The sequence below is a fragment of the Rattus norvegicus genome, chromosome 9 (assembly GCF_036323735.1).
Source record: "Rattus norvegicus strain BN/NHsdMcwi chromosome 9, GRCr8, whole genome shotgun sequence".
In the NCBI taxonomy this organism is placed as follows: domain Eukaryota; kingdom Metazoa; phylum Chordata; class Mammalia; order Rodentia; family Muridae; genus Rattus; species Rattus norvegicus.
Window position 1 is genome coordinate 1,065,507 of NC_086027.1, and position 118,338 is coordinate 1,183,844.

General features: G+C 50.6%; 4 protein-coding genes, 2 long non-coding RNA genes, 2 other non-coding genes and 2 pseudogenes across 12 annotated transcripts; 7 read left to right on the forward strand and 3 right to left on the reverse strand.

The window, feature by feature from the left end:
* Nucleotides 1-10,217: 10,217 nt before the first annotated feature.
* Tnfaip8l1 (TNF alpha induced protein 8 like 1) lies at nucleotides 10,218-22,750 on the forward strand. 3 transcript variants are annotated; one of them, XM_063266830.1, is made up of 3 exons: nucleotides 10,218-10,399; nucleotides 17,393-17,494; nucleotides 18,706-22,750. In XM_063266830.1, exon 3 carries the CDS (start codon nucleotides 18,711-18,713, stop codon nucleotides 19,269-19,271), a length of 561 nt encoding a protein of 186 aa, XP_063122900.1. In that variant the 5' UTR covers nucleotides 10,218-10,399; nucleotides 17,393-17,494; nucleotides 18,706-18,710; the 3' UTR covers nucleotides 19,272-22,750. The 3 variants fall into 3 exon arrangements, with proteins under 3 accessions (XP_063122900.1, XP_006244432.1, NP_001386234.1); NM_001399305.1 differs by having other exon boundaries at nucleotides 10,323-10,399; nucleotides 17,395-17,494; nucleotides 18,706-21,002; XM_006244370.5 differs by lacking the exon at nucleotides 17,393-17,494 and having other exon boundaries at nucleotides 10,221-10,399.
* Mydgf (myeloid-derived growth factor) lies at nucleotides 21,319-30,462 on the reverse strand. The gene is made up of 6 exons (NM_001399360.1): nucleotides 30,291-30,462; nucleotides 29,197-29,247; nucleotides 25,623-25,684; nucleotides 24,831-24,912; nucleotides 24,305-24,377; nucleotides 21,319-23,622 (listed from the first exon to the last, which is right to left on the reverse strand). The coding sequence occupies exons 1-6, from the start codon at nucleotides 30,441-30,443 to the stop codon at nucleotides 23,543-23,545; spliced, it is 501 nt and encodes a 166-aa protein (NP_001386289.1). The 5' UTR covers nucleotides 30,444-30,462; the 3' UTR covers nucleotides 21,319-23,542.
* On the forward strand, nucleotides 23,620-33,242 carry LOC134480469 (uncharacterized). Its single transcript, XR_010054912.1, has 2 exons — nucleotides 23,620-29,793; nucleotides 30,857-33,242. It is a non-coding gene; the product is annotated as an uncharacterized LOC134480469 (long non-coding RNA).
* Nucleotides 32,999-67,994, reverse strand: Dpp9 (dipeptidyl peptidase 9). 3 transcript variants are annotated; one of them, XM_217309.11, is made up of 21 exons: nucleotides 66,774-67,969; nucleotides 66,507-66,559; nucleotides 58,135-58,388; nucleotides 52,327-52,439; nucleotides 51,273-51,446; nucleotides 51,035-51,203; nucleotides 50,805-50,918; nucleotides 48,464-48,592; nucleotides 46,841-46,902; nucleotides 44,342-44,442; nucleotides 43,300-43,477; nucleotides 43,017-43,179; nucleotides 39,530-39,609; nucleotides 38,388-38,540; nucleotides 37,950-38,085; nucleotides 37,308-37,453; nucleotides 37,056-37,202; nucleotides 36,366-36,518; nucleotides 35,676-35,818; nucleotides 34,613-34,724; nucleotides 32,999-33,756 (listed from the first exon to the last, which is right to left on the reverse strand). In XM_217309.11, the coding sequence occupies exons 1-21, from the start codon at nucleotides 66,864-66,866 to the stop codon at nucleotides 33,664-33,666; spliced, it is 2,766 nt and encodes a 921-aa protein (XP_217309.6). In that variant the 5' UTR covers nucleotides 66,867-67,969; the 3' UTR covers nucleotides 32,999-33,663. The 3 variants fall into 3 exon arrangements, with proteins under 3 accessions (XP_217309.6, NP_001292170.1, XP_038939073.1); NM_001305241.1 differs by having other exon boundaries at nucleotides 33,129-33,756; nucleotides 67,836-67,940; XM_039083145.2 differs by lacking the exons at nucleotides 32,999-33,756; nucleotides 34,613-34,724 and adding an exon at nucleotides 36,113-36,231 and having other exon boundaries at nucleotides 35,682-35,818; nucleotides 67,836-67,994.
* Nucleotides 67,995-70,049: 2,055 nt separating this feature from the next.
* Nucleotides 70,050-71,108, forward strand: LOC103693194 (uncharacterized). The gene is made up of 2 exons (XR_005488989.2): nucleotides 70,050-70,188; nucleotides 70,340-71,108. It is a non-coding gene; the product is annotated as an uncharacterized LOC103693194 (long non-coding RNA).
* A 16,231-nt stretch (nucleotides 71,109-87,339) lies between these two features.
* On the forward strand, nucleotides 87,340-87,764 carry LOC134480468 (large ribosomal subunit protein uL29-like; annotated as a pseudogene).
* Nucleotides 87,765-100,719: 12,955 nt separating this feature from the next.
* On the forward strand, nucleotides 100,720-110,969 carry Rpl35l3 (ribosomal protein L35 like 3; annotated as a pseudogene).
* Nucleotides 101,930-102,039, forward strand: Mir9 (microRNA 9). Its single transcript, NR_031810.1, has one exon. It is a non-coding gene; the product is annotated as a microRNA 9 (primary transcript).
* Nucleotides 102,402-102,508, reverse strand: LOC120094864 (U6 spliceosomal RNA). The gene has a single exon (XR_005489563.1). It is a non-coding gene; the product is annotated as a U6 spliceosomal RNA (small nuclear RNA).
* A 2,381-nt stretch (nucleotides 110,970-113,350) lies between the features above and the next one.
* On the forward strand, nucleotides 113,351-115,557 carry Fem1a (fem-1 homolog A). Its single transcript, NM_001025706.1, has one exon. It carries the CDS (start codon nucleotides 113,433-113,435, stop codon nucleotides 115,395-115,397), a length of 1,965 nt encoding a protein of 654 aa, NP_001020877.1. The 5' UTR covers nucleotides 113,351-113,432; the 3' UTR covers nucleotides 115,398-115,557.
* Nucleotides 115,558-118,338: the final 2,781 nt, after the last annotated feature.

Below are 118,338 nucleotides of genomic sequence, written 5' to 3' on the forward strand. Positions count from 1 at the left end.
GTGGACGGGTGTGGATGGGTGTGGATGGGTGTGGATAGGGGATGGGTGTGGATGGGTGTGGATGGGGGGATGGGTGTGGATGGGGGGATGTGTGTGGATGGGTGTGGATGGGTGTGAATGGGTGTGGATGGGTGTGGATAGGGGATGGGTGTGGATGGGTGTGGATGGGGGGATGGGTGGGGATGGGTGTGGATGGGTGTGGATGGGTGTGAATGGGTGTGGATGGGGATGGGTGTGGATGAGTGTGGATGGGGGGATGGGTGTGGATGGATGTGAATGGGGGGATAGGTGTGGATGGTGGATGGGTGTGAATGGGTGTGGATGGGGGGATGGGTGTGGATGGGTGTGGATGGATGTGAATGGGTGTGTTCTTGTGGATAGAAGTCCCAGAGTCTTCATTACAGTTCCTTTAGCCTGCTACACTGTCTCCAGGGAGCTTTAGCCTGCTACACTGTCTCCAGGAAGAGACTTCAGCTGGCACAGGCCCTATATGCTGCCTTCATGTGAGGCGGTTTCTTCTAGGCAGAGGCTGTCTGGACTGAGTCTTGAACAAAGTCCCCAGCAGTCCCTAGTAGTTTCTCATTCAAAGAGAAACTACTATTCATTTATTTCCCTGGTGCAAGCCTGGCTTAGGGACCTGGTGGAGTTCGCTCAGAGTCTCTCCCCTTAGCCACAGCCTGCAAAGAACAGAAACCTACCTCATGGTGGCTTCTCTCACCTTCTCCTTTCTCCTGCTTCTCCTCTGCCCTCTGACCTGAGAACTCTAAACCCCACTTATGTCTCTGATGCCCAGCTATTGGCTGCTGGCATCTTTATTTACCAATCAAAATGATTTTGGGGCAGGATCACATAGGTCTACGTGCAGACTCCAGATCTTAGGGGACTGCACTTGACATCAGAAGGGTCAGTAACACCTCAACATACATGTGCATACCGAGGCCAGAAGAAGGCTTCAGATGCCCTGAAGTTGGAGTTACAGGCACCATGAACCATTCGTTGTAAGTGGAGGGAACTGAATTCATGTACTCTGCAGGAGTAGCCAGTGCTCTAACCACTGAGTCATCAGCCCAGCCAGCCATCCTTTTAAAAAAGATTAAAGGTGTGATGGCCACACCTTTAATTCCAGCACTCAGGATGCAGGAGAGGGGGATCTCAGTGAGCTCTGGCCATCGTGATCTACACAGGAAGACCTTGTCCAATATATCTTTATCTTACTGGGGGGAGGGGCCCTCACGAACCCAGAGCTTCCCAATTTGTCTGTACTGGCTATGTCTGATGATCTCCAAGTCCAGACCTACACAAGTAGACCTATCCCCCAAGAGCTCTGGGGCTGTAGTCACATTGTTTTCCTTCATATGTTGTGACCTGTTGACAACAGAAAGGCTGTTTATTGCCTGTGTTATAACCCCAAGGCTTTTACAGATGGGGACACTCAGTCAAACAGCAGTCCTATGACTGGTAGTTTTTAGTAGCTGATCCTAGCCACACTGAGTCTTGGCCTATCTACATGGAGCTATAGGTTCTGCATGTGTGTGCATACACGTGTGCATGTGTGTATATGTACATGTGTGTGCATGCATATGTGTATGTGTGTGTGGCCAGCCAGCCAAGCAGGTGATCCTGACCACAGTCCCCACGGTGAATGGGGTGGTGAGGCTGGCTGGCCACCCTCTCTGAGCCAGGTTTTCACTCCTGCGGCTTGCTCCCCTCCCATACTCTTGCTGGCCCAGGGCCAGCTGCTGACCTCAGACACAGAGTCCTCCTGGGGATTGGGCAATCAATTAGTGCTGGTCCTGATACTCAAGTAAAAAAGCTACTGGGAAGAGAGTGTGCAAAGCCTGGATCTTCGTGCCTCTGCCTGTGAAGCTAGGCAAGGGCTGCCAGGCCTCTGCAGCTTCAGGGTTCAGAAGCAATGTGCATGTGTTGGGCACCAACTGTATGCAGTGCAGCAGCCTCTGACCAGCCTTGTCCAGCTTTGTCCCTCCAGGCTTCCAGTGATGAAGCCTCTTCTGTAAATGAACAGGGCTGTGCTTTAATATCCAGGCAGCAATGATGGAAGGAGGACATGTTGGAGTGGGCTTCCTAGAGAAGGGACCAGGGACATGGCTCAGTTGATAGCCAGTCATTCCAGAGGCCCATGTAAATCTATGAGCATTTCCTTCTCATGCTGATTGACACTGGAGGCTGCAGATGCTTGTGAGGTAGAAACCCATTAGTCACCAAGATAAATATTGTCGGGTGTCACCCAGGGCCCACCACAGAGTCCTCAGAGGACTCCAAGAGGGTGAGATATAGAGACACTGGGAACAGCTTTCTTGCAAGCTCTGAAGAGGGAGGAAGGGGTCCTAAGCCAATAGATGCATAGCAGACAGATGGAGACAATGTGAGACCCTCAGATAGCCTCCGCCTTCCCTTTTGGGGTGCTCCTGACTTGACTCTCCTCTACCCTCACCTGCTCCTTTGAGATCTTCCTGCCAAAGCCGGAGCCCATCTGGAGGTGGCTGTGCCATCAGATCTTTGGAAAACTGGAGTTCTCACCACCTAGCTGGATCACAGACCTCAGGTGAGGCCTCCACACAGGCCTGAGTTGAGACAGGCAGGCTGCATTTAGAGGTTAAAACCCAGGACACATTGCTTTCTTGGATGTAGGGTACATGGCTGCTGCAGCCCCCAAATCACACCTCTTCGGCATTTGAGTGTCCGGCTCCTTGAGAGGCACAGATCAAACTCACTGCAAGGCTTCGAGGGGATTCTATCTGAGACATATGGCTCCCAAGACCACTAATGGGCAGGGAAGGGCAGAGGGCTCCCCAAGGCAGCCACTAGGGAATGTGCCTGGAGGTCTGGTCATTGATGGGATTCAAGCACTGTCAGAGAACCAAAGTCAGAGTTGATGGCCTCAGAGGTCCCTGCAGGAGAGGTTGGAAATGAGATGCTTCCCTGTCCTCCAAGCTCGAACACCCCCTCATACTCCTCAGGTCCCCATCTCCCACTCCCTACCCTATCCCTGGCCAAAACCAGTCAATACTTACTTCATTAAAAGGTCAAAGGCAAACTCGTCCCCTATAGGGACCAGATCCTGCCCCTTCCCTGCTCCTACTCCACTCTAGCCACAGAGTATACTGCCTTCTCCTCCAACACACCAGGCTTTATTTTGCTCTAGGACCTTTGCACAAGCTGTGCCCTGGGACAGAGGCCTGAGTGGCTGGCAAGAGGTAGAGCTGTCTGGGGCAGGAGAGTAGATGCATCTCAGTCACCATTTCAAAGTTCCATCGGGAAATGGAGTGTGGGTCACCTTTGGGGAGCAGTGGGAAGCTCAGTACAGATTGGAGATGAGATGAGTCACTGAGTGAGGAAAGGAGACAGTGGCCTGGACATTGGGGTAAGGGATAGCAAGTTGGTGTGGGACAGACTCATCTTACAGACCCACTCAAGTGGCTTGCCCAGCTAGTGTGGGCATTGAAGTTCGAATGTACAGATATTGGGCTTCAGGAGGTCCACTGATTAACTGAGAAGCAGAAACATGTGCATAGGAATTTTAAAAGGCTCTACACCTTCACCGTTGAACAGACAATCTTGCCAAATCCCTCTTTTTTTTTTTCTTTTCTATTATTCAGAGCTGGGGACCGAACCCAGGGCCTTGCGATTGCTAGGCAAGCGCTCTACCACTGAGCTAAATCCCCAACCCCCAAATCCCTCTTTTATTTGTAATGGAAGCATAGTATTCCCCTGGGTGCTGAGATCACAGTCCTTTGTACATCCCCTGTTACTGCCTACGATCCTTAGCTCCTCTCTCCACAGGGGAACAAAATCCTCAAAAGTGGTGGCTTCCATACAGGAGACAGGCAGGCTGCTAGAAGGGTCTCCAAGACTTCCCACCTCCTAAGATATCTGGAAACTCCCCTGCAATTGGGTTTTTTTTTTCTATCAAGGCAGGGGTGTGGGGAAGCAGAGGGGAGGAGAAGAAAGGGGAGAAACATGTGTCTGCTGTGTGAATTTGAGTTGACAGATTTTTTTTAACACTAGGAACTCTTCCTTTATACAGGCCAGAAGGGCAAAGGCTGGAGACACAGTCTGCAGGACGAAGGCCCACCATGGTGACAGCTGCACGGGGACAGACCTGTCAGAGAGGCAGGACAGGAAGACAGACAGACAGGCAGGAGCTGCCCTGGTCTGAGGGGAAGGTGACAAGGAGCTGCAAGGGGAGAGCAGGAGAGCTTGGCACCAGGTCTGAGGTCCTAGAGTCCCCTGAACCTGCAGCCCACCACCCACCTCAGCCTCCCAGTGTCTCTTCTCTCCCCACTGTCATCGACCCAGAATAGAATTGTGTCTTTATAACTTCTCTTCCCCTTGTACTGAGTTCATATGCATGAGTTATATTTAAAAAAAAAAGCAAAGAATTGACAAGGCTTGCAGACGCACCTCTTGGTAAAGTGGCATCTGGGCTCATAAGTGGCAGGAGCTGGGAGACATCATACATGGATTCCAGTAGGTCCTGGCACTGGCCACATAAAGCCTGGGGTAGGTAAGTGAGCCTGCAGTCATTGACTGCATGGTCCTGGCTGCCTCAGGAAAGCAGGCACAGGTGAGCACACCACACTCACTCACAGTCACACTTACACTCACACCCTGGGGTGTTGCCTCAAGGGACTTGCAGAGTGCTCAGGGTCCCCATCACATCACTGGGGTTTGGAACATCTGTGTGCAGGATTGTCTGCTCTGGGGGACATGTTTGTTCCCATGTTCAGTGAACAGTTAAATGCATGGGCAGAGCCAAGTCCTTCAGAACCTCAGAACTGAACTCTCCTCCAAATGGACAGGCCAGGAAATGGAGAACCCAAGAAGCTGAGACAGGAGAGTTGTGAATTCAACACCAGCCTGGACTGTAAAAGGGAACCCTTTCTCAGAAACCAAACCTACAGAAAGACCTCCGAGTCTACCCTAATAAAGAAGTTGCCCAAGGGGCTGGGGGTGTGGTCAGGATTGGAGCTGTCCTAGAATCCCCCAACTAGAGGTCTGGGGATGAGGTCAGGGGTCTAGCTTGCCCGGTTGAACAGTCCTCCGAAGGGTAGTTGCATGGTCTCTCAGGCCTGTTACACTTGGTATCATGGACACACACCTACTCTTCCTCGTAGCTATACTGTCCGGTTAGTCCTTTGTAGTTTGACACAGCCTGGCATAGCCAACTGGCCTTGACATTTGAAGGTGACAGGCATTTGAGAAATGTTACCTGTTTTGCAGAGGGGGAAATTAAGGTCCAGCAAAGGAAGAATTCTTCATGACTAAACCCACTAGGTCAAAACAGGTTTTTCTTCAGGGCAAAGTGATGGGGGTTGGGCGAGGGAGACAGCCCTAGGATTTTCACTCCATCTCGTTCGTCAATGAACAACAATGAAAAGATATTTGTGGGACTCTTGAGGGAACAGTGTTGCAGAAACAGGAACCAACATACACGAGCAGATGCTGAGCTGTGCACAGCTCACACGACAGTCCTGGAGCAGGACAAGGCCTGGCGTTGGAGGAGTAAGGAGGAAGCAAGGAGCAGAGTGGGAGGAGAGAGGCAGGAGGGGATGCAGGGGTGCACAGAACAGACTCAGCTCTGCATGGTTTATGTAGGATGCTGTGCATCTCCCTACTCATGTTCTTTACCTGCTGGAGGGACTCCGTCACAGAGACCATTACAGGGACCTAGACAAAGCATTAGCTAATGTTTATTGCCCCAGATTCTAAGCAGTGTGGGGCTGCTGAGTGACCCCTTATCAGGTCGCTATGCTGTTTACACACCTCAATGAGCTGGGAAGATAAGGCCAACAGCAGCCTAGGTGTAGCCCCGGAGATGTCACCTGTGAGGGCAGCTGGTGGTGTGAGAACTGCAGTGCACGTGGTTCCCTTTCTTTACACCTTCTGCGACCTGGGAGAGAGTTTGGGATCCAGGCCTTACAGGGGTGGGGGTCCTCTACATGAAGCCCTCCAGGGTCACCAGAAGGAAGGAAAGAAGGAAGGAAGAAAAGAAGAAAAGAATGAAGGAAGAAAAGGCCCTCTGAACTCCCCCAAGGGAGCCACTGACACCCCAGAGACCTCTAAGGACACAGTGATAGTGACTCTGGTCAGATGCAGCCAGGCTGGGAAAGGAAGAGAGGGTGCAAGCATGTCCTGGGGGGGAGTGGTATGGTGAGTCCTTTGGTCCTGAGTTTAAATTAATTCCAGCCTGTTGTGACAAACCTGTCCTTCTTGTGGGTTCATTTAGGACAGTCAAACCTTATTTGACTGGTTAATGAACATTTAGTGAGTGCCTACTGTATGCCAAACCCTGCTTAGACCAACAGGGACATGGGATAGGGGGAAGGTCAGCTGAAATCACAGTCTGATATCAGAAGCTGAGACAGGGGGATGATGACTTTGAAGTCATATTGGGATACACAGAATGCAAGGGGGTATACTGGGTGAGGTGGCCTATGTCTCCCACATCAGCACTGGAGAGCTGAAGCAGGAGTTCAAGGGCACCCTCAGCTACACAGCAAGATAAGGGCAGCCTGGCCCACAAAGACCCTGTCAAAGAAGGAAGGAAGGAAGGAAGGGAGGAAGGAAGGAAGAAAGGAAGGAAGGAAGGAAGGAAAGAAGGAAGGAAGGAAAGAAGGAAGGAAGGAAAGAAGGAAGGAAGGAAAGAAGGAAGGAAGGAAAGAAGGAAGGAAGGAAAGAAGGAAGGAAAGAAGGAAGGAAGGAAAGAAGGAAGGAAAGAAGGAAGGAAGGAAAGAAGGAAAGAAGGAAAGAAGGAAAGAAGGGAAGAAGGAAAGAAGGAAAGAAGGAAGGAAGGAAAGAAGGAAAGAAGGAAGGAAGGAGACATACACAGAACTGACAACTTTGCTTATATCCTTTAAGTTTTGTTTTATTTTATTTCTTGAGACAGGGTTTCACGTAACCCAGGCTAGCTACTCCTACCTGCACCTCCCGAGAGCCTGATGACAGGCATTTGTTGGTTGGGAATGGACTCCAGTGCCTGACCATGGGGGCACTCCACCCACTGAGCCCACCCCAGCCCTGCTCCTAAGGCCACAGGAATCTTGGCCCCTGATCTTGCCCAGCCAAGGTGGTGAGGAGTCAGCACCTCAGAGACAGCAACCTGAACGGCAGCCCCAGGCTTGCACACTCACTGTGACTCAGTTTATCCTCCCACATGCAGCCTGGGGCCTGGTGACTGAGGGTGGCCCCTGATGTAGAAACCTCAGCCCCAGACCCCACACCCAGCCTCTGACCCTATGCAGGGAACAGAACCCTCATGCACACAGTCCTGGGGAATTCCCTGTCCATGCCTACATTGGGGGGCGGGGGCAGCAAGGCCCCTCTCTCTCTGTACTTCCCTCCTTTGAAGTCTTGCCTCCAGCACCTTGGGACACATTGGTCCTGGTGTGTGGCTGTCACTCACAGAGCCACACAGGCTGATGGAGAGAAGGAGATTTGAGAACCAGGGCCTGCACCCCAATGCAGCATCCTAACATGGGGGACCATAGCGGCCCTGTAGATGGAGCCCCTGCCTCACATGGGTTCAAACCTTGTCCATACTCCGGTCTCATCATTCAGGTCCCCTGGGAGGGGTGCAATGCAAACTGTTGGGAAGCTGGTGGTGTCCGGAGTGACATGAACCTGTGACCCCTCCCTCCGACCGAAGTCCCCACCCACCCTGGTGTCCGGAGACTGGAGCAAGGACTTACGTTCTCGGAGGCGTGCAGAGCGCGCCTCCTGCTGGCCATGGCTGGAATCTGTGCAACCCTGACCAGATCCCAGGAAGAAACACAATGAGATTTCTTGGGGTGCAACTCTCAGCTCTAGTGACACTCCCTTCTGAGCTGTCTTATGGTTTCCATTGCTGTTAAACAATGAATAGCACCCCAGACATGAGGTGTGATACCCCACGACCAAGGCAACTCTTATAAGGACAACATTTAATTGGGTCTGGCTTACAGGTTCAGAGGTTCAGTCCATTCAAGGAGGGAACATGGCAGCGTCCATGAAGAGGTGGAGCTGGAGATGCTGAGAGTTCTACATCTTGATCCAAGGGCAGATAGGAGAACATTGGCTCCCACGTGGCTATGGGGAGGATTTCAAAGCCCACCCACAAAGTAACACACTTTCTCCATCAAGACCACACCTCCTAATAGTGCCATTCCCTGGGCCAAGCATATAGAAACCAGCACATGAGCTAATCTTTTCATCTTTGTTTTCTCATTCTGAGACAGTCCCTCCTAAACCCCCAAGCTTTACTTATCTCTGTCCTCTGAAGCTTTGTTCCCATTCAACACTGGCTCTGTGCTCTCCCCAGCCCCTGGTACCTACCCCCCTACTTCCTGCTTCTGTAGCTTTGATTAATGCAGAGAACTCCTGGGAGTGGGACTGGGGGATGAATGACATCACTAAATACCATGGGGAGCTGTCTGAATGAATCCCATCTTCCAGGCTGGGTAATATTCCTCTGTCTCTATGGAACACACCCTATCTCTCTCCACAACGGTGGACACTCAGGTTACTGCCACCTTTTGGCTACTATGAATAATTCAATGGAAAATGCCAGAAATGCCGTCAGAATCTATTCTTTCTACTTGAGTGTATCTAGGTGGGGAATGCCTTGAGGCCATGGAGGTCTTCCGGAAATTTCAAATTGTTTCCCATATTGCCCCAGTGGTGTGTGTCCTCGTCCTTACACAAGATGATGGTGGTGGTGGTGGTGGTGGTGGTGGTGGTGGTGATGATGATGATGGTGATGATGAAGAAGACGATGATGTACTGCTACTAAGCTGGGTATGGACTTTGGGCTTCCTGCATGCTAGGAAGTCACTCTACTCCCGACCACGTCCCCACACCACAGGATCAAGTGCACCAAAGTACCCTTACCAGACTCTGAGGACCTGGTGAGGGAGACATTGGCAGAACCAGGGAAGACAGTCCACACCCTCACAAGAGCCTAGTCAAGGCTTCACCTGGGTATTCTAGGCAGAAGCTCCACCCTGGCCACGCCCCCAGCCCCCCACTGGTGGATTCTAGGCGAGTGGAAGGGGTAGGCTCCAGCTCTGAACCACACTTCTAACCCACACAGCTGGGTTTGAGCCCCACTTTATCACACCTATGATGTCTGTGGGTTCCCCAGTCTCACAGAATCAAGGTGCCCAAAAGATGCCCAAGAACCTGCTTCAGTGACACCTGCCCCCCCCCCCGAAAAAAACACACTAGCTACCCTGGCTCATACTTTCAAATCTGGGGTATGAAAATCTAGAGCTGTGGTCTCTCTTTTTGATACTGAGCCATGTCTAGGGTCGTGTGTGGCTGTCACAAGGCTGAGCTCCTGGCACAGAGTGGATGGAGGCTATGGTGACGCTCAGCACCCTGCAGGTTTCTGGCCCAGAGCGCAGATAATTTGAAATCAAGAAAGCCATTGGGGTCTGTGCTGCTCCAGGCAAGTCACTTAACCTCTCTGGATCTCAGTTTCTATCTCTCATAAGATATAAAGCTAGGATTTAATTTTGTGTGTTAAAGCCCGTGCCAGGAAAGGTCAGGATGTAGCCAGCAAACATCTGGGCTTCCCGAAGAGGGCCGGGGGCAGCTGAGGCTTCCCCCAGTGTCCTTGCTGTGACAAGGCCATCCAGGTTCAGCAAGTGCAGACCCATGGTGGAGAGTTGGGGTGGAGTTTGGAGTAAGGTGGGGGTGTTGGCCTAGGTTGGGGGTACTGGGGGTGTGGGAACCACTCCCAGACTGAGTTTCCAGGTCTCACAGCCTCCTCCTGGGAGGCAGCTGGCCATGCCCGGCCTTTGTTAGCGAAGACATCACAGTGTCCCGCCCCCACCTTACCCCAGAGACACCCACCTCCGTACTACTCAGGAACCACAAGGATTGTCCCAAGGCAAATGTTGAGTTGACACGGGGGTCCCAGATGACACTCTAACTACCTAGTGGGTAAACTAGGCCGGCCCAGAGGGGTGCATGTGTCTCGCGGAGGCGTGTTTCTTCGCTTTGGCCTCTCGGATCTCTGTCGCACTATGCACGCGTGCTGCATTTTTCTCTGTCCCAGTCTTTTCCTCTTCCCCGCCTCAGCACTCCTTTGGGCAGCTCTTGCCTAGGCACTCAGCTCAGCGCTGTTCCGGAGGAATTCCCCCGGCCGCAGGCTACGCCCTTGCTCACGCCCCTTTCCTGCCGAGCACCTCTTGGCAGAGGCTTGCTGCTATTGGCTCCTTTGTACACCGCCTGTGCGCTAGCTACCATTTGCTGAGCCAGTGAGGGTCTAGAGGGGGCGCGGCCTTCTCGGGAGCGTGGCCTCCCCGCCAGCCGCCCGGCTCAGATCTAGCGGCCAATGCCTCTGGCCCAGCAGAGGCACCTACAGAAAACTAAAGGCTTGACGGATCGCGGGGAGCAGGTGAGCTATGGGGTCCTACACCAGTTCTCCTGGGGTTTTCCCGTCCCTTCCTATTCCCACACCGCCCTATGTGCATCCTGCCTCAGTTTCACTGGCTTTGGGAGCATCGGTTGTTGTGAGCAGGTTGCTGTGGGCTAAGTTAGTAATCCTCAAGGGGAGACTGGATGGACTTGGCCCTGTACAGGCGTGCAGCCTGACTCCAAAATGGTCTGGGTATTCTCTGAGGTGGCCGACTGGACCCCACTGTGGCTCTGGCTGATGCAGGAATCTCACCTGAGCAGGGTCACCCTGACTGGGACTGGCACTGCAAGCTTCCCATTGCCTGAGGGCTTGGACTCAGTTTTACCAGCTGAGAACTGGGACAGTGACTGGCACATAATTGGCAGGTGACCTGGTACAGGTCTGTGGCCTTCTGGCTCTTTCAGTGGTGGCCTGGAGGGTAAACTAGGGTCCAGAACATGGGCTACGGTTGGCCAGCGAGAGGAGACAGACAGGGAATCAGACTCTGGCTTCTCACCTTTGTGAGCAGCAGGTCTGGAAAAGGGACAGGGTGGAACACTGAGCTGGAAACAGGCCTCTGGGTCACCTGAGCTCCAAGCTGTGAAGCCTCTGGAGGCCTGCCTTGGGGTCAGGACACAGCTCAGACAAACCTGACTCACTTGAACACGTAACTTAATTATAAGCCTCAGTTTCCCTGTTTGTCTTGGGACAGTTGTTTCATGACTCCCTGAGGCTTCTGGGAGGGTTAAAAGCAAAGACAAAATAGAAGGTGAGCCAGGGTGGGCTACACACTGAGGCCATGTCTAAAACAAACGGGACCCTGGAGTGTGGCCCAGTGGGTAGAGTGCACACCTAGTAGGCAAGAGGCCCTGAGTTCCAGCCCCAACATAACATAAACCAAGGGTCACGGTGCATGGTATTCACCCAGTGGTTAGAACAGAGGCTGGTGGATGCCTGTAAGTTTGAGGCCAGGTCTACAAAGGGAGTTCCAGGCTAGCCATAACTACACAGACAGATCAGCCATCTAAAAAAGAAAGAAAGAAAGAAGGAAAGAAAGAAAGAAGGGAAGAAAGAAAGAAAGAAAGAAAGAAAGAAAGAAAGAAAGAAAGAACTGGAACATGAGCTTTGTGTGCCAAAGGTCCTGTTTTTCTGTCCTGGGACCTCAAAGTGGCTGCCTCTTCTCCACATGGGTATCCTCACACTCAGAGCCTCTGCACGTGCGGAGCCCTCTACAACTCTGGCAGATCAACCCTGGCAGCACCAACTTTAAAACATAACAGGTTCACAATCCGGGCCACACCTAGGATGTGGGTGGCTGGGAGGGGTGAGGGCGAGGGCGGAGCAACGGGGACTGTACAAAGTAACAGAACAAAGAAAGTCATCATAGAACACCTGCCCTGGGCTTCCATGCTTGGTGAGCCATGCTTGGGAGTCCAGTGATGAGTGGTGGATCCTGAGGGTATGGACAGACATAGAGACTTCTCCGTCAGTTTACTTTCTGAGCCCTAGGCAAACTAGGACTCGTCCCACAAAAGTTTGTTTAATGATTACAAGTGAGGTGACTCAGCATACAGGCCAAATAATCGGGGCCACCAGAAGGCGTGCCACCTACTGACGGGTGCCATCCAGTGTTCAGTGAAAGCTTAGAGAGAGTGAGGCTCCATTCAGGAGCCCAGTGAGCCCACTCTTCCAAGAACCCCAGTGTGTCTTTTTCTGAGCCCCAACCTTGTGTTTCCCCATCTGGAAAACAGTTGAGGTAATTAAGAACCCCCCAGAAGGTGCTGTGCAGGTGGGGGCTTCTGCAGTCCTGACCAAAGGCCAGTTGAAGGAACCATGGAAGGGCTGACAGCATACAGAGCTCTGGAAGATTCCCAGGCCGGATCAATAGCCACCCCACCCCCTTCTCCATTTTAGGGTGGACCCCAGGGGAAGACTGCAGTTGGATAAGCTCTGAGGTAGGGACTGGATTCAAGTCCCAGTTCTGACCCAGCATTATTCTGTCACTCCCAGGCCCCTGACTCAGTTTCTCATTTTATCATAGCCATGAGGAATTACTTAGTCAGTTAACAAACTGTTCCCGAACACTGAGGTAAGTCAACTGTGTTAGTTAATGGCACCAGCACACAGCAGTGACCAAAGCTGGCCCCACGCCTACCATCTCCTGCCTCACAGTTGGTAAAGCTGGACTCTGTCCTGAGTTATAATGGTAACTGTGAAAAGAGAAAGGAACTGGGTAACTGGGTGTTCGTAGAGATGAGTGATCTGAGATTTCCAGGGTAAAGCAACCACGTAGCAACCTGTGGGAGAGAATGGTAAGTGGTAGGCTCAGCGTGTGTAAAGGTCCTGCTGTTTGTGAGAGCTATGGAGGAGGCACTGTGGCTGCAGAGGAGGGAGAGGGGAGCCATGGAGGGCAGAAGGCAGAGGGGCAGTTAACTCAGTGCTAATGGGGGCTTCTGGCATTTCAGGGACCCCTGACAGGGTAAGAGGAACCAGGATAGAGGCTTCAGACTGCTGAGAAATTCTGGGGCTGAGTGCACACACTGATGACCTTCATATTTCCCTTCCGTTAAAACATTGAGTGGATGCTGGGTGTGGTAGAACACACCTAAGAGGCTGAGGCAGGGGGATTACAGTAAAGCCAAAGGTAGCTTGGGCTGCAGCATAAGACCTTGTCTTAAACCCCAACCCTGAAGAAATGGAGTAGAAGTTGAATCAAAGATCCACACTCTCTTTGGCTCTGTAACAGTCTCTTTTAAAATACTTATTTATTCCTTTTTGTGAATATAAAGCTTAGAGGAAAACCAGCTGGGGTCCTCTCTCCTTCTACCCAGTGGTTCCTGGTCTCAAACTCAGCCTGTCAGAGTTCACAGCAAGTGTCCTCATCTCATGAGCCATATAGCTGGCCTCCCACTCTTACACCAGCATTACTATAGGGAGCCTGCCTGATTTCCCAGAGGACTAGTGCAGATGGACAGTGGTGCTCGGGTGCTGTGTGGAGGCAGAATCTCCAGCTGGCCATACTGCACTGGGACAGACACTGGCTGGACCACCGGTGACAAGGGGCTGTGGCTCAGCTGCCCCTGGGACAGTCAACTAGGGTGAAGAGGGAGGATGGCGGGCTTGGTGGCATCAATTATGGATGTGGATGTACTGCATGGGTGACATAAATAATTCACGAGGCCAGGGGCTGCCCAGGGGCGGGAGGCAGCATCAGCCTCACAAGCACCGTGCCACTGCTGAGTTTTGGGAATCTTGCCATCTGGTTGTTAAACTCAGATTAAAAGTCTAGGACTGAGTGCTTCCAGCTAAGTAAATCGTGTTGTATTTATTATTTATTACATTTACTTACTATGTGTGAGGGAGAGCCAGAGCATGTGTGGAGGTCAGAGGACAACTTGGGAATCATTGCTCTCTCCCACCGTGTGGGTCTCAGGTATGGAACTCAAGCCACTGGGCAGCAAGTGCCTTTACCCGGTGCCGTGTCAACAGAATGTAAATCATGCCATCAGTAAAGAAAGCTGTCAGGCACACACGGAACAGAAAGTAGCGGCCACCAGCATAGAGATCACCCAATGACCTGGCTGCTTTTTGCTGTGGTCTGTGCCAGGCCTTATCCTCTCTTTTTGACTGTGTTGGAAATGACCTTCCCAGCTTTAGAGTCCTCCTGCCACCTCTGTGGTTGAAGGTGGCTGTGGTGGCCTTGTGGACCCCACCAGAATCCTCAGACTTACTGAGTGGCCAACTAGCCTAGACCCAAGGGATCATGCACCTGCGGGTCTTCAGAGTGAGAGTGTTCTGCAGGACATGCAAATGTGCATGTGGAGTGTGACAGTAAAACTTTATTTACAAAAGCTGAATGATGAGCAAGCAGGGCGGCGTGCATGCGTGCGTGTGTGCGTGTGTGTATGTGTTAGCAAGCCGTTGGAGATTGGGGTTGGGGTGTGTATGTGAGCAGGGGAAAAGGGGAGAGTCTCCTAGCATTTGCAATGACTTCAGAAAGCAGTGAAGATCTTTTATTTTGAGTACAAGATGTCCCTGTAGACCAGGCTGGCCTCCAACTCACAGACATCCTCCTGTTTCTGCTTGCAAGTGCTTGGATGAACGGCCATCTGTGACACCAGGTGTGCCTGATACTGAGGACAGAACCCAGGGCTTGGGTACTCCAGGCAAGCCCTACCTACTGCCCAGACCCTCAGAGCATGCATTTTAGAAGCCAGAGGGTGATTGTGGGAGAGTGTCATAAAGTGTGGCACATGTCACACATGATTGTTGAATGAAACTTGATGTGATGGGAATCATCTCTTGAGGCCCAGCTCCATGGTATTCACTGTTATCAGAGGCCATCCTGGCCACCATTGATGGCCTCAGTCATCTATGTGTGTCTATGGAGAATGGAGCTGAAACTCAAGTGTCCTCATCAGTTGCTCTCTGCCTTGTTCTTTGAGGTAGGGTAGCACTGAACCTGGGGAGCAGTGAAGGGAGCTAGGCTGGCAAGCCATCAAAGCCCAGAGAGCCCAATTTCCACCTCTCCAGTGCTGTTTTCCTGTGGGTGGTGGGGATTTGAGGTGTGCACACTTAACAAGCTCTTCATACACTCCGCCATCTCTGAGACCACTTGATGGACCACTGGTGTTGGTGCTCTGTGGGAACTCTGCTCTCAACTAGGAGTCTTGGAAGTTATGGTGGCTTTCTGCAGTGTGCTCTTGGTAGGCTGAAAAGGGGACACACATGGGTCACCCTATTTGACCCTCCAGTCATTGGGGCCCCCGTATCTTTTCATGCTTCCCTTTCCAGAGTTCTTCACAGCTCACTCAGTATTCAGGAATCAGTTGTTGCACAGACATTTTCTGAGCACCAGGGGTAAACCTGGTAGTGTGTGAACTGCAGACTCCACCAGGACCAAGAGAGGCCTGGCTCCCACCCTAGCAGCTTCTCCTCTCCCACGTCTTGCTCCGCCCCCAGCACTGCATACACCACGAATGGATACACACCTGTCATTCCATTACTCAGGAAGTGGAGGCAGGAGGATCAGGAGTTCAAGCTATACAGTGGGCTTCAGGTCAACCTGGCCTACATGAGACTCCGACTCAAAAAACAAATCCAGGGCTGGAGAGATGGCTCAGCAGTTAAGAGCACTTCCAGAAGTCCCGAGTTCAATTCCCAGTAACCACATGGTGGCTCATAACCATCTGTAATGCCTTCTTCTGATGGGTCTGAAGACAGTGACAGTGTACTCATGTACATAAATAAATATATCTTTTTAAAAAAGAAAACTTAAATAGAGTTTGAAGGCACATAAAAGGTCAGGGCAAGCTGGACATTGTGGTACTTGAGAGGCAGACACAGGCATGTGTGAGTTTGAAGCCAGCCTGGTCTACAGAGCAAGACTCTGTTTTACACAAAACAAAAACTTAAAAACCATACCAACTCTAAGCTGTGGCCCAGGGCCCAGGAGAGGACATGAGTGTTGTTCCCACAGGGCAAGGCCTGGGCTAGGTTCTCAGAGCAGCTGTGGCCTGCAGCAGGACTGAGGCTTCCAGATCTAACAGCAGACATGGCTACGCCTCGGGCCTTTTGCCCAGTGCCTTCCACTGTTGTCCCTTCCCTTGAGACAAGTGACCTTTTCCCATCCCTCAGGCCAAAATCTTACTCTTTTTTTTTTTTTTTTAAAGATTTATTTATTTATTTATTATATATAAGTACACTGTAGCTGTCTTCAGATACACCAGAAGAGGGCATCGGATCTCTTTACAGATGGTTGTGAGCCACCATGTGGTTGCTGGGAATTGAACTCATGACCTCTGGAAGAGCAGTCGGGTGCTCTTAACCGCTGAGCCATCTCTCCAGCCCCAGAATCTTACTCTTTATTTCCTGTTTATTGGTTTCTTGTGTTTCCTCTCTCTAATTCAGTGTCCTCTTCAGGGGTAATCCTAGAGGCCCAGCCAGACAGTTCATAAACACGTCATCTCATGGTGGGGAGGCTGAGGCAGGAAGATTAAGTATTCAAGGCCAAATTGAATGATAAGAGACCCTGTCTGAAAAAAAACAAAAATACATTTTAAAAATGAGTTATGGGAGGGGCTGGGGATTTAGCTCAGTGGTAGAGCGCTTACCTAGGAAGCGCAAGGCCCTGGGTTCGGTCCCCAGCTCCGGAAAAAAAAGAACCAAAAAAAAAAAAAAATGAGTTATGGGGTTGGGGATTTAGCTCAGTGGTAGAGCACTTGCCTAGCAAGCTCAAGGCCCTGGGTTTGGTCCCCAGCTCTGGAAAAAAAAAGAAAAAAAAAGAGTTATTGAATGAAGGGGGTGATGTGGCCTGTAAAATCAACTACAGGGTCAAGATGGTCCCCAAATCATGTTATAGTCAGAACATAGCATAAATAGGAGCCCTGGGAAGTCAGAGACAAAGTCACTTTTGGTCATTTCTGTGTTTGGTACACAGCTGGTGCTCCATAAATGCCTCTTAGGGCAGCTGAGCAATTGAGCGTTGGGGCTGAGTTCTGGAAGCTGGAGTGCAGACTGTTTTGGCACCAGACTTTGGGTGCTGTGACACTCAATTGGCAGGGACCAAGGCCACAGCACTTTTTCCCTGGGAAAGTCCCTGTTCTGAAGGCCTCACATGGCTGTCATGCAGGAAGGAGAGCTCCAGTGGGGAGTTTGTCAGAACAATGGGTTTCAGAACAGGAAGTAGAGGCCAGCAGCTGGCTGCCTCAGGTGGCAGCCAACTTGGAGCTGGGAATGACGGACTGCAGCTGTGCCACCCTGACATTCTTCCTGCTTCCACACACTCGGCTTCACCTCTGAGCCAGAGAGAACAGATTTAGCTTTGTCTATGGGAAAAGCAAGGACCAGAGACAGTCAGCCGCTGAGTCAAACGGGGACATCAGACTTTGTTCCTCTGCTAGCAGCCCTGTGTTCAACGTCAACTGAAAAACAACCCCAGGGTGCTGGAGAGGCCCATTCAGGCTCCATCTTATTTCTCTTTCCTTTCTTGAGAGGGTTGGGCAGTTCAGGCTGACCTCCAGCTCCCCATGCAGCTGTGACCTTGAACTTCTGACCCTCCTACTGTCATCTCTGAAAGCTGAGGACCGACACCAGGCAAGTGCTCTGCCCACCTCAGACTCAGCACCATTCGTAGACACTAGGGAGGAGGGAGGAGGGAGGAGGACTCAAGTGTAGGGGTGTGGTGTTGGGGGTCAGGGGTAGACTGTCTTTTGTTGCTGTATGGCCCTGTGGTGCAGTGTACTTTGAGGGGATAGATTCCACCATTATGGATTCATTCCCAGCTGGGCCACTTGGATGGCATTGTTTGTTGCAAATGGCACTGGCCGAAGAAACGAAATAAGTTCACGTGGCAGGCGCCAAGCTGCCATGTAGCCCTGTGTCAACAGTAGTGTGTGGACCCTGGCTGGCAGACAGTGGGGGTGGTGAGCGCTGTGGGCAGGAAAACACACAGAGCCTTCTTGTGCCTGCCCTGAACTCTTAAGGTCAGGGAGCTGATGGCTGAGAGGCTGGGGTCGGGGCTCGAGCTCACACAAAAACAGGCATTGTAGGGGACTCTGGGAGTGGGCAAGTGGTCTGAAGCAAGGGGGCATTGCTGCTCCCCCAGCCCCCGGCCATCAGGATAGGGTGAGCAGTGGACAGCTGACCAGCGTCTGGGGCAAGACTGAGACCCAAGGGCCCAGTCTGGTCATGTCCCCTCCATCCTGCTCTTCCAAGTTTGTTCACTCCCAGAGGGTTCTGGGTCCCCAAGAACACAGCAGATGAGGGGCCAGGCCCTGCTCTGTCCCTCTGTGGTCTGGGGGAGGTGGTTGCAGGCCTGCAACCCTGCAGCTGTGCAGCCCTGTGTGGCTCAGAGGAAGTACCCGGCAGGTCAGCTTAAGATGGTTTCCTAGAGGAGGAGATACCCAGGCTGAGCTGAGCGATGAATCTGTCCTGGGAAGAGTCAGGGACCTTGGGCACTGGAAGGTTATGTAGGAGTTTACTAGGAAAGAAGCAGGGGTTTGGAGAGAGAGTTCTGTGGGGTTACAGAAGTTTATTAGGGAAGAGGCATGAGAATTGCCAGTGGTTTTTAGTACTGTCATTTGGGAAAATTCTAAAAATGCTTGAACTGGGTAGTGGGGTGACTGCTCCACAGGAGCCGACCTGCCTGTCCTCTTGGCCACTTCCTGGCTCCTTCCTCCATGGCAACCATCTGAAGCCTCAACTCCCCAGCTAGGAAACCATGGGCTGGCTGCCGGGAAATCAGAATGGTGCCAAGTCCTGTCCAGATTCATTCCTTTGACCTGAGCACTGTGTCATCCTGACAGGGCCCATGGACACCTTCAGCACAAAGAACCTGGTCCTGCAGGCCCAGAAGAAAGTCCTCAGCAAGATGGCTTCCAAGGCCATGGTGGCTGTATTTGTGGATGACACCAGCAGTGAGATCTTGGATGAATTGTACCAGGCCACTAAGGAGTTTACCCGCAGCCGGAAGGAGGCACAGAGGGTGGTGAAGAACCTGGTGAAAGTGGCCGTGAAGCTGGCTGTGTTGCTTCGGGCAGACCAGCTGGACAGCAACGCGCTAGCCCAGCTGCGGCGTTTCCGGAGCCGGGTGCACAGCCTGGCCATGACAGTCCTCAGCTTTCACCAGGTAGACTTCACCTTTGACCGGTGTGTGCTGGCCACCGGGCTGCTGGAATGCAGGGATCTGTTGCACCAGGCCACTGGCCTGCACCTCACTGCCAAGTCACACGGCCGCATCAATCACATTTTCAGTCACTTTGCCAATGGCGACTTCCTGGCCGCACTGTACAGTCCAGTAGAGCCCTACCGGAGCCACCTGTGTCGCATCTGTGATGGCCTTGGGAGGATGTTGGATGAGGGTGGCATCTGACCTGGAGTCAGCAACCTGGAGCCTATCTTCCCCTGGTGACTGGTCCCCCAGAACACAGAACTGCCTGTGCACGAGGCAGTGTCTCCTCTGCTTCTCCTGCTGTAGCCCATTTGCTTTTGCCTGCGTCTCCCCTCCTCCTCCTCTTCCTTCTGAGACAGGTCTCATGTAGCCAGGCTGACACCAAGCTCCCCATGTAGCCAAGGCTGACCTTGACCTCCTGAGCCTCTTGCCCCCACCTCCGAGAGTGCTGGACGACAAGTGTGTGCCAACAACCCACTGTCTGAGCATTCTCAGTCTTTCAAATAAGGTTGTGGAGAACTGGGAGAAAAGAATTGTACTCCTCTGATCCCTCCCACTGCCAAATGACTGTTTCCTAAGTCTCAGGTCCTCCCAAGGTGACTTGCTTTAAAAAATGGAGTTCAAACTCTTGCACCAGACTAGAGTGAACAGGTATCAGCCTGCTACAACAGGTCTTCATATAGGTTGGCCCAGGGGGGTTCACTCTGCCAATGCTGCAGGGCACTGAGCACTGACGAGTGACGCTACTACCGAATGTACCAGCAGACAGGTGCTAGACAGGGCCATGGCTTTTTCCCAGTGGTTTTGAGACTCCAAGCACACTTTGGTGTTGGGATCTGAGATCCTGTTAGGGGACTGGACCCTGGCACTGAAGAAAAGAAATAGAGCTGGTGAGATGGCTCAGCCTGTAGGAGTGCTCACTGCCAAGCCTGTTGACTGGCTTTCCCAAAACCTGTGCAGTAGGAGAAGAATCCAGTTTCAGAAAGTTGGCCTCTGATCTCCATGTGGACATGCCCACACAGAGCCACATGGGGGCGGGTGCTCTGGCACTTGGAAACATGGAGGGATCCAACCACTCAGCAAGGAGGCACTATTCCAGGTGGACACTTGGGAGTTGTCACTGATAGGACAGGACTCGCTGTCAAACATGGGGACCCCATTCCCAGCTTCAGACCAGGGTAAAGCCACTGGAGACACAAGTATGTGTTAAATTATAATTCCATATTTGGGAAACAAATCCATCTTTCCTCTTTGTATGGTAGCCTGGGTTTGTAACTGAGACTGTGTGTGGAAGCAGCCTCTACTATCTGAGCGGGCCTGTGGTTATGTGAGACACCATAACTGGTTAACCCAATTGGTACTGAGACAAAACTTTTACCCTTGGAAAGTAGGCTCCAGCTACATATGTGCCCAGCTAAGGTATGGGTTAGTTGTCTAGAATCCCTCAGCGTGGCGTGGTTAGGGGTGGACCGCGCCTAGAATTCCCCAGTGAGGGATCAGGAGCTTGGCTCAGGGGTAGCATGCACGAGGTGGGGATGGCCGGAGACCTGTGAAGATCCTGTGTCTGTAGTTTGTGTCTGTGGAGGAGCTGGCACAGCAGCAGATAGGAAGGAAGGTTATCTGAGGTATTTGGAGAAGACACAGAACGTGCAAAGCTGAGTGTATTTAGGGCAGTGTTTACAACCTGGAACTTCCTGGGGTCAGGAGGGAGTCACCTCCTCAGTGTTTCAGTGCATGCAGACAGATGTAAGGACAAAGAAGGTTCTATTAACAGCTACATTTTCTTGTTGTTTTGAGACAGGGCCTCTCTGTGTAGCCCTGGTTGTCCTGGAACTCACTCTGTAGACTAAGCTAGTCTGGAACTCAGAGATCCTCCTGCCTCTGCCTCTGCCTCCCAAGTGCTAGGATTAAAGGACAATATTTTGCCCCGTGGCCCAGGCTGGCCTGGAATTGATTTTTCTGCCTCAGCACCCCAATCCCAGCCTGAGCCCTATACTGCCCTGCTGCAGCCATCTCTCCGGCAGCCTCTCTGTGACCCTCACTGATGATGAGGGGTCAGGTCCCTGAAGCCTTTCTCAGTGTTCCAACGCCACAGGGATTTCCTCACTTTAAGCCTAAAGAGAGGTCTTAAAACTGGAACACCAGCATGCAGGCTGCTGTCCCTTGTGCTGACCAAGTGGACCAATAAGGGAGACAGTCTGAGTTTCTGTAGGGTTGTTTTCATAAGGGTGAGATAAGAATCAGAGCGCACCGGGAGCACACTTTATTACTTTGTGTCATTGGGCCTCATGAACACTACAGAGGCTCTGCCACCAAGGTACTCCACTCCCAGCCTGGTGACCTAAGTCTATCTGATCCTGGGTACCACAGAAAGGAAGGAGAGTCAAGTCCCACATGTCGTCCTATGTTCCATGGCTCTCAAGCACCCACAGCCAAGATTGATCTGCCCAGCCCAGGGATAACAGGATGGGGGTTGGCTCCCCCACCAGGTCCCACTCCATCTCTTTAGGTCAGTATCACAGGCCGGTGGCTGTGGCCTTCAGTAAGATGATCTGAGGATCTGGGTGTGGCTCTGCAGCATCACTGCCCTCCCATACTTAAAGTGCTTGGTTCATTCCCAACGTTTCCCGCCCAGAAACACATTAAAGGGCTAATATGTCCTGGCACTCAGTTCTACCTACTCTGTATCCTGAGTAATAACTGGAGACTCTGAAAGGCACACAGGAGCAGCCACATAGCCTGGCCTCACTTCATCCGTGCTGTGCTCTTTCTTACGTAGGAGCTTGAGGGCTTGGGCCTAAATCCATGTTTCAGAGTCCCTGGAACCTCAGGCCCCTAAGGCACCACTGATGGTTGTCCTTCCAAGGGTATAAGCTATGTGAAATATCCTCTTGTCTTAATGGCCAGATTCCCTTTCTTGTGGTATAGTCCCATTATGTAGTCCTGGAACTCTGTATGTAGTCCAGGCTAGCCTCCAACTCACAGCGATGCCTTTGCCTTTACCTAATGGCTGAACGGGGAACAAAAAGGGTACTTGGCTCTTGCTGTGGGATCACACACACACACACACACACACACACATACATGCACGCACAAACGTTATGTGAAAAGGTGCAGCACCCCTGCAGATCCTTGTAAGGTACAGACCTGTCTGGTAGTCCCAGTGCCTCACTGGATGTCCAGTGAGATGTCAGGCCCAAAGGTGTAGCTGGAGGGCCCCAAGGTCCGTCTGAAAGGCTTGGACACTTTAAGGCCACTTTAGGAACTTTAGGGTTCCTTGGCTTCAGGTGTTTTGCTAGATTTTTTTTTTAAAGATTTTTTTATTTATATGAGTACACTGTTGCTATTTTCAGACACACCAGAAGAGGGCATTGGCATTACATATGGTTGTGAGCCGCGATGAGGTTGCAGGGAATTGAACTCAGGTCCTTGGCAAGAGCAATCAGTGCTCTTAACCACTGAGCCATCTCTCCAGGCCTTTGCTTTATTTTTTTTTTTATTATTTTTTTTTTTTCAGAGCTGGGGACTGAACCCAGGGCCTTGCATTTGCTAGGCAAGCGCTCTACCACTGAGCTGAATCCCCAACCCCTGTTTTATTTTTTCTTATAGGGCTATAAAGGTGGCTAAGCTGTTAAAAGCACTGGCTGCTTTTGCAGAGGACTGAAGTTCAATTCCCAGCACCCACAGACAGTTCACAACCACTTGTAACTCTAGGGCCAGGAGATGCAATGCCCTCTTCTTATTTCCATGAGCACACAAATAGCACAAATTCACAGCACTCACTAACTCAAACTCCTCCTCCCCTTCTCACCCCCCCACCACCACACAGACACAGCATAAGAAAAATCTAAATACATGTTGCTTCCATCCGACTTTAAAAACCCACCTGAAGCCAGAATCTGTGGGGACATTGGCTTTGTCCTGCTAGATCGAGAACACAGTGTGGATTCAAGGCAACATGGTGTCTCAGGAGAGTGACCCATCCTTGAGGGTGCAAAGTCACTGGCTGCCTTGGGACCCACTGTGCTAGCACCTATGTGCCAGTCATTAGGAGAGGCCACGTGCCTGCACCTGCTATGCTACTGTGGAAGATGGTGAGAAGTCATGCCGGAGTCCTCACCCCAGAGAGCCTCTGCTAAGGTGGTTACTTATTTATTTATTTGTTCTATCTTTTCCCATCCTTCTGAGTGGAGGTGCCCTGTGTGGGGTTAGGAAGTGGTGCTGGGAGGGCTCAGAGGAGAAACCACACCACGTCTTGCCTTAGGAAAGCCAGGATGTCCTTCCATCCTACCCGCACATGTCCTGCACCTTCCCTGGTGAGATGGGCGACGGGGCTCAGAGAGTTCTGAAGAGTGACACAGTGTCACCTGTACAGGGCAATGCCAGCTCCCAAAGGAACCAGTGCCCTAGACAAGCAGTCCAGGCCAGTGTGCCTCAGGAAAGAGGACGTGAAGGCTCATGACAGGTGAGGGTCACAGCTCCGAGTGTGCCGCCTTGGCTACTATCACCAGCTTGGAGAGCTCAGCTTTGAAGGCCCCAGGCCTGTGAGACACTGCAAGACACAAGTACAGTTCAACCCTGACATGATTTTGAGACCAGACAGTGCTAACAGAGGCCAGGGATGGCAGGGTGAAGAGGTGGGTGAAAGTAGAAACTGCAGAGCCCGGCAGTGTGACACAAGGAGAGCCCCGCCTGCCTGGGAAATTACAAAGAGGGCTAGGGGGAATGGTGAAGGGTGGAGCCCCTGCCTAGGATCCCACCCCCACCCCTGTGAGGGAGCTGGGGCGTGGCCAGGGTAGAGCTTCTGCCTAGAATCCCCAGGTGAAGCCTTGACTAGGTTCTTGTGAGGGTGTGGACTGTCTTCCCTGGCTCAGCCAGTGTCTCCCTCACCAGGTCCTCAGAGTCTAGTAAGGGTACTTTCGTGTACTTGATCCTCTAGATTGGAGCACTGAATGGTCCTTTTTGCTTTATACAGCAGCCTACCTCGGATGTGTTGTGTCACAGTAACAGAAAGTAGACCAGGACTGGTGACTAGGACACTGTGAGCTAAACAGGCTGGAGCAACCTTGACACAGAGTCCATCCCACAAGCAGCTTGTATTTAGCCCATAGCCCTTTCTCAAGATAATTTCTGATCTGCAGAACATAGTCACGAGGACCCTCCTCTGCCTCTCTCCAAATGGCTCTTTCTGGGTGCTGGCTTGCCTTCTGCCTGCTGGGACCCATGTCACCTACCTGCTGTCTTGGTCACTTCAAACTCCTCGCTTTTCAGGGGGACATCACTCTCTCTCTCAAATGCAGCTTTGGACTGAAATAAAACAGCACTTCAGCAGACATACATCATGAAGAGAGAAGTCCCCTCCAGTCCCCTTGGTTTGGTCTCTTGGGCACTGTGGCCAGGCATACTTTCTAGTGTGGGTATGGCATTCCCAGGGTATAGTCCAGGGAGAGCGCAGGCAGAGGGTCTGATCACAGGGGATGGACAGCCTCAGTCTGTCACCTTGGCTCTCAAAAGCACACTTGATGAGGCTGCTGAGGGTTCTGGTGCTCTGGAGGAAGAGCCTATCATCGGCTACCTGAGGGGCAGGAGTTGACCAAGGCCACCCTGGCTCCTCCAGCAACCCTGCAGGGACTACCCCTACAGTGGGCCTCCTGCTCATGGGGGGGATCAAGAGGGTGGCTGGGTCCTGTCCTCTGCAGTGAATGGTATCTGGGGCCCTGCAGGCCCCTTGGTCCCCAGGTCCCTGTGACTGGTACTCACGTAGGCCATGGCGTACTCGATCTCAGCACCCTGCAACTCAGCCTTGAACTGTGTGAAGTAGAGGTAGGATTTCCCCTGGGGCCTGTGGGGAGATAAGAGTCAGCATGGGGACTTGGGGGAGAGGCCCCAACTGAGGCCCTGGAAAGAGCCTGGTGATGTGGAACTCCATTGTGGTAAATTTCCAGGACACCCAAAGCCAGAGGCAGGAAGTAGCTTTGTGGGTGCCAGGGAGTAGGGAAGGGGGGATGGGAGCTCCAGAGTCAGGGCTACCTCTCAGTGTTTATCTTCTTGTTTTGTTTCAAGACGGATTTTTGAGACAGATTCTCAGGTAGCCCAGAATGGCCTCCAACTAACTATGTGGCCAAGACTGGCCTTGAGGTCCTGATGTTCTAATTTCTGTCTCCCCAGAACTGAACAAGAGAATCAGCAGTTGGCTGTATTGCACAGCGCTCTGGTGTCTTCCTGCCATGCAACCAGATTCCCCAGACCCTGCACTGCTCTCTGCCATCTTCCTTCCCCTCCCTCTTCTGCCCAGTGCCTCAGTGTCGACACACACACTGGAGCTTCCTCAAGGTCGCAGGACTGGCCACCGAACAGCCTGCTCTCCATTTGTCCTGGGTGGATCATGGTATGCACATGTACAGTGGCTGCAAAGATAAAGAGACACACAGAGACAGACAGAGACAGACGGGGAGACAGAGGAGACAGACACAGAGACAGAGAGAGATGGGGGTGAGGGGAGGTGTGGGGGCGGGGGGGGGGAGAGATCCCAGCTGTGCACATGGGGCTCACCTCCAGACGGTACAGGTAAAGTGCTGACTGTCTTCGCTTGTGCCCAGGCTCATCTGCCACTGCTGGGGAGGGAGAGGACAGGCTTGATGAGCCTCTTTGCAAGGCCTGCTACACATAGTCCCTCCTAAACTCTGCATCCTACTAAAGCAGCAGACACTGCCCTGCCACTGGAACTATCCAGTCACTTTTTTTTCCTGTAAGATGTCCTGAGAACCGACGGCAACAGCGAGACCCTGTCTAAATTCAGTTGGGAACTGCAGACCAGTGTCAACCATGGTGCTCTGGCTCCATTCCTTGTTTTTTTTTTTTTTTTCCGGAGCTGAGGACTGAACCCAGGGACTTGCACTTGCTAGGCAAGCGCTCTACCACTGAGCTAAATACCCAACCCTCTGGCTCCATTCCTAACCAGATTCCTCAACCCCCTGCCCTGCTCTCTGCTGTCTTCCCCTCCCTTTCCTCCTCTCCTCAGTGCCTTGGTGCCAACACACACACTGGAGCTTCCTCAGGGTGGCAGGACCACCACATAGCCTGTTCCCCACTTGTCCTGTGTGGACTGTGGTGTGTGCATATGCAGTAGAGAACGTCTGTAATAGTCAATGGTCAATGGGGGATGCTGTTACCCTAACACCCAGCACTCAGGACAACCAGAATTTAGTCTCAGCTATGGAAGGAGTAGGAAGCCAGCATGGGCTACATGAGACTATCAAAAACCAACCATCCAACACAATCAACCAAAACCAAAGCCAAAAACCAGCCAGGGCTGGAGAGACAGCTCTGCACCTAAGAGCACAGGCAGCTCTTTTAGAGGATCTGAGTTCTATTCCCTACACACACGTGGTGGCTCACAGCCACTACAACTAGTTATGGAGACTTGAGGCCCTCTTTTGGTTTTGTGAAGTTCAGGCTGTCCTGAAGTGGAGAAGGACCTTGAACTCCTGATCCTCCTGCTTCAGCCAGAAGAGAGCTGCCACCCATCCTGCTTGCTACTGGGCGCTCTTATAGCCATTTAATCTCAGGCACAGACAAACCCTAAAACTGCTCACAGAATAAAGTAGAAAATTTCCATTCCCTGGATCATTCACATTAAATCACGCAAATCTGTGAAGTCCAGTCCACGGTGTAGCCATCACTACCATGTATCTAGAACAATCCATCAGTCCAAAAGGAAGCCCTGTGATGAGCCTTCTGGCAAGCCTCTCTCTGGTCCCAGCACATCCACTTCCTCTGTCAGGGCTCCTGTCTTGGATACTTCCTGTAATGGAATCCCACAGCATGACTTGTCCCTGTCTCCCTGAGCAGCATCCTGGAGGTCCCTCCAGACTGTGGCAGTGTCAGTGCCACCCTCCTTGTAACAGAAAAACACTCCCCTCGAGCTCACTGGGAAGCTGGTTCTGGAAGTGGTATCTGCGTTCGTCTCAGGCACCCTCCATGGTCTTGAGGGAGGGATGGCCCAGCCCTGTAATGGGTAGCAGTGACAACAGCAGGGATAAGCCACCCCCACAGCCGACTGCAGACTGCTGGAGAGAGGTTCAGGAGCAGGTGCTGCCCCTGAGGATCTGCTGCCCTGGACACTTTCATCTCAACCTGACACAGACTAGAGGCACAGGGGAGGAGGGTACACCCCATAAAACCAGAGTTTCCACGAGCCTCTAGAGCATTTTCTTTTTTCTTTTTTTTTTTTTTTGGTTCTTTTTTTCGGAGCTGGGGACCGAACCCAGGGCCTTGCGCTTCCTAAGCAAGCGCTCTACCACTGAGCTAAATCCCCAACCCCGAGCATTTTCTTTTTTTTTTTTTTTTTTTTTTTGGTTCTTTTTTTCGGAGCTGGGGACCGAACCCAGGGCCTTGCGCTCCCTAGGTAAGCGCTCTACCACTGAGCTAAATCCCCAGCCCCCCCCCCCCCCCCCGAGCATTTTCTTAATTAGTAATCAATGGGGATGCAGCTGACTATTGGTGGAGTACTCTCTGGGCTGGTGGTCCTGGGTTCTCTAAGAAGCAGGCTGAGCAAGCCATGAGAGCAAGCCAGTCAGCAGCACCGTCCATGGCCTCTGCATCAGCTCCTGCCTCCAGGTTCCTGTCCTGCTTCTTCAATGACTGATATGGAAGTGTAAGCGGACCACACGCTTTCCACCTGGCTTCCTTGGGTTATGGTGACTCATCACAGCAATGGTAAGCCTAAAGGATGCCTGTGTTCAGTTCCTAGAACCCACAGGGCAGCTCACAACCACTGACTAACTCTAGCTCCTCTAACCTCAGAGAGCAACACACTAACAAGTATACACCTGCACATCTACTACATACATATGCTTAAAAAACCAGACTACATGGAGGAGACAGGCTGGGAGCTAGGTCCTGGGGGCTTGCCCATGAGCTATCCAGAAGACTGCCATCTTGCTTCCTCTGATGGTTTCTTCATATTCATATCCAAGAATTTGCAGATAGCTCAGTGGTTATAGCACTGGCTGCTCTTGCAGAGGACCTAAGTTTGATTCCCAGCACCCATATGGTGGTTCACAACTGTAACTCCAGTTCCAGGACATCTGATGGCCCGTTCTGGCCTCTGTGGTCACTGCATGCTGGTTTCTGCTCACTGAGGTGTTTTGCTGTTTGTAGCCTCTCTATTTCTTTGTTTGCTATGTACATAACAAAGTCACTCATTCAATGTCCCAAGCAGGGCTGTTATCTCTCTCCACGCCTTACACAACACTCTTATTCATGGGTGTGTGATATTCCTAGTCACTCAAGTGCTGTGCAGGCCCATCCATCCACGGTCACTAAGGCACCTCCCACTCATTGCTACCATGGGAAGTTCTTTTTTTTTTTTTTAAAGATTTATTCATTTATTATATATAAGTACACTGTAACTGTCTTCAAATACACCAGAAGAGGGCATCAGATCTCTTTACAGATGGTTGTGAGCCACCATGTGGTTGCTGGGAATTGAACCCAGGACCTCTGGAAGAGCAGTCGGGGCTCTTAACCACTGAGCCATCTCTCCAGCCCACCATGGGAAGTTCTACTCAGAACATTCATGTCCAAGGTTCCGGAGACACTGATATTTCCCCTGAATGAACTGACCTGTGTGTGGCAGTTGCCTTGCATAGCGTACAGGCAGCCAACCTCACAACAATTTGTTTTGTGCCCTGTATGCTGCCGAGCTATCGGCCCTCTTGCCAGATCACACATAGGCTTTCCTGAGCACTCTCCCAGGCTGGCTGCCCAGGTGAGCCTCCTAAGCCACAGACCTTCTTGTGATAACAAAGGGTCCACTGCCCATAGTAGTGACACTGTTACCCAGCACTCAGGATGCAGAGCAGGTAGAGCAAAGGCAGTTTGAGGTCAGCAAGGGCTACACAGTAAGAGCCCATCTTATAACATGACTAAAACAGTAAGAACCACAGTGGCTGATCACACATAGATTGATAGTCAGGAATCCGCACTGTGGGTTGCTGGTTCCACTAGGCGAAAGCCAAGGCAACTAGGGGTCCTTTGGGCTCAAGGGAACTGAGAATTCAGTGCCCCAAGTGTCTGGTCACTTTCCCTTGACACCATCTGTGTGACACCCTGAGTAACTTACCTCGTTGGTCCCTCCTTGGGAAGCGTAAGTGAATGTGCATGTAAACTTGCCCTGTAGAAGGAAAAATAAAAGGAGGCTGAAGGGCAAAGGTTTCAACGCTCGGAATCGAGACCCTAGCATAACGGGCATGGTATCATCTCTGGTTCCCAGGAGGCTGAGGCAGAAATGGGACATTAGCCAGCCTGGGTGACTTATCAAGGTGCTGTCCTGGCGTAAAACAGATCAAAGAGGACTGGGATGTACTTCAGCAGTAGAGCCCCTGCCCAGATGTCAAGGATTGAGACTGTCTTAAATCAACTGTGAGGGGCTGCTGGGTGACTTGGGGGTGGAGCCCTGCCTAGAATCTCCCATTGAGGAGCTGGGGGCGTGGTCAGGGGTGGAGCCCTACCTAAGGCTGGGACAGAACACTGGCTCAGCCTATTTGAGACCCTGGGTTCCATCCCTCGGTACCATATAAAACAAAGACCCTGTGACGCCCTCCAGTGACCATCTGATATCTTTCCTCTCAGGAGGTCAGAATTTTGCTCAAATCCATGTGGTTTCCCGGGAAGGTCAAATGGCCTTCAGCAGCTGCCTCTTTAGAACACTGGCTATGAGGTCAGTACCTGGGGCACCTGACAGTATAATAAGCTTTTACTACTTCCTGCCTCAACACAAACCTGCTAGGAAGCATAGGACTATAATAATGTTCTCAACAAACGGTCACCAGGGACACAGCTGTCGCCGAAGTCAGGTTGGGGCAGAGGCTAGGCTGGCTGCTGGCTTCACAACCATTGAGAGGGGAGTTGATGGACCCGTGAAATGCCTCGGGTACTTCCTCTCTAGTTCGAGTTCAGTGAACAATCCTCGTGCGACTTGTATAACCAGTCGCCTAGGTCCGCTGCTCTTATTAACCATTTCTAGAATGAGCTGGGCAAGGGGGCGTCGCCTTGCAAGTAGAAAATGACTGACAGGTGACAGATGAGGCAGCCTCATCCTTTCTTCATGTAACCCTGCCCCTGCCATGCTGACCAGTCTCCAGGACAACCTGGTCCCGAGTCTGGCTCCGCCCAATGCCGGCAGTCCAGAGGCATCGATGCCCCTGTAGCACGTACCCCGGGTCCTATGTCCTGGGAGAAGGAATGCACGACACCTCCGGGCCTCACGTCAAATGGCACGGTGGTGGGCTCAGACACAGCGGCCGCCAACTTTAGCGCCGCGGCCGCCAGAACCAGCGCAGTCCAGAAGCCACTGCTGGGGGCCGCCATCTTGCTTCCGGGGCAATGCGCAGGCGCTCGCGAACGTGGAGCAACCCGCGCTGGACACGTGGCGCGGAATTGTGACGTTCTCGCTTCGCCCCTCCAGACCTGGCGGCTGCTTTGGATGCCATGTTGGGGCGGGACTTGCCTTGGCACGTGACGATCTACAGCGCCTCTGATTGGCGCTCACGTCTGCGGGGGGGGGGACTATTTCAGTGCTGTTGGCGTCAGAGTTTGTACGTCACATTATCTTTTTCCCGGACATTTTTTATATCTAACTTAAATGGGCTCCCGTACTCACATCAGGGGGGTATGGGGGTGGTGGGGGGTGGTGACTGTGATTAGTTTTGTTAGATTATCTTGTTAATATGGTTTACTTCACTTTTATTTGTCTATCTTTTGGGTTATGATTTTCGAGACAGGGTCCTGGAACTCTTCTCCAGGCTGGCCCCGAACTGAGATCTGCCTGACCGCCGCCTGAGTGCTGAGATTAACGGCGTAGGCCGCCATCACCACCTGTTGATTGTTTTTCGTTTATAACTTACTTTACCTTTGTTTATATTTTAAGTTTTACTCAAAAATATTTTATTGTGAGTGCTCAGCAATTAAGAGCATTGGCTGTTCTATAGAGGATCAAGATTTGAGTCTCAGCACCCACATGGTGGTTCCACAACTTTAACTCCAGCCCCAAGAGATCCGATGCCCTCTTCTGGCCTCTGTAGGTACCAGATAGACATATATGCGGGCAAAACGCCATGCACACATAAAAATACTATAATAACAGTATTTTAAGTGGACTCTTCTAGTATAGCAGCTTCCTATAAGTCCAGGTGTTGCTTGTTACCGGGCATGCCTGACCAGCCCTCTACTGCTGATTAATTTTCCCATCTTTCGGCTGGCTGGCAAGATGGAAGAGTGAATAAAGGGGCTTGCAGCCATGACAGCTGACCATCCTCCAGCCCTCGGAACTAGGTGGTGGCAGAACTGACTCCTAAAAGCTGCCCTCACTACAAGTGAGCTGGGGCAAGCAGCCTTGCATAACAGAAAATAAGTATGTAACTTTAAAAATTAGACTCCAGGGCCAAGTGATCCTCAATGTAGTCACAAGTACTGGGCCTCTTTCCCCTCAAATGGCTGATGCCACCTTAGCCTGCCACATCCCAGTCCCTGAGCGATGCACCACAAAAGTCATCAAAATAGTGGCAGGGTCCTCCTTCCCACCCCAGCCTATGGGCCACTGCAATAAAATGGCCAACAAGTGGCAGCACCAGTGACATCTCAGCCTACCGCCCTGTTGGGGAGGCTCATCTCCTCTCAGGCCTCCCCCATGCACCAGCAGCCCCACAGAGATGGTGCCTCAGCAAAAGCCAGCTGCAGGCAGGACTTTCCACCCTTATCCATGAGCCCAATGCAGGGAAAAGGTGGTGAAAAAGAGCCACCAATTGCTGAGCAGGAAAACCCACCAGTCCCTTGAGATTATCATTAAAAAACAACAAAAACCCACCAATCCCCGAGCCTTCCCCAAGCTCAAGCTCTTGAAATTCCACCAATCCTCAATCTGGAAATCTCTGCCCTGAGATCTGCCCCTCCCAGATCCTATATTAGCACTGCCCCTTCAATTCCCTGCTGCCCAGTCCCTAGAGAGGAAGGCAGATGTCCCTGGATTTATCCCTTCATATCCTGGACTCCCCAATAGATTTCTTTCATGATATTTGCTGCCTGGTGTGAGTCCTCAGAAGCCAGGAAGAAAAGAAGCAATGAAGAGTCAGAGAAGGGATACTTCTCCCTAGGAGCTCCAGCACCTCTGCTGAGGAGCCATTATCTCAGCACCGTGTGCTTCCTGGGCTTAAGTGTCTCAGGATGCCCCTCCACTTGGATGCTGTCCCACCAGAGCTGTGCTGTCCCCGAAACACATCGCCTGTCTGCTCTCTCGGTCACTTCCTGTCCCATCCTTGTCTCTCACTGGTAGATGTCCCTTCCCACTGTTTAGTCACTGCAGAAGTCAGAGGGCAGCTCGCAGGCCAGTTTTCTCTAACCGGAACGGTTTTGGAGATCACACTTGGATCGTCAGGCTTGGCAGCAAGCACTTTAAACTTGCTGAACCATCTCATGAGCCCATTTCTGGTTCCCACCCTTCTCTCAAATGAAAGGGAATGGACTAGTTCACTAACCACAGAGGCCATGTGTGTTCCCAGAATCGGGACAGAACCTGGCAGCGAAGACCAGCTGACCCGTGTGAGATTACTTATGGGGAAGTCTTTCATCTTTAATTGTCTTCTATAATATTATTGATTTTTTTAAGACAGAGTTTCTCTGGCTGTCATAAAATTCCTTCTGTGGACAAGGTTGGTCTCAAACTCACAGAGATACACCTGGTTCTGCCTCCCAGGTGCTGGGCTGGAGCCTACACGGGGCTGTCCTATATACCTGACACTGTCCCCACTCCCACTCTCCCATCACCAGTCCTCAGTTTCCAGCCTGGGACCCAAGGGCCCACAGAATCCCCTGCAATCCCTCTGTCCTCCAACCAACACCACTTGAGAAGGAGCTTCACAGTGGCACCATTTTCATTTGGATTCATTTAATGAGTCTACATATCACATAATTATAAAAGAATAAGAATTGACAAAAATATTTTCTTTCCATAATATGTAGAGGTGGTTTCTGGTTTGGTTTTTTTGTTTTTTCTTTTTCTTTTTTTACTTCTTTATGCTGGACTCTGGTAGGAGAGGGTGGGGAAGGACAGGTCCTATTCCTGACCCTGGCACCCCTAGGTGGTGAGTGGGGAGGAGCTGGGCAGCATACAGGTAGGGCAGAAGGCTCCCAGACGGGGACCTGGCAGCTCCACAGTCTGGGTGTCGGGAGAGCGTGGGGTCCCCAGCCACCCAGTGCTGTACCTTCAATTTCATTGCTCGGTACCGCCAACTTCCTGTCTTTTAAATAATTATTTAAAATCCCCACCCCAAGCACACATGACTCTGCAGGAGGCGGTGGGGGGCGCATGCTTCTGCGCTGGGATGGTGCTGTACATTCAGGGCCATGGCAGCCTGACAGAGGCTGTGGGCACAGTCGCAGCTTCTCACCAGCTCAAGGACGGTGGCATGGGGGCCATCACCACCTTTGTCCTGGCCCCCAGGCAGCAGCAAGCAAACAAATTGGAAGCTTCAAAAATTAAAAGATTACAAAAACACAAGAAAAGCAGCAGTGGTATAAGGACGCAGGTCTGAGGTCACAGGTGTTCCTGCAGGAAGTGCAGCAACGTCACCTCGTAATGCTCTCCGGACTCACGGCAGCGAATGCTGTGTCTCTCATTTGGGTAAATCTGCAGAAGAGGCAGGGCTGTGGTCAGGCCCACCCGGGGACCCTATGTACCCCTGGGGCGAGGTGCACTAATGGCTTGCCACATTAAGGCATTGGTGACATGGGTTAGTTACTGTATCACCAGGTCCTGGGTAGTGGATCTCTTCCACAGATCATAGCTGCCAGCCACATGTGATGTGGGGAAAAGCTGAAATTTATAGCTACCTTTGCCTGCTATAAATCCATTCCCAGACAAGTCTGAGGACACCAACCCCACCCAAACCTCAGGTCCCTGAGATTCTCATAACGTTAGGGGAAGCAAACATCACCTACCTCAGAGAAAGAGCCCTGCCCCTCCACTGTCCTGGTTGTCTGGTGTCTCCCCCATAGTCCACCCACACATTAACATCACCTCCCCACCTCAGGGCTGAAGATCTGCCTCTGCAGTAGGCCGCAGCTACTCCTCGACAACAAGGATCCGCCCAGCAGATCCCACCCTACCCCACTTCCATGCCCACCCAGGTCCCCAAATCTCAGGGCTCTCACTCTCATGGCTGTCACCCGGGTCTGGGTCTCCCTGGGCCTCAGTCCTCACCAATTCACTCATTCATGCACCTTTAAATGTCCTCTCCCTCAGGCAAGTCCTCTCCCTCAGGCAAGTCCTCTTGGGTCTCTAATCATTGGGGGACACCATGCCTGGAGCCAAGTGGATTCAAAGCTGGGGTCTCACTGAGGTGTAATCACTGAGGACAAGTATTCCCAGCACTAAAGCAACCTGGGATGTGGTGACCATTGACACAGGACCCTTTGGAGCTCAGACTATAGAAGGGGCAGAAGATGGGAGCCTGGAACTTTGCCGTGGTCCCCAAACCATGTACCTGGAGCTGGTACGGCTTCCCTGCTCGGATCAGCTGGGACACCAGGAAATTCGTGTGAAAAAAGTGAACGTTCTCATCCAGGAAGCCATGGAGAATGAGTAAGCGGTTAGGCCTGGGGAAGACAGGGGAGCTGGTAAGGCCCTGGGGGATGGGAGTGGGGTGGGGTAGTGCCCATGGGCTCAGAATCATTCCCCAGCTGTAGTTCCCAGGCATCCTGGCATGGTGGAATATTCTGGAAGCATATTCCCACCATGACCACCACTGACATTGCTTGTGTTATGCACCGGCCAGTAGCCACCTGCAGCTCCTCATATGAAGGTGGCAGAAATAACCAAGAAGGGGAATTTTCTCTTTTAACTTAGATTTACTTATTTTTGAGGCAAGGTTTCATGTAGCCAGGCTGCTTCTGAACTACCCATGTAGCTAAGGCTGATATTGTACTCCTGATCTTCCCACCTCCAATCTCCTGAGTGCTGGGATGATAGGACATGTACCACCATGCCTAGGTTCTACAGTGCTGGGATGGGGCTCAGGGCTTCCTGCATGCTGGGCACACTCTATCCCTGGGCCCAGGCCCAGCCATCTTATTTCAACTTTATACACTAATATGCAATGATGGTGCTCAGGCCAATGATAGCCTTTGAGACTTTTGTGGCTTCATAATATTATATACTTATTACTTCTCTAGTTCTAGAACATTGTATCCCTGCTGAGAAAGAGCCATCCCAGTGGAGTGATGTTTGGCAATAGTGGGGATTTCCACACAGTGGAGAGGCCTGCGCCGCCCTGCAGCTACCTGTGTCTGACACTTGCATTTGGCAGGTAACCGGGTGTGAGAAAAGGTCCAGATAAGTCATCAAGGCAGGAGAGGAGCTCATGGGGCTACTGGAGTTGTGTGGGAGCCAGGCTGGACTTATCCCTAACATCCTGCACTCCTGGAGCCCGGTCTGATGACATCCACAACAGGTACCTGGATGTCTGAGCTCAGCAGGACAGCTAGGATGGGAGGTGGGTGGCCTGCTGGAAATGGCACTGGGTGGCAGATGGTGAGTGGGTGGCTTACTCATTGGGCAGCTTCTCCACGTGCAGGGCTACAGACCCTGCCTCGTAGCCTTGCTGATTGTTTTCGGGGACATCCATGTATCGTTCTGTGTACCCTGTGTCATAGGCCATCCACACAGTGACAGGAGCACCCGCAATGGCTACCTGGAAGACACAGGGGATGGATTAGGCAGGGAGAGAGGCACTGGATCTGGAGTCTGGCCTTGGCTGAGACTGTGGGCCTCAGCGGAGGGCTAGGAAGCACATGCATGGGGTGGAGGCTGGAAGGGGGCCCTTAGACATGTTCCTGTGGGCCTTAAGCTGCTCAGGGGCATGAGGATGTGGAGGGAGGGCCCGTCCCACCTTCCTGCCTCCTCCGCCTCCTCATGGCCGCCGCCCCACAGTGCCCTGCCAGTCCCGGGGCCTGCGCTCCCTGCTGCTCTTCACAGCATGCCCCACCTCTGCCCCTCCGAGGCGGGGGTCCCGGGCTTGGCCTCCCACACAGAGCTGCTGGCAGATGCCATCCTGAGGTCGGTGGAGGCAGGCAATGAGGAGGGGGACTCGGCCTCGTGGGGTGGCTGCGGGGAGAGATAGCCAGGTGGCAAGGCCCCTGCCGAGGTGCTTGCTCTGGGGTGGGGCTCTGGGGTGGGCACAAGGGGCTAAGGGTGGCTGGGCATCAGGCTGTAGGTGGCTACACAGGAGTGACACCCACCTTGAACACTTGTGGCTTGTGGATGAGCCCCATGAGCGAGAGGAAGCCACCATAGGACCAGCCATGGATGGCAACACGGCTCAAGTCAATAAAGCCATACTTCTCAGCCACATACTGCAAGCCTTCCACCTGGTCCTCAATTTCCACCTGGCCCTGTGGAAACCCAGCACTGTGTCTTCCACTGAGGGATGACCAGCATCCCACACCATGCCATCATGTTACTAGTGAGAAGCCTGTCCTCTTAGACTCCAAGTAGTATTCAGAAGTGTCTGTCCAGAATGACCTCGCTTAAAGCTATTCTTTATGTTTGCAGGGCTGGCACCACCACCATCACCACCATCAAAATAAGAATCCCCACCATCACAACCATCTTCACTAACACTACCACCATCATTATTATCAAAACAATCATTACAACCACTACTACCACCACCACCACCATAATCACCACTATCCCGATCATGACCACCATTGTCCCAGTCACCACGCTAAACACCAGTGTCCCCACCACCCTATCTGTTCCCTTCTTCTGTCATACCCTTGTGTGCCCTGGACTGAGGCAGCTCCATAGTGGTAGGCTGTTTGTGCCACCATCCTCTTCCCACTCAGGACTGGGAAGAGTGGAGGGCACCTGTGTTCCCTGGGTCCCACTTGTCCTCAAGGGTCTCACACTATAGGAGTGGAACTCACCATCTGATTTTTCAGGGCCCCCTCAAAGTGCAGGCCCCGCTGACAGGAGCCCCGACCATCGATAACCACCACAGCATAGCCCAAGGATGCTAGTGTGTTCAGCCGCAGGTACTTGATGCCCTTGAAGGAGTTGTTCACCAACTGCACCTGCAGGCAAGGTGGGCAGTGAGAGCTGCAGAGGTGCTGGGGGGCAGGCAGTGAGAGCTGCAGGGGTGCTGGGGGCGGGCAAGGCACGGGCCAGGGTGCACCCACCTGTGGGCCCCCATAGACAAAGAGCACAGTAGGGTGCTTCCTCCCAGGTTGCAGGGTGTGTGGCTTGTAGATCATGCCATAGAGCTGCACGTCTGCACGGGTATGGAAGTGGAAGATCTCAGGGGGTACATAGTCTGGAGGGCAACCTGAGGAAGCAAAAGTATTGTGTAGAGGGGCTAGTGAGACCTGGCCTGAGGACCTGCTACTTCTGCCTGAAAGATGATCTTGGGGGAGCTGCCTGGGGGCCACCACATGGGTCACACAATCCCTATGGCCAAGAACTTGCCCACCCCGCCAGGGTTCCTCCACACAGAGTTCTGGCCACTTTGGGGAAATGGAGTATGGTGGAAGGCAGAGCAATGCACATACCCCCAACCATGGCTGACCTTGGATTTCTTTCCCTGCTGTTTTTCAAGAAATGGCCACACTGATTACATGCCCAGGAAGGACCAAGGCTTTCCTAAGACACAACTTCTGTATATAGGGTGGCAGCCTACATCTGCAGCCACACCTAAGTCAGGAGAGACACAGGGAACCTCTCTTGACTGGAGATGACTATTCCCCCATGTGTGACCTGCCCCTGGGAGCCCGGTTGTCTATTGTGCCCTTCCCTCCCCCTGGCTGGCAGGCCACACTACTCACTGGCTGCCTCCATCATGCTGGCCCAGAAGCGCGGCTGCTTGTGCAGTGGGTCATCATCGGGGCCACTCAGCTTGTACACATGCACACAGGGCGGCGTGCTCACGCTGCTGTAGTGACTCACGAACATGTCGAAGTTCTGCTGGCCACAGGGTGGCACTCAGTGTACAGGAGCAGGCTTCTGCCTTCCCCAGAGACACCGTACAGCCCCACCCACCTGTGGAACATTGCCACACCCTTTGCAGATCCTGAAACCGCCCTCACTGGGCCATTCCTAGGCTAGAGACCCAGGCCCCATGCTGGATGGACAGGCATCAGCCTGACTTCTACAGTGTTCTAAGAGGCTAGGGGCTGTGGACTGGATCAGAGGGAGCAGTCTCCCCACACTTTCAATCTCCCAGACCTGGAGAAGCTCGGGTAGGCGTGGCATGGCATGCACACCTGACTCATGGAGCAGCTGTGGGAGAAGCCAGGCGTGGTGAGCCGCACGATCTCCCCAGCTGACTCGTAGCTGACCACGTAGAGGTGATGTTCCAGGGGTGTGTCCTTTGTCCCTTGAAAGTACACCAGCTTCGTCTGCTCATTGACCCAGATCTGCAGGTAATGGGGGCGTCATGACCAGAGTGCCTTGGCCACACTTGCTCCCGTCCCCAGGCTGGCAGCAGCCCTGTCGCACATCAGACTGAGGGTAGAGCATGAGGGACAGGCAGGCCACTGTAGGTCCCATTGATGCACCCAGAGGGGGAAGAAAGCACACCCAACATGCATAAAGCCCTGGGTTCCATCCCACCAACACATAAGCTGGGCATGGTGGAGCACTAGGGAGGATCAGGAGTTCAAGGTCACTCTCAGCCACATACATAGTGAGATCAAAGCCAGCCTGAGCTATATGAAACCTTTTCTGGAAAAAAATAGAAAAAATCTAACCAATTGTCGTCTTGTTCTGAGGCTGAGGCTGGCTGTATAGCCCAGGCTAGCCCCAAGTGTTGGAATGAGAGGCTCATCACTCTTTGCAGTATTTGAAAATGTTTCAGCCTCATTGTTCGCTTGATTCTAAAGTAAGAGGTTCAAAGCCACACGAGGAAGCCCTGTCTGTGGCAATACAGGTAAGGATGTGGACATACTAGTATGGGCAATCAGAGTGTTTCCCAGTGTGTGTGGCTGGAGTGCAGCTCAGTGGGAAAAGGCCTAGGACTCACAAGGATCCTGGTTCCACACCCAGCAATGCAAAGTTTAAAAATGGGAAAAAAAAATTCAGAAATACACAGAGCAGATTAAAAAATCTTTAACTCTGATTCTTTGCTTGGGGGGACCTTGATGAGATGTCTAAACACATTTAGCCACCATGTGGGGAGCTCCCAGGAGGAAGTGGGTAGATGCCGGGCTTCCACTCAGCACTTAGTCACACAGTGGACTGCAGAGTCCTGGGCAGCACTGAGAATGAGCCAAGCCTCCCCATGGACACCTCCCTGCTGAGGCCCCTGGTAGGAACTCGGGAAGGGGAGGAGTTGGAGCAGCAGGAAAATGCAGAGGCCAGCAAATGCATGGCCCGGCCTGCTGGAGGGGCTAGGGAGACCAGGTACCTTAGAGCCATGCCTTGACAAGACCTCCCACTCGCCACTGGTCAGGGCGACTTCCTCCTTGATGGGGCACTTAAACTCATCTGTGAGGAAGGAGAGCAGAGAGGTGAGGCATGCAATAAGGGGACAGGCAAGGTAGTCTGAAGCCAAGGGAAGCCTACTTACTGCTGGGCAATCAGCCCGGCCTAAAGGGCAATGGGTGAACCTGTCTGGGAGGTTCAGGGGTCAGGTGGGGGGGGTATCTGTCCTAGTGAGGGCAGCCCAGCACTTCCAGAAAACAGCCAGGAAGTGGTCTTCCTGATTTATAATAGACATGGCATGTGACAACTGGCCATTTCTCACTATATCATCCTGGGCCACCAGAAACAACCAGGCTTCATCAGGCAAGTAGGCAGGAATGAGCACACCACACTCTCAACACAGAGAGGCAAGAGGATCTCTTTGAGTTCTGGGCCAGCATGGGCTATATAGTGAGACCCCCATCTCATGAGCAAACCCAACAACCACAAATAGAATCAGGCTCTGTTTCCTGCAGGCCTGCTGGGTTAACAGGTCTAAGCATGCTGAGGCCCAACTAGACAGAAACCAGGCATCTGCTAGGGCACATCAGATGCTGACTGGGAGGCTTGGGGTGACAGGTGGCTATCTGGTGCCGTTCTCCTAGTTTAAGACCATCAGGAGACCTATCATTGTCCAGGCCCTGAGCTCACATGTCCCACCCACACACAAAACTGCTACCCCTGCTCCCAGTCCTGGATTTCTGACTGTGCTTCTCAATATCACATGGTCTCAGTGACCCACTTGTCTGCTGTCATCCAGCCCCAGGTCTCCTAGTCACAGCCCACCTTCTTCTGTGTCCTCCCAAAGCTGCCCTCTTTCCTATCATGTAAGCCTTCTCATCCTCAACAGCCACCCTTCCTTCTTAATTTTTACTTCAGGTGTGTACTCAGCGCATGCAGTGCCTGCAGAGGCCAGAAGAGGGCATAGGATCCCTAGGAACTAGAACTGTAGACAGCTGTGTGCTACCCTGTGAGTGCTGGGAACTGAACCTCAGTCCTCAGCAAGAGCTGCCAATGTGCTAACAGCTGAGCCATATCTCCAGCCCTGGCCCCTGCCTCCCCCTGTCCCCGATTTTAGACAGGGCTTCATGTAGCCCAGGCTAGGCTTAAGCCCACTAAGTAGCTGAGGATGACCTGGAAGTCTGGACCCTCTGCATGTTATGATGACAGACTTGCCAGCACACATGGTTCTGTGGTGCTGGATAAAGCCCAGGCCTTCCTGTGTGTCAGGAGGACACTGTATCAACTCAGCCCCAGCCAGGCCAGCCCTTTCCTCAGGTTTCACTTGCTCAGACACACAGCTCTCATCATCGCATGATGATGCCATGAGGTCAATGATGGACCCTGTGCAAGCCTGCGGGGCTAGGCACCCTGGCATCTGGTTCTTATGCTGGGCAACCATGAGCTGTAGAAGAGTTTCTAGGCAAAGTTCCCTGAGTTCAGTGGTGGCACCCCAGCAGAGTACACAGAGTTGGTGACATTCCTGTGATACTGAGTCACGGCCAGAAGTGACATGGAGACAGAACCCTGGCCAGCACCTTGGTCACTCAGTGCCAAGTAGCCAGGACATGAGGCTTGATACCAGGCCCTCAGAGGTACCATTCCAGTCATTCTGTCCCTTGAACCCATGGCTGCTGCAGCCTGCTATGATGCCATGTGGCACTTCCTAACTGTGGTGCTTACTGAAGATGACATGTCTTCAAGGAGGGCTTGAGCAGTGTCTAGGGACATGTGAAGTTGTCACATGTGAGCAAGCTGCTAGCACGCAGCAGGTAGAGCAGGAATGCTGCTCCCCAAATGTAGCCTGTGGAGGCTGTGTCTGTGCACAGTCCCTGAGGTAGAGGACACACCTCCACTGCACAGGCTGAGACCTAGAACAGCCTAGAAGTGTCCCCAGGTCCTGGGGGGGTCACCTGCCATCATGCCAGGAGCCATGACTTGTCTCCTAGAAGCACCATCTACTCAGACTCACCACCTCAAGCAACTGACTCCACAACACATTTTGAGCTCCTCTCTCCTGATGAACCCTGCATTCTCTGTGCCCCCAACTGGACCCCAAGTCATCCTTAGTCCCAGGACCTGCTCCACTGGGAAGACCGTCAGCCAAGACCCACGTGTCAGATCAAGGCCACTGGGGCAGCTCTGGCTTTGACTGTGGTCTGATCTCATGCTCCTTGCCCTGAGTCCCACAGAAACACAAATAGTCACTTCACACTGATGGAGAACCAACTACTTCCGGTTCACAGCCCAGTCCTAAGTCTTGTCTGCAGTCCATGCAGACACCCTCCCCACCTTCTCCCTGCTCCACCCACCAGATCCTCCTCTAGACGCCTCCAACACCACAGCTCTGTCCTACAAACAGCCCCTTTTGCACGGCTGTGTCCCCTGCCCCAGGCCTTTCTAGTCCTCCTCAGATCTCTGCAGTAGCATGTCACCCAGAGACACTGGCTCACTGTTAGAAAAATGTTCCCCATTCTCTCTGCCACTTGACTTCTCTACGTCCCCCAGGGCCAGAGACACTACCTTTAATTGCCCTTGCATTATTACTTGACCCTCCAGTCTCAGCTGTGGTGACTGGAGTCACAGGTGAGCACCAGCACACACCATGTTCCTTCTCAGATATCAGCACCTTGGCCCCTAGAGTCAACCACTTTGTCCAAGGCCCAGCGCATCCGAAGCTCCAAAGTCAGATGGCTGAGGCTGGGACACAAACATGGGCAAAGAGACGTGAGCAGGTATGGCCGTACCCAAAAAAGGACACGATGAAACTAAATGCAGGTGACACACAGCAGTTCACTGGGGCCAAACTCGAATGCCCTGGTGGCAGCTATTAGGTTTCAAAGCCGGGGGTAAGGATTGGGGGTGGGGGAACCTGAGGTACCCATTAACACACTAATGCAGATGCTGGAAGGTTTGCCCACCATCCCAGATCACTACTTGCTTCATGCCCCCTGGTCAGCACACCCTGCCTCCTCCACTGGGTTACATCCTTCCACCAAAAACACAATCTGCCACTCCTCCAGTCTCAATATACCACAGCCATTTTGGCTATGCCAGTCTCTTGGCCCAGGCTGCCCGTCTTGGTCTGTGACTCCTCTCTTGTTCTCCCTCCCTCTCTCCTTCCATGGCCTAGCTCAGTCAGGCCATGTTTCTACTGGACTGTCCCAGATGTGTCTGCCTCTGGCTGTGCTCTCCCCTCTACTTACAGTAAACTGTCTCCTTCTCCATCCCTAAACAGTCATGTCTGCCCTTCCTTCTTTCTTTATTTATTTTCATTCTGGCCCTGCTGCATAGACATTTAGAAAACCCCACCTAACCAGTCAACAAACATATAGCTGACGGCTGCCAATGGCACAAGAGCCATGTGGGTCAGGGTACGGCTATTCCTTCCTCCCCACCTCAGCCTCCTATGAGACTGAGGCTCTGCTCACCTTCCGCAGGGCTGAGGGGTTCCGTCCAGTCATAGTCATTGGTTTTAAGGTCCACCGTGACCCTGTACAGGTGGCAGAAGCCAGTCTTGCACTCGTTGGCACGGAGGAAACAAAAGTCCTGCTGGCCCTCAGCCTGAGGGAACGGGTGGAAGATGTCATGGACCTGTGGGGACAGATGATAGAGTCAGAGGACTCCACAGCTGACCAAAACCCTGAGGCTAGCCCAGTGTCACACTGGGGACCTAGGTGTGGGGACAGTGGGCATCCTGGCATTCCTGCTTACATTGATCCAGACATTGGTGACTTCCTCATAAATGATGAAGGGTTGCACGTTCTTGGGGATGGCTCTGGCAGCCTCCTGCCACTGGGCCTCACTCTCAAGGGTTGGGATGAAGAGAGCAGGGGGCAGGAGAACAAGCTGGAGCCGCTGCTGGGGACGGTCCAGGAACATGGCCCAGGCACTGGAAGAACAAGAGAGGAGGCAGCAGGAGACCTCAGTGACTGGCAGAGCACATAGAGGCCAGCCTTGCCCATGGCCAGGAAGGGTATAGAGGAAAACTAACTGGTGCATGATCTCTGGGACAGATTAAATGAAACTCTAGTGACAGCAATCCATGTGACTTAGGCCTAAGATAGCATTCACAAATGGCACAGATGTTTTTTTTTTGGGGGGGGGGTACTTTTTAAAGGTAGGGTCTTTTATGGCTGAGGATAGTTTTGAACTCTTGACCCTCCTTGCCTCTACTTCAGTGTTGAAATGACAGGTGTGTACCATCACGCCCAACACTAACATAATGAAAAAGTATTCTACTCTATTCTGGTGCTGGGTGTGATCACGGTGTCTCATGGCTCTGCACCCAGGCCTTTTAAAGTTTTTATTTTGAAATAGTTTTGACATGGCCATGAACCTGTCATCCCAGCAGTAGGGAGGTAGAGGCAAAAGGGTTAGGAGTTCGGGGTTATCCTTGGCTACAAAGCGAATTCTAGGTCAGCCTCAGCTACACAGCATGAGGAAAGGAAGATGAGGAGGAAGTGGTGAGAAAGGCTGTTTGTCTCTGCATTCTGTTCCAACTGTGGAGAGCTCAGGACCACAAGGGCTCAGAGGTGACCCTTCATCCTGTCTGTGGCCTAGTGTTTCCTTCTCCCCTGCCCCACTCTTGGGAATTTGGTCAGACTGACCTGACACCTGAGTTCCCTCTTTGTGTCCTGCAGGCTAGGGCTGGGAGGGACCCTGAGGGGAAGAGTCATGGCTGCAGGGCACTGAGCTCCACTCTGGTGGGGCCCCAGACAGCCTCCAGGTACTTGCCCGTTCCCCAGACACTCACTATCTGCCATCCCGTGTCCAGCCAGCCCGGGCGATGTACTCCACTTTGGGGAAAAGCGAGCTGAATGGCTGTACCAGTTCCTTCTCGCAGCTTGACACGATCTAGAGAAACAGGGCCATGTCATGCACATCACAGTCTCACTGATCTCCAGTCCCAGATAACCATCTGGTATCTACCAGGTGGGGAATGCCAGTTTTAGGAGCTCTGACGCCCTCTTCTGGCCCCCATAAGCACTGCACATACATGGTACCTGCATATGTGCACAATCATACATGAAAATAAAGTCACGTGCGGTGTTTTATGCCTTTAATCTCAGCACTGGGGAGGCAGAGGCAGGACCATCTCTTTGAGTCTGAGGCCAGCCTGGTTTATATAGTAAGTTCCAGGACTCAAAAAAATCAAAATAAATAAATTGTGAAAAGGAAGGAAGGAAGGAAGCAAGGCAGGCAGGCAGGCAGGCAGCAGGCAGGCAGCAGGCAGGCAGCAGGCAAGCAGGCAGGCAGGCAGGCAGGCAGGCAGGCAGGCAGGCAGCAGGCAGGCAGGCAGGCAGCAGGGAGGCAGGCAGGCAGCAGGGAGGCAGGCAGGCAGCAGGCAGGCAGCAGGCAGGCAGGCAGGCAGGCAGGCAGGCAACAGGGAGGCAGGCAGGCAGGCAGCAGGAAGGCAGGCAGGCAGGCAGCAGGGAGGCAGGCAGGCAGGCAGGCAGGCAGGCAGGCAGGCAGGCAGCAGGCAGGCAGGCAGGCAGGCAACAGGGAGGCAGGCAGGCAGGCAGCAGGAAGGCAGGCAGGCAGGCAGCAGGGAGGCAGGGAGGCAGGCAGGCAGGCAGGCAGGCAGGCAGCTTTCTGAAGTATAACGGCTAAGGTGGAAGTCACACTGGATTGGAGACCCTAATCCAACATGTTTTATCTTTCAAGGGAGAAATGCAAGGAGATAGAAATAGACAGACAGACCAACTGACTGACTGACTCTCTCCTTCTCCCTCTGTCCCCCCCCAACTCCGTCTCTGTCCTCGCCGCCCTCTCTCTCACAAGGTGTCCACTAGAACCTCAAGACAGGTGATCACCTGAGCTGCTGGGACAGACCCTGTCCAGCTCTCAGAGGTAGCCAGCCCTACCAACACCAATCTGTATGGCTGTAGACAGCATCTCTGCTATCAAAGTCACCAACCTGTGCCTCTCTGCTGCAGTGACAGCTCCTTGGAGGTGGAGGGGGTGGGGTGGGGGATACCACAACAGCACACTCTGCTCCCTGCCACATACAATGGTTCTAGAAGCACCTGTTTCTGCCCTGAGTCACCCCTGGAGAATCAAGGGGTCTTGGTCACGCTGAGCAAGCAGATGATGGGGAGAAAGGGAGGCAGGGTCTTCAGTGGCGACCCTGGCGAGGTCACCAGCCCACAGCTGTCAGCTGCTGCAGCCCACAGCAGCTCAGGGACCAGTGTTTTTTTTTTTTTTTTTTAAAAAGGAAAAACAAACAAAAAAACCCTGAACGCACTCCAGTACCACCCCCCCCCCAAAAAAAAACAAAAAAAAAACAACAACAACAAAAACCAAAAACCAAAAACATAGCTTGGTGGTAACTTCCACATCACTGGCAATGCTGAAATGTTCTGAAGATTGTACAAAGGTCTTGGTGAGTGAGGCCCTAATATTATGCATAAAGAAAACAATACAAATAACACATGGGGTGGGTCTTACACTTTCCCGAATGTTACCAAAGTTTTTTCAAAAACTTGCCTGGGGGCCAGTGGAATAGCTCCACAGGAAAGGACCCTGTCACCAAGCTCATTACAAGAGTTCCCAGGTCTAGTCTGACTGTTAGAACCCACAAGGTGGAGGGAGAAAGCTGACCCCCAAAAGCTGTCCTCTGACCTTCACACACACACACACACACACACACACACACACACACACACACACACACACAGCATATTAACCCAAGAATGAAATTCCCAGGGGCCACACTCCTGCAGCTGCATAAAATGCCTGCCTGATGTCTCCAAAAGCAAGCACCATACAACCTCAGGCCCAGGAGCTGCCTCAGTGTCACACACCCTTGGTGACCTGAGGGATTTGGACTTCAGAAGTGCTGTCAACAGCTCTCACTGGATTGGGGAAGGTGCATCAGAGTGGTGGAGCGGCCTACAGAGGCAGGTGGATGCACTCACAGAGACCTCTTATCAGGAACCATGTTGCCCTTGTCGCTTGGCACACACTCTGGGTTGCAAGGCCTTACTCAGTGCTATACGTAAGCAGTGCAAAGGAGGAGGGGACAGAGAAGGATCTAGAACACTGCCCTGCCCAACATGAGGCGACCTGGAGACTGACACACTGGCAATGTGCCCCAGTGTTCTGGGCTTATGGCCACCATACTCTTGAGTCGCTGGCCACCACAGAAGACAGGTGAGGCCAACTGGCAGCACCATGCATGTCACAGAGAGTAGACTGGCTGCTCACCGCCCCTCATTACTTGTGTGGGCTCCCCCATATGCTGGGCTCTTACTTTGCCCTGATGGTCTGTCTGGAGCTCAGCCAGCTTCAGGGCAATCTTGGGATTCTTGCTGCCTGTGGAAGAGATGGGAGAAGGCCAGGTGAGTGCCAGGCTGTCAGAGGCTGCCCTGGCCAGGGTCTGTGTGGCTGCACCAGTGGGGAGGTGGCATGGCTCCTCTTGGGCATGACATAGTCCTTGGGGCAGGGATAATCTGACCAGGGCCTGGACCACATTCCTAATAGGGGAATTAAGATGTATTCCTTTGTCACCTGGGAGCACAGGCCAGGTATGATAAAAGCTGGAATAGAACAATGCGACACGGAAGGAACACGGCCCTGTCTCTGCCTTTGTGAAACCAACGTGGGGACAGGGATAGGACACATCACCACATGCAGCCAGGCCCAGCCCTTAGGAGGCAGTGGCCACAGGCTGGGACAGTTCACACTACTACTGCTGCTGCTGCTGCTGCTGCTGCTGCTGCTACTGCTGCTACTTCTTCTCCTCCTCCTTCTTTTCAAAGATTTATTTATTTTATATTATATTATTACACTGTAGCTGTTTTCAGACACACCAGAAGAGGGCATCAGATCTCATTACAGATTACAGATGATTGTGAGCCATCATGTGGTTGCTGGGAATTGAACTCAGGACCTCTGGAAAAGGAGTCAGTGCTCTTAACTGCTGAGCCAACTCTTCAGTCCCAGGCCATACTTCTAAGAGGTGGGATGTGGCTAGAAATGTTTTCTTGGAGAGCTGGCAACAAATCCTGGGAGATGGCTCAGGCACCAGCACAGGGTACCATGGGACACCTACTGAGTCTGACTTTCCACATCTGTTAAGCATGGGCTAAATGTGGAAAGTCTCACAGACGTCCTGTAGAGAGCCTAGGTCCTATAGAGTATCTTGAGAGGCTCACTGTATGTCTGCAATGGCAGTCTGGTTGATTGGTTGGTTGGTTTATTTATTTTTATTTTACTTTATTTTGTTTTTACAGATAGGGTCTCATGTAGCCCAGGCTGACTTTGAACTCCTGATCTTCCTGACTCCTGCAGCAATGACAGGTGTATCCCCACCACACCCAGTTTGTGGTATGGGTGGGTGGAGCTTGGGGCTCTGTGCACAGGAAGCCTTAGTCCAAGGCCAGTGACTCCCACAGGTTTGCAGGCAGCCTAAGGTTGAACCAGGCTGGCAGGGGCTACTGCTGACTTGAGGCTTCTAATGTCCAGAGACATCAAAGAGACAGGGCTCAGCCAGGAGAGCCAGTCCCTTTCAATCCCTTGGGGGTTTTGGGTGTTGTTTTGTTTTGTTTTTTGTTTTTTGTTTTGACAGGTGTTCACTATAGAGCCTAGGCTGGCCTGAACTCATAAACCTCCTGCCTCAGCCTCCCGAGTGCTGAGATGGCAGGTGGCGCCACTGCGCTGCAGAATCGCCCATTAACTCAGTCTGCTTGCCTGGCTGTCCTGGTGTGGAGATGTGCAGAGACATGCCATTTGGTGGTTAGAGGACACAGTCAGACTCACCTGCTAGACCTACCTACAGGATCTGTGGGCTCTGAGTTCTGGGACCATGAGACCCAATAACTAGCTGCAATGTGGAGGCCTCATAGTAGCAGGGGGTCTTGCCACAGGTACCCACCTGTCCTGGGGTAGCGGTAGGAATCTGTCTTCCTCTCCTCCAGGGCAGGGGAGGGCACATGAATAACCTCCACCTCAGACTCATCCACTTCCTCATACAGGATGCGTAGGGTCTTGAGGCCTCCCGAACCTAATGGGGTACAAGGAAGAGTCAGGCCACTCACCCACAACAAACAGGGGCTGTGAGCCTCACAGAGGGACAGGAGCAGGGCTGAAGCAGCTCAACAGATGCCTGCTGGCGATGTAGAGTCAGGCTGGTCCCTGAAGCCATCTACTCAAGCTTCAGCCTGAGGCCCGGCCCCATGCGCTTCACAATGAGGTCAGGTGGAGACCCTGGGCCAGTATGACAGGAATATTCAGAGGACCAGGACACAATAACATGGGACCTTAGAGGACACAAGGAGTATGCTGGAGCCTTTGGGAAAGCCAGATCTGACACACTGCACCTTAGACCCACAGAGGCCATTGTGGGATCATGAATCTCTGCTGTCTATGCTGCTCAGTCAGGAGATTTTGTCCTGATAACCTGAACACACATTCTCAATATGTTCTGGAAGTATAAACACCACAACGAGGGGCTGGGGGAATGGGACAGCCCAGTGAGGGGCTGGTCAGAAGTGGAGCCTGGCCTAGAACCCCTGCGTGAAGGGCTGAGGGTATAGTCAGGGGGATGAAGCCTAGAACCCCTGCGTGAAGGGCTGAGGGTATAGTCAGGGGGATGAAGCCTAGAACCCCTGAGTGAAGGGCTGAGGGTATAGTCAGGGGGATGAAGCCTAGAACCCCTGAGTGAAGGGCTGAGGGTATAGTCAGGGGGATGAAGCCTAGAACCCCTGCGTGAAGGGCTGAGGGTATAGTCAGGGGGATGAAGCCTAGAACCCCTGCGTGAAGGGCTGAGGGTATAGTCAGGGGGATGAAGCCTAGAACCCCTGAGTGAAGGGCTGAGGGTATAGTCAGGGGGATGAAGCCTAGAACCCCTGCGTGAAGGGCTGAGGGTATAGTCAGGGGGATGAAGCCTAGAACCCCTGAGTGAAGGGCTGAGGGTATAGTCAGGGGGATGAAGCCTAGAACCCCTGCGTGAAGGGCTGAGGGTATAGTCAGGGGGATGAAGCCTAGAACCCCTGCGTGAAGGGCTGAGGGTATAGTCAGGGGGATGAAGCCTAGAACCCCTGAGTGAAGGGCTGAGGGTATAGTCAGGGGGATGAAGCCTAGAACCCCTGAGTGAAGGGCTGAGGGTATAGTCAGGGGGATGAAGCCTAGAACCCCTGAGTGAAGGGCTGAGGGTATAGTCAGGGGGATGAAGCCTAGAACCCCTGCGTGAAGGGCTGAGGGTATAGTCAGGGGGATGAAGCCTAGAACCCCTGAGTGAAGGGCTGAGGGTATAGTCAGGGGGATGAAGCCTAGAACCCCTGCGTGAAGGGCTGAGGGTATAGTCAGGGGGATGAAGCCTAGAACCCCTGAGTGAAGGGCTGAGGGTATAGTCAGGGGGATGAAGCCTAGAACCCCTGAGTGAAGGGCTGAGGGTATAGTCAGGGGGATGAAGCCTAGAACCCCTGAGTGAAGGGCTGAGGGTATAGTCAGGGGGATGAAGCCTAGAATCCCTGAGTGAAGGGCTGAGGGTATAGTCAGGGGGATGAAGCCTAGAACCCCTGAGTGAAGGGCTGAGGGTATAGTCAGGGGGATGAAGCCTAGAACCCCTGAGTGAAGGGCTGAGGGTATAGTCAGGGGGATGAAGCCTAGAAGCCCTGAGTGAAGGGCTGAGGGTATAGTCAGGGGGATGAAGCCTAGAAGCCCTGAGTGAAGGGCTGAGGGTATAGTCAGGGGGATGAAGCCTAGAACCCCTGAGTGAAGGGCTGAGGGTATAGTCAGGGGGATGAAGCCTAGAACCCCCAGTGAGAAGCTGGGGTGTGGTCAGGGGTGGAGTCTTCACCTAGAATCCCCTAGTGAGTTCTTGGGAGCATGGTCAGGGTAGAGCCCCTGCCTTAGACTTTCCCAGTGAGGGGCTGAGGATGAGGCTCTGCTGCCCATGGCTCACCTGGTGTCCTCTTTTCTCCAGTAATTTAATGGTTTATATGAATGGCAGGCCCAGGTGAGGCAAAGTCTTTGTCCTCTTCCTGTCTTTTTTTTTTTTTTTTTTTTGGTTCTTTTTTTTTTTTTTTCTGGAGCTGGGGACCGAACCCAGGGCCTTGCGCTTCCTAGGCAAGCGCTCTACCACTGAGCTAAATCCCCAACCCTGTCCTCTTCCTGTCTTGTGCAGACCCTAAGTGTTGGTTCTGAGCCCACACGGCTAACTCAGGGGAGACATTAAGTCCTTAGACTGGAGTACTGACAAGTGAACTCCCTACCTTCCCAAGAGGCTGTGGGGCACCACCAGCACCCAGTGAACCTGTCAAACTCCTCCTGGATGACGAAGGTGGCCACACCTGCTGACTTGGGATTGTCCAGAACACTGGCTGAACCTGGAAAAGGGTACACTGTAAGTGACACACAGCCTGTAGGAGTCAGCTATCTTCATAACACGATGACATGACCAGGCAGACTGTCATCCCCAACCCTGCTCATGCCCAGGCCTCACCCTGGTGACAGAAGGTGAGACGCCGTTCCTCCCCAGTCTCAATGTTTGCTACCCACAGGTCATTGTTGTTGATGAAGGAAAAGAAAGCAGGGTCTGCGGGACAGATCTTGGGGTCCATGCGTGGCCCACTACACTGCGTCTTGATCTCCAGAGGCTTCATCGGAGACACCTGGGACAGGGAAGTTGGGTCAGGGTGCTAGCCTCACATCCCCACCCCAGGACACAGGTCATGCCTCACCATAAAGCCATTCTTGCCACCATCCCTGCAGTGGAACAGGCTGTTGCTGGCCTGGAAGAGGAAGAGGCCACTCTCGCTGTGGAAGTCATAAGAAGTGATACCAAAGACACCGAGGCGCTTGCGCTCCCGCAGCAGCTCCTCCTCTCGTGAGTAGACACCATGGTGAGGTGTGGCCTGGGGACACAGGGGACACAGCTTCACTCAGATTCCCCATTGTGACACGCTGTCCCCATGCTGAAGATCTGTGGGGACATCCCATACCCCATTCATGCCCTTCTAAATCCACAGCTGTATAGAACACGCCCAAGGTTCTACTAATCACCTGTCCTGGGATCCCCATTGGGGGTGTGGTGGGGGGATCCCAGTGAGCGAGTTATCTGGACAGAACCATAGGGAACATGGAAGGAGTCTGTTTGTTTGAGAGAGTGTCTTGTGTGGCCCAGGCTAACCTGGAATTCACTACTTAGCAGGGGATAATTCTGAACTCCCACTCATCCTGCCTCCACCTCACGTGCTCCGTGCTGGACTGGCAGGCATGCGCCACGACACTGCCTGATATGATGGATTAGAACCTAGGGCTTCCTGTGTGTTCCATGCAGTGACCCTGAGGACTGGGCTTGGGGCCAGCTCAGAGCAAGAGTGTGAACGAGGCAAATGTGAATGCCTGGGGTCCAGTCCTAGCATCACATTGTGTGGAAGGCTACCCAGGAGGGGAGGGAGGTATTCCAAACTGGGAGTGAGTGGGCAAGATGGGAGGGACTCAGGTATGCCACTGTGATGGTGTTATTTTTTCCTTTGAGATACCTCAGGGCCTTGGCACATGCTGGGCGAGGCTTGCCACTGAGCTGCAGCCTTGTGTAATATTTACAGCCACAGAGTCCAACCTTGCCGGGTGACCCCTTCACTCAGCTCCTTGTGGCAGTCATATTAATTATTAGCCAGGTCTCTGACTCACCCTTCACTTGAAGGTGCAGACAGGAAGGAGAGGCAGACCTGACAAGTACCCCAGTCACAGCTCTGTACCCAGAAGCCCGGTGTGGTACGGGTGGCTCACCTGGAAGTGGTCCAGCATCTGCTTCCAGGACAGCAGCAGCAGGGCCTCCTTCCGTACCTTCTTGGGGATCTCGGAGTAGAGGAGGGAGTTCTCTCGGCTACCATAAGGCATTCCTGGGGAGGAGTCAGAGAAAGTTCAAGAGTTTGGAGGGAGTACCTGAGAGGTTATCAGGCCATGGCTCCCTCTCTCTAGTCAGAGCACATGTGTCTATCACTGTGCACACATAGAAGCCATCAGGTATCTCCTCTCTCTCCCTCTCTGCCTAAAACCTACAGGAATCCACCTGCATGTTTCTCCCAAATGCTGGAGTCCAGGTCTCCTCCTGACTTAGCTGGCTACTCAATGAGCCCCAGGTGTCTTCCTAGCTTCCCTTCCCTGGCACAGACACCAGGTTGACAGATGCAACCAGCACGTCTGGCTTTGACACAGGTGTTGGGGATCTGATTGTGGGTCCTCACATTTGTATAGCCTGTACTTTACCCACTGAGCTGTCACCCCAGCCCTGCTGTTTGGTCACTTCTGTGGTAGACTTTCCCAGCCTGAGACTCAGGCCCCAGTGGCTGCAGCAGCCTCTGCAGTCAGGGGTGGCTCTAGAAGAACCCTCTGTATGAGAGACACTGGCAAAGACTGAGGACAAAGCCATTCTCAGATAGGAGTAAGGCCAAACCTTAGGGAGGGAGGGAGGAGTGTGTACTCATGCTGTGTGCACGTTTGGTGCACATCACACACTCAGTCACGGCAGGTGCTTTTAGAAGGGACGTCCTCACACTGCAGCCCTGGCTCCAGCCACTCTAGTCTGGATAGGGACAGCTCCAACTCTACCCTCCTCAAGCCCCAAGCCCAAGGCTCCTGTGGCCATCACCTCTGAGGACAAACAGACTTGAGCCCTGACTGAAGGACACCAATAGTCGCTGAGGGAATATGGGCAATGGACTGGGACAGGACACGTGCATGTGTATACAGCGGGGCTGGACCTCTGCTGGAGAAGCTATCGTGCTCCTAGCTGACTTCTCAGCACTTTCTGGCTGGGTGCACAGCAGTTGAGCGTCCAAGCCAGCCTCCTTACTCGGTGGCCCAACAGGTGACAGAACATGTACACCTCTCTGGGTCACTTTCCTTTCTTTTGCTTTTTTGGACAGAGTGTCCTGTAGCCCAGGCTGGTCTCTGACTTGCTAGGTAGATAAGGATAACCCTGAATTCCTCTTGTTTTTCCAGCTTCCATTTCCCAACTGGAAGTGACAAATGTGTCCTCCACAGGTTTGGAAGTCAAGGTCACAGCGTGTGGCAACCCCACGGCTTACAGCAGGTAAGTGGTCAGGTAACAAATGTGTCATCCACAGGTAGGGAAGCAAAGGTTATGGTGTGTGGCATCACTGGCAGTTAAATGGTCAGCAGAGAGTGACCAGCTTCAGCGTGCCTCAATTGCCCATCTTGGTGCAGACTGCTGGGGACCATGACTATCACTCCTCTGCGTGCAGAGCTGTGTGGGAGTATGCAGGATACCTGGCAGGCCCAGAATACAATGCCTCTCACAGAGACTTGCAGGACATGACCTCTGCCTTACTCGTATCTGCAGCCGCCAGGACTGTTTGGTTTTGTTGTGGTTTTGAGATATAGCTGGCCTTGAATTCACGGAGATCTGCCTGCCTCTCCTGAGTGCTGGGACTAAAGGCATGTGATATTGGGCCGCACACTTTTAAGAGTATGGCAGAATGAGAGGGCCCAGTGGGTAGAGGCACCTACCCAAGACTGATGACCTGAGTTTGAGCCCTGGGACTCACATGATATAAGGAGGGTAACAAACTTCCATAAGTTGTCCTCTGACCGTCACACAGGTGCCACTGCATATGGACCTCCACACAGGTGCCATAGCATAACAACCTCCCCCCACAGGTGCCATAGCATAACAACCTCCCCCCACACAGGTGCCATAGCATATGGACCTCCCCCCACAGGTGCCATAGCATAACAACCTCCCCCCACACAGGTGCCATAGCATAATAACCTCCCCCCACACAGGTGCCATAGTATATGGACCTCCCCCCACACAGGTGCCATAGCATATGGACCTCCCCCCACACAGGTGCCATAGTATATGGACCTCCCCCCACACAGGTGCCATAGCAAAACAACCTCCCCCCACACAATTGCCATAGCATATGGACCTCCCCCCACACAGGTGCCATAGCATATGGACCTCCACACAGGTGCCATAGCATAACAACCTCCCCCCCCCACAGGTGCCATAGCATAACAACCTCCCCACACACAGGTGCCATGGCATAACAACCTCCCCCCACACAGGTGCCATTGCATATGGACCTCCCCCCACACAGGTGCCATTGCATATGGACCTCCACACAGGTGCCATAGCATAACAACCTCCCCCCCCACAGGTGCCATAGCATAACAACCTCCCCACACACAGGTGCCATAGCATAACAACCTCCCCCCACACAGGTGCCATTGCATATGGACCTCCCCCCACACAGGTGCCATAGCATATGGACCTCCCCCCACACAGGTGCCATTGCATATGGACCTCCCCCCACACAGGTGCCACTGCATATGGACCTCCCCCCACACAGGTGCCATAGCATAACAACCTCCCCACACACAGGTGCCATAGCATAACAACCTCCCCCCATACAGGTGCCATAGCATAACAACCTCCCCCCACACAGGTGCCATAGCATAACAACCTCCCCCCCACACAGGTGCCATAGCATAACAACCTCCCCCCCACAGGTGCCACTGCATACGGACCTCCCCCCACACAGGTGCCATAGCATAACAACCTCCCCCCACACAGGTGCCATAGCATATGGACCTCCACACACAGACAATTAAGAAGCGTAGGAAACGAGACATTCTGAGATGTGAATTGACCCTCAGTCTTACCAAAGGCCTACACTGGGCTAGTGGGGTAGCTGGTCCCTCTTAACAACCTGTGCTCTGGGACACTATTGTCCTCAGGGCTTCTGAACAGTAAGTCCAAAGCAAGTCTGTGCCAAGGACATCAAAGCTACCTCCTCTCACAGCTAACTAACAAGCAATTCCAGCAATGGCTCAAGCCAGTGCCTCCCTGGATGGGCCGCCAGTGCCTCCCTGGATGGGCCGCCAGTGCCTCCCTGGATGGGCCTCCAGTGCTGGCAGCACAGCCCACAATGCTGGCACTAATGGCAAGGGGAGGGTAGAGCTGAATGCTAATCACCTTCACTGTGCCTCTGCTGCCTGACCTACCAGAGGGCTCTGTCCTCACACACACTGCCCACTCTGACTGCTTACCCTGCCCAGCCCCAGGCACGGTAGGTGCCCTGGGACCACATCCACACTCAGTCACCTTGGACTGTAGCCTTGGCCAGCCTGACAGGGCCCAACCTGGACTAGAATGCTCAGTGCATCTTGAACCCAAGACAGGAGCCAAGAGTCCAGGTCTCTCCAGGACCCAAAGCCTCCCTGCAATCATAGAAGGTGCTGCTGGGCTGACAGGAAGGGCCAGCACGTCCCCTCGGGATCCAGCCCATCCCTCACAAGAGGACTTCAGGAGTGGCAGGGTCAGGTCATATTCTCAGGGCAACAGGGGATCCTTACAGGGACTCCTGTCAGAAAGCCGTGTGATAAAGTCTCAGAGGGACCAAGAGGGGATCTGAGACCAGCACCGCCTTCTTAGTTGGAGGGTGAGGTTGCTCGGAAAGAACTGGCTATTGCTACAAAGTTCTGGGCTCCCTGAACATGTTCAGGGTCTGTCTTCACTACATATTCATCTGTGGCCCCCAACACTCAAGAAGACCCCAACATCCTGCACTGACCCCAAGGACGGAGCATCCCTGCCCAGATGCAAGCAGCCACATGTAAATGACCAGTAGGCCGAGCCAATCAGACTTCTTCTCCCAGGACTCCAGAGCCAGAGGGTCACTTTGCCCTGCTGGTAGGAAGGCAGGAGACCTGAGGCTCTAACACTGATTCTGCGTCGCTGGTGCCTCACCTTGAGGCTAGTGGCTGTATGTCCTAGTTCCTTAAACCATCCCACAGTTTTTCGTACCAGATGGCTTTGTGACTGAGAGCCCAGAGGGTTCTGTCCTTCCCCATGGTCCTGGGAGACTGAGAGGTCCCCAGAGAGATTCAGTGTATCCTGGAGCCTGGATTCAAAAGTCACTGATTTGTTGAGACAGAGCTGGCAGCTGCAGATATATTAAGACTCTCAAGCAGGGGAGAAGATCTGAAGCCATTAGCATCCTCCCTAGTCTGAGGCAAAGGGAGATCTCAGACAGACATATGCTGTGTATTCAGGAAGGTGGAGCTGGGAGAGATGAGGTGATAAGCAGACACCGCACACTTCACAAGCTGAAGAGGCAGGATGGTTCCGCCGAGAGCCAAGGAGGAGCACAGCCTGCTTGCCAGCTTCCCTGCAGCAGGTGCAGGCTGGGGCTAATTCACCAAAGACAGACCTCGAAACAAATGGGCAAGGCCACCACTAAGAGGGGGGCTGGCCCAGGTGGCAAAGGCTTGCCTACTGTCGGACCTGAGCCCCTCCTGTCCTCCCAGTGCAGCTAGGGGAAGACGCTCCTCTGTGGGAGTGTGTCCATGCACCATGGCTGCTGTCCTCCCAGTGCAGCTAAGGGAAGACGTCCTCTGTGGGAGTGTGTCCATGCACCATGGCTGCTGTCCTCCCAGTGCAGCTAAGGGGAGACGTCCTCTGTGGGAGTGTGTCCATGCACCATGGCTGCTGTCCTCCCAGTGCAGCTAAGGGGAGATGTCCTCTGTGGGAGTGTGTCCATGTACCAGGGCTGCTGTGGTTCGCAGCTGTCATTCAGCAGATTCAATCACTCTGCATTTGCAGTTTGGTGCTCTGCAAAAACCCATGTGACTTCTTCCTGAGACAGATCCAAGGAGGAAGTATGGAGACAGTGGGAGGACAGCCACCCAGCATCCATCTTGGTTGCTGTCATCCATGTACAGCCACGGTGGGCAGGTGACAATGTTCATTTAGTCCTGTGTTCAAATGTTCATGGCCTGGACATGCACAGATATGGTCTCAGATGCTACGTGACCAGCAGCAACAAAACTGGCTTGAAGGATGACCAGAATCATGTCCTAAAAAGTGTTTCTCAACTGTAGGTGACAGCAAGCCCCAGGAATCCTGGCCACCCACAAGTGACCCAGTCCAGTGTCCACAGTGCAAGGGACCTCTAGTCAACAGCCAGGATCATGTTCTTTGCAAACAAGCCTAACTGACTTTCAGAGGGTTCCTTCTTCTAGCTCTTGTAGCCCTTTAGACCTAGCAGGGCAGAGTCTGCACACTGAGCACACTTCCTGTCTATGTGTGGGGCCAGGTGCAGGCCTGTCTGCAGAAGCTACGGAAGCCTGAAGGGAGACTCACATTCAAGGGTCTGGTGGGCCAGGGGCAACATTGTGAATAGCTGCACAGAGAACAGCACATCCAGGTTGCAGCAGTACGGCAGCCCTGCTCTGCTGCTGGCCCATGGCAAGGCTACACAGAGGGTGCCAATCTTTGAGCCTCAGAATCCATCATAACACATCACCACACAGAGCTCCTACTAGAACAGCATGTGACCCTCCTACAGGGAACTGTGTACTGCCCTGCTTCTCCAGGAAGCCCTGCCCAGCCAGGACCAGGTGCTGGGAAGTGGCCCCGTGGGGGACAGTTTCTAGACACCTGGCCAGGCCTCAGTTGTGTGACTGACCTTGGAGATGGACTAACATTGGCTGCCCCAGGTTGGTCATTTCTGAAACCTTGTGGTGCCCCAGGCCTGCCATGAAGGACAAGGAGGCAGGGCAGCTTACCCAGGTAATAGAGTCGGTGAGAGTGAGGGCCAGACTCATCAGGCTTCTGCACAAACTGGAAGTCATGGGGGGCCTTGCTGACGATGAGGCCCGATGACTTGCGGCTACCATGGATAATGTTGCGAAGTCCATCCCATGAGTGCTTCTGCACACAGAAGCGTGCTGCTGTGTCATCCATGTCGCCTGCGGCCACCTGCTCAACTGGCGAGACCCCACCAGACATCCTCTGGGGCTCCTGTGATGGCGGCGAGAAGCTGTGGAGGGAGATGGTGCAGCGTGTGAGAGAGGGTGTCTCCCTGACAATCTGTCCTCACCCTGGATGCTTCCAGATCAGTCGTTCTCGGCAGCAGCACTGTCAACCCAAGTCTCTCTCAATTTATTGCAACTTATTCACATTAAACTCCTGAGAGTCAAGGCTCTGCTGAGTTATGCCAGATCCCATCTGGATCCACGCCACTCATTCATCTGAAACCCTTCCACATCTTCCAACTCTTGGTTGGGTGTGGCAAAGAATGGAGCCACCACCCAGAATGCCCCACTGAGGGGCTGGGGCAAGGCTCAGAGGCAGATGCTAGACTAATAACTGAGGGCTGTAAGAAGCATAGAACAAAAATTCACTGTGTTCACTGCTGTTTGATCCCTCTTGACTTCCAGACTCTTGAACAGCTCTCTCTTCATAGCTGTGCCTTACCCAGACCCTAACAGCTCTCTCTTCATAGCTGTGCCTTACCCAGACCATAACAGCTCTCTCTTCATAGCTGTGCCTTACCCAGACCCCAACAGCTCTCTCTTCATAGCTGTGCCTTACCCAGACCCTCAAACAGGCCCACTTCCTCTTGCACCTGTCCCAGGGCAAACACCATCCTTCTGGGATGGGCTTGTTCTTCTTAGGTTGCCTAAAGTCTAAACCAATCTCAGGTAAGTACTAAATAGGTCCTTAGGAACCTTCTAGTGCCATCCATCCTGAGATGGTGCAATATCCTTCCCTGCCAACCTGGCTGTCTCTTTCCATCAAGCACTGTCACCCTGGTTACTTGATGAATGCCTATCCCCCTCCCCCACTTCTATGCGACCCAGCACCCCATAGGCATCCCTGATAAGGAACAAACTCTTGAGGCTTCCAGATAAAAAGCCTATCTTGTCACTGCACATAGGAGACACCTAGAGACCTTCATACAGACATCATCCAAGTGAGTGTGTCCTCCAGGCCACCCTGCTGATCCTCTTGTCCATGGCCACCACCCAGCAATCTTTCCCTCTCACTGCTGCTGGGTTCAGCTCTGTCTGAGCGGGGCTGGACCAACCAGGCAAATATTTGCTTTAAAGAAATCTAAACACTGCCAGCCAGTGTCCCAGTTCTGGGCAGTGCCAGAGTGGCTGCAGGAAGCTCCAGAGGATGCTCCCTCTACAACAGTCCCTGCAACTGTGCCTCCCTGACCTCAAGCACTGGCAGGAAGTGAGAACTGTAAGTGGTGCCACACAAGGGTCAGGACCTTCCTTGGGGGGTGGGGGGGTGCCCAAGGCACAGTCAGTCAAGACTTCACAGCTGTGAGTCCACATTGACTGGGCTGGCTACATCTTTAGCCTCAGCAGAGGAAACATATCTCTGAGTCCCACAATAGCCTGGGCTGCACAATGAGGTCATGATTCAAACACACAGAGACCCACTGGGCATGGCATGGTGGTATGGCATATGTCTGCAATCCCAGTGCCCAGGAGGTCAAAGGAAAACAATGGCAACCTCTACTCGAAGTCTTAGGGTGACACTGTCTCAAACCCAGAGCAGGAAATGTGCAGGAGGCTCACTGTACAATGGTGTCTGTGACCTGATTTCCACCCAGAACCACTTAAAAGCAGAGAGAAATGATTTCACAACATGACCTCCAGGGTTTCCTCAGGACATGTGCACTCACGGACAATAGCAAATGAAAGAAAAAACAATGTGGAAAAAAAAATCAGAAAGAAGCCTCATAATTAGGGGACAGGAAAAGGCCATAGGCTGCTTTAAAAAGTGCGGGAAAGAAGCAAAGATGTCACTGTGAGAGCCAGGCTTGTCAACATCACTTCACTCTGACTTATAGAAGCCAATTGTATAGGTGGGGAAACCGAGGCTGGGGCAGAGAGAGGAGAGAGGAGCTCCTGCTCCCAACCTCCTCTGCCATACTATAGTCAGCTGCAGCACAGGAAGTCCCTGAAAGGTGAGTATGTTAAAAAAAAAAAAAAATGGACTGGAGAGATAGCTCAGCGGTTAAGAGCACTGACTACTCTTCCAGAGGTCCCGAGTTCAATTCCCAGCAACCACATGATGGCTCACAACCATCTGTAATGGGATCAAATGCCCTCTTCTGGTGTGTGTGAGGACAGCTACAGTGTGCTCAAATATACACAATAATAAATAAAAAATCTTAAAAAGGGGGGGGAGGGGTCGGGGATTTAGCTCAGTGGTAGAGTGCTTGCCTAGCAAGCGTAAGGCCCTGGGTTTGGTCCCCAGCTCTGGGGAAAAAAAAAGGTGAGTGTGGCAAAAACCTTGGGCAGGGTGGAAAGGAGCCACCCAGTGGCAGGCTTAACCCACCTGGCCCAGCCTTCTCCCTCTCTCCCAGAGCACTGCCATGGCAGAGAAACAGAAGGAGCCATGTCCTCCCCTCAAATGTGCTGCCATGTCAATTACTCATAAGTATTCAGATCAGAAACCACAGATATCCCCAGGGCCCCTGAATCAAACACCTCAGAGGGGACCAGAGTCAGAAGCCAAGGGCAGTGGCAGGCAGGAGCTGCCAGCGGCAAGCACAGAAATCTGAGCCAAAGGAATGCCACTGACTGGCTCAAGTACCTCCCAGTACAAGCCGTGCATGAAACAAAGTATGACCTGTGGAGCCCTTCCAGGTGTGTTAGAGTTCCATTACGCCTGCGCAGAAGAGGGCCTAGGAGGGCCTCTTTGCCTTGAGTGACTGTAGAGGGCCCAGGCTGCAAAGATCTGCTCCAGGAAACTCGAAATGAGACATCGGGAGTTTTTAGATATGTTCTAGAACCATCCAACGTGAGCTCCGGCAGGGCCTGAGGCTATTGCCTCACTGAGTCACTGGCCTCTCTGCTATCCCGATGTGAAATGGGGACCCAGAGAGGGGCTGGGGATTAAACAAGTGATAGCAAGGCCTCCACCTGCACCGACCTGTTCAACAGTGCTCAAGAATTTACACAGCTGGGGACGAGGTTGGTGCCAAGTCACTTAACCCAGCCACCTACGTCTCCTTGCTTCTTTCCACCCATCAGCATGTCACCTTTGTAGCCTAAAAGCCAAGCAGGAAATAAGATTGAAAGCTCTTGGGGCTGTAGTCAAGGCTGCTAAACTTCTGGTGCCTTGTTCCCCAGAGGTAGGACGATGACAACCCTACATTCCCAACTTCCGCTGTAGACCCCAGAGGGAGCCCGTGGACGTAGAGAAGGCGGAGGTACTGAAATATCGAGGCAGGCGATACTGGGGACTTCAGGGGAAAACACAGCAGCATGGAAGGGGGTGACTTACAGATGCCCCATGGTACAAGGTGAGAAAAAGAAGGCCAGAGACAGAAGACCTGTGTCCCACCTGAGCTGTCCTGACTGACACCCAGCACTTTGGGAATCAAGACTAGGTTGGGGTTGGGGATTTGGCTCAGTGGTAGAGCGTTTGCCTAGGAAGCGCAAGGCCCTGGGTTCGGTCCCCAGCTCTGGGAAAAAAAAAAAAAAAAAAAAGACTAGGTCTCACAAAATACATCCTATGACTTAGAGAATATGGATGCAGGGACCACAGATGATGGTCACTGTGTACAGACCTTGAATCTCGGAAGGACCACCCCTCGAATCCCTTCCTTGCTCCCTCCTGCCACCTGATTAGAAAGTGGGGATTTAGGAGGGGAGCCTGGGTGGAGGACTCTTGGCCTTCTATATGCCTGGTTGGACCACACAAAGCATGGGCCAGGTCTCTGCTGCACAAACTTGTGTGTTGTGACCTGGGGCCACTCCTTAGGTCATACTCGTGGTGGAGACTAGAAAATGAATGCAGAAAGGCTAGATGGCTTGTTCCCTGTCACCCAAGGAGGAAGGCACACTTTTAGGACTCCATGATTAGGACTCTCACACATGATATCTGGGGACACCTGTGAGTGCCGTGAGTTAAAATGAGAGCTACTGTTAACAAGGGAAGAGAGGAAGGAGGGAGGAGAAAAGAAGGAAGACAGAGGAAAAATGGAGAATTAGGAGAAGGAAATATAAGAAGAGATGGAGAAGATGGAGGAAAAGATGGAGGAGGAGGAGATGGGGCAGGAGATGGAGGAGGAGATGGGGAGGAGATGGAAGAAGAGATGGGGGAGGAGATGGGGGAGGAGATGGAGGAGGAGGAGATGGGGGAGCAGATGGGAAAGGAGATGAAGGAGGAGGAGGTGGAGGAGGAGATGGAGGAGGAGATGGAGGAGGAGATGGAGGAGGTGGAGGAGGAGGAGATGGAGGAGGAGATGGAGGAGGAGATGGAGGAGGAGATGGAGGAGGAGGAGATGGAGGAGGAGGAGGAGATGGAGGAGGAGGAGGAGATGGAGGAGGAGATGGAGGAAGAGGAGATGGAGGAGGAGGAGGAGATGGAGGAGGAGGAGGAGGAGGAGATGGAGGAGGAGATGGAGGAGGAGATGGAGGAGGTGGAGGAGGAGGAGATGGAGGAGGAGATGGAGGAGGAGATGGAGGAGGAGATGGAGGAGGAGGAGATGGAGGAGGAGGAGGAGATGGAGGAGGAGGAGGAGATGGAGGAGGAGATGGAGGAAGAGGAGATGGAGGAGGAGGAGGAGATGGAGGAGGAGGAGGAGGAGGAGATGGAGGAGATGGAGGAGGAGGAGGTGGAGGAGGAGGAGATGGAGGAGGAGGAGGAGGAGATGGAGGAGGAGGAGATGGAGATGGAGGAGGAGATGGAGATGGAGGAGGAGATGGAGGAGGAGGAGATGGAGGAGGAGGAGATGGAGGAGGAGGAGGAGATGGAGGAGGAAATGGAGGAGATGGAGGAGGAGATGGAGGAGGAGGAGATGGAGGAGATGGAGGAGGAGATAGAGGAGGAGGAGATGGAGGAGGAGGAGATGGAGGAGGAGATGGAGGAGGAGATGGAGGAGATGGAGGAGGAGGAGGAGATAAAGGAGGAGATGGAGGAGGAGATGGAGGAGATGGAGGAGGAGATGGAGGAGGAGGAGATGGAGGAGGAGATGGAGGAGGAGGTGGAGGAGGAGATGAGGGAGGAGATGGAGGAGGAGATGGAGGAGATGGAGGAGGAGATGGAGGAGGAGATGGAGGAGGAGATGGAGGAGGAGATGGAGGAGATGGAGGAGGAGATGGGGGAGGAGATGGAGGAGGAGATGGGGGAGGAGGAGATGGAGGAGGAGATGGAGGAGGAGATGGGGAGGAGATGGAGGAGATGGAGGAGGAGATGGGGGAGGAGATGGAGGAGGAGGACATGGGGGAGGATATGGGGGAGGAGATGGAGGAGGAGATGGAGGAGGAGGAGATGGGGGAGGAGGAGATGGAGGAGGAGATGGAGGAGGAGATGGAGGAGGAGGAGATGGAGGTGGAGGACATGGGGGAGGATATGGGGGAGGAGATGGAGGAGGAGATAGAGGAGGAGATGGAGGAAGAGGAGGAGATGGGGGAGGAGGTGAGGGAGGAGATGGAGGAGGAGGAGATGGAGGAGGAGATGGAGGAGGAGGTGGAGGAGGAGATGAGGGAGGAGATGGAGGAGGAGATGAAGGAGGAGATGGAGGAGGAGATGGAGGAGATGGAGGAGGAGATGGGGAGGAGATAGGGAGGAGATGGAGGAGATGGAGGAGGAGATGGGGGAGGAGATGGAGGAGGAGGAGATGGGGGAGGAGGAGATGGGGGAGGAGATGGAGGAGGAGATGGAGGAGGAGATGGAGGAGGAGATGGTGGAGGAGGAGATGGAGGTGGAGGACATGGGGGAGGATATGGGGGAGGAGATGGAGGAGGAGATAGAGGAGGAGATGGAGGAAGAGGAGGAGATGGGGGAGGAGATGAGGGAGGAGATGGAGGAGGAGGAGGAGGAGGAGATGAAGGAGGAGATGGAGGAGGAGATGGGGGAGGAGATGAGGGAGGAGATGGGGGAGGAGGAGATGGAGGAGGAGGAGATGGGGGAGGAGATGGGGAGGAGATGGAGGAGGAGATGGGGGAGGAGATGGAGGAGGAGGAGATGGAGGAGGAGATGGAGGAGGAGGAAATGGAGGAGGAGATGAGGGAGGAGGAGATGGAGGAGGAGATGAGGGAGGAGGAGATGAGGGAGGAGATGGAGAAGGAGATGGGGGAGGAGATGGAAGAGATGGGGGAGGAGATGGGGGAGATGGAGGAGGAGATGGAGGAGGAGGAGGAGATGGAGGAGGAGATGGAGGAGGAGATGGAGGAGGAGATGGGGGAGGAGGAGGAGATGGAGGAGCAGATGGAGGAGGAGAGGAGGAGATGGAGGAGATGGAGGAGATGGAGGAGGAGATGAGGGAGGAGATGGAGAAGGAGATGGGGGAGGAGATGGAAGAGATGGGGGAGGAGATGGGGGAGGAGATGGAGGAGGAGATGGAGGAGGAGATGAGGGAGGAGATGAGGGAGGAAATGAGGGAGGAGATGAGGGAGGAGATGGGGGAGGAGGAGGAGGAGATGGGGGAGGAGATGGGGGAGGAGGAGGAGATAGAGGAGGAGGAGGAGATGGAAGAGGAGGAGGAAGTAAAGTAGAAAGAGATGGAGGAAGAGTTGGGTCTGGCAACACTGTGTAGAACCCTGCCGTGACACAACTCAAAATTCCCTTGTCTAGGGTCCATCCCTGCTGCCTCCTCAGGACCATCAAGGGGAAAGAAGAGCAGAAGCAGCAAGTTTCTAAGCTGACTGCCCAACAGGGCCTGACCCGTACCCCACGTGGGTCTCCTCCACATTCTCCTCCATCCTCCTTGTCCAGATGCAACTTGACCTTTAACACTGACCCACTGACTGGCCTTGGGAACCAGTAGTTCACCTCTGCCTTCATATGGGCACTGTGGATCAGGGTCACTCTGGGCCAAGAGTCTCACTGGGTCCCAGCAACAGAACCTGTATCTTTTGTGGGGTGGATTGCTGGGGTTTAGCGGTCCTGGAGCACTCTCCTGTCTCCACGGTACCTCAGTACCCAAGCTTCCCATCACCTACACTTTTGACCTTCAACCGAAACTAAACTCAAACATACCTTTTCCTGTTTGCCTCAACATCTTATATGTATGGGGGTCTGATGCCCACTCTCCCCTATGACAAGACTTCCCACTTCCAGCCCAGGTTACTGTGGCAACATAATGCTGGTCTCAATCCCTGTCTCTCTCTCTTTTTTTTTTTTTTTGGTTCTTTTTTTCGGAGCTGGGGACCGAACCCAGGGCCCTGCGCTTCCTAGGTAAGCGCTCTACCACTGAGCTAAATCCCCAGCCCCTCAATCCCTGTCTCTTATCAGCTGCTCACACTGCATAAAAGCTGCCTCACAAAAACTAGGAAAATATACTTGGACAACATCATGGTCTCAAGGTAGAAACTCTGTTAACTGAGGAGCCCAGGAAATGTCTGGGGACATGTATGGCTGTCCTGATTAGAACTGGTACCTTGCATGACCCAGGATGCCTCAGAGAAAACAACCCATCCCAGTGCCCCCAAAGGATTATAGCTCCTGTCCAGGCAGCACTCCGTCTAAAGGCACTAGCCACTATCCCTTCCCGATTACTGTTCCCAATCACCACCCAGCTGTGTTCTCAGAAGAGTCTGACAGCCTTCCAGAAGCCGGATGTCACCTGGACACAAAATGGAATAAGAATGGCCAGTGTTCTCTGTCCAGTGCTGAAAAGCAGGGCTTCCCATGTCAGGAAGAAGGGTCCAAACCCCAGCTTAGTCACATCTGTACAATGTGACCCCACAGAAGTTGCAAACCTCTCTGTGCCCCAATCTCTCAAAACTATAAACCCAGACTACAAAATCTATGCCTGGAACTAAGTGAGAATTAACAGGAATGTTCACACAGAAGATCTTCTTGACAGCTGTCAGATGAATGAGCCATCTTAAAGTCACACCCAACGGTCTTTCTAAGGCAAAAGCTACCATGAAGATTGATGCCTACATACTGGGTACTGTGCCAGATGAGCTGGGAGAGCTGGCCAAACCTCCCCCAAACCCAGTTAACTAGCCACTCTTCCTTTGCCCCCCTGGAGAGAGGAATACAGATACCTGCAAAGCACTGCAGCAGGGGGCATGACCTGGGGTCACTGGCCCCTAAAGCCACTGTCAACCTTGCATTCCACAGCAAACCACAGCCCATCATAGAGCCTGCCCAGCGGCCTGTTCCCAGCATAACTGACCTTCTAAAGGGTCCAAGGAGCTTCCATGGCAGCTGCAGGCGAGGGGTACGGACCTTGGGAGAACAGATGTGAGGTCGTTAAAGTGGGCAGGTGGAAAGGGCTGGCAAGGATGGAGGGCTTGGTGAAAATGGGTTCTGGTAAGGATGGAGGGGTTGGCAAAGATGAGGGACTGGCAAGGATGGAGTGGTTGGTGAGGACTGGGGAACCAGTGAGGATGGAGGGGCCAGTGAAGATGGAGGAGCCAGTGAAGTGCTTCTTCTCACTCACTTTCCATGCTGGCGGGAGTCTCCGCCTGTGCCTAACCCTATCTACCTGGTTAGACTCTAACTGAGCCTCCCAGCCCCTCGGGGCTGCCAGCATGCCCTGGGTTGCACTTGGAAGAGACGTGTCCCTCAGTGCGCGGTCTCCCTGGGACCCAGCAGGGAACTGGTGACTGTGGTCCACACCTCCTGGGCACCAGTCCCAACTCTTCGAAAGCAGGTTGGTGATTGCCCAGGGGGCTCCCGAGGGAGCCTAGCTAGGAGGCAGCAAGGGAGTCACTGGGATAGAGGGCGGGGCAAAAGCGTGGATGGGGAGGGGAGAGATGGGCCTAAGGCCTAGACCCTAAGGGTAGGGTCCAATATGCAGAGGATTAATGCCAGAAGCTGAGGCTGGGGACTGAGGGGGTTTAAGCTAGTCCGGGGAAGAAAGGGATGAGACAGAGGATATAATTTTAGTCTGGCAGGGTATCAAGCTTGGCCTGGGACAATGTGGAAACTGAGGCAGAGGATAAGGGCTGAGTGAGGGATCAGGCTTGAAGAGTAACCAGTCTCGGAGGAATCAAGCTGGTAGGGTCATTTGGAAAGGTTCATGCTGCGGGTATCAAGCTTTAGAGTATGAAGCTTTGGGATTTCAGGTTTGAGGGGAAGGTCAATCTGAACTATCAGGCCTTGAGGGAACAAGTTGGGTGGATCAAGTTTTAGGGATCAGGCTTGAGGGATCAAGCTGGGAGGAGAATCAGGCTTGCAGGGTTCCGGTTTTAGGAAATCAAGATAGGAGAGGATGAGGCTTGAGGAGATCAGGTTGGGGAGGATGAGGCCGGGAGGGAGGGTTTGGCGGAGACGAGGCTGGCGGAGGCTGGCGGACGCAGGGCTGAGCCGCGCTCTGCGATGAAGCTTGGCGGCTGCGTCTCCGCAGTGGTGCGGCAGCAGCTCTTGGGCGCGGCCCGGAACGGGCGAAGCGCGGCGACCAGGGCGGCGGGGACGACGAGGACGGGGCGCGCTGCGCCGAGGCGGGCGGACGGTGCCGGCCGGGGCGGGAGGCGGCGAACCGGGGCCGGACGCTGCTCACCCGGGCGCGGCGCGGAGGACAAGCTGGGCAGGGCGTCCCCAGGGCCGGCGGCGCCTCACACGCGACGCTCCATGCCCAAGACGAGGGCCCGGAAGTGGCGGGCGCGGGGGGACAGCGAAGGCGGCGGACACCGGGGACCCGGCAGCTGCGCCTCCTTTGACCCGGAAGCGGAGGCTTTTGATTGGATAACGTCAGGGCAGAACCAAGGTCCATCAAGCTCTAGGGGGGGCAGCGCGCAGGAGCGTTTTAGACGAAGGCAAGGCGGACGGCCCTGCGCTGTCTGGGAGAGGCTTGAGGGACGAACACCCCTGCTTCGGTTCCTGTTGGCCAACCGGACCCTGTGGTGACCTATTAAAAATATCTGAGACAGGAAAACAGAGAGGTTGGTGGTATAGTGGTTAGCAAAGCTGCCTTCCAAAAATTTGATTCGGGTTCTGGTCCCGTACTGTGGTTGTCATTTAAGCTTACCTTCTTATTTCCCTGAAATTTCCGTGAAAATCAATTTTCAGAATTTTATCAAACAGGAAGTTAGCCGTGATTCCTCACGCCAATCATCCCAGCACTCGGTAACTTTCCAGTTATATCAAGCTGACTTTGAACTCTGAGATCTGCCTACTCTGTCTAGATCTTGCCCACACCATGTTTGACTTTTTATCCATGCATGTTTGAGTGAGTCTGAGCCACGTGAGTGTGACAGAAGAGGACAATGGGTTCCCTGGAGCTGGAGCCACATGGGTGCTGGGACCTGAACTCCCCTCCCCGTTGAGCCACCTCTCTCCAGCCTGTAAAGGACTTTTATAAATAAAGTCACATTCCCCGAAAGTCATCCCAACTGGGTTCCTGAGGACGGGCAGCCATTGTTTGATGAATGGCATTTAGTGAGCATCCTCCATTGTTGTTGGAGTGCCCCCACTGTTGATACTTAAGCTTCCTAGCTAGTATTTGACCGGACATCCTGAGGGCTACATTTTGAACATGATGTTGCAACCCTGTTCCAGTTCCAGGAACCCTCCCTGGAGACACCATTTGTTACACAATTACAGGATGTGGCTGAGGACCTGGCTGCTTTGCTGGTCTTCCCCAGTCTCAGCCATCCTCTCCTCTCTCCTGACCCCTTTCTTTTCACACCCATTTTGGGGAAGGGTCTCACATAGTCCAGGCTAGCCTGGAGCTCATCGTGTAGCTAAAGTTTATTTTGAACTCCTGCCTCTATCTTCCCAGTGCTGGACTGAACGTCTGTAAACCACCATGCCTGGTTAACAAGGAGCTGACACTGGGTCTGAGTCCAAAACCCAGCTTCAGCTTGAATTTCAAGATGGATTTATGTGATGAGGTATGGAGGGGGGAGGTGTCTCTGAGGTCAAGGGTAAGTTCCATCACTCAGAGGTGGAGTCAGGAAAGTCAGAAGTTGACCTTTGACATAAGCATGCACTACTAAAGACAGAAAGAGGGGTAGTCAGTGCCTCTTACTCTGTGTTAGTGTTCTGTCTAAGCTCCACCCCTCAGTTACCTGGCAACAGCCAGGTGTGCCTGACACTATAAAAGGGGCTGCTTGCTCCCTCCTCTCTTGTTCTCTCTTGTTCTCTTACACTCTAACCCCTTTGTCCACTCTCTCCCCATCCCCCTACCCCCCTCCATGTGCTCATGGCCGACCTCTATTTCTCTCCTCTTCCTCCTCCCTCCCCTCCCCCTCCTTCCCTCTCCCTCCCTTCTCCCTCCCCTGCCTCTACTGCCCTCTTAACTCCCCCTCCCCATGCCCTGAATAAACTCTATTCTATACCATAACTGGTTCCTCAGGGGAAGGGATGTCTCAACATGGGCCCGCAAAGGCACCCCTTTCCCCTATACCTCACCACACCTCCATAGAACATGCCCCCCTCCTTCATCTTTTTTTTTCTTTTTTTCGGAGCTGGGGACTGAACCCAGGGCCTTGCGCTGCTAGGCAAGCGCTCTACCACTGAGCTGAATCCCCAACCCCTTTATCTTTTTATAAATACATCATGCGGAGGGTAAAAATTTGACTCAGGGGCCACATGAACACAGCCACTTCCCAGCTGGCAACAGTAAGGCCTGGATGTCCTTCAGTTCCCTGAACAAAGGCCAAAGTGGGGAGTGGGAGGCTGGGGAGCACCTGACCCTGAGTCATGAGGCCAGGCTCAGGAACCCTCTAATTTCAACACAGAGAAGCAGAAGGGGGTGCTTGGAGATAGAGCCAAGGAAGAGGTGGGGAGGACCAGCTTGTGGAGGAGAGGGGAACCGAGAAATGGAAAGCACCAGCTGGGACATCCAGGAACTCCTCATTCACCCCCACTGTCCCATCAGCACCTCCCTGGCTCTGGTCCAGGTGGTTGGGGTAAGGAGTGGGCCCCCCGACTTAGGAGAGTCCCGCCCCATCCCTGTCGCCCTCCTCCCTGCCTTCTCCTACCCCTGAGGCTTCATCCCCTGGAGTGTGTTCAGCTGGAGAAAAGGGCTGGCTCTCCTACAAAGCAAACCTTTCCCTAAAGGCAAGCCGGGAAGTAGGAGATGAAGAAAAGTTTCCAGAGCTCAGCCTCCTTCAAAGACTTGCAGCAGAGACTCGGCTCTTGCCACTGCTCAAGCCAATCAACTTTGCAGGAATGTTCTAGAGCCAAACCCACACAGCACTGGGTACCCTGAGACTGTCAAAAACAAATAAACAAAAACAAGAATCAAGTCCCAGAAAAGACACAAGAAGCCAGGGTAGGGGGCACCCTGGGAGAAACTTGTGTGGCCCAAAAAGAGTGGTCCCTCTGTGCTTCGGGACATGTGATGGGTCATCATGACTGTCTCTTAAACATGGTGCATCTGGCATCAATGACTCAACTTGGAGAGGTTTCCATCAGATATGTGGAGAGGGAAGACCCAGCCTAAATCTGGGCCACCTTCAAGTCAGGAAGGACATAGGAGAAAAGGCTTTTGCTCACTGGCAGGTTCATTCATCCCTCCCTGCTGTTGGAACCTTCTTTGTGATTCCAGTGTCAACTTAAGACCAGCAGCCTCCAAGGACTCCAGATGGATTCAGGTGAGACATCTGGCCTAGAGGAATAAGCAACAACTGGATGTTTGGTCCCTCTGGTGTGAGATGGCCATTGTTGGGAAACTCAGACCATGGACTGAGCATTGTAACACCCTTCTGAGTGTAGTTCTATTGTCACTTCTGCCACCATGGCATGTCAAGCAAGAACATTATCTCCAGAAGGTTCCTGGCAGTATATGGGTGACTCAACCTTTGATTAAAGCACAGAAGAGAACTGGGTACTTTGTTGTTAATTCACACACATCTGTTAGGAGGGTGTCTTTATTGGTTGGTTGGTTTGGGGTTTTGTTGTTTTGTCAACTTGATACACACAAGTTTCATATGGGAAGAAGAAACTTCAATTAAGACAACACCCACATCAGATTGATGACTGATTGGGTGGTGCCTATTGTGGTGGTGCCGCCCCTGAGCTGGAGGTCCTGGGTTCTTTCTATAAAGAAGCAGGCTGAACTTGCAATGGGGAAATAGCCTCCATGGCCTCAGCATCAGCTCCTGCCTCCAGGCTCTTGCTGTGACTTCCCTCAGTGATGGACTATCACAGCAACAGAGTGCTCAGTAGGACACCAGTTCTCCTTTCTCTACTGTAAATGCATACCTGTCACCACATCACTCAAAGGTCTGAGACAAAAGGGTGGTTGTAAGTTGTAAGCCATCCTGGGCCACAGATAAAACAAAATACCTGGTCCTCCAAGACATATGTGGCCAACATGGCTATGCAAGGCCTTCTTTTCCCTGCCCAGGACCTCATGGCATGCATGGAGGCTATGTCTTCTGAGTCCTCACTGCTTTCTCTGGATCCTCCCCAATAGTTCTGTCTCCTCTCTTCCCTCTAGCTCCTCTCATTCTTTGGCTCCTCTGCCTGCTGCCCCCTTTCCTTTTCCCTCCTGTCTCAGAGCAGACCCCTCCCATTCCCACTAAGATAGCATGGGGCCAGGGCCCATAGGGAGGGGAAATGAAAATGGCCATAGAAAAGGAAGTGGGGGGCAGAGGAAGACTTCAGAGGTCACAGGACCAAAACAGGGAGAGAAAGGGAGAAGGCAGGAGGATCTCTGTGCATTCCAGACCAGTTTGTGCTACACAGTAACACTCCAAAATAACAAAAGTAAGCAAACATTAAAAGCGGGAAAGTAATGGAAACAAAAGCTGAGTTTGACTTCTGACCTCCACTCACACATAAGTAATGAAAAGTAAATTGAGCCAGGCAGTGGTGGCTAGAGACAGGCTGACTCCATGACAGGCTTCAAATTGGCAGCCCAGGAGACTAGGCCTAAAAACTGGGCAAATCCAGTCAAACCCAAACAAGACAGTTACTAGAAAGAAAAAAAAAAACTGCAGGCTTCAAGCAACTAGTCAGAAGCTGCCCTGCCACCTGTCCTGAAACAAGGACAATGGATCAGCAACAGTTTCCAGCCTCCACACCCCAGTAATGGAATGTCCCTAGAGATGGAATAAGATAACGGTCACCTGCCCCAGAACCCCTCATGTGCTTGAGATGAGGCCTGTGAGCTCACTTGGGTGTCTCTCCATCTTGGAATGAGAGAATCCCTCATGCTGGACTTCTGCAGAATAAAATGCTCCTTGCATTTGCATCCTATTTAAGTCTGGGGCATCATTCTTTGGTGAACAATAAATCCTTACATTTGGGGACTTGTCTGGGATTTACTGGAGATCGGTCATGGTTTGAATATGCTTGGCCCAGGGAGTGGCACTGTTTGGAGGTATGGTCTCATTGGACTAGGTGTGTTACGTGGGCACGGGCTTTTACACTGTAGTCCTGGCTACCTGGAAGCCAGTCTTCCACTACCAGTCTTCTGATGAAGATGTAGAACTCTCAGCTCCTCCTGCACCATGCCTGCCTGGGTGCTGTGATGCTGCCATGCTCCCACCTTGATGATAATGGACTGAACTGCTGAACCTGTAAGCCAGACCCAGTTAAAATTTGCATTGGTCATGGTGTCTGTTCACAGCAATAAGACCCTAACTAAGACACCATCTGACCCGAATAGTGGAATGTTTTTTTACTGATCTGTAAGTCTGAACGCCCAGGTGTCTTTTGTCTTGTCCATTTCTGTGTTTCTGTTTTGGGTTTAATTCTGTTTCAGGTTTAATACGGAGGCCAAGAGCAACAAACCTAACTTGTATTTTGTCACCTGGTCAGGGCCAATAGAGGACACTCCAACCCCCTACCAGAAGCAGGAGAACTTCCTAGTTCCTAGCTGATTTCAGAACTGGCTGTAGATCTGTGTGCCTCACATTGCAGGGAGAAAGACCATCTGAGACACCCTTTATATTTTTTTTTCCTGGAACTGTCCTTCTGTGTCTGTCTGCATGCACTCTGCTTGTGCTTTTTGTCCTCTACTACAAATTTTTCTTTGATTTCTAGGATGGGACAGGCACAGAGCACCCCACTGGGCTTAGTCCTAAACCATTTTAAGGACTTTTGCCTGTTTGCAGAAGACTGGGGTCTGGTTGTTCCTCCTGCAAACAAGCCATCTTTTCAGAACCAAATGGCTCACTTATAAAGTAGAATGGCCTGGGGAGGGAACTTTTCATCTCCCTACCATTACAGGGTGAAGACCATAGGTTATGAGGCCAGGGGCCATCAGGACCAAGTGCCATATATCACCATGTGGCAATACCTGGCCAAGAAGCTCCCTGTTTGCATGAGACCTTTTTTGTTACCACCCTCCCCACTCCCATCTCTTCTTCTTCTAAAGGAGGGCCAGCCTCAGCCCCTTGCCTTGCTCCCACGTCTGCTCCTGAGGAGGATCTCTGTCCCCCTCTCTGGATTGCAGATTCTGCTACCACTGCCCCTGCCCAACCTTGGAAGGCAGAAGGGGAAGCAGCCCCTGACTCCCCTGATTTTTCTGACTCCACTTGTAGTCTACCTCACACTCAGGCCCTTATGCTCAGAGGGCCTTACCCCTCAGGACTACAGGACTGCTCAGAGGAGACAGTTTGTGATGTATGTGCCATTTTCCAGTAATGATCTTTACAATTGGAAGTTGCAGAAACCTCTATTTTCAGAAAGACCATCAGCTCTCACAGGTCCTCTAGATTTCATCATCTGACTCACTGGCCCACAAGGGATGACTGTCAGCAGCTGCCCCAGGTCCTCTTCACAACAGAGGACAGGGAGGATCATAGGAGCTGCCCAGAAAGTGGTTCCAAGAACCAATGGGCTCAAATCCAGGCCAGTATCCATTCAGCCCTTCCTTGGACTCAACCTGACTGGGAACTGCTGAAGGCTCTAGGTCTACTGCCGGATTTCTGATGGGGGCCTCCAAGAGGCTACTAGATGGCCCACAAGTTTATCTCAGGTGAGTCAGGTGATGCAGAGAAAGGAGGAGAGCCCCCAGGGAATACCTAGACAGACTTTTTGAAGCCTACAGAACCTATATTCCCTTCGACCCAGAAGCTAAAGAGCACCAGTCAGCTGTGAACATGGCTTTTGTTAACCAAGCTGCTCCTGAAGCTTCAGCACCTGGATGGCTTTGCAGCTAAACAACTGACTGTGTTAGTAACCATACCCGAGAAGGCTTTCAATAACTGGGAGACACTTCCCCTCCCCACAAGGATCAACAGACCAGAGGACTGGCGAAAGTGCTACTTGCTGCCACAAGTCTCAGCCATTCTGATAAGAGAGCTGAAAAACCTAACTTGTGGCAAGGGCAAAAGTAAGCCAGGCCCACTGAAGGAAAAACCCGTCCTCCATTAAAGAGGAACCAATGAACCTATTGCAAGGGAAAAGGCCATTGGAAGCATGAGTGCCCTAAGAACTAGCAAAGAGAGGGCCTAAAGGTTCTGAAATTAGAAGAACTAGACGACTGAGAGCGTCAGGGCTCAGCCCTCCTTCATGATCTCTGGGTAACCACAAAGGTGGACGGGAAACCAATAGACTTTCTGGTGGATACAGGGGCACAACATTCTGTTTTGAAACAACCCCTGAGGCCATTGTCAAATCAAAAACATGGGTACAAGGGGCACTGAGTACCAAGCCCTATCCACGGACAACCCAGAGAAAGGTGGACTTGGGAGTGAGATGGGTAACCCACTCATTTGTGGTCATCCCTGGATGCCTGTACCCTCTGCTGGGAGGAGATCTCCTCACCAAAATCAGAGCCTAAATCCATTTAGCCCAGAAGGAGCAGAAATGCTGAATACCAGTGGCCCATCCATGTTCTGACCTTGTCCCCAGAAGAACACCACAAACTGTCCCCTCAACCAGTCCCATCCCAAAGCCTGCTGCTCCAGACGTTCCTAGCAGAAGTCCCCAATGTCTGGGCAGAAAACCATCCAATGGGACTCTCCTGACATTGGACCCCAGTTCTAGTTCAATTAAAAGCTGGGGGTACCCCGGCCTAAATCAGGCAATATCCAATGCCCAGAGAAGCCAGAAGAGGGGTCAGCCTCACATTAGTTGGTAGGGATTCTGATTCCTTGCCAATCAGCATGGAGCACTCCCATTCTTCTGGTCAAGGACTTAAGGGAGGAAAATAAGAGGTGGAAGAGATCCATTCCAACAGTTCTAACCTGTACACCCTCCTGAGCACACAGGTAAGCAGTACTTGACAGGCAGGATGTCTTTGCAGCTCTAGAACCCTAAAGCCTCTATTTGCAAGACTTGGAGAGAAGCTCCAACAAACAACTGACTTGGACACCCCTGCCTCAGTGATTCAAGAACTCACCAACTATCTCTGGTGAGGCATTGTGTGAGGACTTGGGTGAGTGCCAGCAAGCACCCCAAATCGCAGTGTTCCAGTATGTATTGTGGGCCCCCAACTTGGAGACTTGCTAGAAGGCCACAGGACACCTGCTCCAGGAGCTGAGTCAACTTGGCTACTTAGTATCTGCTAAGAAGGGTGAACTTTGTCAACTTGAGGTCACGTGTCTGGGGTACATTGAAGTGGAAACTTCTAGTTCTTTGGAAAATTAGTTATGCCAAATGTTATTCTTCTGGGGCACACAGATGAAAGGTGTCTTGCAAAGAAAACACATGAAAGACTTTTCCTGAAGCAGACACAGGTGAAAAGATGTTTGGCTATGGCAGATACGTGACTCCACAGGCCATGGGAGATGAGCACTGAGCTTGGGTTTGGTTTGCTCCACCTCACTACGCATGTATTGGTTTGCCTTACATAGCATTGGTGAGCTCAACTTGTGATAACTCCAACACTGAGAGGAACTCGCCCAATAACTAACTGTTCTCAGGTTCCTGCAGCAGCTGGCCACGTTAGCAGCCTCGCCTCAGGCCAGTTGGCAATCCTGGCAGTTTATTCAGGATTGAACTACAGCTGCATGGTATCTGCTTGCTGGAAGGATTGAACTACAGTTGCCAGTTTATGCCTGGTGTCTACTTGACTGGACTGTAGCTGCTGGTTCATGCCTGGTGTCTGCCTGCCTAGAGGACTGGTCTACAGGTGGTAAGTCATATTTGGTATTTGCTACAGGACTGAACTGCTGCCCAAGAAGATCAAGCTCACCCCCCAAAGGACTAGTGCTGAACAGGTCCACTTCCCCCATATCATAGTAACTTTTCTCTTGCACTACCTCTGCTGGCTATGAGCTAGAGGAGAGGTTGAGCCCTTATTAAAAGTAAAAAATTTATGCCAACAGGTGGTGCCCAACATGGCTTAGGCATAATGGGTAACTCTGCTTCTAGTGTGGTAGAGAAAATGGCAGACTATGGAGCATTAGCAATGCTGCTTCAGGAGACTGGCAAAATGGCAGCTACTGCGGCTGGGTAATCTATGTTCCCAGAGGGGGTTTTTGGTTTTGTTTTGTAGTGTTTACATATACTATTCTGAAAAACTTTGGAGAGAAAGCTGAAAATTCAGAAGGTTCACTCCATTCTCTAGTGCTCGTAAAGATCTCAGAGTTGGCTCTGCCCATAGAGAATCTGCGACTGGAGGTCAAAACGTTTGGGAAGTAGAGGGAGCCAGAGTGAGAACAGAGTTCAGGCTTGGTGAGTGAGGCCCAGCATGTAGTGAACTGTGAAAGGGAAAGAGAATGTTGTTGTAAAAGTATAAAAAATAAAAATGCTCTCTCTTATCTCCCACTAGGTCCATACCACAGCGCCCCAAGATATCTGCTGATATCTTAAGACTCAGTCAGCAAAGCCTCTCATCTGCTCTGCTCCAAACCATATCGCACTGCCGAAGGCCTCTCTCTGAGCCATCAGCAATCTCTCTACCTATCTAGTTCCCAAGGCAGGTTTCCATGCCAGAAACACACATCCCAATTGCAAGGTGGCCCAGTGTCCCCAGATGCCGCACACTTTCCTACACTCAAACCGTCACATAAGAACACACAACACCTTTGACCCAACTGATAAGATATAATTGCCCACCTAGACATAAAAAGCCCTGTACACATCCATCCCTTAAGAACATTCATAACAACCTGTGTATTCATAATGCACAGAGTGGAATCTTTTCTTTTAAAATATTTTATTTATTTATTATATGTATGTGAGCACACTGTAGCTGTCTTCAGACACACCAGAAGAGGACATCGGATCCCATTACAGATGGTTGTGAGCCACCATTTGGTTGCTGGGATTTGAACTCAGGACTTCTGGAAGAGCAGTCAGTGCTCGTAACCACTGAGCCATCTCTCCAGCCCCACAGAGTGGAATCTTAACGTCAGCTTCCATTTTCTCTCCGATGCAGCTACCCTCTCTGTCCCTCCTGTCTCTTCCTCCTTCTATTCCAGTCTCTTCCTCTTCCTTCAAACTTTTCTCCTGCCCATCCTTCCTTCTCCTCCAATGACAGGCCTCCTTCTAACCTGTACCTGCCCTCACCTGTATTTTACAAATTAAATGGAGAGAAGGTTCTGGTGGAGTTACCTGAGTCCGGAGTCCGGAGTCCGTGACTAGGCAGCTGTCCTTGGGACAGTGGAATTAGCATCAAAATACAGATAACTCCAGGGCAAACCAGAACAAGAAAATAAGCTGGAAGGTAAAGTGCCTCCTTGCCCTGCTCCACATACTCTCACCATCAGGTGCCCAAAGCACCTCAGTGAGACCAGGGGCCTGGAAGAGCAGGAGGTGCCACAGGCACAAAGGGTTAATGTGCAACAGAGTGCATCACTAGAGGATGTGCTTGGGCCTACACAGGCACCTTCAGCCTTCCTAGTGTTTTTGCAGCACGTGTCTGCTAATGATGGTGGTCCTGCCTATAATGAGCTAACATGGCAACCAATAGAAATGCTAGATTTAGAGCATTTTAGAGAATCTCTATTCTTTTGTATAGTTTATATTCTTACTTTGTCAAAGAACTGGGGCTACACAGCATAGGGTAGGGTGATTCCACAAGATTGGAAGGGATTAGTCTCAGCTGTTCAAGAAGCTGGTCAACAAGTACAGTGGTTGTGGTGGAAGCACACAAAACCAGTACAACATAATTTAGCAAGGGTAATAAATGTTACTAAAACCAGCTAGTTGGTGAAGGGCCTTATGCTGACTTACAAGAATAACAACTCAGATCTGATTGATGATAGTGTAATTGAACAATGTTGTATTACTGCTTTAAGAGCTTGGGATTTGGGGCTGGAGAGATGGCTCAGCGGTTAAGAGCACTGACTGCTCTTCCAGAGGTCCTGAGTTCAATTCCCAGCAACTACAGGGTGGCTCATAACCTTCTATAATGAGATCTGATGCCCTCTTTTGGTGTGTCTGAAAAGACAGCTGCAATGTACTCACATATATAAAAATAAATCTTAAGAAAGAGCTTAGGATTTGATTGAGGAACCTGGGGGGAAATATCTACCTACTTTACTAAAATAATACAGGATTCTGGAGAAGCGTTTACAGAATTCTCACAGAGGATGAGTTCAGCTGTGAATAAAGCCATATCAGACCCTAAAACCAGACAGTCATTGATAAAATGTTGGCTTTGAGAATGAAACACTGAATGTAAGAGAGTGATCAGACCATTGAAAGCACGTGGAGCCCCTGTAGATGAATGCATAAGGGAAAGCTGGTATTGGTTCTCAAAAGTATAATGCAAATATCACAGGGCAAATCGTAGCTGGAAATACAAGGAATCAAAATGCTCAATGTTTTCATTGTAAGGCTAAAAGATCCAGAGTTCAAAATAACAGATACATTTAGTCTAGAGAAAATAATAATCATAGATGAGAACAAGCAAGCTCTGGTCACTGTGACCACAAAGGCTACCAGGGTTTTGCAGCCACTGTGGAAAGGGCAGACATTGGTCTAAGGACTGCCGGTCTGAGACAGATGTGCGAGGTAACCTCTTACTCTCAGGAAAGAAACTGAGGGACTGTCAGCTTGAGGCTCCACAGCAAATAATATGGTTCCTTTTCCTTTGGTCAGTCAGGAGTACCAAATAGGCAAGAAAATCAAAATTAGGTAGTTCTGAACTTCTGGAGAAGGAAGTGCAGCTTTGGACCTGGCCATAGATACCTCTCTTACATTATCCCCCAAAGGAGAATGTTATTGGTTAACTACTGGTATGCATGGTTCCTTACCCTCAGGGACAGTGGGAATAATCTTGGGAAGAAGTGAATTAACTTCTCAAGGATTTATTGTATATCCAGGTGTAGAAGATGAGGATAACAAGGAAGAAATAAAAGTCATGGCAAATGTTGGGGCTGGGGATTTAGCTCAGTGGTAGAGCGCTTACCTAGGAAGTGCAAGGACCTGGGTTCGGTCCCCAGCTCCGAAAAAAAAAAGAACCAAAAAAAAAAAAAAAAACATGGCAAATGTGAAAAAGGAGATGCAAATTGGAACGGGATAGAATTGTTCAATTGTTAATTTCCTGACATCAAGGGCAATGCTGCTCCTGTTGAAAGAACGGGGGCTTTAGGAATACCAGAAAACTTGTATTCTGGCAAACAATGGTCAGTGATCAGAAACCTGAATTAGTGGTACAAATGAATGGTGTTTGTTGCTGTAAAATTATAAAAAATGAAGTCTTTTACCCCTACACTTATAGGAATTGGTAAATTATCACAAATAAGACAAAGTGTCAGATGGACTTGTATGGGTCCAGAAGGACAAACAGGGAAGTTGAGACATACCCATAAACTTACAGGGAAGGGATTTTTTTTTTACAATAATGAGGTACTCAAATTAATATTCCTGCAATTCCAGGGAAAGCGAATGAGGAATTGGGGTGATATGGTAGATGCTCCTGGGGAAGTCATTAATACAGGTGATAGAAAACAGTCACAAGCTGTGCCCCTGGTCAAAATCCAAGCCGTCACAGGGACTGACTTTCCACGTTTATAAAAGGGGCCACTGCTGACACATCAACAGCCTTGCCCCTAAAGTGGTCACCAAACAAGCTGACCTCTGTGGTTGTTAAGGTGGACAGGATCCAAACAGCATTACACCACTTCCATGGTAAGCCTGCCAGTAGAGAAGATCCAGCAGCTGAGGCCCAGAGGAACCACCACAAGAACAATGGAAGGTCGCTCCACACCCTGTATTTCATCTTGAAATTAGGTGCTACAGAACAACACCTCCCCAGTTTTTGCATACTATCTGATTTGGGGTATCATTCTTCAGTGAACAATTGACCCTTACACCTTAACCCAAGCACTCAGGAGGTAGAGGCAGACAGATCTCTGTGAGTTTGAAGCCAGTTTGATCTACACAGAGAAGCCCTGTCTGGAAAAACCAATAAAATAAATAAAACGTAAATCAAAGAAGTGACTTACTAGTGGAGGCTGCTCTGGGGCGTGCTGGTGACAAGGGAAAAGGAGCTTGGGAAGACTGGCTCTACCCAGGATTGCTGAGGACAACAGACACTGAAAACGACATTCTGACAGCTGAGGAGAAGCCAGTAATGGGTGGGAATAGAGACTGTGGTAATCATAGAAAATGTCAAGAGACATGTGAGGGCTGGCAAGATGGCTCAATGGGAAAAGCAGCTTGCCATTAAGTCTGAGTTCAAAGCCTGGAGCCCATGTGATAGACTGAGAGAACAACTCCTGCAAGATGTCCTCTGACCTTCATGTGTGCACCATGGCACACTTGTGCACACACAATAAATACATAGTGTAGAACAAAAAGGATGATGGATCTGGGAGAATCGGTACAGAAGGTGAGCTCATGACCAGTGGGTAAGGGCGCTCACCCTAACCCTGCACCCTGTGTGGAACATGGAAACTGGATGTAGGGTGCACACTTGTCATTCTAGCTCTCAGGTCTCTCTCTCTCTCTCTCTCTCTCTCTCTCTCTCTCTCTCTCTCTCTCTCTCTCTCCTCTCCTCTCCTCTCCTCTCCTCTCCTCTCCTCCATCTTTCTCTTTCTCTGGCTGTCATCTCTTCCAATTTTTGTGTTTCTTCATCTGTGTTTCTCTCATCTGTCTTTTGACCCCCGTCTCTCTCCTATCCCCATTGCTAGTTCCGGTTCCAGCCAGCGATTGGAACTAGCGCTAGTTTATCTCAGATTAGTATCTCTCCCAGTGACTTTCTGCTAGCCTCAAACTCTCTGGTTCCAGCTACCCAGTAAAGTCAGAGCTCTAGAAGTCCGACATGGGCTGGCCTATCGCAGACTCTGCCCATGCTCCCAGCAATCTCCCCCCCCACCCCCGGTAGTTAAAGTATAAATTCTCAACTACCTGGTAAAATCAAGACTTAACAAACTGTAACCCAACAATCAGATTTATATGTTAAATTCTCAATCCACAGTACATCTACACAATAAACTTAACCACCAAGCCATGACTCCAGCCCAACAGAGGCTCGACATCTACACAATCAGTTGATTAGGATGTAAACTGCCCACCTAGATAAGATAAATTTGCCTACAGAAATCTATCCCAGCTACCTTGGCAATTCAAGACCACCCAGATCTGAGTCATCCTTCCCCATCTCCATCTTGATTCTTCTTTTCCCCTTCTCTCCCACCTTATAAAAGCTTTGTCCCCGCCTTATTTTTTTTACTATCCAATCATGGCTTTGACCTAACTTGTCTGCCTTCACTTGCATAATGACATCGACCCCCCCCCCATCTTTCCCACCCTCCATCTCTCTTCCATCCCCCATCTCTCCCATCCCTAACTGCCTATTTCTCATCTTTCTGTCTCTGTATCTCCGGTCTCCTCCAGTCTAGCCTGTCTACCTCCTGTGCCCTATGCTGCCTGGTTCTCTCCTTGTCATCATATGTCTGCCTTTCTGTTGGTTCCCCAACCCCCACTATCGCTCTCTGAACCCTGATTCTACAGAGCCCCCCTTACAGCAGTGGCAGGCGTAAAGACAACCAGACACCAGGGATATTAGATGGCCCTCATCTCCCTCACCCCCACCAACACAGGCCCTGATTACCCATCCTCACCTCATCTATGAAGCCCCCTTCAGGGTCATGGAATGGCCACATCATCATGATGTCCCTGCACCCGTCCAACTGGGTCTCTTCCCCATCCCCAACCCCAACTGGTTAGGGCCTCCACCTCTTCCTGAAGGGCTAGGGACCCAGTCTTTCATTTTTTAAATTAAAAACTACATGTATTTTATTTTGTGCATGTATATATGGGTACACGAGCTCCTAGGTAGGTCAGAGGTCAAAGATATGGGAGTCAGTTCACTCCCGTCACCATGAAACCCAGGTCATTAGACTTAGGGACAAGTGTCTTTCCCTGCATTGCCATCTTGCTGGCCTGGTGGAGACAATCTCAGCAGCACCAGGGCAGGCTGTGTAACATGTCCATCTGCTCCATTTTGGGGGGAGGAAGGATGTGTGAGGTATGTGTGCACTTGCCTAGCCACCAGATTTTTAAATGTTTATTTTTAATTTATGTTGGCATTGCCCTGGTTGTGCCTCGGGGATTAAAGGCATATACCACCACACCAGGCTCATCTTTAATGAGCAGCTATACAGGAAGTCACAATACCAGCAGAGTCAACCCTTTAAACCTCTCACCTCACCTTTCCTGGAACGCAATTTTGTATCATTCTAGAACAATCTCAGAGCTACCATGTAGGACTTAACCTGGCACTGTGAACTAGGTGAGAGGCTTCCATAAGTTTTTTGTTGCTTTTTGAGACAGCAAGCAGACAGACAGAGGGACATGGAGACACACAGGAAGACACGAAGCCTCTCCTCCTAGATTTTACCCACTACAACCCATCAAAGGATGAGCTGCCCACTGGCCATCCTTTACCAACTTGGGAGCCACCGGACCTAACAGCCCCACTCTGAACACTGCTATGTCAAGACCAAGCCTGCCCCCTAACCCTTTCAGAGAGTCTAATGCTCACGTCTGCAGCCCAAGGTTGCTTCTTTCCATCATTAGACAGGTGCACTGTACTGCCCACACAGTCCCCAGGCTGGAAAACTCCACACAGAACATCTTTGTTACCAGGCTAATCACCATGGTTACCAAAAGATGCTGTCTCTGCAAGGCGCTCTCTTTCTCTAACCCTTTCCCTCCTCCAACCCAATTTGAAACTTTAGAATAAGAATTTCCAGAGTTGAATTTAATAGAAGTAAAAACATCATATGGAATATTCTGGAAGAGGCAGTTAACACAGGCTACACCAAGGCCCAGCAGTTGCCATCACTGAGGATCCCTCTCCAAGCAATGACCAGGCAGAAGAATGGACTTGATAGGTCCACCAAGACCCAGAGTGGATGCAGAGGTCAAAGAGGTGTGTGCCCAAGAGTAGGTCATTCTGCAGGACAGTGGATCCTGTTAGCTGGCCTCCCCACTCTTGTCTCCCTCCCATCTAGGCAGAAGCCTGTCCGCCCAGTTCCAGTCCGTCAGGGAAGCTGGCAGCCTTCTGCCTTATCTTATAGGCCAGAGGTCAGATCTCTCCCCTTCATGTCCTGACCTGGGTCCAATGCCAGATCAGAACCTGGACTCTAGATTGGAAGGTCACTCTATCTAAAACAAGTCATACTTCTCCCTTGGACCTCAAATGGGTCTAGGCTTTTAATGTCACTAGAACTGAAAACAGGAAAGACAATCTTACATTTTCTTCTTTTTTAAAAATTTCACTTTAACTGGGAAGTAGTGGGATACGCTTTTAATCTCAGTATTCAGAAGTCAGAACAGGCCAAGCCTTGTGTACAGAGCAAATTCCAGGTCAGTCAGGGTTACATAGAGGAACCTGTCGAGAGAAAGAGAGAAGCAAGCAAGCGAGCAAGCGAGCAAGCAAGCAAGCAAGCAAGCGAGCAAGCAAGCAAGCGAGCAAGCAAGCAAGCAAGCGAGCGAGCGAGCAAGCAAGCAAGCGAGCGAGCGAGCAAGCAAGCAAGCAAGCGAGCGAGCGAGCGAGCGAGCGAGCAAGCAAGCAAGCAAGCAAGCGAGCGAGCGAGCGAGCGAGCGAGCGAGCTTCCAGTTTCCACCTGCACCTGCAGCTCTCCACCCTGTACCACAGAACTCTGTACCCACATCCCATGGGGAAAGAGCTGGATTCTCAGAAGTGTGAACGATTCTGAGAACACAGCTAGAACCACTACTTCTGCTCACATTCCTGGCCCAAGAGGATCCAGCCTGGAGCCCTCAGGACACAGGAACTGATGAACATTCCGGGACAGGATACTTCCAGTTTCTGTCTGCATCCTGAGCTGATCCTGTGCCACAGCTCTCTAGACCCAGATCTCACTCTCCAAGTAGTGCTGACACAGACTTACAGGAGAGTCAAGCCACTGCCAGAGACAGCAAGACCAGCAAACACCAGAGAGAAGCAGATGGTGAGGTGCAAGGGCAAGAACCTAAACAACAGAAATTAAGGCCACTTAGCATCACCAGAACCCAGTTCCTCCACCACTGCAAACCCTGGGTACCTCAACACACCAGAAAAGCAAGATTTTGATTTAAAATCACAACTCATGATGATGTTAGAGGACTTTAAGATGGACATAAATAACTCACTTAAAGAAATACAGGACAGGGGTTGGGGATTTGGCTCAGTGATAGAGCGCTGGCCTAGCAAGCGCAAGGCCCTGGGTTCAGTCCCCAGCTCTGAAAAAAAAGAAAAAAATTACAGGAAAACACAACCAATAGGTGAAGGAATTGAGCAAAACCGTCCTGGATCTAAAAATGGGAATATAAACAATAAAGAAACCACAAAGGGAGACAACCCTGGAGATAGAAAACCAAGGAAAGAGACCAGGAGTCATAGATGCAAGCATTACCAACAGAATACAAGAGATAGAAGAGAGAATCTCAGGGACAGAAGATTCCATAGAAAACATTGACACAACCATCAAAGAAAAGGTAAAACGCAAAAAAGCTCCTAACCCAAAACACCCAGGAAATCCAGGACACAATGAGAAGATCAAACCTAAGGATAATAGGTATAAAAGAGAGGGAAGATTCCCGACTTAAAGGGCCAGTAAGTATCTTCAAAAAATTATAGAAGAAAACTTCCCTAACCTAAGGAAAGAGATGCCCATAAACATATAAGAGGCCTACAGAACTCCTAATAAGTTAGGCCAGAAAAGAAATTCCACCTGTCACATAATAGTCAAAACACCAAATGCATAAAACAAAGAAAGAATATTAAAAACAGTAAGGGAAAAAGGTCAAGTAGCATATAAAGGCAGACCTATCAGAATTATACCAGACTTCTCGCCAGAGACTATGAAAGCCAGAAGATCCTGGACTGATGTCATACAGACCCTAAGAGAACACAAATGCCAGCCCAGGTTACTGTATCCAGCAAAACTCTCAATTAACATAGATGGAGAAACCAAGATATTCTATGACAAAACCAAATTTACACAATATCTTTCTACAAATCCAGCACTACAAAGGATAATAAATGGTAAAGCCCAACACAAGGAAGGAAACTACACCCTAGAAAAAGCAAGAAAGTAATCTCCTTGTGGCAAACCCAAAAGAAGAGAGACACACAAACATAATTCTACCTCTAACAACAAAATAACAGGAAACAACTGTTATCTCTCAACATCAACGGACTCAATTCCCCCAATAAAAAGACATAGACTAACAGACTGGATATGTAAAGAGGACCCAGCATTTCACTGCATACAGGAAACACACCTCAGTGACAAAGACAGACACTCCCTCAGAGTAAAAGGCTGGACAACAATTTTCCAAGCAAATGGTCCCAAGAAACAAAGTGGAGTAGCCATTCTAATATGGAATAAAATCGACTTTCAACCAAAAGTTATCAAAAAAGATAAAGAAGGACCCTTCATATTCATTAAAGGAAAAATCCTCCAAGATGAACTCTCAATCCTGACTATCTATGCTCCAAATGCAAGGGTACCTACATTCATAAAAGAAACCCTACTAAAGCTCAAAGTGCACATTGCACCTCACACAATAATAGTGGGAGACTTCAACACCCCACTCTCATAACAGAAAGTAAACAGAGACACAGAGAAACTAACAGAAGTTATAAACCTAGTGTATTTAACAGATATTTATAAAATATTTCATCCTAAAACAAAAGAATACACCTTCTTCTCAGGAACTCATGGTACCTTCTCCAAAATTGACCATATAATCTACCACAAAACAGGCCTCAACAGATATAAGAAGATTGAAATAATCCCATGCATCTAATTAGATCACCATGGACTAACACTGGTTTTCAATAACAATAAAAAGGACAGAAAGCCCACATATACATGGAAGCTGAACAATGCTCTACTCAATGATAACTTGGTGAAAGAATAAAGAAAGAAAGAAATTATAGACTTTTTAAAATTTAATGAAAATGAAGGCACAACATATCCAAACTTATGGTACACAATGGAAGCTGTGCTAAGAGGAAAACTCATAGCTCTCAGTGCCTCCAAAAAGAAACTGGAGAGAACATATACTAGCAGTTTGACAGCACACCTAAAAGCTCTAGAACAAAAAGAAGCAAATACACCAAAGAGGAGTAGAAGGCAGGAAATAATCAAACTCAAGGCTGAAATCAACCAAGTAGAAAAAAAAGAACTACACAAAGAATCAAGAAAACCAGGAGCTGGTTCTTTGAGAAAATTGACAAGATAGATAAACCCTTAGCCAGACTAACCAGAGGACATAGAGAGAGTATCCAAATTAACAAAATGAAAAGGAAAACATGGCAACAGAAACTGAGGAAATTAAAAAAAATCATCAGATCCTACTACAAAGCCTGTACTCAACAAGACTGGAAAATCTGGATGAAATGGGCAATTTTCTAGACAGATACCAGGTACCAAAGTTAAATCAGGATCAGATAAACCATCTAAACAGTCCCATAACTCCTAAAGAAATAGAAGCAGTTATTAAAAGTCTCCCAACCAAAAAAAAGCCCAGGACCAGATAGATTTTGTGCAGAATTCTGTCAGACATTCATAGAAGAGCTCATACCAATACCCTTCAAACTATTCCACAAAATTGAAACAGAAGGAACACTGCCAAATTCATCCCATGAAGCAACAATTACACTTACACCTAAACCTCACAAAGACCCAACAAAGAAAGAGAACTTCAGATCAATTTCCTTTATGAATATTGACACAAAAATACTCAATAAAATTCTCACAAACCAGAACAGCGCAGCAATGGCCACGATTAAGGCTCAGGACCTGCGCGGCAAGAAGGAGGAGGAGCTGTTGAAACAACTGGATGATCTGAAGGTGGAACTGCCCCAGCTTCGCGTGGCCAAAGTGACGCGTCCAAGCTCTCCAAGATACGAGTCGTACGCAAATCCATCGCCCGTGTCCTCACTGTCATTAATCAGATTCAAAAGGAAAACCTCAGGAAATTCTACAAGGGAAAGAAGTACAAGCCCCTGGACCTGCGACCCGAGAAGACGAGAGCCGTGCGCCGCCGGCTCACCAATCATGAAGAGAAGCCAAGAAGCAGCATCTGTACCCATGCGCAAGTATGCGCAGTCAAGGCCCGAGACGGCGACAGTGACAATAAAGTCCAAAACTGAAAAAAAAAAATTCTCACAAACCAAATCCAAGAACACATCAAAATGATCATCCATTGTGATCAAGTAGGCTTCATCCCAGGGATGCAGGAATGGTTCAACATACAGAAATCCATTGACGTAATCCACTATATAAACAAACTCAAAGAAAAAAAGCCACAAGATCATCTCATTAGACGCTGAGAAAGCATTTGACAAAATTCAACAACACTTCAGGTTAAAAATCTTGGAAAGATCAGGAATTTAAGGCCCATACCTAAACATAGTAAATGCAATATATAGCAAACCAGTAGCTAACAACAAACTAAATGGAGAGAAGCTTGAAGCAATTCCACTAAAATCAGGGACTAGACAAAACTATCCACTCTCTCCCTACCTGTTCAATATAGTACTTGAAGTCCTAGCCCGAGCAATTAGACAACAAAAGGAGGTCAAAGGGATACAATTTGGAAAGGAAGAAGTCAAAATATCACTATTTGAAGATGATATGGTAGTATTCTTAAGTGACCCCTCTACCAGAGAACTCCTCCACCTGATAAACAACTTCAGCAAAGTGGCTGGATATAAAATTAACTCAAAAAAATCAGTAGCCTTCCTCTACCCCAAGAATAAACAGACTGAGAAAGAAATTAGGGAAATGACACCCTTCACAATAGTCACAAATAATATAAAATACCTTGGTGTAACTCTAACCAAGCAAGTGAAAGATATGTATGACAATAACTTTAAGTCTCTGGAGAAAGAAATTGAAGATCTCAGAAGATGGAAAGATCTCCCATGCTCAGGGATTGGCAGGATTAACATAGTAAAGATGGTCATCCTGCCTAAAGCAATCTACAGATTCAATGCAATCCCCATCAAAATTCCAACTCAATTCTTAATAGAGTTAGAAAGAGCAATTTAGGGGGTTGGAGAGAGGGCTCAGTGGTTAAGATCACTGATTACTGGTTGGGGATTTAGCTCAGTGGTAGATCACTTGCCTAGCAAGAGCAAGGCCTTGGGTTCGGTCCCCAACTCCGAAAAAAAGAAAAAGAAAAAGAAAAAAGAAAAAAAAAAAAGATTACTGACTATTTTTCCAGAGTTCAAATCCCAACAACCACATGGTGGCTCACAGCCATCTGTAATAGAATCTAATGCCCTCTTCTGGTGTGTCTGAAGACAGCTACAGTGTGCTCATATACATAAAATAAATAAAATCTTTAAAATAGAAAAGAAAAAGAAAAAGCAATTTGCAAATTCATTTGGAATAACAAAAAACCCAGTATAATGAAAACTATCCTCAACAATAAAAGAACTTGTAGGGGAATCACCTTCCCTGACCTCAAGCTGTATTACAGAACAATAGTGATAAAGACTATTGTATTGTATTGGTACAGAGATAGGCAGATAGATCAGTGAAAATTGAAGACCCAGAAATGAACCCACACACCAATGGTCACTTGATTTTTAACAAAGGAGCTAAAATCATCCAGTGGAAAAAAGATAGCATTTTCAACAAATAGTGCTGGTTCAACTGGAGTCAGCCTGTAGAAGAATACAAATCGATCCATTGTTATCACTCTGTAGAAAGCTCAAGTCCAAGTGGATCAAGGATCTCCACATAAAACTAGATACTCTCAAACTAATACAAGAATAAATTGGGAAGAGTCTCGAATACATGGGCACTGGGGAAACTTTCATGAACAGAACATCAGTGGCTTATGCTTTAAGATCAAGAATCAACAAATGGAACCTCATAAAACTGCAAAGCTTCTGTAAGGCAAAGGACACTGTCATTAGGACAAAATGGCAACCAACAGTTGGGAAAAGCTCTTTACTAATCCAACATCTGATAGAGGGCTAATGTTCAATATATTCAAAGAACTCAAGAAGTTAGACTTCAAAGAATCTAATAACCCTATTAAAAATGGGGTACAGGGCTGGAGAGATGGCTCAGCGGTTAAGAGCACCCGACTGCTCTTCCAGAGGTCATGAGTTCAATTCCCAGCAACCACATGGTGGCTCACAACCATCTGTAAAGAGATCTGATGCTCTCTTCTGGTGTATCTGAAGACAGCTACAGTGTACTTATATATAATAAATAAAATAAATCTTTAAAAAAAATGGGGTACAGAGCTAAACAAAGAATTCTCAGCTGAGGAATATTGAATGGCTGAGAAGTACCTAAAGAAATGTTCAACATCCTTAGTCATCAGGGAAATGCAAATCAAAACAACCCTGAGATTCCACCTCACACCAGTGAGAATGGCTAAGATCAAAAACTCAAGTGACAACAGAGGATGGTGAGGATGTGGAGAAAGAGGAACACTCCTCCATTACTGGTGGGATTGCAGACTGGTACAACCATTCTGGAAATCAGTCTGGAGGTTCCTCAGAAAATTGGACATTGAACTACCTGAGGACCCAGCTATACCTCTCTTGGGCATATACCCAAAAGATGCCCCAACCTATAACAAAGACACATGCTCCACTATGTTCATAGCAGCCTTATTTATAATAGCCAGAAGCTGGAAAGATTCCAGACGCCCTTCAAGAGAGGAATGGATACAGAAAATGTGGTACATCCACACAACGGAGTACTACTCAGCTATCAAAAACAATGACTTCGGGGCTGGGGATTTAGCTCAGTGGTAGAGCGCTTACCTAGGAAGCGCAAGGCCCTGGGTTCGGTCCCCAGCTCCGAAAAAAAGAACCAAAAAAAAAAAAATGACTTCATAAAATTCATAGACAAATGGATTGAACTAGAAAATATCATCCTGATTAAGGTAACCCAATCAAACACGCACACGCGCGGGCACACACACACACACACACACACACACACGGTATACACTCACTGATACGTGGATATTAGCTCAAAAGCTCGGATTACACGAGATACAATCCACAGACTACATGAAGCTTAAGAAGGATGACCAAAGTGCAGATGCTTCAGTCCTTCTCAGAAGGGGGAATAAACATATTCATATGAGGAAATATGGAGACAAAGTTTGGAGCAGAGACTGAAGGAAAGGCCATTCAGAGACTGCCCCATCTGGAGTTCCAGCCCGTATACAGCCACCAAACTCAGACACTATTGCTGATGCCAAATAGTTCATGCTGACAGGAGCCAGATATGGATGTCTCCTGAGAGGCTCTTCCAGAGTGTGACAAACACAGAGGCGGGTGCTCACAGCCAACCACTGAACTGAGAATGGGGTCCCCAATGGAGGAGTTAGAGAAAGAACTGAAGGAGCTGAAGGGCTTTGCAACCCCATAAAAAGAACAATACCGGGGTTGGGGATTTAGCTCAGTGATAGAGTGCTTGCCTAGCAAGCGCAAGGCCCTGGGTTCAGTCCCCAGCTCCGAAAAAAAGAAAAAAGAAAAAAAAAAAAAAAAAAAGAACAATACCAACCAACCAGAGCTCCCAGGGACTAACCCACCATCCAAAGAGTACACATGGACAGACCTATGGCTCCAGCCGCATATGTAGCAGAGGATGGCCTTGTCAGGCATCAATAGGAGGAGAAGCCCTTGGTCCTGCCAAGGCTTGACCCCCCAGTGTAGGGGAATGTCAGGGTGGGGAGGCAGGAAGGGGTGAGTGGATGGGTGGGGAACACCTCATAGAATAAAGGGGAGTAGGGATGGAATAGGGGGTTTATGGATGGGAATCTGGGAAAGAGGATAACATTTGAAATGTAAATAAAAAGTACCCAATTAAAAAAAGATGTGGGGGGCTGGGGATTTAGCTCAGTGGTAGAGCGCTTACCTAGGAAGCGCAAGGCCCTGGGTTGGGTCCCCAGCTCCGAAAAAAAGAACCAAAAAATAAAATAAAATAAAATAAAAAGGGCTGGAGAGATGGCTCAGCGGTTAGGAGCACCCGACTGCTCTTCCAGAGGTCATGAGTTCAATTCCCAGCAACCACATGGTGGCTCACAACCATCTGTAAAGAGATCCGATGCCCTCTTCTGGTGTATCTGAAGACAGCTACAGTGTACTTATATATATAATAAATAAATAAATCTTTAAAAATAAATAAATAAAATAAAATAAAATAAAAAAAGATGTAAACAAAAGGAAGGAAAGAGGAATTTTAATTTGTTTTGTATGTACAGGAGTTTTGTCTACATGTATATGTGTAATATGTTTGTGGAGCACTCACGTAGGCCAGAAGCACAAATCAGGCTCCCTGGAGCTGGAGTACAGATGGTTGTGAACCATCATGAGGATGCTGGAAATCAATCCTGGGTCTCTGAGAGAGCAGGCAGTGCTGTAAGGACTACAGCCTTATCTCAGTTCTGCTTTTCCTCTGTCCCCTCTTCCATAACATCTTGTTATGTAGCCCAGGCTAGCCTGGAACTCCTGCCTAAGCCTCTCAGACTGATTTCTTTAGTATATTTTCTTTGCAAGGTTTCTCTGTGCAACTCTGGCTACCCTGGAACTAGCTCTGTAGACCAGTCTGGCCTCGAACTCGCAGAGATCCACCTGCCTCTGCCTCCCTTTGCCTCTGCCTCTGCCTCTACCTCCCATGTACATGCCATCACATTTAGGACAAGCTGGATTTTATTTTATTTTATTTTATTTTATTTTATTTTATTTTATTTTATTTTATTTTTTCAGACAGGGTTTCTCTGTATAGTCCTAGCTGTCCTAGAACTCACTCTTTAGACCAGACTGGCTTCAAACTCACAAAGATCCATCTGCTTCTCCTCCACAGTGTGTGTGCCATCAACCACTTCCCCATCAGTTTATCTTAAAGAAAGCTGTGCCCAAACCCAGAACCCCCCACATCTGCTGCAAGGTTGCTTTAGGCTGATTTTTGAAACATGTAAAATGTTTTACATGTAACACACTTAAAAACAGTGCCAATGGGGTTGGGGATTTAGCTCAGTGGTAGAGCGCTTGCCTAGCAAACGCAAGGCCCTGGGTTCGGTCTCCAGCTCCGAAAAAAAAAAAAAAAAAAAAAAAACAGTGCCAATAAATATAAGAGAAAATTTCAAGGTACACAAATTTGTTTCCCTTCTAATAGGAGAGATAATTTACCAGTGTAGGTAGATATTTATTTATTTATTTATTTATTTATTTATTTATTTATTAATTATCTATCTATCTATCTATTTTACGTTTAAGGATTGAAAGCTACAAGCCTTGGGGGAAATTAATGAAGAATGCTAATTTTTTGTAGCCACCATAGTGTCTATTAGTAGCAGCTTGCTGCCCACTGGGCCATCATGGTTTTCAGTGTTTTTGCTCATTTCTTCTGATTTTATAAGGTCTAGAAGGGATTTGTCCTCAGTAATTAGAAAATACAACTAGTGAAATTCTCCGAAAGTGTCAATAAGTGTGGTGGTGCATGCCTTTAATCTAGGAAGAGGCAGGAGGATCCCTGTGAGTTCTAAGATAGCCTCCACTGCATAGTGAGATCCTTTTTCAAAATAAACAAAAAGATAGAAGTGTCAGGGCTGGAGACATGGCTCAGCCGTTAACAGCAATGGCTGCTCTTCCAGAGGTCCTGAGTTCAGTTCCCAGCAACCACATGGTCACTCACATCTATAACGGTATCTGACGCCCTCCTTTGGTGTGTCTGAAGACCTGTAGACACAGTATACTAACATATGTATGTATGCATGCATGCATGTACGTATGTTTGATATATATCTATATATCTGAGGCAGTGGTTCACTGGGATGCCCTGCAGTGGGTGGTGAGCAGTCAGTCTCCCATGAGAGGGTTATTTTTTTCATGTTTTATTTATTTATTGAGGGGGTCTCACATGTGCCATGGTGCATATTCTGGGGTAACAAGTCAATTTTTTGATTCTGAGGATCAAAATCAGGTTGTCAGGCTTGGTGGCAAGCACTTTTCCCATTGAGTCCTTTTACCATCCCAATGGCTTATTTCCTTTCTTTTTGTGATCCTGTGCATAGAAAAAAGGCCTCCTGTCTCTGTTTCTGTATTATCATCATCATCACCATCATCATCATCATTGGTGGTGGTGGTGGTGGGTGACACCTGTGATAAAATTCTATCTCTTGCACTGTAGTTCAGGCTTCCTTGGAACCTGCCATCCTCCTGCTTTAGCAGACTTCAGTAGCTGAGATCACAGACCTTTCTCTTTCCACCCTGTGCTTTTGTGGAATCAAACTCTGATCTAGCTTGGCAGCAAGCACCTTTACCCAGGGTGTCCTCTCACTGCCTCATTCCCTACCTGTTTAGACGTCCTTCCCAGAAGTCCCTTAGCTGGGTTTATCCAAACTGAAATGTTTCGTCACACAACCCCATCCAAACATTTGTACTCACAAAAGATGCATACAGTAGGTGTCTAATGCTTGCTTTAACTCTGGGATAGATTCTGTGGTGCCATTAGAGTGGGTTCTCCTTTCAGATCTTCCTGCTTAGGGGGCAGAGTATGCTCAGCCTCCCAGCCTAAAATGGAATGCTGGATCCTTCCCACCATAATGACAGTAATTAGCCCCAAGACTTGGGAGGGGAGCCAGAGAAGGGAAGGGAGAGGGAGGAGGACTTTGGACCGGGGTGACAAGCTTCCCCACAGGCTTCCTGATTGGTCTGTGTCCACAACATGACAGGCATCCTGGACTTGTTGCCCCGTGTTGCTATGGCGACGACTGTCATTTAGTTGCTGAATGGAGAGAATTGAAGATGCTTTGAGGGGTCTAGAGACTCGTAGGGTGGTGATGAGGAGGAACAGCAGGGTCCAGGCAAGTGCTGTCATCCTCCCCTGCACCCCTCAGGGCTGTCCTCAAGTCCCCACTCCCACCCTGACAGATAGTGCTCATCCAGCAGGTAGGGGTTGGCAGCCACAAGATGGGGCTTGGGCAAGGACCAGGACATGTAGGAACAACAACACATGCATGCCAGACTTACAATAGGTGGGCACAGAGTCACCCCCTCCAGGCTCACAACCTACTTTCAGAGGAGGACCTGGGGCCGAAAAGATGACTCATGGGTGGAGTAACTTGCCACTAACCATGAAGAACTGAGTTCCATACCCCAGAGTGGAAGACCTGATTTTCACGTTGTCCTCCGAGCTCTGCACTGTCCACATACATGGACACACAATAAAAATGGAAAGTAGTAAAAACAATCCCAGAATTCTTTTGTAACCATTTAATGCCTCACTAGTAGGATACATTTTTTCTATTTACATTTATTTATTTTATTCATATGTGGAACGGCCACAAGCTATGAAAACACCTGTGGAGGTCACAGAACAGCTTTCTTCCCTCCCATGTTGTAGGTCTCAGGACCAGGCTTTGTGGCAAGCACCTTTATGCAGTAAGCCTCCTTGTTGGCCGAGGGACAGATCTTCATATCTGCACATTATTGTTAAAGGGCATTGTATGGACTGTGACTCCTCCCTCTGGGGTCAGCACAGAACAGACTCTTGAAATTTAATGTTGATCTCCTTTTACCCACTACACAATCATAATCCTATGTCACCTTGTGTCCTCATCTTGTTCTTATCAGTCTTTTGTTCTCTAATCTGTAGTCCAATCGAAATTTTGCATTGCAACCCCCATTTCTGGCTGAACTGTCGTCAGCACTGAAGGACATTTGTTTTGCAGATGCTTACTACACAGAGCTAAGACATGGTAGCCCTGAATGAACCAGGCTATCCTTGAACATAGCATCCTCCTGCCCAAGTCGGCTCAGTCATGCACCACCATACCAGGCTTCAGTCCTTTCTTGGTTATTTATTTCTCTGAAGTTTTGGGAATAGAGCCAAGGAAGGCCTGGCTAGTGGGCAGGCCAGCCTACTTACTGAAGGTTTTAGGTGAGGGTTCCACCCCTGACCACCATCCTACTCAGATCAGATTTTAATACTTGGGTTGTGGTACGATAGCACACAATGCTCTCTGGGGCCATTACAGACCTGTTGCCTTTGATTTGATTGTTGCAAGTTGTTAAACAGGGAGCATGCTCTTTACCCCAAAGCTCTCTTAGGTATGCCTGCCACAGGTGCCCCTGACATGATACAGAGCCCCTCGGAGCCGAGTGTCTCTGAGAGAGGACCCTCCATCTTGGGAAGTGCTGTGGAAGACTGGCTGTCAGGGAAGTCATCCCTAAGAGCAGTGAGAGGTTGCAGAAGCCTCCTGACTGTGAATGAAGAGGCTACTATCATAATCCCAGCACGGGCATGCAGCTCTCTGTGTGAGTTGGGAGGCCAGCCTGGCCTCTAGAGAGACTTCCAGGACAGCCAGGGCTACACAGAGACCCTGTCTTGAAAAACAAAACAAAACAAACAACAAAAAAGGAGTGGGACAGCTAACGGAACCTCAGGTTTCAGTTCTGGGCTTCTTTGAGACCAAGTTCCCTGTCCCCCAGAAAACATGCAAGTTCAAGACTCATGCCAGGCGCCAGGCACCTGGAGGAGACTCCCAGCTCAACCACTGTAGCCTTAGGCTCAGGTGCCGCCATCACCGGCTACAACATGCTAGGCTCCTGCTTCCTGTCCCTGCAGCTCCTGTCAGGCCCAAGCAGGTGAGGGGCCCCCAAAGGCTGTTTTGACTGGTACACACCAAGCTCTTAATCCCAGTGTTTTTCTAGTCCTTTCCAGTTTCCTAGTTTACTTGGAAGGCCAGCAAGGAGGTCAGAGGAGGAAAGGGTGAGACGGTGACAGGGAGAATCTTGTGGATTTGTGTCTTTATGAACAGGAGTTAACTAGGAGTCAGCTGGATAACCATCACCATCAAGGACGACATTTGTCTAACCTTCTCCTTACTCAGTTTTGTTAATTTGATGCAGTTATTGACACCTGCTGACTACAGCAAACATCCGGGTACCACTGCCCTTGCAAAGGAATGTGGAAACCCATCTCATCCAGCTCAAGAGTAAACGTTTCTGCCTAGAATCTTCTGATAAGGGGCTGGGGGCGTGGCTTACCAATGAACACTTCCTGAGCATGTGCAATGTTTCAGTTCCCATCTTTATGGTGCAAAAATAAAAACAGAATTTAAAAATCTCTGGCCACCTTTGTTCCCATCACTTGAGCAGCACAGCAAGTTCTGAGTTTCAGGCCAGCCAGACCTGCACTGTAAGACACTGTCTCAAAAATACCAAACATCCTATCTCACACTGAACAGCAGAAAAAAGAAACACTGGTCTCCATCAAGGGCATGGCCAAGGAAACATCAATGTCAGAGACACCACTGGCTTCCCTTTATCCTCAGGGAACCGCTCCCAAGACTATCGTCCCCTTTGCCTGGGGAGCTGAGGGGTCACAGCCTTAGGAGTTTCGGGAGATGAGTTCCTGAGGATGTTGGGGCTGAGACCATCAGGACTGAGTTTTTGGTGGCCTCTGATGTGCGGGTAGCCTGAGTGTGGTCCTGGGTGGCATAGGGCTTCTTTAGAGCCAGTTCATCTGTTAATCTCTCCCTACTAGGCAGGGTCAGGTTTCAGGGGGGCCCAAGCAGATGTTAAGCATAACAGTTCTGTTTGCCTTAATCCTCTGGGCTGCAGGAACTGTCCCTTCAAGAGAGAACAACAAGCCAGCTGAGGCCACCATCTGTGCAGACCTGAGTCATAAAGGCTCCTGGGCTGGGCAGAGCAGGCAGAGGTTGCCATAGCAACTCTGAGTAAGGGGCTACTGGCTTGTAAGTGTTTACAGGACAGGCAAGGCCTGGTGAGGTACACAGCCAGGCACAATGCTTCTAGATCTTTCTCCTCCTCCTCCTCCTCTTCCTCCTCCTCCTCCTCCTCCTCCTCCTCCTCCTCCTCCTCCTCCTCCTCCCTTCTCTTCCACCTTTTCTTTCAATAAACCTTATTGCCTTTTGCCATTTGAAGAAAAATGAGTTCTTTTTTATTCCTCTTTTTTTTTTTGAGTAGCCAAGGCTTATCTTGAACCGTGAGCCCCCTGCTTGCTACCAGAGGTTTGCTACCAACCCTATGCCCCATTTTTTAAAAAGGTGGTCTCCCAAATTCTTTACTACAGGGTGGCTTCAACTTCCAAAAATCCTCTTGCTTTAGCTTCCTGAGTGTGAGGGTGACAGGCCTTGGACACCACATCAGTTTTAGCTAGTGCTCATAACTGCAGTATCGTGTAGGTGTGAGTGGGTGTGGTTGGGTGAAAGGTATTTAAAAAGCCTTCATTCATGCTGGGCATTGATGGCACATGCCTTTAATCCAGGTACTTGAGAGGCAGATTTCTGAGTTTGAGGCCAGCCTGGTCTACAGAGTAAGACAGCCAGGGCTACACAGAGAGACCCTGTTTTGAAAAAAACAAAAGCAAAACAAACAAACACACAAAGTTTCCATTCACTGGTGTCTGCCCACACCCATAGTTCTCATGACACAAGGTACATTGCAGACTTGGTGTCTCCAGAGGAAGAAAGTGGAACCATGAACTTTTACAGAGTTTCCCAGGATAGAGCGGAGCCTGCATCAGCAAGGGAGACAGAACTGAGGGGCTTGAGTCCATTTGGAGCGACCCACACCTGCCATCCCAGCATTAGAAAGCAGGAGGATTTCAAATATGAGACCAAACTCAGCTACAGAGCAAAAACCCCATATCAAAGAATTAAAATACAGTGCTGGGGAGGTAACTTCGTGAGTGGAAGTGTTTGCTGTCCAAGTGTGAAGGGCTGAACTTCATTCCAGCACCCATCAGAAATCAGAAACCATACTGTAATCCCACTGCTAAGGAGGCTGAGATAGACCTTGCTGGCCAGACAGCCTAGTGGTAGCCATCAGCCCAACTTAAGAAAGAGACTGTCTGGGGTTGGGGATTTAGCTCAGTGGTAGAGCACTTGCCTAGGAAGCGCAAGGCCCTGGGTTCGGTCCCCAGCTCCGAAAAAAAGAACCAAAAAAAAAAAAAAAAAAAAAAAGAAAGAAAGAAAGAGACTGTCTAAAAACATAATGTGGAGGACACATATGTCAACCTCTGAGTCCCATTCCTTGTGTGTGGGTGGAGCCCATCATACACACACATGCACAAAAGAAAAGAAAAGGAAGACAGAAGAAAAGAAAGAATTAAAAAATAATTACAGGGCTGGAGAGATGGCTCAGTGGTTAAGAGCACTGACTGCTCTTCCAAAGGTGGTGAGTTCAATTCCCAGCAACCACATGGTGGCTCACAACCATCTGTAATGGGATCTGATGCCCTCTTCTGGTGTGTCTGAAGACAGCTAATGTGTATTCATATGCATAAAATAAATAAATCTTTAAAAAATAATTACAATGAAAATGAATGGGAACAGTACCCATGCAGAAGCACATGTGTAAATTCATGGACATTTTCTTCATGACGTCCAAACAATGGTATAGTTCAATGACTATGAGTCCTTGAACTTGGAAACATCTGACGGACAAAACCCATCTACAAAATGATTGTGATTAGATCCTGAAAGGAGTGTGGGGCCAATGAGGCTGGAGGGTGAGGGCACTTGCTGCAGAATGACCTGGGTTCCATCCTTGGGACCCATGGAGAAGGAGAGAAGCTCCTCCTACAGGTCATCCACTGAGCTGCAGACATAGAATCATGTATATGCATGAGCGTGTGTGCACACCCAGCTCTTCACTTCCTGTTTACTTGTATATGCTGAAATTGAACATAGGACCTCACAAATACGAGAGAAGAAATCTGCCAAACAGCTTCCCTTAGCCCTGAAACATTCTCCAGCTTGGCGGTGGTGGTGCCAACCTTTAATCCCAGTACTTAGGAAGCAGAGACAGGTTGATCTCTCTGAGTTTGAAGGTAGCCTGGTTCGCAGAACAAGGTCCAGGACAACCAGTGCTACACAAAGAAACCCTGTCTCAAAAAAACAAGCAAGCAAGCAAACAAACAAGAAAAAGAACAAGACTTCTCCAAAGGTTTAAAATAAAAAATTAAATGTGGACTGCAGGACCTATAAGCTGTCTGCTGACTCTTATGCATGTACTGTGCATGTGCACATAAATAAATAAATAAATAAATAAATAAATAAATAAATAAATAGCATGATTTGAGGGAGACGACTTAGCTCTTTGAGAGATTGCAAGGCTCTGTTCTGTGTTCGTATCCAAATCGAAAGAATGGGAAGAGATAGGAGAGAAAAACAAAGTGGGTGGGGCATGCAAGTTTACACAATAGGGTGCTAGAAGGGAAAGGGACAACTAACCAGAACTTAGACTTTGCAAATGACTTTCCAGGGTCTCATCCCAGTCCCACAGTTACTCACTGCAGCCCCTCCTCCCATGCCTCTAAGGCGTATAGAATGAGCCTGGCTTGTCAACTCCACAGCCTTGAGAGCTAGTAGGAGACAAACCTGAGTGTAAGTCCTCCCTGATTGTCCGACTGTCCATCCCTTTGGTGCTACAAAGGAGGCTACGAAAGAGGTGCCACACACCTGCCTTTCCGGTGCTGAGGAGGCTAAGGCAAGAGTATTACAAAAGTTCAAAGCCAGCCTGGGCTACATAGTGAGAGAGACTGTGTTAGAGGGGGAAAGCTGTGACTGGGGCTTGGGGGCAGAGCGTTCGCCCAGCAATCAGAAAGCACTAAGTTCCATCCCCATCAATCTGGTGTAGTGGCAAACGCCTGATGGGAGCCTGAGACAGGAGAATGGTAAGTTTGAGGCCATCTTAGACTACAAACCAGGACCCTAACTCAAAACAAAATCGCCAGAGCTCCGCCTCTATCCTAAGCGTCTGTGAGTCTCATTTCATCTTCCCTGCGTAGAATTGGACTTTAATTTTCAAAATCCTTTCATTTCTTCAGACATTTTTTTTTAGCCTCTCTGTCCCAGCAGACACACACACCGGATGATCGCTAACCTGGTGGATGCTCAGTAATCAGGTGGGAGGTGATCTTCACGTGGAAACGTAACTGGCCACAGGACTACACCCTGACACTCTGATCTTCCGGAGACCCCTAAATAAGTTTTTGGACGGATGCCAGACTTTTATTCTGAAGCCGAAGTCTCAACCTATGAGGTAATACTTGGAGCTACATTCCAGGATGATTCCTATTGGCCCACTGGCTAAGCCCCTCCCAGGGTTCCCCGTGCTCCGCCTTCCCCTCAAGCGCATAAAGGTGAGACGTTCGGATACCTGCAGCTGCGAGCAGGCAAGGAACGAAGGGAAGAGGAAAAGGTGAGCTGAGGGAGGGGAGTGGAGACTCTGGGTACAATGCAGGTTGGCACATCTTCCAACTGGACTGTTTGGGAAGGCCAGAGATCCCAGGGCTGTCTCCCTGAGATGTGGGAGCAGGTGATATCCTTGCGCCTTCTGTCCCCCACCTATTCCTGGGATGAAGAACAGAAAAAAAGGAGCGGGGCATTTGGGCTGGGTGCGTGTCTTTGTGCCCACCCACCCGAGAGGAATAACTAATTATGTTTCAGCACCAGAGATGCGGACAGTACCACCCGGCAGAGGGACAGGGAACGGAGCTCGACTTCAGCACCCGGATTCAGGACAGCTCCCAGCGGGTCACCAAAGAGACCTAGCATCTGACAGTACTAAGCTGTCAGCACCCAGCTCACGGACAGTCTTGTGGTCTGTCCTGGTGGAGCATGTACAGGCAACAGGGTCGCCTGAGGTCTCTAATGATGCTTGACATTTGTTCTTTTCGGAGGGATTTTTTTTTCTTTTTTGAGATAGGTTTTGTGTGTGTGTGTGTGTGTGTGTATGTGTGTGTGTGTGTGTGTGTGTGTGTACCTCTGGCTGTTCTGAAGCTCACTATGTAGACTAGGCTGGCCTTGAACTCACAGTGTACAGGCAAAGCATTTTGTCCATGGAATGATATGAGTGCCACTGAGTGAACTGATTTCCCAAGTGAAGCGGTGAGGGGAAAGCCAGCTTCAATCCAACTTTAAATTTCAAGTTCTTTTTATTTTTAAAGAGTCTCCTCTTCAATTATTTATATATATACATATGTTTATAATTATTTTTTAAAACATTCTCATGTAGACCAAATTGGCTTTGAACTCCTTGTGTAGCCAAAGATGATCTTGAAGTTCTCATCCTGCTGTTTCTACTTCCTGAGTGCTGGGGTGACATGTGTGTGCTCCTCATGCCTGGAACAATAGATCTCGCGTTGGTGATGTACCAGGCTGTGAGTTGTGTGGTTAGAGAGTGAGTTTTGCCTGTCTTAGGGGATGGAATGGGAAAGGGATACTTAGTAAGTCAGTGGGCCTTTATTATGCTCAATCCTCTACGAAGAGAGAAGCACTTGAGGGTGTTGGACCTGGCAAAAGAGGAGGATGAGGATAAGGCCAGAACACATGAGCCAATGCTATGTGGAAGACTTGTGATTTTGTTGTTCTGATATGATATGACAACAAGTCACAGCCAGCCTCATAGAGTGGACTCCCATCACCTTTCTACTGAAACACGCAACGGGTAGGTAGAAAACTGGGGCAGGAGCAGGAGAAGGGAGGTCTGCTGTGCACAGGGGAGGATGCCCTGGGAGAATGCAGTGATGTTCCACATGCTATTGGTCTGTCATTCGAACACATCTATATGATAGGACCAGAGACACAGCCTCAAAGCCCTGGGCCACAGCACCATGCTTTCTCTGGAGACTCACATAGGGAATGGTGGGCCAGTGGGATAGCTCAGAGTTAAAGAGTGCTTTGAAATTAGAGAACCCAAGTTTGATCCCAAAGATCGACTGGGTAGCAGGAAAGAACCAACTCCTATAAGTTGGTCCTGTGACACACATGCTTCCACACACAAATAAACACAATTTTTTGATGCTTCATGAATCTGTGTGTCATCATCATGCAGGGGCCATGCTACTCTCTTCTGTACCATTCCAAGTTTAGAATATGCACTGCCAAAGCAAACACCTTTTCTTTTTTTCAAGACAGTTTCCGTGAGTAGTTCTGGCTGTCCTGGAACTCACTCTGTAGATCAAGTTAGCCTCAAATTCAGAGATCCGCCTGCCTCTGCCTCCTGGGGGATTAAAGGCTGCGCATACATAAAACTTTTAAGAGAGGGATTGGCATCAAAGGTGCGCCTAGAAAATCCTGAAATTTTTCTTTATTTTCTTTTCTTCATTCTTTCCATTCTGTTTTGAGACAGTGTCACCTGTAGCTCAGGCTTTCCTCTAACTCTGAAAGTAGCCAAGGATGGCCTTGAACACTGAGTCATCTTGCCTCCAGCCCCTGAGTACCATACCTAGTGTACAGGGTGTTGAGTTCAGAATTTCAAACACACTGAGTACTGTACTCATGGAGCCCCAGCCCAATTTTCAATAAAACTTGTGCCCCCCTCCACACACACACACCAACCACTAATTGCATGACTGGTCCCAGGAAAATGTGGACTTGTATCTGGTGGGTCATGGCATTTTTAACATTCAGTACCCATCATCTGTGACATTCTAATGCAGTCACTAACCACCCCCCCCCACTGTTCGATTCTTCCCAGTTGTCCTAGTGTGCTTCCTGGGGCTATGAGGGGACCTTGACTCAAAGCAACATGGGCAGGAAAGAGTTTATTTAGCTTACAATGATGACCACAACCCATCACTGAGGAGAAGTCAAGGCAGGAACCTGGAGCAGGAGCTGATGCAGAGGCCATGGAGGGTGCTGCTGACTGGCTTGCTCCCCATGGCTTGCCCAGCCTGCTTCTTCTAGAACCCAGAAGCACCAGCCCAAAGATGGCCCCACCAACAATGGCCCTCCCACATAAATCATTAATCATGAAAATACCTGTTGGGGATCTAGCTCAGTGGTAAAGCACTTGCCTAGCAAGCACAAGGCCCTGCGTTCAGTCCCCAGCTCCGAAAAAAAAAAAGAAAAGAAAAAGAAAAAAGAAAATACCTGATAGAGGCATTTTCTCAGTGGAGGTTCCTGCTTCCCTTAAAGTTTCACCTGTGTAAAGCTGACATCGAACCCAGTCACACAGTAGCCCAGGGGCCTTCTTTTATCCACAGACTGCATGGCCCCCTCACATAACCTCCCATAACCAATTTTGCCTTCTCCAGTCTTCCAGTTCCTTGTGAAAAATTTCCTATTACCTAACCAGTCAATTAGGGCAAGACTTTGTTAACATTCTCAGCCTCCTGAAAAGGTCACACTATTCAGAAATGGCTGATACTCTCAAACAGAATGTTTAAAGATCTCTTCTGGGGAACTCTAGGTGGGGCTCCACCCCTGACTATGCCCCCAGCTCCTCACTGGGGCTTCTAGGTGTGGGCTCAACCCATGACCCAAACCAAACCACAGTGATAAAAGACCAGGATGAATTTAAGATGAGACATGTGGATTCAAGGCAGGGTCTTTACTGATGAGTCATGTTTTCAGCTTTTATTTTGTAAAGTTTTTGAAACAGAATAATACTATATAGACTAAGCTGACCTGAAACTCAAAAGACCCACCAGCCTCTGCTTTGCCTTCAGAGTGCTGGAGTTAAAAACGTGCCCACATCTTACCCCATGCCTGGCTTATCCTTTTTTTTTTTTAAGAAAATCTGCTATTATGCCCTGAATAGCTTTGAACTCAGGATCTTCCTGTCTCTGCTCTTTCATAATCTAGGGTGATAGACTGTGATGCCAGGCTTGCTACTGTGTTTCTCCAGTACCCTGCCCAAGCCATGGCATTCAAAGGGTGCTCGGCTAATGTGTGTTGAACCCACCACAGTGGCATCAGGGAATCCAGCCACACAGCATCAGTAAACAAAATCCATCTGTTCACTGCACACACACCGTGACTCCCCTCTGTGGCTCTATAAGAAAGCAGCTGCTGGAGGACCGCACTAGCAGGTGTCTTCTGGAGGAATATAATTAAATTTCTAGATACTCAGAGGCTGGCCAATGAAAGAATAGTCCCAGGAGAGAGCTGGTCTCCATTCATTAGCAATTAGGAGACATCAATTCCCCATTAGCTAAGCAGGCCCTGTCTTCCTCCTTCACCCAGAGGAACAGAATCTTCTCTCTCCTGAGAGTCCTGCCTCAACTTTGTTTCAGAAATTTGCCCTGAATTTATCTTTTCTTCCTTCCTTCCTTTCTTTTCTTTTTTTCCTTTCCTTTTTTGATTTTGTTTTTTTTTTTTGTTTGTTTTTTGTTTTCTTTGAGACAAGGTTTCTTTGTGCAGTTCTAGATGGCCTGGACCTCACTTTGTAGACTATGCTGGTCTTGAACTCAGAAATCCACTTGCCTCTGACTCCTGAGTACTGGGAATAAAGGCTTGTGCCATCAGTGTCTGCATACTCTACATTTCTTGTACTCACCCCAAATTCATCCTTTGATTGGAACCCTTGGGGCTCACTGAACATTGCCCTGGTTTGGTTTTATCAGCTTGACATAGCCAGAGTCATTGGGGAAGAGGGAACCATGATTGGTGTGGGACTGTCCCAGCCACTGTGCTGCTGCTGCCTGAGCAGCCTTGAAAGAAAGTTAGATTTAGCAAATCCTGGGGCACAAGCTCATTAACAGCTTCCTCTGCTGCCTCTGCATCAGCTCCAGCCTTGAGTGCCCCTCCACAATGGACTGTAACCCATACACCAAGTGAACTTTCTCCCTCAAGTTGCCTTTTCTCTTCATTAAAGCAACAGAAAGCGTGCTAGGACAGTTGTTTTTCCATTGTCTCTTAGAGTGCTTGCCCAGCGTCACAAAGCCTGGGTCCATCCCTAGTACCACATAAACTGAATGCATGGTGCCCACATCTGTCAGTATGCAGGAGGTTGAGGCATGAGGGTCCAGAGTTCAAGGTCATCCTCAGCTACATAGTGAGTCGTGGACCAGCCTGGGCTACATTAGACTCTGTCTTCAACACAACAGTAAAAAAAGTAGTGGTGCAACGCCTTTAGCCCCAGCACTCGAGGCTGAGGCAGGCCGGTCTCTGCATTTGAGGCCAGCCTAGTTCTACAGAGAGTAGAACTTCCAGGCTGGTCAGGGCTACACAAAATTCTCTATCTTGGAAAACAAAAACAAAAAAGAGAAGAAATAGGGGACAGCAAGATGGCCCAGTCGGTAGACAGACATTTGGTGCCAAGCCCGATGACCTGAGTTTAATCTGAGACCCACATACTGGAAGGCAAGAAGAGCGGTTCTCCCACTTCTACATGTGAACACTGGCAAGATTCTCAGGAGAGGGGCTGCAGAGATGGATCCGTGGTTAAGAGAGCTGGCTGTTCCTCTGGAGGACCTGGCTTTGACTCCCAGCACTTACATGCCAGGTTGCAACCACCTGTAACTCCAGTTCCAGGGTTCTGACGCCACCTCCTGGCTTCTGTCAACACCTGGCACATACACAGTGCACAGAAACACATGCCCATGAAAAGTAATCTCAGTGAAGAATGGTGACCCCAGGCCTCTCCACATTTGCACAGAGGAAATGTGAAGCTTGACCAGGGTCTAGCTCCCACTGAAGCCCCCTCAGTGTGTGTGAAAGAGTATGTTTGTCTGTGTGTGTGTGTGTGTGTGTGTGTGTGTGTGTGTGTGTATGTGAGAGAGTGTGTGTGCGCGCGCATATGCATGTGTAGGTCAGAGGCATGTGTGTGTGTGTGTGTGTGTGTGTGCATGTGTGTGCACAGACATGCATGAGTAGGTCAGAGGCCAAAGCTTACTCTCAGACTTCAGGTCCAATTCACCTTTTGCTTTACATGTATTGATTTATTTGACTTATTTACATTCTGAGTGTGCACGTGTATGCTATGTGCAGCTGTGTGCATATGCAAGTCCCTCTTCTTGTGGGATTCAGTTTTGTCTGTCCACTCATGGGTCCTGGGGATTGAACTCAGGTTATCAAGCTTGGTGGCAAGCTCCGCTCTACTGGCTAAGCCACTCACTAGCCCCTTTCACTTAAATAGTATCTCACTCAGGGTACCCTGGAACTCAGAGCAATCCTCCTGCCTTAGTCTGTCAAATGCTGATATTAAAGACAAAGGCACCATGCCTGCCTTTCCCATCCTCTTACAAAGCTGTGGCGCTCCCAAAGACCCGGAAAACTTACTAGGTGAAGGCCAGCCTGAGGTACATGGCAATGCCCTCAGACCTCAACACAGATCCAGGAACAACAGTACTCATGTTTTTCCTATCACAGCCCTGAGCTGTGGTGACCCCGAGTAGTATCCCACTCTGATTCATTGATGGGGGCAGACTTCATGCCCCAGGGCCTTGACTGAGAACTTCCTGCCGTTTCTCTCATTTCTCTTGCTCACTGGGCAGGGCTCCATCTATGATCCCCCACCAGCCATGAGGCATAGGGAATGGGATGCCTGCCACATGCCCAGGATGAGAAGAAATGTCAGTCATTGATGTCATTAAAAGCAGAAGTGCCTGGCTAAGGAAAGCAAAACAGCTTCTGAGAGTGGGTAGCCCTTGATCAGGTTTGTAGGAGAGTGGGTGCCAAATCTGACCAGAAAGTGGTTGCTTGCCCCAGACAGCACTGCCACTACTGCACCAGTCCAAAATCTGCCTGCTGAGACCACACTGCAGTCCTAAGAGTCCATTGAGGGTCCACCTGTGAGGGGTGAGAGAACAACACACTGGGACTGACGAGCCCCTTCCTTGATGTGGGTCCTTTGCAGCAACCACTTTTACCCACTAAGCCATTTATTTTCTTGGCCCCAAACTATTTTTTAAATTGTATTTTAGCCAGATGTGGTGTCATATGTCATTAACCCCAACACTTGGGAGGCAGAGGCAGGTGAATCCCTGACTTTGAGGCCAGCTTCGTCTACATGGTGAGTTCTAAGACAAATAGGCCATATAGAAAAATGGAGGAGGAGGAGGGGAGGAGGAGGGGGGGGTTGGGGATTTAGCTCAGTGGTAGAGCACTTGTCTAGCAAGCGCAAGGCCCTGGGTTCGGTCCTCAGCTCTGAAAAAAAAGAGAGAGGAGGAGAAGGAAGGAAGAAGGAGGAAGAGGAGGAGGAGGAGGAGGAAGAGAAAAGAATAGTTTGTTTTACTGTGACAGTTTCTCACTCGTAGTTCAGGCTGGCTCAAACTCACAGAGATCTTCCTGCTTCAGCCTCCCAAATCTATGGGTGAAAAGAAGCTGTACAAAGCAGATCTCTTTCTGGGGAGATGGACGTGTTCACTCTCAAAATCAGGTGATGCAGAGCACCAGACGGTCAACATCAGCTACCGCACATGTGTGTATTTAATAAATGCCACTTGTTTTTAGTGTCTCACATAGCCCAGCGGAGCTTCTGACTCCCGATGGAGCCAAGGTTGACCTCGACTCCCAGTTCTCCTGCAGGATGCCTTGTTGTGTAGTGTTGGGAATTGAACCCAGTTCTTTGTGCACACTAGGTAAGGGCTTGACCCACAGAACTACAGTTTTAGCCTAGCTTTAATTTTTAATGCTTCTTTCCCTGTTTTGAGTCCAGGCTTCACTCTTGCCCAGGCTGGCCTGGAACTCATGACCCTCTCACCCCATATTTCCAAGTCCCAGGATGACAGGTGCAAGTTCCAGCCCACTAGGCTGTCTGGATCCAGCTTGCAGGTCCTTTCTGGAGACTGAATGTGTCCACGTCTAGGCATTTCCTTCCTGGAGTTCTTGCTTTCTGAGTCTATTTACAGCTGGGTCACAGTGACACAGGACATCTGGTCACAGGTCAGGATTTTATCCCAATTAGCCAAACTACAAGGATCTAAACCAAGCCAGCCCACTATCGCCATCCCACCTCTCTGCTTACTCCCTGACACCTCCCCCCCACACACATGGTCACATTCTCAGTATTCTGCAACCATCTGAATGTTCCATGACCCTAAAACACCCAGGCCCACCATAAGCATCTTGTACCATTCGTACAAGCAGCTACCCTACCCGGGGAAGGTCTCTGCTGCTTGCTTGGAACCTGCTGTATGTTTCATGGAATTTTATTTGGGAGACAGGAGGTAAGATTCAGAAGGCAAATGACATCACCTCCCCAGGGAGGATGGGACCTGTCCAGAAAGCCTAGATTACTTCCTGCTTTTTAATGGGTCCTTCAGAACAGAGTGGTTCTAGTTTCCATGGCAACAGGCAGGCAGCAACAGAAGGGAAGTGACTCCCTGAGCTTCCTCCCCCTCCCATAAGTGCTTCTGGCAGCCAGTCTCTTTCTTGAGAGATGAACTGATGGCCATGGAGATGCCTACCACAGACCACAGGGACACCTGTAAGTGGGTGCCCCATCCTGGCTCAGAGCACAGTGGGAACAAGGCCTTGGACTCTCCTGATGAAGGAATTTCAGAAAACTACTTTCACTGCTGGGTGTGGCTCAGGGGTGAAGCCCTTGCCCAGAAAACCCTCATAGGGGGACGGGGCATGGCTCTGAGGAAAGTAGTAAACCTGTTACCTTTTTTCTAGTAAGGCATTTATGGCAGTGACCCTGGGCTTTCCGACGTCTGTCGTTATTGAGGATGCTGTCCCCTGCTGTCCACTGTGGGAACTGCCCCCATCTTTGGCTTTTAGGTAACAGTTGGAGAAATCCAGTCCATTCTAAGGCATCCCAACATGGTGCACACCAAGTCCTATGGCTTACAGAGCTGGACCTGATGGAGCCCACCTATACTTGCAATTCTTGGCAGCTCCACCCCTGTTGTGCAGATGGCAGGATTGCTATGGCCGTGTTCCATCCATGCTGGCATCACAGCCTGTGACGTCGCTTCTGGCTGCTCTGGACAGCATGTGCTTTTCTGTCTCTTCCCCATTGCTAGTGCCTGGAACACGGTCTCTCCCCAGAGTGTGCTCATCCGGTGAACTCCACCTTCTCCGTCTGACTCAGAACTGGCTACAATATAAATAATGAGTCCATGACTGCTCTGCTGCATCCTCTATGGAATAGAGGCAGAGAATGTATCTGCAATCCTGGTGCTACAGCTTCTAACCCCAGCATTCCAGAGGCAGAGGCAGAGGTAGGTGGCTGTGAGATCAAGGCCAGCCTGGGCTACATAGTGAGATCCTGTAAACTTAGTTTTTTGGGAGGTGGAAGGTGGGGATCAAGACAGGGTTTCTCCTGTAGCCCTGGCTGTCCTGGAACTTACTCTTTAAACCATCCCTCTCACAAGCCCAGACACAATTGTAAAATTTGAGACTGTCTTGCTGTAGCCCAAGCTAAGCCACTCATCATCTTCCTGCCTTATCCCTCGAGTGCATTCCAGTGATGGGATGAGAGGTGTGCAGAACCCTAGCAAGCTGGACATTGCTTAAAAGGAAAAACATTTATATGTGAAGGTGTTTAAACCCGGCTGTTATTTGAAAGAGCCAAGGCCATTGACTGGGGCCTTCCGCTCTCAACTTTACATGGAGAAGAAGGGATAACAGGATCCTGTGTTCACAGAGAACACAAGGAAAAGATGGATGAATTAGAGGCTGACTTGAGCTACACAGTGAGATCCAAGACTGATCCCCCCAGGACCCACAGACCCACATGACTCACATGGTGGAAAGAGAAAGTCCTAAGATGCCCTCTGACTACAGCATGCGCGCACACACACACACACACACACACACACACACACACACACACAAAACTTGAAGCAATATAAGAACCTTTAGAGGACCAGAAAGGGTGCTCATTAAGAAATCATGGGGGCGGGGTTGGGGATTTAGCTCAGTGGTAGAGCGCTTGCCTAGCAAATGCAAGGCCCTAGGTTCGGTCCCCAGCTCCAAAAAAAAAAAAAGAAAAGAAAAGAAAAAAAGAAAAAAGAAAGAAAAGAAAAAGAAAAAGAAAGAAAGAAATCATGGGGGTTGCCTCTTTCTCTCAAACCAGGCGGCCTCAGCCGTGAACAACCTAGCAATGGCCACGATTAAGGCTCAGGACCTGCGCGGCAAGAAGGAGGAGGAGCTGTTGAAACAACTGGATGATCTGAAGGTGGAACTGCCCCAGCTTCGCGTGGCCAAAGTGACGCGTCCAAGCTCTCCAAGATACGAGTCGTACGCAAATCCATCGCCCGTGTCCTCACTGTCATTAATCAGATTCAAAAGGAAAACCTCAGGAAATTCTACAAGGGAAAGAAGTACAAGCCCCTGGACCTGCGACCCGAGAAGACGAGAGCCGTGCGCCGCCGGCTCACCAAGCATGAAGAGAAGCCAAGAAGCAGCATCTGTACCCATGCGCAAGTATGCGCAGTCAAGGCCCGAGACGGCGACAGTGACAATAAAGTGCAAGACTGTCAGGAAAAAAATAATCATGGAGCTGGAGAGATGGCTCAGCGGTTAAGAGCACTGACTGCTCCTCCAGAGGTCCTGAGTTCAAATCCCAGCAACCACATGGTGGCTCCCAACCGTCTGTAATGAGATCTGATGCCCTCTTCTGATGTGTCTGAGGACAGCTACAGTGTATTCCTATATAATAAATAAATCTTTAAAAAAGAAATCATGGCTGCCTGAGTGTGACTCAGTAGCTGTGGGGATGTCCCTGCCATCGCTGGTTCTCTGGGTTCTGAATTTGATTGAGAGAGCCTACTTCAATAACTAAGATGGAGAAGGACTGGGCAGAACCCTGACAGCCTCTGGCCTTGCACGTGCTCACAGAGGTGTGTTTAAAACTTGCATATTCTAGAGTAGCAGAGATGGGTGAGTGCTTAGAGCATGCACCACTCTTGAGGACGATGAACCTTGGCTTCCACACCCACATGGAGGTTTAACCAGCCTTCTGTAACTCCAGGGGATTTGATGCCCTCTTTCGGCCTCTAGGGGTATCTCCACCGATACTCATAGAAATAGAATAAAATCTTTTAAAAATTACATAATGTGTTGAAGTGGCTCAGTGGAGAGCACTTGCCTAGTGCCTGCAGAGGCCCTGGGGTCCATCTCCAACACATTGGAACCATTGGCCTGTGATGGTCCAGGAAGATACGAATTGCATATTGGTTAAAACTTCCATGGGCCTCCCCACAAGGACCTGAGTTTGAGCCCCAGGACACAAATGGTGGAAGAGGATGACTCCCAAAGGTTGTCCTCAGATCTCTATGCCTGTGCTGTGGTGTGTATGTGTGCACATACAATAATAAAGATGCAAGCTACATGTATTTCTCTTATTCTCTGTGTGTCCACGTGCTACAGAACATATACGGATGTCAGAGGACAACAGGGAATCAGTCCTCATCTTCCATCACGTGGGTCCCAGGGATTGACATCAGCCAGAGCTACATGAAATCCGATCTCAAACTAATCTTCATAAAGACTTTGAGGGACTGGAGCAATGGCTCAGCAGTGACTCAAGGTCACCCTCTGCTGGCCTTGGCGGACTAGGCAAAAGCATGTGGCATTTTCAAAAAATAATGTATTTAATTTTGTGTGCATCAGTGTGAGGGTGTCAGAGCCCTTGGAACTACCATGTGGGTGCTGGGAATTGAACCCGAGTCCTTTAACGGGGGGGGGGGAGACAGGGGGTTGGGGGACGAAGGGAGGGAGGGAGAGGGGGAGAGGGGGAGGGGGAGAGGGAGGGAGAGATGGGGAGAGAGGGGGAAAGAGGGGGAGAGAGGGGGAGGGCAGGACTGGAGAGGTGGATCAATGGTTGGGAGCATTGATTGCTCACATGGTGACTCACCACCATCTGTAATGAGATCTAATGTCCTCTTGTGTGTCTGAAGACAGCTACAGTGTACTTATATGTAATAAATAAATAGATAAATTTTTTTTTAAAAACTAGCATGAAAATCGAGACCGCGTAACATTTCGGCAAATATGCTAAGGGGCGAGTTAGGACGCGCCCGGCGCGCGCCCCCTGCTGGTCAGCAAGCCCTTCGTAGAAGCCCCCAAGCCCCTTCCACATCACTCCGGATTGGCTGCGAGTAACCGTCAGTGCCCGCTGGGAAACGTAGTCCGCAGAGGAGGCGGAGGGACATCCATTTCCTGCCTTCGCGCCCACGAGAACCGGAAGAACGTCACCACATTGCCTAGGGTCATCTGCAGTTAGCGGATAAGCCTTGCGGGACAGGAAGAGATGCTTTTTATTTACATTTCATCGCATGTGCTCCACGGCACTCTGGGAAATGTAGTCCTTTTCCCACTTCATGTCTTCCTGTGGATTCTGCGTTAATATTAATGATATGACAGAAAGTATGTTATCACCTGGAAGAATTGCTCAGAGCCCATCAAAACATGGCTTTACATGATGGGAACTGTAGTTTTCAACGGTACCTCCGGCCACGATGCACCTCGCCCAGAATTCTCGGAGTCAGAGCACGGACTTCTTCCCGTCTTTAGTCTCTGTCAGTGACAGTAACCGGTAATACGTCATCAAATACTCAGGGCCACATACTTTATAGATTTGCATGATAAGAATTGAAAACTGAGGGGCTGGGGATTTAGCTCAGTGGTAGAGCGCTTTCTTAGGAAGCGCAAGGCCCTGGGTTCGGTCCCCAGCTCCGAAAAAAAGAACCAAAAAAAAAAAAAAAAAAGAATTGAAAACTGAGAAGCTTTCTGAAAAACGTCCTTTTGGGAAAGGAGCGAGAACGTGCTTCCTGCAATCTCAGCCTTAGATTCAATATCTGGAAGTGCGTCACATTTCCCAGGGTCGCACTAACCATTGGCTTTGCTTGGCGGAAATTGCCGTCCTTCCAATGGTTCTTTCCAACTGCCATCTTGCTTGTCCACCTCGCCCTATCCCTTTCGGGAAATGTAGTTTTTTTACTTTTCTGATTTCAGTGTCATCCAGCGGGTGATTGCTTATAAGACTCCATTTCCCAGCATACCTATGCATAGTCCGTCCTAGCCTCTTCTCAGCGGCCATTTTATTCCTCTCGGACACCAGCTGAGATGACAGCCGGGGAGAAGGTGAAGGTTGTCTCTGGGGATCCGCGACCCGGCTAGATCCGTCAGCAAGACTTCCAGCATGGATCTACACACAGCGGTGTACAATGCGGCGCACGACGGCAAGCTGCTGCTGCTTCAGAAGCTGCTGGCCGGCCGCGGGCGTGAGGAGATAGAGGAGCTGCTGGGTGAGGTGGCCGGCGGTGGCACACCACTGCTAATCGCGGCGCGCCGTGGACACCTGGACGTGGTGGAGTACCTGGTGGACAACTGCGGCGCCAGTGTGGAGGCGAGCGGCTCCGTACACTTCGATGGCGAGACTATTGAGGGCGCGCCGCCGCTATGGGCAGCGTCAGCAGCGGGTCACTTAGCTGTGGTGCGTAGCCTTCTGCGCCGAGGCGCCTCGGTCAACCGCACTACGCGCACCAACTCTACGCCGCTACGCGCCGCGTGCTTTGACGGCCACCTGGACGTGGTGCGCTACCTGGTGGGCGAGCACAAGGCGGACCTAGAGGTAGCCAACCGCCACGGCCACACGTGCCTTATGATATCATGCTACAAGGGCCACCGCGAGATTGCGCGCTACCTCCTGGAACGGGGCGCGCAGGTGAATCGTCGCAGCGCCAAGGGCAACACCGCCCTTCACGACTGTGCGGAATCTGGCAGCCTGGAGATTCTGCAGCTGCTGCTGGGCTGTCACGCGCGTATGGAACGCGACGGCTATGGCATGACCCCGCTACTGGCTGCCAGCGTCACCGGGCACACCAACATCGTGGAGTACCTCATCCAGGAACAGCCCGGCCACGGGCAGCTCTCAGGGACAGAGCTTCCCGGAGAAGGCTCCTCCCAGATGGCAGGAAACCACTGTTCCACCCCAGAGGAAGCAGAACCGTATGAGAGCTGCTGCCCTACCAGCCGGGAAGCGGCTGTGGAAGCTTTGGAGCTGCTAGGTGCTACCTATGTCGATAAGAAAAGGGATCTGCTTGGAGCCCTGAAGCATTGGAGACGGGCAATGGAACTCCGCCACCAGGGTGGGGACTACCTTCCTAAGCCTGAACCCCAGCAACTGGTTCTAGCCTATGACTATTCCAGGGAGGTGAGCACGCCCCAAGAGTTGGAAGCCCTCATCACAGATCCTGATGAGATGCGGATGCAGGCACTGCTGATACGGGAGAGGATCCTGGGCCCCTCGCATCCTGACACTTCATATTACATAAGATACCGGGGTGCTGTCTATGCAGACTCTGGAAATTTCGAGCGCTGTATCCGTCTGTGGAAGTATGCCTTGGACATGCAACAGAACAACCTGGAGCCCCTGAGCCCCATGACCGCCAGCAGCTTCCTGTCGTTTGCAGAGCTCTTCTCCTACGTGCTGCAGGACCGCTCAGCCAAGGGCAACCTAGGCATGCAGCTTGGCTTTGCTGACCTCATGGGTGTGCTCAGCAAAGGGGTTCGGGAAGTGGAGCGGGCTCTACAGCTGCCCAAGGAACCGGGTGACTCTGCACAGTTCACCAAAGCCATTGCCATCATCCTCCACCTTCTGTATCTGCTGGAGAAGGTGGAGTGCACCCCCAGCCAGGAACACCTCAAGCACCAGACAGTCTACCGCCTGCTCAAGTGTGCCCCTCGAGGTAAGAACGGCTTCACCCCACTGCACATGGCAGTGGATAAGGAGACCACCAACGTGGGCCGGTACCGTGTGGGCATCTTCCCGTCGTTGCAGGTGGTGAAGGTACTGTTGGACTGCGGAGCAGACCCTGACAGCAGGGACTTCGACAACAACACACCACTGCATGTCGCTGCCCAGAACAATTGCCCTGCCATCATGGATGCCCTCATCGAAGCTGGAGCCCACATGGATGCCACCAATGCCTTCAAGAAGACTGCCTACGAGCTGCTGGACTCGAAGCTGTTAGCCAAGAGCACCATGCAGCCCTTCAATTATGTGACACTCCAGTGCCTAGCTGCTCGTGCCCTGGACAGGAACAAGGTCCCTTATAAGGGCTTTATCCCAGAGGAGCTGGAGGCCTTCATCCAGTTACACTGAGCCTGGCCCAGCCACTGGTGCCCACTTAGGCCTTACTTCTCCAAGCAGAAGCATCCACTCCCCTTGGCCTGTTGGAGGGAGCCCAGCTGTTGATTCTAGAAGCCTCCAGGGTCACATGGTAGGAAGATGGTCTTTCTTTGTGGAAATGAAAAAAAAAAAAGAAAAGAAAAGAAAATGGTGCCCGAGCCTCCCCAGTGGCATGCATTTGGGTCTGGGTCTGGAGGCCTCTGCACTGTCACTCAACCCCTAGCCAGCTTGTCCTAGAGTCCTGCAGTAAGCAAACACTGGCTCCTCTCTGCCATGGGCACCTGCCACCTAGATGTTTGCAGTTGGTTTGTCCTTTATTAAGCAGATGGACAACAGCCTGGAGCCTGCAATGTGAGGGTTTTGCTCTATCTTTTTTCACTGGTTTCTGTTTGTCGGACTTAGTAATAACTTAGTTGGGAGTTGCCAGTATGTTGCAATGGCCACAACTGAGAGCAGCATGTGTGTGAATGTAGACCTGTGACCAAGGTCCTGGGAAGCCTCCTCATTCTGTGCTGGTTAGAGGACTGTCCCCCAAGAAGGGTCAGAGGCAGTGGCAAGAGCCACAGCCAGGCAGACACCAGTGCCTCCTGTCCTGCTCTCTGGATGGACAGACACAGTTCCCAACCTTGAGCTGCAGCTGGAACTGCCTGGCAGATGCTATGGCCACCAGGTTCACATCCATGCCACACTTGTCCTGTCACCTTCATCGCTGAGGACCTACCTGACCCCCTCTTGTAATGAGGAGTCCCCAGTATCTAATAACTTCAGGGGATGGGATTGTGACCAAGATAGGGGAAGGTGGAGAGCTGCCAGCCAGGGCAGCTTGGCCCACGTTGGGTCCTGATTGCAGCCCCCACACCAGAAAGTTCCTGAAGAGCTGCCTATGGCTCCACCAGCTCTAGACCCATCATGTGTGGTGAGTGGCTCACCCTGAATAAGGCCAAGGCAGGAGGTACTCATCTCCAGCCTGGAGAAGCCAGCTACCAGGGTAGGCAGTCACGTGTAGAGGGGCCAGTCCCTCCCTCAGCCATTTAAGCGCCATAAGCTGTCCCTTGAGGACATCAGCGTGTGATTGCAGTGCTAGGCAGTTCTCTGTATAAACAAGCTTTAGGCCTTACTCAGCGGGCAGGGCCTCATTGCTTCACTCTGCCAAAGCTCAGGGCAAACAGGAAAACCTGTGAGTCTTGGCACTGATATTTATGGATTAAAACGCAGGTATGTGACGATGTCTGCCTACCTTGTTATTTGATGTGGCTAGGTAGAGCCGGGAGCCAGGTGAGTGCTTGTCAAGCATGCATGGTGACACAGGCCTGTTAGCACTTTCAGGGCTAAGGCAGGAGGGTGATAAGTTGGAGGCCACTGGAGTAGAGTAAGTTCAATGACAGCCTGGGAGTAACATAGTAAGACAGTGTTTCAAGACCCTACCCTCTCAAAACCCTCTCCTATGAGGTGTGACACTAGTAAACATCTACTAAGCCCCTGCTGCACCCCAAGTACTCAAATGTACCACCTGGTTCACAGCAGCTGCCTTCTGATGGAGCCCCGGCATTCAGGTGTCTCAGGTGGGGTAAGTTCAGAGAGGTCACTCTAATGGTGTGCCTAGGGACTCAGAGCACAAGATGTCAGACTCAGACCCTCTGTCCATCCCCTACCTCAGTACCCTGAACCCTCCACAATCACGGACCTCCGGCCTCAAATGTAAGAACAACAATTATTTGAGCCCCATGTTCTTCATGCTGTCAGAATTAGGAAATTCGACCTGGGGGCTAGCTTCGATGGGCATTCTTCTAGGAGGGTTGATCCAGCAGGTCCCAGATACTGCCTCCAGCCAGGTTTTTCCTAAGAGGAACAGCAGGGTCAGAGAACAGGCCTGTGTCACTCATATACTCTTTAACCAAGTACAACAGCCTGAGTGAGTGAGTGAGTGAGTGGGCTGCAGTGATTGGATAAGAAGTTGCCTTGAGACCCTGCAGTCAGATGTTGGAGTTCCTGAGGAAACGTAAAGACTAAAGCAGGTGTAGTGGGAGTATTCTGAAGGTATAAGCAGGTGGCTTTTTCTGAGTTTAAGGTCATCTTGGTCTACATAGTTCCAGGATAGCCATAACTGCTTTAGACTCCTCCCCAAAAAAGAAAAAGACTAGCAGGGGAGATGGCTCAATGGTAAGTACCTGGCACCTGTGAGATTCCACTTCAACCCCTTAACAGCACAGCAAGTGGACAGATAGACTGGGAGTAAGGGCAGGAGACATGCCCCTAAGCAGCTCTGGCTGGTTCTCTGGTTCTCCACGTGGACAGGACAGTGGGACAGCCTGTTCCTGTGGTGCCACATGGCTGTACCAGCGTCTGGTGTTTCTAAGTAGGGATTGTCCTGACCCCAGGTCAAACATGGCCCAGCACAGAGCCACCTCACTTGGCACTGCACCAGATGTACAGAGGGCCCAGGAGGGTGAAAGACACCACAGCAGGTGTAGGCCAGAGTCTGGCTCTGCACAGTTGAGATGTCTGGGGGCTCCCCACACTCAGCCCTCAAGACTTGTAAAAGCCTATCAAGAAGCATGCTTGAACCAGATGTGCTGTCTGTCACACACCTTCAGTCTCAGCACTCCAGAGGCAGGTAGACAAGAACAAGCAACAAACACCAAGTGAGCTTGACTGACCTTGACCTGCAGAAGTCTTCCCAGATCATGCACTGCCTCCCAGGGTACTTTCCCTCTCAGCCATTGCTTGCTTGCTTTTAAAATTATGTGTCTGTCCCTGGTGTGGTGGCATATGCCTTTAATCCCAGCACTAAGGCAGATGCAGGGGGATCTAGGCCAGCTTGGTCCACAGTTCTAGGATAGCCAGGACTGTTACACAAAGGAGCCTTGTGTTGACCCCCCCCCTCCCCCGCAATGTGTGTTGTGGTGGGGTATGT

What these genes read in the sequence shown, in the direction of transcription:
- Tnfaip8l1 (XM_063266830.1), top strand. Translation starts at nt 18,711, where the DNA reads ATGGACACCTTCAGCACAAAGAACCTGGTCCTGCAGGCCCAGAAGAAA.
- Mydgf (NM_001399360.1), bottom strand. Translation starts at nt 30,443, where the DNA reads ATGGCGGCCCCCAGCAGTGGCTTCTGGACTGCGCTGGTTCTGGCGGCC. An exon ending in TCGAGTACGCCATGGCCTAC is followed by an intron (nt 24,378 to 24,830) that starts GTGAGTACCAGT and finishes GTTTTATTTCAG; the next exon opens with TCCAAAGCTGCATTTGAGAG. An exon ending in TGAAGTGACCAAGACAGCAG is followed by an intron (nt 23,623 to 24,304) that starts GTAGGTGACATG and finishes TGTGTCTTGCAG; the next exon opens with TGTCTCACAGGCCTGGGGCC.
- Dpp9 (XM_217309.11), bottom strand. Translation starts at nt 66,866, where the DNA reads ATGCTGGCAGCCCCGAGGGGCTGGGAGGCTCAGTTAGAGTCTAACCAG. An exon ending in GACTCCCGCCAGCATGGAAA is followed by an intron (nt 66,560 to 66,773) that starts GTGAGTGAGAAG and finishes TGTTCTCCCAAG; the next exon opens with GTCCGTACCCCTCGCCTGCA. An exon ending in TGGACACGGGATGGCAGATA is followed by an intron (nt 43,478 to 44,341) that starts GTGAGTGTCTGG and finishes TTGTTCTTCCAG; the next exon opens with TGCCTGGGCCATGTTCCTGG.
- Fem1a (NM_001025706.1), top strand. Translation starts at nt 113,433, where the DNA reads ATGGATCTACACACAGCGGTGTACAATGCGGCGCACGACGGCAAGCTG.